The following is a 144179-nucleotide window of genomic DNA, read 5'->3' as shown; positions in this document are numbered from 1 at the left end:
GACTGAAAGAACTGAAGGGGCTTGAGACCCCACATGAACAACAATGCCAAGCAACCAGAGCTTCCAGGGACTAAGCCACTACCCAAAGACTATACATGGACTGACCCTGGGCTCCAACCTCATAGGTAGCAATGAATAGCCTAGTAAGGGCACCAGTGGTAGGGGAAGCCCTTGGTCCTGCCAAGACTGGACCCCCAGTGAACGTGATTTTTGGGGGGAGGGCGGTAATGGGGGGAGGATGGGGAGGGGAAGCCCATACAGAAGAGGAGGGGGAGGGGTTAGGGGGATGTTTGCCTGGAAACTGGGAAAGGAAATAACAATCAAAATATAAATAAGAAATACCTAATTTAATAAAGATGGAAAAAACAATCACAGGGGAAAAAAAACTCTAATTCTCTCTACTGTCAAAGTTCAGCTTCTGTTATTAGTGCCTGGAATACCCCCATAAAGTTCCTCCTGATTTAAACATTATCTGTATGATTTATCATTACCTAGACAAACGTTGATAACTTCATAGTAAATGTTTAGCAACTTTTAAAATTGTGACTTCAAAGAACAATGTCCAAGTGCTGAAGTAATTAAGGTGGTGTGGTTAAAGGGGAGGAGAGATTGGAAGCCTCCTTTTAGAGCATCAGCAGAATTGAGGTGAGATATGAACATTTTCCAAGTTGCCAGCCAGTAAGGAAGGAGTCCCTAGAAAGAGGAGCAGAGTGCTCAGTGTTACTTGAAGACACCACTGAGAGAGCAGGAGTAAGAAATGCCCAGGATATCAATGCTGAGCCACATCCTGGAACCTTTAACAGTTTACTGTCCAGAAAGGCTCCCTTGTTTTGGACTGGGTGTCTAAGTTCCCTCACCTGGCTGGCTTTTTATTTGGTCTGCTTGTGGCACCAGATAGATCACTAACAACATTCTGTCGTGGGACCTGACCTCTATCCTCTTCCCCTTCCGCTAGAGAAATGGTTAGGGAAAGCTGGGCCAGCTGCAGGGATGCTGGATCTTTCCTGGGACGCTCAAACTAGAGCAATATGTAGAAAAGAATAGAGGCCCCACTTAGGTCAGGTCTATTGCTTTCTTTGACCTCCTCTGACGTCACCAGCCCTAAGAGAGCCTTTCTGAGGAACAGAAACTGTAAGTGCACGCAGGAATTGAAGTCTACACTGGGTACTGTGTTAAAAAGTGAGCCAAAGGTTTGCCATAGCTTTCCAATCCTACCTCACAGGCTTATGCCACACAGCAGCACATCCAGAGAGGGAACGTGAGTTATGTACAATACTAATGACTGCCTAGGGAATTTTTGAACAGCTACTACAGTTTGGTTTTGAGACAGATTCTTGCTGTATAGCCCAGTCTGGACTTGAACTATTAGTCCAGGCTGACCTTCAACTCACAGTTTACCTGCTCTGTGCTTATGTGCATGGTCCACTACACAGTCTGAGAATTCTTATTCTGTTTATGTGTATCTGTGTGTGTGTGTGTGTGTGTGTGTGTGTGTGTGTGTGTGTGTGTGTATAGTATATATGTGTGTACATTGGTGTTTATCTGTATTGAGGTTGGAGATCAACATTAGGTCTCTCTCCCCCCCCCTCTCTCCCTTATTATTTTTAAAAGAACTGTTCTCTCACTGAATCTGAGTTTGCTAACTCAGCTAGATGGGCTAGCCAGCAAGCCCCTGGGCCTGACAGTCCCCACTTCTCAGCACTGGGGTTCTAGGCACAGCGTACCATTGCTGGTTTTACCTGGGGCCTGGGGATCTGAACTCAGGTCCTCATGCTTGCATAACCAGCATTGAGCCATCTTCTCAGCTCAAGAATTCTTATTCTTGAAAGACAAGCTTAGAGAAATCTCAGATTGTATCCCTTTGAAGGAATTGCCTGGCTCTCTTTCCCAGCCCTTCAGAGTTTCTGACAGTGACTTCTATGCTTCTGGAAAGCCATTGCCACAGGGGTGACAGAACATCTGCCCAGGCTCTATGTGAAGGCCATGCCCAATTCTAGATTTCAGTTTCCACACTTATATGCTCTTCAATGTCTCACCTCCACATCCTGCTCCCAACAACTGCCCTTGTCCTGAGAGCTCTGCTTATCACATGTGAGTCCTCTCTGTCTCGTCCACTCCTGATGCTTTCTCGTGGGCAGCATGCCCTATATGTTATCTGTTGGTTTTATGACTCTTGGCCCACAGTCATTGCAAAACTTCCCACCGTGAGTTTATCTTTATTGCTTTGGGCCAACAGCAGAGCAATCTAATGCCACCGCTTTATAGGAAACACTTTGTGAAGTGGCGGGTGAAGGAACATCTACTGGTAGCTGTAGAGTACTGGATTGTTTTACTAAGGCCACATAACAAATTACCTCAAATAATGGCTTTAAACTACAGTCATCCCTCTGGACCCATGACAGATGTGCTTTGATGTCCACAGATAACAAAATCCATCCACAGATGGATCAATCCACAGATAACATCAAGTCCATCTTTAAAGATGGGGAAGGATTTATGCATAGCCTACGCACATCTCACTATGCACTGCGAATGATCTCTGGGCTACTTACATCGCTGAATGCTAGACTGGCTAGATTTCTCAAGGAATCTAAGATCAAAATCAAGATATCGAGTGGGCTGGGCTCTTTTATGTGGAGATTTGGGGAAAGAATCCATCTCCAGACTTATTGAGGTTGTTGTCCAGACCGAGATCCTTTGCAGGTGTGCTGCTGTGTTCCCATTGGTAGCATTTCCTCTAGGCTCCGCCCAGCAGTTACCTAGCAACGGCCAGGTAAACTCTGTTTCTCTCCGTCTCCTCTTTCTCTCTGTCTTCTCATCTCTGTCTTCTCTTTCTGTCTCTCTCTGTCTCTTTCTCCTTTCTCCTCTCTCTGCTCTCTCTCTCTCTCTCTCTCTCTCTCTCTCTCTCTCTCTCTCTCTCTCTCTCTCTCTCTCTCCACTTCCATCTCCTACATGGTCCTGGCCAGCCTCTTCCTTTCTTCTCTTCTTCTCTCCTCTTTTTTTCTGTCCTTCTCTATCTCCCCCCTCTTTTGCCTCTGCCTCCTCCTCCAGGTCTCAAATAAACTTGCTTTTATATTAGGCCTGTCCCATGGTTTGATTGTTCAGGGAAACACCTTGGCAGGGCTTACCAAACTACCCATTCACACTGCTGTTTTATAAAATACAACACCCGTGACTTTGGCTGGTGTACTGGATAGTTTTATGTAAACTTGACACAAGCTAGAGTTCTCTAAAAGGAGGGAACTTTAATTGAGAAAATGTCTCTCTAAGATCTGGCTGTAGGATATTTTTTAAATAAGCGATTGATTATGGGAGGGTCCAGCCCATTGAGCATGGTGTCATCCCTGGGCTAATAGTCCTGGGTTCTATAAGACAGCAAGCTGAGCAAGTCATGAGGAGCAAGCCAGTAAGCAGCTCCCTTCCACACCCTCTACATCAGCTCCTGCCTCCAAGTTCCTGATCTGCTTGAGTTTTTCCTGAGTTCCCTCAGTCATGGGCTATGATATGGAAGTATAACCCAAATAAACCCTTTCCTCCCCATACTTTTGGGCATAGTATTTCAAAATAGTGATATGGCATAATAGTATAATAGCAAACAAACAAATAAACAAACAAACAAACCAAAAAGCAAAAACAGGGGTTAGAGAGATGGCTCAGTGGTTAAGAGCACTGACTGCCCTCCAGAGGTCCTGAGTTCAATTCCCAGCAACCACATGGTGCCTCACAACCATCTGTAATGGGATCTGATGCCCTCTCTGGTGTGTCTGAAGACAGCCACAGTGTACTGAAATATATAAAATAAATGAATTTTCTTTTTTTTTTTTTAAAGTGAAAACCACAACTAGGTTAGTGGGGTTGCCCAGAAATGTCTAGAAGTTATTCTTACTTCCTCTGGAACCAGCAGCCTTTGCCAGGCTGGTGGACTCCTGTGGGATACATCGTAGGCGAAGGTGGAGACAGACAGTGTAAGCTGAGGGGCACAGTCTCAAGGAGAATCATTGCAACAGTATCAACGGTCTCCTTTTACATCTGCTGGTTTCCACTCCTCCTGGAGGTAGAACCCTCTCCCACTTTCCAATTTCATGCACTCAGCTACCGTTTCTTAAGATCTCTGCTGCCCCTCTTAGTTCTGTGACCTACAAAGGCACATATGTGAACACACATCTACACAGACACGCGCACACAGACACATAAGCTTATAAATCAAGGTTCTGCATAGAGAGAAGACATTTGTGTAAGTGTGTTGTTTGTGCTTGGTTTTGTTTTGTTTTGTTTTGTTTTGTTTTGTTTTGAGATAGGTTTCACTAAGTAGCAAAAAGATGAAAGGGTAAGCCAATTAAATGCTTTCTTCCTCAACTTGCTTTTGGTCATTGTGTTTCATCATCGCAATAAGACAGTGGGCCAGCCAATCTGTATTCCTTACCTTTGTTAGTGTTGTTACCCTGACCAATACCTTGCAAAAGCAACTTGGGAAAGGAAGAGTTTAGTTTGGCCACATTTTGGGTTATAGTCTGTCACTGGTGGCAGGATTGCGGCACGTCTAGTTACATTGTATCCACAGTCAGAAACAGCACCAGCTCACGGCATGGTGCTTCCCAAATTCTGGGTAGATCTTCTCTGCTTGGGGAAATCTTTCTGGAAATATCCACACAGTGATACCCAGATGAGCTTTCTGTGGTTGTTTTAAGCCCAATCAAGGTGGCAATGATGATGAAATAGTGTATTATCCTTGTAATATCCTTTTCCTATCTTATTGCTCTAGTGAAGACTTGAGCATTAAATATATTTTTTTAATTTAAAAGTATTTATTAAATAATTAGGGAGTGGAGACAAGGGTATGTCTCATAAAAGTTTATAACGAGTTTCAGGAGATTTGACACACTTTTGAGGGCACTGCAGAGCATTAAATATTATAATGGTGGGAAAATGAGCATCCTAAGGCAGGCTCTTAGTATTATTTTCACACTGACCTTGAACTTGCTGTGTAGCTAAGACTGGCTTTGAACTTGGAGACCTGAGTTAGCCTCCCACATTCTGAGATTATAGCTGTGTGGCACTATGTCCAGAGATTATAGTCATATTATTTAATACTCACATTAATCAATATCTTTGCAAACACAATGGTAACCTTAGTTATATCCACTGATTCTCTTGTTTCCAGATAAAAGAACACAATCACTGGATACCATCCAGGAACAAAGTGTATAGAATCACCTATGGTTTCCCTTCCTTCCTTCCTTCCTTCCTTGCTTTCTTTCTTTCTTTCTTCTTTCTTTCTTTCTCTCTTTCTTTCTTTCCTTCTTTCTTTCTTTCTCTCTTTCTTTCTTTCTTCTTTCTTCTTTCTTTCTTCTCTCGCTCGATCTCTTGCTCGATCCCTCCCTTTCTGTTTTTTGGGTTTTTTTTGTTTTTGTTTGTTTGTTTTGCTTTGCTTTGCTTTTCAAGACATGGTTTCTCTGTGTAGCCTGTCCTGGAACTCACTCTGTAGACCAGGCTGGCCTTGAACTCAGAGATCTGCCTGCTTCTGACTCCCCAGTACTGGGATTAAAGGCATACACTGCTGCTGCAGCTACCGCCCAGCTCTCACTACCATTTCTTATAGGATCTGTCTATGGATAGCTTCAGACTGTGGTTCACAACACTTATTACCTTCCAAAAGGGAGAAACTTGGAGAACTATACAGTTTGAATCATATAAGGATCAGGGAGACCTAGGGAATAATATTCCATTCAAAGAAATGGTCATAAATGTTGAAACTATTAATTCATTTTAAATTTTCTTCAGTCAGTACCAATCTGAAAATATTATAGTTTGAATTAATGATGCTATTTAATCTCATTAAATATGTATGTTTCCAATATTGAGTAAGTAGGAATTAATGCATTCATAGCTGTTACTGTCATCCTTTCGAGTCTTTTATTGTTGAAGTCGAGTTAATGTGGGTGCTATCAAATCGGTATTATTATAGGACATCATTTGAGATGAGCACCTTGGCTGGGTCTCAATAGACCAGACTGAAAACTGAAATAGAGTCATGATGCAGAAGTCCCAGAGTGCCAAGCCAGTCTAATTTGTTATTTGAACTTCACGAATTGTGGCTTAGATGGAAACAGTTTCCAAGCAAAGCAGTTTCAACTGGAGGGAGAATGAAGTTCTCTAAGTTTAATATTTGTAGAAAACAAAGTAATCTGAAGTAACCTGGTGCTCTATCAGCCAGACTTCTATTATAGTCTCTCTCTCTCTCTCTCCCCCTCCCTCCCTCCCTCCCTCCCTTCCTCACTCCCTCCCTTAAAAGGAAATGACCTAGAAATTGTTATTCATCTTTTGGTTTTTGTTTCTGATTTTTTTTTTATTAACTTGAGTATTTCTTATATATATACATTTCGAGTGTTATTCCCTTTCCCGGTTTCCGGGCAAACATCCCCCTCCCCCCTCCCCTTCCTTATGGGTGTTCCCCTCCCAACCGCCCCCCCATTGCCGCCCTCCCCCCCACAGTCTAGTTCACTGGGGGTTCAGTCTTAGCAGGACCCAGGGCTTCCCCTTCCACTGGTGCTCTTACTAGGATATTCATTGCTACCTATGAGGTCAGAGTCCAGGGTCAGTCCATGTATAGTCTTTAGGTAGTGGCTTAGTCCCTGGAAGCTCTGGTTGCTTGACATTGTTGTACATATGGGGTCTCGAGCCCCTTCAACCTCTTTCAGTCCTTTCTAAGATTCCATCAACAGGGGTCCCGTTCTCAGTTCAGTGGTTTGCTGCTGGCATTCGCCTCTGTATTTGCTGTATTCTGGCTGTGTCTCTCAGGAGCGATCTACATCCGGCTCCTGTCAGTCTGCACTTCTTTGCTTCATCCATCTTGTCTAATTGGGTGGCTGTATATGTATGGGCCACATGTGGGGCAGGCTCTGAATGGGTGTTCCTTCAGTCTCTGTTTTAATCTTTGCCTCTCCCTTCCCTGCCAAGGGTATTCTTTTTCCTCATTTAAAGAAGGAGTGAAGCATTCACATTTTGATCATCTGTCTTGAGTTTCGTTTGTTCTAGGGATCTAGGGTAATTCAAGCATTTGGGCTAATAGCCACTTATCAATGAGTGCATACCATGTATGTCTTTCTGTGGTTGGGTTAGCTCACTCAGGATGATATTTTCCAGTTCCAACCATTTGCTTACGAATTTCATAAACTCGTTGTTTTTGATAGCTGAGTAATATTCCATTGTGTAGATGTACCATTGCTGTATCCATTCCTCTGTTGAAGGGCATCTGGGTTCTTTCCATTTTCTGGCTATTATAAATAAGGCTGCGATGAACATAGTGGAGCACGTGTCTCTTTTATATGTTGAGGCATCTTTTGGGTATATGCCCAAGAGAGGTATAGCTGGATCCTCAGGCAGTTCAATGTCCAATTTTCTGAGGAACTTCCAGACTGATTTCCAGAATGGTTTTACCAGTCTGCAATCCCACCAACAATGGAGGAGTGTTCCTCTTTCTCCACATCCTCGCCAGCATCTGCTGTCACCTGAGTTTTTGATCTTAGCCATTCTCACTGGTGTGAGGTGAAATCTCAGGGTTGTTTTGATTTGCATTTCCCTTATGACTAAAGATGTTGAACATTTCTTTAGGTGTTTCTCAGCCATTCGGCATTCCTCAGCTGTGAATTCTTTGTTTAGCTCTGAACCCCATTTTTAATAGGGTTGTTTGTGTCCCTGCGGTCTAACTTCTTGAGTTCTTTGTATATTTTGGATATAAGGCCTCTATCTGTTGTAGGATTGGTAAAGATCTTTTCCCAATCTGTTGGTTGCTGTTTTGTCCTAACCACAGTGTCCTTTGCCTTACAGAAGCTTTGCAGTTTTATGAGATCCCATTTGTCGATTCTTGATCTTAGAGCGTAAGCCATTGGTGTTTTGTTTAGGAAATTTTTTCCAGTGCCCATGTGTTCCAGATGCTTCCCTAGTTTTTCTTCTATTAGTTTGAGTGTATCTGGTTTGATGTGGAGGTCCTTGATCCACTTGTACTTAAGCTTTGTACAGGGTGATAAGCATGGATCGATCTGCATTCTTCTACATGTTGACCTCCAGTAGAACCAGCACCATTTGCTGAAAATGCTATCTTTTTTCCATTGGATGGTTTTGGCTCCTTTGTCAAAAATCAAGTGACCATAGGTGTGTGGGTTCATTTCTGGGTCTTCAATTCTATTCCATTGGTCTATCTGTACCAATACCATGCAGTTTTTATCACTATTGCTCTATAATACTGCTTGAGTTCAGGGATAGTGATTCCCCCTGAAGTCCTTTTATTGTTGAGGATAGTTTTAGCTATCCTGGGTTTTTTGTTATTCCAGATGAATTTGCAAATTGTTCTGTCTAACTCTTTGAAGAATTGAATTGGTATTTTGATGGGGATTGCATTGAATCTGTAGATTGCTTTTGGTAAAATGGCCACTTTTACTATATTAATCCTGCCCATCCATGAGCATGGGAGATCTTTCCATCTTCTGAGGTCTTCTTCAATTTCTTGCCTCAGTGTCTTGAAGTTCTTATTGTACAGATCTTTTACTTGCTTGGTTAAAGTCACACTGAGGTACTTTATATTATTTGGGTCTATTATGAAAGGTGTCGTTTCCCTAATTTCTTTCTCGGCTTGTTTCTCTTTTGTATAGAGGAAGGCAACTGATTTATTTGAGTTAATTTTATACCCAGCCACTTTGCTGAAGTTGTTTATCAGCTTTAGTAGTTCTCTGGTGGAACTTTTGGGATCACTTAAATATACTATCATATCATCTGCAAATAGTGATATTTTGACCTCTTCTTTTCCGATCTGTATCCCCTTGATCTCCTTTTGTTGTCTGATTGCTCTGGCTAGAACTTCAAGAACTATATTGAATAAGTAGGGAGAGAGTGGACAGCCTTGTCTAGTCCCTGATTTTAGTGGGATTGCTTCAAGTTTCTCTCCATTTGGTTTAATGTTAGCAACTGGTTTGCTGTATATGGCTTTTACTATGTTTAGGTATGGGCCTTGAATTCCTATTCTTTCCAGGACTTTTATCATGAAGGGGTGTTGAATTTTGTCAAATGCTTTCTCAGCATCTAATGAAATGATCATGTGGTTTTGTTCTTTCAGTTTGTTTATATAATGGATCACGTTGATGGTTTTCCGTATATTAAACCATCCCTGCATGCCTGGGATGAAGCCTACTTGATCATGGTGGATGATTGTTTTGATGTGCTCTTGAATTCGGTTTGCCAGAATTTTATTGAGTATTTTTGCGTCGATATTCATAAGGGAAATTGGTCTGAAGTTCTCTTTCTTTGTTGTGTCTTTGTGTGGTTTAGGTATAAGAGTAATTGTGGCTTCATAGAAGGTATTCGGTAGTGATCCATCTGTTTCAATTTTGTGGAATAGTTTGGATAATATTGGTATGAGGTCTTCTATGAAGGTTTGATAGAATTCTGCACTAAACCCGTCTGGACCTGGGCTCTTTTTGGTTGGGAGACCTTTAATGACTGCTTCTATTTCCTTAGGAGTTATGGGGTTGTTTAACTGGTTTATCTGTTCCTGATTTAACTTCGATACCTGGTATCTGTCTAGGAAATTGTCCATTTCCTGAAGATTTTCAAGTTTTGTTGAATATAGGTTTTTATAGTAAGATCTGATGATTTTTTGAATTTCCTCTAAATCTGTAGTTATGTCTCCCTTTTCATTTCTGATTTTGTTAATTTGGATACACTCTCTGTGTCCTCTCGTTAGTCTTGCTAAGGGTTTATCTATCTTGTTGATTTTCTCAAAGAACCAACTTTTGGTTTTGTTGATTCTTTCTATGGTCCTTTTTGTTTCTACTTGGTTTCAGCTCTCAGTTTGATTATTTCCAGCCTTCTACTCCTCCTGGGTGTATTTGCTTCTTTTTGTTCTAGAGCTTTTAGGTGTGCTGTCAAGCTGCTGACATATGCTCTTTCCTGTTTCTTTCTGCAGGCACTCAGCGCTATGAGTTTTCCTCTTAGCACAGCTTTCATTGTGTCCCATAAGTTTGGGCATGTTGTACCTTCATTTTCATTAAATTCTAAAAAGTTTTTAATTTCTTTCTTTATTTCTTCCTTGACCAGGTTATCATTGAGTAGAGCATTGTTCAATTTCCACGTATATGTGGGCATTCTTCCCTTATTGTTATTGAAGACCAGTTTTAGGCCGTGGTGGTCTGATAGCACGCATGGGATTATTTCTATCTTTCTGTACCTGTTGAGGCCCATTCTTTGACCAATTATATGGTCAATTTTGGAGAAAGTACCATGAGGAGCTGAGAAGAAGGTATATCCTTTTGCTTTAGGATAGAATGTTCTATAAATATCTGTTAAGTCCATTTGGCTCATGACTTCTCTTAGTCTGTCTACATCTCTGTTCAATTTCTGTTTCCATGATCTGTCCATTGATGAGAGTGGGGTGTTGAAATCTCCTACTATTATTGTGTGAGGTGCAATGTGTGTTTTGAGCTTTAGTAAGGTTTCTTTTATGTATGTAGGTGCCCTTGTATTTGGGGCATAGATATTTAGGATTGAGAGTTCATCTTGGTGGATTTTTCCTTTGATGAATATGAAGTGTCCTTCCTTATCTTTTTTGATGACTTTTAATTGAAAATTGATTTTATTTGATATTAGAATGGCTACTCCAGCTTGCTTCGTCTGACCTTTTGCTTGGAAAATTGTTTTTCAGCCTTTCACTCTGAGGTAATGTCTGTCTTTGTCTCTGAGGTGTGTTTCCTGTAGGCAGCAGAATGCAGGGTCCTCATTGCGTATCCAGCTTGTTAATCTATGTCTTTTTATTGGGGAGTTGAGTCCATTGATGTTGAGAGATATTAAGGAATAGTGATTATTGCTTCCCGTTATATTCATATTTGGATGTGAGGTTATGTTTGTGTGCTTTCATTCTCTTTGTTTTGTTGCCAAGACGATTAGTTTCTTGCTTCTTCTAGGGTATAGCTTGCCTCCTTATGTTGGGCTTTACCATTTATTATCCTTTGTAGTGCTGGATTTGTAGAAAGATATTGTGTAAATTTGGTTTGTCATGGAATATCTTGGTTTCTCCATCTATGTTAATTGAGAGTTTTGCAGGATACAGTAACCTGGCCTGGCATTTGTGTTCTCTTAGGGTCTGTATGACATCAGTCCAGGATCTTCTGGCCTTCATAGTTTCTGGCGAGAAGTCTGGTGTGATTCTGATAGGTCTGCCTTTATATGTTACTTGACCTTTTTCCCTTACTGCTTTTAATATTCTTTCTTTATTTTGTGCGTTTGGTGTTTTGACTATTATGTGACGGGAGGTGTTTCTTTTCTGGTCCAATCTATTTGGAGTTCTGTAGGCTTCTTGTATGCCTATGGGTATCTCTTTTTTTAGATTAGGGAAGTTTTCTTCTATGATTTTGTTGAAGATATTTACTGGTCCTTTGAGCTGGGAGTCTTCACTCTCTTCTATACCTATTATCCTTAGGTTTGATCTTCTCATTGAGTCCTGGATTTCCTGTATGTTTTGGACCAGTAGCTTTTTCTGCTTCACATTATCTTTGACAGTTGAGTCAATGATTTCTATGGAATCTTCTGCTCCTGATATTCTCTCTTCCATCTCTTGTATTCTGTTGGTGAAGCTTGTATCTACAGCTCCTTGTCTCTTCTTTTGGTTTTCTATATCCAGGGTTGTTTCCATGTGTTCTTTCTTGATTGCTTCTATTTCCATTTTTAATTCCTTCAACTGTTTGATTGTGTTTTCCTGGAATTCTTTCAGGGATTTTTGCGATTCCTCTCTGTAGGCTTCTACTTGTTTATTAATGTTTTCCTGTGTTTCCCTAAGGGAGTTCTTCACGTCTTTCTTGAAGTCCTCCAGCATCATGATCAAATATGATTTTGAAACTAGATCTTGCTTTTCTGGTGTGTTTGGATATTCCATGTTTGTTTTGGTGGGAGAATTGGGCTCCGATGATGCCATGTAGTCTTGGTTTCTGTTGCTTGGGTTCCTGCGCTTGCCTCTCGCCATCAGATTATCTCTAGTGTTACTTTGTTCTGCTATTTCTGACAGTGGCTATACTGTCCTATAAGCCTGTGTGTCAGGAGTGCTGTAGACCTGTTTTCCTCTCTTTCAGTCAGTTATGGGGACAGAGTGTTCTGCTTTCGGGCATGTAGTTTTTCCTCTCTACAGGTCTTCAGCTGTTCCTGTGGGCCTGTGTCTTGAGTTCACCAGGCAGCTTTCTTGCAGCAGAAAAGTTGGTCTTACCTGTGGTCCCGAGGCTCAAGTTCGCTCGTGGGGTGCTGCCCACGGGCTCTCTGCAGCGGCAGCAACCAGGAAGACCTGTGCCGCCCCTTCCGGGAGCTTCAGTGCACCAGGGTTCCAGATGGCCTTTGGTGTTTTCCTCTGGTGTCCGAGATGTGTGCAGAGAGAGCAGTCTCTTCTGGTTTCCCAGGCTTGTCTGCCTCTCTGAAGGTTTAGCTCTCCCTCCCATGGGATTTGGGTGCAGAGAACTGTTTATCCTTTCTGTTTCCTTCAGGTTCCGGTGGTGTCTCAGGCAGGGGTCCTGCCGCTCCTGGGCCCTCCCCCACGGGAGCCCAGAGGCCTTATACAGTTTCCTCTTGGGCCAGGGATGTGGGCAGGGGTGGGCAGTGTTGGTGGTCTCTTCCGCTCTGCAGCCTCAGGAGTGCCCACCTGACCAGGCAGTTGGGTCTCTCTCTCACGGGGTCTGGTGTTTCTGATTTTTTAAAAAAATCCCTTTTCTGTCTATATAACCTTTATAACCTTTAAAAATGTTCTTTTTTTTTCTTTTTTTTTTTTTTTTGCTCAGCCATTAGAATATACAGTCTTTCTTTCTTTCTTTTTTTTTTATCTTTATTAACTTGAGTATTTCTTATTTACATTTCGATTGTTATTCCCCTTCCTGGTTTCCCGGCCAACATCCCCCTAACCCCTCCCCCTCCCCTTCTCTATGGATGTTCCCCTCCCCATCCTCCCCCAATTACCACCCTCCCCCCAACAATCACGGTCACTGGGGGTTCAGTCTTGGCAGTACCAAGGGCTTCCCCTTCCACTGGTGCTCTTACTAGGCTATTCATTGCTACCTATGAGGTCAGAGTTCAGGGTCAGTCCATGTATAGTCTTTAGGTAGTGGCTTAGTCCCTGGAAGCTCTGGTTGGTTGGAATTGTTGTTCATATGGTTTCTCAAGCCCCTTCAAGCTCTTTCAGTCCTTTCTCTGATTCCTTCAATGGGGGTCCTGTTCTCAGTTCAGTGGTTTAATGGTGGCATTCGCCTATGTATTTGCTGTATTCTGGCTGTGTCTCTCAGGAGAGATCTACATCCGGTTCCTGTCGGCCTAAACTTCTTTGCTTCATCCATCTTATCTACTTTGGTGCCTGTATATGTATGGGCCACATGTGGGGCAGGCTCTGAATGGGTGTTCCTTTTGCCTCTGTTCTAAACTTTGCCTCCCTATTCCCTGCCAAGGGTATTCTTGTTCCCCTTTTAAAAAAGGAGTGAAGCATTTGCATTTTGGTCATCCTTCTTGAGTTTCTTGTGTTCTGTGCATCTAGGGTAAATCAAGCATTTGGGCTAATATCCACTTATCAATGGGTGCATACCATGTGTGTTTTTCTGTGATTGGGTTACCTCACTCAGGATGATATTTTCCAGTTCCATCCATTTTCTCATGAATTTCATAAAGTCATTGTTTTTTATAGCTGAGTAGTATTTCATTGTGTAGATGTACCACATTTTTTGTATCCATTCCTCTGTTGAAGCACATCTGGATTCTGTCCAGCTTCTGGCTATTATAAATAAGGCTACTATGAACATAGTGGAGCATGTGTCTTTGTTACATGTTGGGGCATCTTTTGGGTATATGCCCAAGAGAGGTATAGCTGGGTCCTTAGGTAGTGCAATGTCCAATTTTCTGAGGAACCTCCAGACTGATTTCCAGAATGGTTGTACCAGTCTGCAATCCCACCAACAATGGAGGCGTGTTCCTCCTTCTCCACATCCTCGCCAGCATCTCCTGTCACCTGAGTTTTTGATCTTAGTCATTCTCACTGGTGTGAGGTGAAATCTCAGGGTTGTTTTGATTTGCATTTCCCTTATGTCTAAAGATGTTGAACATTTCTTTAGGTGTTTCTCAGCCATTTGGCATTCTTCAGCTGTGAATTCTTTGTTTAGCTCTGAACCCCATTTTTATTTATTTATTTATTTATTTATTATATATAAGTACACTGTAGCTGTCTTCAGACACACCAGAAGAGGGCATCAGACCTCATCATAGATGGTTGTGAGCCACCATGTGGTTGCCGGGAATTGAACTCAGGACCTCTGGAAGAGCAGTCAGTGCTCTTAGCCGCTGAGCCATCTCTCCGGCCCTGAACCCCATTTTTTAATTGGGTTATTTGTCTCCCTGCGGTCTAACTTCTTGAGTTCTTTGTATATTTTGGATATAAGGCCTCTATCTGTTGTAGGATTGGTAAAGATCTTTTCCCAATCTGTTGGTTGCCGTTTTGTCCTAACCACAGTGTCCTTTGCCTTACAGAAGCTTTGCAGTTTTATGAGATCCCATTTGTCGATTCTTGATCTTAGAGCATAAGCCATTGGTGTTTTGTTCAGGAAATTTTCTCTAGTGCCCATGTGTTTGAGATGCTTTCCCACTTTTTCTTCTATTAGTTTGAGTGTATCTGGCCTGATGTGGAGGTTCTTGATCCACTTGGACTTAAGCTTTGTATAGTGTGATAAGCATGGATTGATCTGCATTCTTCTACATGCTGACCTTCAGTTGAACCAGCATCATTTGCTGAACATGCTATCTTTTTTCCATTGGATGGTTTTGGCTCCTTTGTCAAAAATCAAGTGACCATAGGTATGTGATTTCATTTCATACACAGTCTTTCTGATGGAATGGAGTTTCTCCTGATTATAGAATCGGAAATGAAGCCAATTTAAAGGTCTTTTAACCAGATTATAATTTTGTCCTTTGACAACATTAACTACATTTTCAAGAACTTGAGCAAAGTTTGTGTCCCAAACAGGCATTTTCAGATAAGAAAAAATATACGAGTTTGTAGACTTCGGGATTCATGCTGTGACCCTGTAATGCTGTCATAGCTCAGATAAACACAGCAGTTGCCTTATAAAGTTCCTATGTTCATGCCTTTATTTTAAAGAGAATTATGTGGGAAAATCTATGATGATTTGAATAAGAAATCCCCTCCACTGGCTCATGTGTTAACACCTGGTCTCCGACAGATGGCGGGACCATTTTGAAATATTCTGGAAACTTTAGGAGGTGGGGACTTCTTGGTGAACCTTGGAAGGTTATATGCTTCTTGGTCCATTCTTTACTGTTTCCTGTCCACCAGGAGGTGGAGAACAGGTACATGGGGTTGTAAACATGGACTGAGCCCTGCAGAATTTTGGTTACAAAAATGCTAAAGTAACTCACATAGAGAATACGAATGAGAGAAGTGGGGTAGCTGCTATGGCCCATGCCCAGGTTTTTACCTGCTTCAGAATAGTTTCTGGCAATCATTGGGATGGTTTGAAGGTGCAGCTTCATAGGAACTGGAAGCAGAACTTCGTGGGGATTCGGATAGAGTTCAGGATGTGACAGAGAGGGTTTACATTAGAGAAAAGATAAAAATGAGATCAGAGAAGGGAACCACAGAGACACAGCACGTCCTTTGCTGGCCTTTGCTGTACCAAGTAGACAAACCCCAACCTACCCGGACTCTTCCCTTGTCAAGTCTGCACTAACCACTTGCCTTACCATACATTGCTTTAAATCATAGGAAACGGCATTTATGAAACTTCCTCCATCCTCTACCTGTCAACATTGTTTTTAACCTGCAAAACCAGTGTACCAACAGGGACTGGGAGGATGGGGCCTGAAACTGATTTTCAAAGAAAAAAGTAGGGACAAACTTCACCAAAAAAAGAAGCTTTCAGAGATAGGCCTGTGCTGGAGGATGAATACTTCTCTCGATGCTGGCATCTTTCACCCACCATCCTATAAAAGCTCCTGGATCTTTCCCCTGCAGATAAACAAAACAAAACAAAACAAAACAAAACAAAACAAAAGCAACAACAACAAACCCAAAAAACAACAAAAAGACACTTTTCTCTGGGGGAGTGTCTATCCCATTTTTCTAAGTCCAGACTTCATAAAACTATCCACCCACCACTAACTTCTATCCCTTGGTTAGTCCAGCCTTCATACCATGTGGCCTTTAACAGCTCTCATTCAAATATAAACTGTTGAGTGCAAGTGTGTTAGCACATGCCTTTAATCCCAGCACTCAAGATGGGAGGTGAATTGCTAGGAATTCAAGGCTAGCCTGGTCTATGTAGTAAGTTCCAGGACATCCAGAGCTACATGGAGAGACTCCCATCTCAAAATAATAACAATAATAATAATATGAATCAAGGATAATAGTAACACCTCGGAGCTTCAGAGCTCAGATCTGCTCCTCTGCGTTGGGAAATGATGCCTCTTTATCCCATGTCAGTCACTATGAGGTGATAATAGGAAGGAAGCCAGGGGAGTTGTGGGTAAAAACTGAGAAGGGAAATGAGCTCCTAAAGCTGCAAGTGTTATCTCTGCTCAAGAGCAGTCATCTGAGCTCACCAGTAACTATAAACCAAGGGGGGGGGGGGGGAGGTGAAGCACTGCATGGGGTCCAAGTGGCCTTCATGTGTCTCCCTTCTCGAGCACGGTTCTTTCACTCACAGGGACATGGACTCTCTGGGATCAACAAACAAGGGCTCTCTACAGCTGCTGAGAGCACAGGTTTCACCCTGCAGGGGTCTCCTACCTGCAATTACCGACCGCCCAAGGGAAGAACAGTCCATTAGTTCACGAAGCTTCCAAACCCTGGAGAAACATTCACAGTATAATCTAAGAGCACTGTCTATTGGAAGGATGTGCCAGCAATAAAAACGTAAGGCCTAGTGAAAGCATGTGCTAGCAGCAATAGTGTTGGTAATGCTACAAGATGCCATTTCTTACAGCACTGTCTGGAGATAGCCCAGAACTGTAACCTCACAATGAGGAGCAGGGATTGGAATCCGACAAGCAGACAGCGGAGTGGGTTTTAACGCCTGTACAAGTCACTTAACCATTTGTAAACCTCAACTTCCCCATGAGATACGAATGCACATGAAATGCAAGGGGATGCTAGATGTCAGTATATGCTAGCCCGAACCCTATCCCTTTCATCTCTGATCTCTCAAATTCTTCCAGACACTAGAACATCAGGAAAACACGCTTTAAAAATAAAGCTCTTTCTTTGTGTGTCCGGTCGTGAACATAAGACTCTGTGGTTCAGTGTTCAATACTTTTCTGGCATCTTGAGATTATGTGTATATTAAGGAAAATATTTAATTTACCTTCTTGGATTAGAGGGTTTTTTTGTTTGTTTGTTTGTTTGTTTGTTTGTTTTTGTATGAATAGAAAATTCTCTTAGCTAGAGGCAAGCTGACTCAATAAAAAGAACGTTAAATGAAATTATGGAGAAAACTGAATACATTCAGTGACTTTTTCATGACTAGCCAGGGGGCGGGGTGACAAAATGTCTTCACCTTAACCTAGGATCTTAATGCTTGGTTTTCCCATTCATCAAATTCAGTGACTACCCGGTCGTAACTGATCAGCAAAAGCGAACTCTCTGGTTTGACTATGGAATGTCCCCCAGGCTCATGTGTTTGTAACCTTCTTCTACCTTGGCTGGTGATGTTTTGGGAAGACAGAGAATATCAAGGTTAGGACAGTCACTTGATAAGAATTCTGAACGTGGATTGGGGATTTAGCTCAGCGATAGAGCGCTTGCCTAGCGAGCGCAAGGCCCTGGGTTCGGTCCCCAGCTCCGAAAAAAAAAAAAGAAAAAAGAAAAAAAAAAGAATTCTGAACGTTATTAGAGCAAATTATAACTTTGATAAAGATACGTTGTTGTGCGAAGAATTGTCCTGCTAGCAAGCAATTTGTGGAGAAGACGAGTTAGAGGAGAGACGAGAGATCCCGGAGTAGACTCGCTAGCCTTCTCATTGAGGAAGTTTTTGAGAAACTTCCGGTAAAACCATGTACACCTCAGAGCACCCGAAACGAGTAAGCCCAACATTTGTAAATCAGCATGCTGACAAAAGAGAAAAGGAGGTCATGAGGGAAGAGAATGTCAAGAAAACTCGATAAACAGAAGGTCAGTTATATCAGAAAATCCAGGAGTGCAGTTTGAGGCTATGTGCTATAAAATGTCACCCTTACCTTGTGCTGTGCGGTCTTCCACGGGTCTGACTTTCCAGCAGGGTAGATCGGTTACAGGCTATCCGTGAGAAAGTTAGCAAGGAAGAGAGAGGCAATCCAGAGCTCAGGAATGAAAAGGAAATGCAGGATGGTGGCCAAAACAGACAAGAAAGAAGGGAGGAAAGGCGTGCAATTTATGGAGACAGAGAAGGGAGCAGTGTTGTGGGTGTGTGACTGAGGTGAGGTTATGGACAGCTTTTGGGCCACTTGGAAGGAATTTGACATTGGACCAGGACAAGGAAGTAGGCCTCAGGCAATAATATGACTTTGGGCCAGGTCGGGGGAGTAGGCTCGGGTATCTTGGTCATCCTGATAGATAAGGCTTAGAAACAGTGCTCAGGGGACTTTGTTTATTGCCTTGCTTGTTCCCTTAACCTAGAACTGACTTTATTGCTTGTATGTAATTAAAATGGTACAAAAGCAGACTAGGAAAAAAATAAAATAAAAACAGCCTTAGCCTCAGCCTCAGAACTGTCCGGGGCCATGCTGCAATGTTGACTAATTGTCTTTTTTCTTTTTAATCTTCCGCCCAGCACTAGAGAATCTGTTGACTGAGCTGGCTTGGTCATGGGCTTATGGGACACCCATGAAATCTAATAGACTTAAGTTTTGAAATGTTAGACCAAAATTAACTATTCCTTTAAAAAAGTGTTTTAATTGTGTGTCTGAGGGTGTGTGCATGCACGCCCATGCGTGTACTCACATTCAGAGGTCAAAAGAAGGCACTGGCTGCCCTGTACCTGGAGTTACCGGCAGTCGTGAGCTGCCTGACCTGGGTGCTGGGAACTAAACTCAGGTCCTCCAGGGGTCCAGACAGCACTATTGACCGCTGAACCATCTCTCCAGTCCCAGTATTATCTACCTTTGAATATTTACTTATTTGGAAAGTTATTTAAAAGCAAACTGTTATAACTGGTTGAAGTGGCATGCATGTTTTAAAACAGTACTTGAGAGGCTGACAGGAGAATCTCTAGTTCAGTTATAGCCTGCATATTAAAAAAAAAAAGAGGAAAGAAACCTTTAGAGGTAAAAACAACAACAAAAACTTATTTTCGATGAAAGTAAATTTGAACTGGAACACACTAAAATGTTTGTTAAAAACTGTGTGGTCATCTCATTAATCTGGACGCAAAGCTTTTATTCCCCCCCCCCTTTTTTCCCCTTGGCTAGCTGTAACAAGGTTTGCTTTGCTCCTCTGATGTGAGCCTACAATGACCTCCCAATCTCCAGCACCAAGCCTTTAGGAGAAAGAGGATTAACAGACTAATTAGATTGGTCACTAAGAAAATACCAGGCGCTGTCCACACCCAGGCCCAAACTGCTGACACCACAGGAACAGGGTGTGTGGGTCTGTCCAGCTGCCCAAGACTGCCTACCTCAGGCTTTTTCGTTCACACTGAAAATTAGTTTTGTCTTGCTGTGTTTCATATTTTGGCATATTATACAAAAGGGTGACACATTGTAGCATGAGGGGTACACCGAGCCTCTAGACCTACAGGATGAGGGAGGGGCTTGGGGATGTAACCCAGCTGCTGCTGGAAGGGGAGTATGCAAATTGACAGGCTAGCCTTTTCTGCTTGGGGCAGTTGAAACCTTGAGACCAGGTTCAAAAGAAAGTTAAGTTCTCCCCCACTCTCCCTCCCCTCCAAAAAACTCCACATATCTTAATAGTCGGTAGGAAATCTAGTATTTTCTGCCTAGCACCTGGGACTACCCCCAGACCACACACAGTTGATGTAATTAAAATTTAAAGCTTCCCTCACTCCCAACCCCTGCCCACTCTGTAGCCCAGACTGGCTTCCAACTCATAGTGATCCTCCTGCTTCAGCGACCATCAAGGCTGTGGCTTTTGATGGACATCTAAGATGGTTTTCACTACACTTTGCTCTCTCTAGCTTCAGTGGTTTGCGATCCTATTAACTGCATCAGTCTTTCTTTGAGCTGGCCATGGGGGGTGGGGGTAGGGGGTACATGCATATAATACCAGTGGAGGCAGGAGAATTGTGAATTTGAGACCTCAGCTGCAGGGTAAATTCCAGAGCCAGCTCGAGCTACACAGTAGGACTCTGTCTCAAAATCTCTTCCTCTGAAATCCCAAGAGACAACCAGAGGGTAGTGACATTTTTTGCAGCTGAAGATCAGACATGACCTTTCCCTGCATGTGTATGCATGGCACTGACTTAGGACAGTTTTACACAAGACTGAAAGTTGCTCTCAGTCTGGTCGAGCAAATCTAGTAAGCGAGTATCCTTGTATTACAAACATTCTTACTGTGTACCCTGTCAGTGCAGAAGTGGGTCTGCTTCGTAAATTGTCTAATTAAAAAAAAAAAAACAGTTCACATGTGGACGTACTACAATCCAAACACCTTGTTTAAACTAAAATTACCCCTCGCCACATGAAGTTGATGTGTCTGCAACTGTGGCCTGAGCCATACCCATTCGGCACGTTTGTTTCTCTGCCGAGGTCCAGCCTCGACACAGGGTCAGAGTTCTCCACTGGAAGCAGGGATATCTGGAGGGCGCATAACAAATATATACAGACTACTCTTTGGGTACAAACTGACAGGCAATTTCAAGGCTTAAAGTCTCTCTCTCTCTCTCTCTCTCTCTCTCTCTCTCTCTCTCTTTGCTTTCTTTCTCTCTTGCTCGCTTGCTTGCAGCCTGAGGCCACATACACCCTGCACCCTCTTGCGTATCTGCCTTGTGCTTTTCTCAAACTCCCACACTCACACACACCTCTGTTCATTACCCTTTCACTCTTACACACACTCTCCACACACACCTCACACATATCTCACACACACCACACGTGCTCTCCTTTCACTCACACACACAATCTTCATACACACCTCACATTCTCTCTTCACTCAATCTTCACATGCTCTTCTCATGCTCTCTCTCTCTCTCTCTCTCTCTCTCTCTCTCTCTCTCTCTCTTTCTCTCCCTCATTCGCTCCCTCACATGCTCTCTCTTTCACTGTCTTACTCGCTCTCACATTTTCTTTCAAGCCTTTCTCTTGCCCCAGTCTTTTCTTGATTCTCCAAAAGCAGGTAGATAAAATACATTATATAATCATTGCCAAATCAAATTCAAAAGAATAACCACATGCCACAAAGAACTAAGAATTACAATTGTTCCCCAAAGTTTCAAGCTTCCCCTATTCCCAGGCCTATGGCCAGAATAATAATAATTGCAAACTTATCATTATTTAAACTTTCACTTTTGACTCATTATACTTCAGAGTTCAGAGGTTCAAGGTCAGCTACTTGCATTTTAGTAAGCTGCCAAGCAGTGGCCAGGCAGTGCCAAAAAGAATCAAGTTAACCCTTAACTCAGTAATTCTACTAGTTTTCTGCTTCTGCACATTGCACACAATGACTTTCCTCAGGGTCCCAGTTTTTTGACGTAGTTTTACTAGTGTAAGATTTTATGCATTCTATACTTTCTTATCCAGGAACTATTCTCAAATGTTATGCAAAACTTATTTCTTTTCTTGGGGTCCCAATGTTGGCTCTAATTCATTTTCTAATAATCTCTTCAACGTTTCTTTGCAAGTCAACCATTAATCTGGAACTACCACTATGCAGTTATTACATTGTTTCCAATGTACACAGTATGCACCTGGGCCATTAGGGCTGTGTTGTGCTGTGCCCCTATGCCCCAATTTCCAATTGTTTAAGAATCATTACATCAAGGAACATCTAGTTTCACAGAATCCACCAGACCAGAAGGAGAAAGAAGTAGGAAAGTCAGATATACTAGAATAATTAAGCACACCAAGGCCAGCTGAAAAGCAGTCATGCACAAATGAAATCTGTACAGCCGTTGTCGGGGGCTAAGGTTGGGAGAAAGGAGAACAACCTTATTTTACAAAGAGCTGCTGCGGGCTACTGAGATGTCTCCCTCACGGACTACTGCAGGCAGCCTCTTATTTCAGATGGCCAGTCCCTTGGAGGGATGTGTCTCCTGCTTCTCAGGGTCCAAGACACCACCCTTTTTTTTACAAGGAGCTGCCACTGGCTTCTGAGATGTTTTCATTCTGGCCTACTGCTGGCAGTCCCTGTCATCATATGTTGTCCCCAGCATTTCTCCTCCTAACCTGAGATGGCTTTGACTCTGCATCCTCACATTTCTTACCTCTGTGGTAGTTTTCCTGTCTAAATGCTAATCTCCAAATACCCCCACTCTCACCTATATAAATGCCATGATTTGTATTTTTTTAAATTTTGTAATTATATTTATGTACGGAAAACTTAAGTGTACATTTAACCCAGTTTAGTGGCAAGTTCTTTAGCCTTTGCCTTTTCCAGCTTGGCAATGCGAACCACAGACTTAGGACCCAGGACGTTGCCTCCCTAGTGGGGGTGGATCTCGTCATATCTGTCATTATAATTGGTCCTAATAGCTTCCACCAGCTTAGCCAGAGCACCCTTGACTTCTGAGTTAACCTGTGTGAAGGCAACAGTGGTGCAGGTCTTCCTGTGGACCAGGCGCCCCAGCCTGGCATTTCCCTTGATGATGCAGTAGGGCACCCCCATCTTTCGACACAGGGCAAGCAGGAAAACCACCAGCTCAATGGGATCTACATCATGGGCAATCACCACCAGCTGAGCCTTCTTGTTCTCCACCAAAGTGGTGACTGTATTGACCCCTGCTCGGAGGGCAGGTGGTCTCTTAGTTGGGACGTCCCCTTTGCCAGCAGCTTTCTTCTCAGCGCGGGCCAGCAGCCTCTGCTTCTTCTCCTGCTTTGTCTCTGGCCTGTACTTGTGGGCAAGCTTAAGCAGCTGAGTCGCTGTCTGCCTGTCCAGGGCCTGGGTGAATTGATTGATGGCAGGAGGTACTTTGAGCTGCTTACAGAGAGAGGATGGCTCTTTGCTGGTGCAACCTGATGTAGCGGGACCATTTGATGAAGCGCGTGAGATCTCTCTTGGGCTGGATGTCCTGCCCAATGCCCAAGTTCTTAGGCCTTTTCTCAAACAAAGGATTGACCACCTTTTTGGCCTCTTGTTTCTTGACCACAGCGGGGGCCGGGGCCACCTTCTTCCCCTGGCCTTCTTTCCTTTGGGCATCTTGCTCGGCTGGAGGAGAGAGCCATGATTTGTATTTAAATACCAATGTAAGTCCTGTTTTCCCAGGGAAGTTTATTCCTCTACTGTCAACCATGCCCCTGCTCCAGTCCCTTTCTTCTCACTACTCTCTGTACCGGCTGCATTTTGTTTTGTTCTGAGACAGGGCCTTACTATGTAGTCCAAAGTTAATCTTGAAGTCACAGAGAGCCACTTGCCTCTGCTTCATGAGTGCTAGGATGTCAGAGGGGCCCCAAAGCTGTGGGAAAGAGAGAAGAGCCACGCTGATGGAGCAGTGTCCTCGCATGCGCACACTCTTTCCACATCTCGGCAACACCCCACCCCACCCCCACTTCACAGCAAGCTTTCTCAGAGACCTTGAAGGACAGGGAAATCACCGTGTAGTTTAGACTGTGCCCAAATGCTCACATAAGACCTTACTATATCCCCGGTCTCTCTTCCTTCCTCCATATCCAGGCCATCTTTAAAATCCCAGCTCAAGGTTTTAAAATAACGCATAAGATTGTAAGTTACCACATGTGGGAGAGAAGCAGACGTCATATGAAAAGGCCCGCTTTGCTGTCCTCTTGATTCAGTTTCCTTATGAACGGCAGATAGCCCATCCTAGCCTCAGCATGGACATTCAAGCCATTGTCCCTAGACGCCTCAGTATACCTTGCCCCACTATGCAGTTTAGAATCCCGTAAGTCTGGGGTTAAAGGTGTGCACCGCTGTCTTAGTAACTCTCACCCAGTACCTGACAGAGCAGCTTCAGGGAGGGGAGATTTGTTTTGTCTCATGGTTCAGAGGGAGCATCATGGACAGGAAGGAAGACACAGTGGTGGGACTGGCTCCTCTCCACGGTGGCCAGACATGAGGCAGACAAACTGTTTACGGCAGCAGACAGGAGGAGGAAGCTGGTGCTGGAAGTGGATCAGGCTTAGCACCTCAATGGTTCCAAAGACTTTCTGTCAGCCATTCCTCTTGGTCCTTAAAGTCCAACTGTCAATGACAGTGACTCCAGCCAAAGTCCATGTGTCAAAATAAATGAACATTTGGGAGTATATTTTACATTCAGACTGTAACAGTGTGCATTACATTTTAATTATGAATATATAGTTCATTATATGCTCTGTTCCACACGGGCCAGGAGGGCAGGCCCTGTGCTGAATTTATCTTTGAATATTGCATACTGCTGTCTGTCTTTCGGTGAATGTCCTAAAGTTTCACACAGTTAGTCAGCGAGCATGAGCTGCACTTGGTGGCATCAAGTTGCCCTTCCTGACCTACTCTGCACTACTCTCCACTCGTTCTGTGCACCAGGAAGCTGGCCAGTCAGACCTGGCCTGTGGGAAGGAGGGTGGACAGAGGTGAATGTAGGATATTTATTGTCCATCTTTTTCCACAGAGTCACCAGAAGTCTGTTCTCTCTTTTGTCACAGGCCACTGCTCCATCAGGAAGGTATCACTTCCCCATAGCCCTAGCTCCAGCCACCATGTTCACTCCTCTAACTTTAAGGTTAGAGATGGAGGGAGCTGCCTGTCCTGTGAGGGGGACCCTCAGAGCTTGATGCAAAATGGGGGACTCCCTTTACCAGCCAGGCTTCCCCTTCTCTGACCTTGCCTGGGGATCCTGACTCCCCACACCCTCTATCTCAGGAAGGTTGAGTAGTCCCTTGGCAGACCTACAAACTCTGCCCCTCTCCAAGAATCTGCCCACCAAGTACCTGGGATTCCTGGACCACTTCTCCATACAAATGAGACAATTACAGAACTTTAAACTCTAGCCAATGGTTTTCATTTACCCTGACAACTTCCCACTCACCCATGGTTCACCTCGAATAAAGTGTATGTGTTTAAACCCATCCCACATTTTTGAAACTATGTGCACAAGCTAAGATCGTCTCAGGGAGCTGTTTCATCAGAGAAGGCCTTCCTCTATCAGAACTGTAACTTCAAGATCCTCAGAGAAGCGAGCCCTTGGGCAGTCTGGCAGTCACCCTTAGCAACTGGGTCCTGCAGAACCGCCACCCCCCACCACTTCAGACTCCACTTCATCCTTCTAGCCAGGTTTAGAGCGGCATCTGGGTACCCTAAGGGGAGGAAGCAGAAGTTGTGGAACAGCTGTAGTGAAGGTAGAAATGGAGGTTTCCTACAAGGGTGCTGAAGGAAATTGAAACAGAACTTTGTAGGACAGAAATAGACTGATTTTTGTTTTGTTTTGTTTTATATAACTTAGTCCAAGTTCCCTAGAGCAGTTATTGCTTATGTCCTAAGCTTGGTCCCTGAAACCTTCATTAAAATGGCTCCTGCCTGTTGGTTAGCTGTGCATTAAGAGTTCTTGGAAAGAATAAAATCGTGCTTCTATTTTAAACATTGTTCTGTAATTCGGAACCCCTTTGTGCCTGTCTGTCAGCCTGGACTTGCCTATACTTGGAATGAATGCACTTCAGAAATAGTGAACATTTAATATGCATTCTGTGCCAGTCCCTCGTGTGATCCTTTTCTGAAACTTTAGTGTCCACAGCAACTCTACAAGGCAAGCACAATCTTACAGCCATTTTTCAATGGCAAACCAAGGTCCAGGGAGGTTAACTAACTCACCTGAACCCACGTAGCTAATATTTAACAAATATAGGATAATGTATCTTGAGATAGCTTTGGGAAGCATGTGAATTAAAGACTCCAAGGAACATCTGATGAACTCAACAAAAGGGGCAACAATTCAGACCTCTGTTGTGTCCTGACTGGTTTTCATGTCAACTTGACATAAGCTAGAGTCATCTGAGAAGAAGCGACTCCAGTTGAGAAAAATGCCTCCATCAGAGGCTTTGGGGTAGAACAAAAGATCCAGTCTCTTAGAACCTAAGAGATATTTTCATAGCATTGATTATGACATGGATTTAACACACAAATGCATTTCTGTCGAAGTGGGTTTCACAGATACTGTGCCGGTTTTGGTTTGTGGTTTCTTCCACCAATGGAGCTCATGTTCAAATGTCTCTGATGGCTGTGCGGGTACACAAGTGAAACTGTGGAGTGTGCTGGGTGCCCACAGTCGATTTCTTCATAAATTGTTTTGTGCTTAGTCATTCTTCATAGAACCTGTTTAGCTCTGCCCTTTCCTCACGAGCTATTTGCAATTTAGCGTAAGATATTACACCTTGGAGGTGGAGACATAGCTCAGATGGTATGGTGCTTGTTGAACACACATTAGAAGTTCAATCAGAACCTAGTTTTAAAAGTATACATATGTGTATATTTATATATGTCTTTGTGGATTATAAAAAATAGGGAAGGAGGGGAGAAGAGATCTCAAGGAAGTTAGGGGGAAGATTAGATAATGGAACAGGTGTGAAAAGAAAGCAGAGGGAAGATTATGTGGGATAGGAAGGAATCAGCCAGGGGTAGGCAGGGTCTTGAGGGAGGCCATGGGGGAGGGGAATGACTATAGAGGCACATATACCTGAAGTTGCTGTGGTGGTTTGAATGAGAATGGCCCCATAGGGTCCTGTATGTGAATGCTTCCTCACTAGGGAGTAGAACTATTTGAAAGGATTAGAAGGTTTAGGAGGCGTGGCCTTTTTGGAGGAGGTGTGTCACCGGGGTGGGCTTTGAGGTTTCAAAATCCCATACCGGGCCCAGTGCCCCACCCCTGCCTGTCTGAGGATCAGGATGTAGAACTCTCAGCTTCTTCTCTAGCGCTATGTCTCCCTGGATGCCACCATGCTCCCCTCCATGAAGCTAATGAACTATATGCCTCTGAAACTGTAAGCAAGCCCCCAGATCAATGCTTTCTTGTACAAGAGTTGCCTTGGTCATGGTGTCTCTTCATAGCAACAGAACACTAAGACAGATGTTGTGATGACAGTGGTTACAGCTTGCTAACTAAACAATTAATTTCAAAAATGCTGTCTCAAAAACAGAAACAAAAAGAGTAACACGGATGCCACATGTGCAATCTCTCTCCTCCCTTCCTCTCTCTCCCTATCTCTTTCTTCACTTATCTATATTGCACACAGATATCTGGAGTTTCCCCCTTTTCCCCCATCCAAAAATTAGCTTCAGAGACTATCCCACATAAGAAAATCACTGGCTCACAGACAACATCCAACAGGCAGCTCTTATGAAATTTCCACAACTGCTCTATTTCGTCATTTGTTTCTAGACCAGTTTCAATCCAATTTCCAGCCCCTGTTGCTATGATACATTTGGCAGTTAACCTTGTATGGACTACCTCAAATTCAGTCTGTGTATTTGCTTCTTTTGTTCATACTATAAACCTTAGAGACCTTTTAGAAGATCCCATGGTCCTGACCTGTCTGTTAGCTGTAGTTAGGTTCAAATTGGACATTTTGCCAAGATCACCTGAGTGTCGTTTTTACCATTTTCCCAGGGCTTCCGAGACAGTCGGGGCCATCCCACTAGGCAAGCTCTGCCTGCCTAATAGCCTCTGATGTAAAAGCATATTATGCTTCTGTAATTGCTCAGTCCTCTGGGGGCAGATACTTTAACGTCACAGGAACATTCTGCAAGCGTAGGGCTTTTCACGTGGTTGTTTGTGCATCTCTTCTAAATGAGCAATCTCCCCTTTCTATTCAGGGGAGGAATGTTAAAAATGGGATGCTCTCATCCTTTTAACCCTCTCTCTACGTGTATTAGCAGTAGAAGAAAAGAACCAAGTGACAACACTGAAGAAAAGAACCGGGTGACAGAGACACATGCACCACCTCAGTACTTCTGGGACTCAGATCCTCAATTGAACGGACCTCTCTGGTTTCAAAGGTAGACTGTGCTATTCAAAGCCTCGGGGGTCACTTAAGATGACCACTTTCCCACATTGATTTGAGAGTCACCACCCTAGAGGAACCCTTTTTCATTGACTCCAAGCGAAGACATTTTCATTTATGTCCTGGCTGTCAGCTGTACAAACTGACACTTTAATGCATATAATTATATACTGTGTTTCCTTCCTGAGAGCCCAGAAACAATAGGAATCTGGTCTTCCTGGTCTTCACATGTTTCCCGGTGAGTTTTTGTTGTCAACTCGATACTTCCAGGGGTCACTTGGAAGAGTGACCCTCTACTGAAGATTGTGTTGATTGAACTGACCTGGGCATCGTCTGAGGCGTTTTGTTGATGGTGAATTGATGTGGGAGGCCCCAGCCTACTATGGGTGTTACCATCCCTAGGCAGGTGGGCCTGGGCTGTACAGGAAAGCTAGCGGAGCATAGACGGGAACCAAGCCAGTAAGCAGTACTCCTCCGAGGAATGCTTCCTGTTTGTATTTCTGCCCTGGTTTCCTTCGATGATGGACTGTGACCAGGAAATAGCAGGCAAATGAATCATTTCCTTCTGAAGTTGCTTTTGGCCATGGCATTTAGGCACAGCCACAGAGAAACGAACTAGAGCAATGACCACATCCCCTAGCATGGTGCTTAGTGGGTGCCGAGTCCCTGTGGGGGTCTCACACATAACATACACCAACAAGGAAAACCCCTGAGAGGTAAGCAGAGCACGCACCATTTACTGGTTTCACACAGACAACTCAGAGAGGATGAGTGAAGCTTGCTCCCATGGTCTGGTTTCATTGCAGTGACAGCGAAGAGCCCTGTGGTTATTACCAAAGAAATTGCAGTGGATCTTGCCCAACAGCCAAAGGCTTATATAAATACAAGAATGTCTCAAATGGCCTGTTTCTGACCTAAAATGTCTGGCTCATTTTCAGAAAAATTTTACTTTCTTGTGTATTCACTCCATGTTTTCTCTTGATTTTTTTTTAAAGCCACAGTGTATGGGTCTCATATTGCAGAGGGGAAACTGAGTCACAGAAAGAGGGGGGAAAATAACATGCCCATCACACCTCTAGATACCAAAAGGGCTGGGACGTACCCAGGGTATCCAGAGTGAGGATTTTGGTGGTTCTCAGTGAATCTGATCATTGATCATTGCTTTAGTGCAGAGCAAGGCTGGGGTTTGACAAGGAACCAGGCAGATAGCCAGAGAGACTCCTCATTCTCCTGGAAAAATGTCCACCCTAGAAAAGGATTCAAGGAACCTTCCAGGTAATAAATTGTCACGGGTAAACCCAGGCTTCTTCACCCAGCTGCCTGACTGCAGCCAGAGCCTTTGGCTGCTCCCTGCTTCCTCTAATGGCTCCCCCTTTATGACCTCAGTGCTTTCTTTATCTTCCCTTTGGCAAGCCTTGTGTTCAGAATAATAGTCAAGACTTGGTTGAGCACTAAGCACGTGCCTGGAAGTTTCTGGTTGTTCTTAAACAATTCGTCACATTTTATTCCCAATTTCAACCCATAAAATACATGTTGCTCAGAACAGGCCTGTGATGGTTTGTATGTGCTTGGCACTTTTTTTGTGTAGAAAGTGTGGCCCTGTTAGAGTAGGTGTGTCACTGTGGGTATGGGCTTAAGACCCTCACCCTAGCTGCCTGGAAGTCAGTTTTCTATTCTGCTAGAAGTCTTCAGATAACGATGTAGAACTCTCAGCTCCTCTTGCACTGTACCTGCCTGGATGCTGCCACGGTCCTGCCTTGATGATAATGGACTGAACCTCTGAACCTGTAAGCTAGCCCCAATTAAATGTTGTCCTTGTAAGAGTTCCGTTGGTCATAGTGTCTGTTCATAGCAGTAAAACCCTAACTAAGACAAGGCCTCACACATTCCCATTTGATCTGTAAACCACCCTCTCTGTTTCTGATACTTATCTGAACTGTGTAACTTCCTTAGGAAAAGGTTCATAGTTTTAGCCACCTAGGAGATGACAACTCACAGGGTCCTTCAGGAAAGCTCAAAGTTACAAGTGCACAGCTGTGTGGGCTTTGTGTACCTCACAATGAAAACTACCTTTAGTGGCATTTGATTTATTGTGCAATAAGTTTTTTATTTACATAATATCATTTAAAATTCTATTAATTAAGTATCTACTCTGGTGGTTTGAATGAGAATGGCCCCCATGCTCATATAATTTGAACACTTGGCCACCAGTTGGTGGAACTACTTGGGAAGGAATAGGAGGTGTGGTCTTGTTGGAGGGGGTGTGTCAATGGGGGGTGGGCTTTGATGTTTCAAAAGCCCATGCCTTTCTCAGTAAGCTCTCTCTACCTTGTGTGTGTGGATCTAGATGTAAAGCTCTCAGCTACTGCTTCAGTACTATGCCTGCCTGCTTGCTGCTATATTCCCCACCATGATGATGGTCATGAACTCTAACTGTCTGGATCTGTGAGTCTCAAGTCAAATGCTTTGTTTTAGAAGTTGCTTTGTCCTAGCAATAGGAAAGTAACTAAGGTGTGGTGAAAGGGAGTAAGGTAATCAGGTCACATACCATGTATTTTCAATTGCAAGGAAAAAACTATGGAGGCAGTACAAGGATTGGTGGTTTCCAGGAATATAAGGGAGGGGGCAGGAGGGGACAGTTGTAGAACACAGGATTTTTAGAAAGTTAAGTAATCCTGTAGTGTTTTGTGCATGTCACAGGTGTCATAATACACTCGTTCAAACAGAGCTCTTACCAAAGACAAACCTTTACGTAACCTTTGGACTTCAGTTAATAATGTGACAATCCCAGCTCAACATTTATAGCAAGTGTACTATACAATTCTGTGTGATGGTAGGGAGTGAGATGATAAAGAGAATGTTGGCACTCTTTGTACTTTCCTAAAGTGCTGATGTTTGAACCCAGGGCCATTTAATGTGCACTAGGCAAGCACTTACCATTCAGGTACATCCTTGACCCTTTTAATTATTTTTATTTGAAGACAGAGCCTTTGATAAGCCAAGCTAGCCTCAAACTCACTATACACCTGAGGAAGGCCTTGAACTTATGATCCTCCTGTCTCCATCATATGAGTAACTGGGATTCCAGGCACTCACGACCACATCTAGCATCACTAACAGTTTTATGACCTTAAAACTGCTGGAAAATAAAAGCCTATGGATTAAATGTATCTGTTCTCATGTGTGTTTATGTATGCACACCTATGCAACAACAATAAAGATGCACAGCAATGAAAAGAACTGTGTTTCACGGTGTTGTCATAGTGTACGGTGAACTGTTCTTACAACACATTTTACGGGACTTCTTAGGTACCTTCTCTTCCTCAGAACTGGCAACAGTTGGATGCATATCCCACAGCACAACTAAGCATGCCAGCACTCAGAAATGCATGCCAGGGGGCAGGCATCGAAATCCAGAACTGCCAGATGGGAATCATAGCCAGGGGAGGGGTGTACAGGGAGGGAGAAGCATTTGCTCAGAGAGAAGCACGTGCTCGACTGCTGGATCCTGACAGGCACTTGATAACCTGAACCTTAGCACATCTCACATCACTTCACAAAGCCAAGTTGAACAATGAACATCATGAGTTGAAAATTAGAACTAAAGAAAGGTGTCAGCTCTCTCTCTCTCTCTCTCTCTCTCTCTCTCTCTCTCTCTCTCACACACACACACACACACACAATTACATACACACTCTCACATACAGAACACTTATTCTCACACAAATTCACAGACACACAATTTCTATTTCTAGAGGATTTTTTATGCTGCGTTAATGTAACACTAGCAAAATCTGAGTCTATAATTATAAAGGGCCAAACTACACTCCTTCATGTTTATAAGTTACCCTCGAGTTTACATGTGATTCTAAAATGAATGTGCTTTTCTCCAGCCCTGCAGTAAGCTTGCCATGTTTGGTTTAAGCACGTGTGGATGGGCATGCTTGTGCTCAAATGCAAAGACATATACATGAACATACACATATGAATACACACACATGAAAATATGCATATGTGTGTATACACATAAGCACACACACAGAAACACTCTGCACATATCTCTGATGCCAGAGGAAAACACCAAACGCCATCTGGAACCCTGGTGCACAGAAGCTCCCGGAAAGGGTGGCGGAGATCTTCCTGGTTCTGCCGCCACGGAGAGCTCGTAGGCAGCACCCCACGAGCAAACTTGAGCCTTGGAACCACAGGTAAGACCAACTTTTCTGCTGCAAGTGACCTGCCTGGTGAACTCAAGACACAGGCCCACAGGAACAGCTGAAGACCTGTAGAGAGGAAAAACTACACGCCCAAAAGCAGAACACTCTGTCCCCATAACTGGCTGAAAGAAAGCAGGAAAACAGGTCTACAGCACTCCTGATACACAGGCTTATAGGACAGTCTAGCCACTGTCAGAAATAGCAGAACAAAGTAACACTAGAGATAATCTGATGGCGAGAGGCAAGCGCAGGAACCCAAGCAACAGAAACCAAGACTACATGGCATCATCGGAGCCCAATTATCCCACCAAAGCAAACACGGAATATCCAAACACACCAGAAAAGCAAGATCTAGTTTCAAAATCATATTTGATCATGATGCTGGAGGACTTCAAGAAAGACGTGAAGAACTCCCTTAGAGAAACACAGGAAAACATTAATAAACAAGTAGAAGCCTACAGAGAGGAATCGCAAAAGTCCCTAAAAGAATTCCAGGAAAACATAAATAAACAAGTAGAAGCTCATAGAGAGGAGTCACAAAAATCCCTGAAAGAATTACAGGAAAACACAATCAAACAGTTGAAGAAATTAAAAATGGAAATAGAAGCAATCAAGAGAGAACACATAGAAACAACCCTGGATATAGAAAACCAAAAGAAGAGACAAGGAGCTGTAGATACGAACTTCACCAATAGAATACAAGAGATGGAAGAGAGAATCTCAGGAACAGAAGATTCCATAGAAATCATTGACTCAACTGTCAAAGATAATGTAAAGCAGAAAAAGCTACTGGTCCAAAACATACAGGAAATCCAGGACTCAATGAGAAGATCAAACCTAAGGATAATAGGTATAGAAGAGAGTGAAGACTCCCAGCTCAAAGGACCAGTAAATATCTTCAACAAAATCATAGAAGAAAACTTCCCTAACCTAAAAAAAGAGATACCCATAGGCATACAAGAAGCCTACAGAACTCCAAATAGATTGGACCAGAAAAGAAACACCTCCCGTCACATAATTGTCAAAACACCAAACGCACAAAATAAAGAAAGAATATTAAAAGCAGTAAGGGGAAAAGGTCAACTAACATATAAAGGCAGACTATCAGAATCACACCAGACTTTTCGCCAGAAACTATGAGAGCCAGAAGATACTGGACAGATGTCATACACACCCTAAGAGAACACAAATGCCAGTCCAGGTTACTGTATCCTGCAAAACTCTCAATTAACATAGATGGAGAAACCAAGATATTCCATGACAAAACCGAATTTACACAATATCTTTCTACAATTCCAGCACTACAAAGGATAATAAATGGTAAAGCCCAACATAAGGAGGCAAGCTATACCCTAGAAGAAGCAAGAAACTAATCGTCTTGGCAACAAAACAAAGAGAAGAAAAGTACACAAACACCTCATATCCAAATATGAATATAACAGGAAGCAATAATCACTATTCCTTAATATCTCTCAACATCAATGGCCTCAACTCCCCAATAAAATACATAGATAACAAACTGGATATGCAACGAGGACGCTGCATTCTGCTGCCTACAAGAAACACACCTCAGAGACAAAGACAGACATTACCTCAGAGTGAAAGGCTGGAAAACAACTTTCCAAGCAAATGGTTGGAACAAGCAAGCTGGAGTAGCCATTCTAATATCAAATAAAATCAATTTTCAACTAAAAGTCATCAAAAAAGATAAGGAAGGACACTTCATATTCATCAAAGGAAAAATCCACCAAGATGAACTCTCAATCCTAAATCTCTATGCCCCAAATACAAGGGCACCTACATACGTAAAAGAAACCTTACTAGAGCTCAAAACACACATTGCACCTCACACAATAATAGTAGGAGATTTCAACACCCCACTCTCAACAATGGACAGATCATGGAAACAGAAATTAAACAGAGACGTAGACAGACTAAGAGAAGTCATGAGCCAAATGGACTTAACAGATATTTATAGAACATTCTATCCTAAAGCAAAAGGATATACGTTCTTCTCAGCTCCTCATGGTACTTTCTCCAAAATTGACCATATAATTGGTCAAAAAACGGGCCTCAACAGGTACAGAAAGATAGAAATAATCCCATGCGTGCTATCAGACCACCACGGCCTAAAGCTGGTCTTCAATAATAATAAGGGAAGAATGCCCACATATACGTGGAAGTTGAACAATGCTCTACTCAATGATAACCTGGTCAAGGAAGAAATAAAGAAAGAAATTAAAGACTTTTTAGAATTTAATGAAAATGAAGGTACAACATACCCAAACTTATGGGACACAATGAAAGCTGTGCTAAGAGGAAAACTCATAGCGCTGAGTAGAAAGAAAGAGGAAAGAGCATATGCCACCAGCTTGACAGCACACCTAAGAGCTCTAGAACAAAAAGAAGCAAATACACCCAGGAGGAGTAGAAGGCAGGAAATAATCAAACTCAGAGCTGAAATCAACCAAGTAGAAACAAAAAGGACCATAGAAAGAATCAACAGAACCAAAAGTTGGTTCTTTGAGAAAATCAACAAGATAGATAAACCCTTAGCCAGACTAACGAGAGGACACAGAGAGTGTATCCAAATTAACAAAAGCAGAAATGAAAAGGGAGACATAACTACAGATTCAGAGGAAATTAAAAAAAATCATCAGATCTTACTATAAAAGCCTATATTCAACAAAACTTGAAAATCTGCAGGAAATGGACAATTTCCTAGACAGATACCAGTTACCGAAGTTAAATCAGGAACAGATAAACCAGTTAAACAACCCCATAACTCCTAAGGAAATAGAAGCAGTCATTAAAGGTCTCCCAACCAAAAAGAGCCCAGGTCCAGACGGGTTTAGTGCAGAATTCTATCAGACCTTCATAGAAGACCTCATACCAATATTATCCAAACTATTCCACAAAATTGAAACAGATGGATCACTACCGAATTCCTTCTATGAAGCCACAGTTACTCTTATACCTAAACCACACAAAGACCCAACAAAGAAAGAGAACTTCAGACCAATTTCCCTTATGAATATCAACGCAAAAATACTCAATAAAATTCTGGCAAACCGAATCCAAGAGCACATCAAAACAATCATCCACCATGATCAAGTAGGCTTCATCCCAGGTATGCAGGGATGGTTTAATATACGGAAAACCATCAACGTGATCCATTATATAAACAAACTGAAAGAACAAAACCACATGATCATTTCATTAGACGCTGAGAAAGCATTTGACAAAATTCAACACCCCTTCATGATAAAAGTCCTGGAAAGAACAGGAATTCAAGGCCTCAGGAACTCAAGCAGTATTACAGACCAATAGTGATAAAAACTGCATGGTATTGGTACAGAGACAGACAGATAGACCAATGGAACAGAATGGAAGACCCAGAAATGAACCCACACACCTATGGTCACTTGATTTATGACAAAGGAGCCAAAACCATCAAATGGAAATAGTAAAAGCCATATACAGCAAACCAGTTGCTAGCATTAAACTAAATGGAGAGAAACTTGAAGCAATCCCACTAAAATCAGGGACTAGACAAGGCTGCCCACTCTCTCCCTACTTATTCAATATAGTTCTTGAAGTTCTAGCCAGAGCAATCAGACAACAAAAGGAGGTCAAGGGGATACAGATTGGAAAAGAAGAAGTCAAAATATCACTATTTGCAGATGATAGGATAGTATATTTAAGTGATCCCAAAAGTTCCACCAGAGAACTACTAAAGCTGATAAACAACTTCAGCAAAGTGGCTGGGTATAAAATGAACTCAAATAAATAAGTAGCCTTCCTCTACACAAAAGAGAAACAAGCCGAGAAAGAAATTAGGGAAACGACACCCTTCATAATAGACCCAAATAATATAAAGTACCTCGGTGTGACTTTAACCAAGCAAGTAAAAGATCTGTACAATAAGAACTTCAAGACTCTGAAGAAAGAAATTGAAGAAGACCTCAGAAGATGGAAACATCTCCCATGCTCATGGATTGGCAGGATTAATATAGTAGAAATGGCCATTTTACCAAAAGCGATCTACAGATTCAATGCAATCCCCATCAAAATACCAATCCAATTCTTCAAAGAGTTAGACAGAACAATTTGCAAATTCATCTGGAATAACAAAAAACCCAGGATAGCTAAAGCTATCCTCAACAATGAAAGGACTTCAGGGGGAATCACTATCCCTGAACTCAAGCAGTATTACAGAGCAATAGTGATAAAAACTGCATGGTATTGGTACAGAGACAGACAGATAGACCAATGGAAAAGAATGGAAGACCCAGAAATGAACCCACACACCTATGGGCACTTGATTTTTGACAAAGGAGCCAAAACCATCAAATGGAAAAAAGGTAGCATTTTCAGCAAATGGTGCTGGTTCAACTGGAGGTCAACATGTAGAAGAATGCAGATCGATCCATGCTTATCACCCTGTACAAAGCTTAAGTCCAAGTGGATCAAGGACCTCCACATCAAACCAGATACACTCAAACTAATAGAAGAAAAACTAGGGAAGCATCTGGAACACATGGGCACTGGAAAAAATTTCCTGAACAAAACACCAATGGCTTATGCTCTAAGATCAAGAATCGACAAATGGGATCTCATAAAACTGCAAAGCTTCTGTACGGCAAAGGACACTGTGGTTAGGACAAAACATCAACCAACAGATTGGGAAAAGATCTTTACCAATCCTACAACAGATAGAGGCCTTATATCCAAAATATACAAAGAACTCAAGAAGTTAGGCCGCAGGGAGACAAATAACCCGATCAAAAAATGGGGTTCAGAGCTAAACAAACAATTCACAGCTGAGGAATGCCGAATGGCTGAGAAACACCTAAAGAAATGTTCAACATCTTTAGTCATAAGGGAAATGCAAATCAAAACAACCCTGAGATTTCACCTCACACCAGTGAGAATGGCTAAGATCAAAAACTCAGGTGACAGCAAATGCTGGCGAGGATGTGGAGAAAGAGGAACACTCCTCCATTGTTGGTGGGGTTGCAGACTGGTACAACCATTCTGGAAATCAGTCTGGAGGTTCCTCAGAAAATTGGACATTGAACTGCCTGAGGATCCAGCTATACCTCTCTTGGGCATATACCCAAAAGATGCCCCAACATATAAAAAAGACACGTGCTCCACTATGTTCATCACAGCCTTATTTATAATAGCCAGAAACTGGAAAGAACCCAGATGCCCTTCAACAGAGGAATGGATACAGAAAATGTGGTACATCTACACAATGGAATATTACTCAGCTATCAAAAACAATGACTTTATGAAATTCGTAGGCAAATGGTTGGAACTGGAAAATATCATCCTGAGTGAGCTAACCCAATCACAGAAATACATACATGGTATGCACTCATTGATAAATGGGTATTAGCCCAAATGCTTGAATTACCCTAGATGCCTAGAACAAATGAAACTCAAGACAGATGATCAAAATGTGAATGCTTCACTCCTTCTTTAAAAGGGGAACAAGAATACCCTTGGCAGGGAATAGAGAGGCAAAGATTAAAACAGACACAGAAGGAACACCCATTCAGAGCCTGCCCCACATGTGGCCCATTCATATACAGCCATCCAATTAGACAAGATGGATGAAGCAAAGAAGTGCAGGCCGACAGGAGCGGGATGTAGATCGCTCCTGAGAGACACAGCCAGAATACAGCAAATACAGAGGCGAATGCCAACAGCAAACCACTGAACTGAGAATAGGACCCCCGTTGAAGGAATCAGAGAAAGAACTGAAAGAGCTTGAAGGGGCTCGAGACCCCATATGTACAACAATGTCAAGCAACCAGAGCTTCCAGGGACTAAGCCACTACCTAAAGACTATATACATGGACTGACCCTGGACTCTGACCTCATAGGTAGCAATGAATATCCTAGTAAGAGTACCAGTGGAAGGGGAAGCCCTGGGTCCTGCTAAGACTGAACCCCCAGTGAACTAGATTGTTGGGGGGAGGGCGGCAATGGGGGGAGGATGGGGAGGGGAACACCCATAAGGGAGGGGAGAGGGAGGGATTATGGGGATGTTTGCCCGGAAACCGGGAAAGGGAATAACACTCGAAATGTAAATAAGAAATACTCAAGTTAATAAAAAAAAAAAAAGAGTTCACATTAGCTCACATTAGCTGTTACTATCCAAATTACAATCTATTTTTATGCATCAGTAGCTGGTTTTCTCCACATCTGCCGCATCGCTCTGCTTTGGTGTGCTTTGTGGGCCCGTGGCCCTTCTCAGGCTACCCCCAACGTTGACCTGTGCTGTTGCTGGGTTCAAGGACCACCGCGGACCTCCAGAACTCTCAGGCTCTATCCCTATCAGAGGGAGTCACTAATGCTGGGCGGGTCCAGCATTTCATGCACTGGCAGGATCTGCCCCTGCCTGCCAGCAAGAGCGCTTACTGGCCCAAAGTCTGGTGGGCGAGCAGAGTGAAGGGCACCTGTTTTCAGGTTCACACTTCCTGATCTTGTTGATGTTATTAAGTTCAGGCTCTGGACCTTGGAGTCTTCCCATTAGATCATTTTGTTGTTTTAAAGGACATTTGGGAGACAGAGGCATAAGAATCTTAAGTTCAAGGCTAGCCTAAGCTACTTTTTGAGAGCTGTCCTGGTTGCATCGACTCAAGCAAAACAAACAAATGCCCCTAAACCGAATAAACAAAGGGGCCATCTCATCTTCTAGAGATAAGCAGACATTTGGAGACTGCACTTCTCCTTTTCTGGTTAAGCTCAGATAAACTTGAAAAGCCCAGTTGTTTGGCAGGACATTAGCTCTGGGAAGGACTAATGAACGGGACCTCCGAATCAGGACATAAGGAACAAAATATGAGGGCGGTCTCTCCAGCTGGGTCAGCTCAGGACCTCGAAACAGGATATAGAGATAAGGGTGACAGTTGATTGGGTGGTCAGGATACAAGGATGGTGGTGGTGTTTGAGTCCAGATGGGCCCACTCAGGTCTCCCCAAACGGCATTTGAACATTAACAGGTGGTAGTGGTCAGCTAGCTGGGCCAACATAAACTGGCTCCAAGACCTCCCGGCCGGGGAGCACATGCAGAGGACTGTCACCCTTTCCCCTAGTAAACTTTCAACCCCCGTTCCTCAGCTTTCATCTTATGCATCTACATATAGCAGACTGAATTCTGGGTAAAACAGAATTCCAAACACAGTGCGCCTCATTCCTGGAAGTGCCTGCTCTAGGAGAGATCAAGAAAGCTGACAGGATAGAGAGAGGAGGCGCAGAGCCTGCGCTTGCTAAGATGTATTCTTCCGGGAGCTCTAGTGTTTCTCTGAAGTAAGTGTGTGTGTGTGTGTGTGTGTGTGTGTGTGCGCGCGCATGTGTGTGTTTGTGTAAATGCCAGTATTCAACTTAATATCTTCCCCAATCAAACGCTGCCTTATTTTTTTTAATATATTTGCTCCCTGATACTGGTGTTTGTCAACTAGCTCATGTAGTTGGCCACCAAGCTTCTGAGAACCCAATCCACCTGTCTCCATCACCCAGCACTGGATTACGAGTGCCTGCCATGGGCTGGAGAGATGGCTCAGTGGTTAAGAACACTGACTGCTCTTCCAGAGGTCCTGAGTTCAAATCCCAGCAACCACATGGTGACTCACAACCATCTGTAATGGGATCTGATACCCTCTTCTGGTGTGTCTGAAGACAGCTACAGTGTACTCATAGGTAAATAAATCTTTAAAAAAAAAAAAGGTGCCTAACTTTTCTCCACAGACGCTAGGAATCTCACTTCAAACCCTCAGGTTCAGGTAGCAGACGCTTTATATATTGAACCTTCTCCCCGGCCCCTTAGAGTGTATTCTTTCCTCTTTGCTTGCTCTAGGTAACCTCTGAACTGCGTGATCTGCCCCTGAGTCTCACCTGAGGTCTTCTCTTTAGTAGACCAGAGGCTGCTGCTGAGTGTGTCCCCGCCAGCAGGGACCCAGTTATTCAGGGTCCTGAAGGGGCGCTACCCTTGGGCCTAAATGGGGGGCGAGAGAAGGAGACCAAGCAAGATTCTGTTGTCAAGGTCTCGTTTATTGGGATGAATGTTACAGCTTTTAAGGCTTTCAGGTAGGGGGAGTGACCTTTGTGAAATATGAAGGAGGGGGAGATGAGGGTATAGGCAGTGATAGCTGGAGGCAAAGAGGTCAGGCAATGAGGTCAGGTGGTGGAGACACTGCGTGTTGACTGAGGAGATAACTGGTATCTGCTCGAGCTGAGGCATCCCTTGAATGTTATCTTCCTGTGCCGTAAATTCATGGGAGAGGCTTTCATTCAACAATCTTAAGACTTAAGGCAGTCATCTTAGGGGTGAGTCTCTGTGGCCAAACAGCCCAGAGTCACCTAGTCACTTTGAGCCATGCAGTCAAAAACCGGCTAGGCCCAAATCCAATATGGCTCCATACATCTCCCCCATTTTTCTTTTATAAAAGACCATTAGGTGGAAGTAGTGGTCTGAGAGAGATCAGACATGCCTCACAGAGTGCCCAGCTCGGCCATGGCGAGCCACTCTTGCAGTTAGGACTGCACCCCAATGGCTAGGAATGAACTTATGCTGTAACACACCGTTCTGGGCTATACGTGTGTGTTATTGGGAGAAACTGGGCAGAGGAGCATTTGACTGGCCCATACATTTAAACAGGTTGTAGCCACCTCTGTCTTAGGATCGACCTCTCAGACCCCAGCCTTATCCGTCATAGGATCACCTTGTCGCCCGCAAGGCACCATGTCTTAGATTGGTCAAGGGTCAGAGGAAGTTGCCCGTCACTGAAGAAGCTACATCAGGTCATCTTCTCATTCCTCTCACTTGAGCCCAGGGGCGAAAGAGTAGGGGCCAGATGGCATTAATATAAGAGATTGTGGAAATTGAGCCTCTCCTGATAAGTAGTTGAGCCTCTCCTGATAAGTAGTGGGCACCTCATCTGGTTCTCCTCAGCTGCTATGGCCATACCACCAAGGGCCTAGTCAAGCCTCTCCTGTAATAAAATTTAGAATTCCCAATTGTTAGCAACTACTCCAGAAAGTTCACCCACTGTGCTTGCCTAACAACAGATTGGGGAGGGTAACTCCAGACACTGCAGACACAATGGCTGCAGCAGTAATGGCTGCTACAATAGCAGCGAAAGTGCCAAGGTCTTTCCCAGGACAGTTCAGGATCGGTCATTCTTCTCTGGAACAAGCAGCAGGCAATGGAACCATGTCTGAGATCTGCAGAATCAGGGCAGAGTTCCCCAGTCCACAGCAGCTTCACGCAGGTGGCATTCCTGTGAAGCTACAGACTGCAAAATGACAATACCAGTTAAGGCAGCAAGAGTCACCAGGGGAATGAGGGGGGCAGGGGTAACAGCTGGAGTCCAGTCTTCTCCATCAAGCAGCAGTGCACAGAGGGTTGGAGCTCAGGCCGCGGTGGGGCAGGACACATGCAGTGGTAATGCTGACTGCAGCAACGCCAAAATCTCTGTGATGACAAGAGATGAGGGGGGATCTTCCATCTTCCTCTCAGGGCAGAGGAATGACTCCAGGGACCCGAACCATGAGAGCTGAATCTTCATGCTCCCAGGATCAGCATGTCTCACCAGCCACTCAAGCAGCTGGCATACTCTTGTAGCATCCTGTAGAAAAAACACAAAGATTCCCTCTTCCCCATATAAAATATCTGAACAGGATCATGTCAATATGTGGATCTTTCTATTTCACCTAGGCAGAAGTATGCCTAGTTGTAGGGTGCCATAAACTCAGAGTGTTCCTTGGCATACAAATTTTAAAATTGGAAATAAAAGGAGCATATTTTAGCATACAGGGATAACTCCCCTTTTTTATTTATTAAAATATTGTTAAAATATTATTTATTAAGATAAGTCCTTGAGGATTAAATTGAGGACACTGAGCACTTGTATTTATAAATTGACTTGTATACCAAATTATTGTCTCCAGCATTATTGTTTTGGATATATAAAGAATGAGATTTTTTGACTAACTGTTCCTATGTAAGGCCTATAATCTGCCTGGTATCGTTGTCCTCCCTTGCTAAGGGGTCCAGGCAATCCAGTTGAGTTCTTAAATGGCCTATAAAGGAACAGTACTTAGTGCTGTTAACCACTAAGCCATCACTCCAGCCCCTCACCAGCTTTATTTACCTAAACATAAGCATCCAGATTCAGTCATACTAGAAATCCCTGAGCTGGTAAGGTGAGGATGGGAGTTGAAAGTAAGCAAATGGAGTCTTCCTCTTTTTGTGAGGGAGCGTTATCAACTCCATTATCATTTTCTTTTTTTTTAAAAGATTTATTTATTCATTTATTATATATAAGTACACTGTAGCTGTCTTCAGATACACCAGAAGAGGGCATCGGATCTCTTTACAGATGGTTGTGAGCCACCATGTGGTTGCTGGGAATTGAACTCAGGACCTCTGGAAGAGCAGTCAGGTGCTCTTAACCGCTGAGCCATCTCTCCAGCCCTCCATTATCATTTTCAAAGAGCTGGGTCTATGGTTTTGTTTAGTTGTCTGAGTCAGAGCACTGAAAGGACAGTTAGTTGTCAGACATTCACACTGAAATTATCACTCACTGATTTTATGTAGAAAACCTGCCTCTAATATAGCATTAAGTAATTGTATAATTTGAGGGCTAGTAGTATCTAAAAAAGGAAACTTTTTAATCAACTGTAAACCATAAGCCACACATTGGCTATCAGTATATGAATTGAAAGCTTGATTTTTTTTAACATTTTAAAAACTGGCTACAATTAATTAATAATCTGTGCTAAAGCAGGGGAAACTCAAGAGAATAAACAAGTGACCCAATCATACATGTAGCCTTTTCATTAGATGAACCACCTATAAATACAGTCAGCTCATTTCCTATGGGTTGCATGCACAAATTTATAGGAAGTACAAAAGCATGCAAAGAGTAAAATTATCAATTTTGCCTGAAATTTCTATATGTAATAGGCCAAATATCAGTATTTTGTAATAACCAATTAACTGTTGTTTGGAATAAGATATGTTTTACCAGGTTTCTTTTTAAAATACTTCCATGACTCTTGCCTACAATTCTGTACTAATACGACAAAAGCTTTATCTCCAATGAGGATAACAAAGTTAAGTCTTCTGGTAAGGTGCAGTACTTTGGCAATTAACATATCCTTAGAAGCTTAAAATTAGTTTTAAATGTTAAAAATGAATATTGAATCTTTTCTGGAGCAATAGCTACTCCCCAAATATTAAAGCTCATTTTGAGAGCAAAGGTTTGTAGTAAAAATTTCCATATAAACAAACTGCATTAATCCTTCGTAAATCCTGTAACAATCTCTACCTGTTTGATTTTTTCTCAATTATAAATAAGTTTGAGTTAGTCAGTTTAACACTGGCAATCCTTAATCACAATCCTTAAGTTCTCCTTGTAACACCAGAGCACAGCCACAACTTTGGGAAGTCACCTGAGTTCTGAGTACTTGACTAGGCAGCTGTCCTTGGGGCAGTGGAATTAGCATCAAAATACAGGTAACTTCAGGGCAAACCACAACTTTGGAAAGCAAAACTCAACCTCCAACAAACGATCTAGTCTCCAAAATCTAGTCTCCAGTCTATCCTTCATGCTACAAAGTTTGACTGCCAATTCCTACATATGAACACACGATGGTGCGGTCTCCGATACCTCAACAAAGTGACATTGCCATAAATTCTTTTAGAAGCCTGGTTTCTAGAATAAGAATTCCATAAAAATATTATCTCAATTTAGACCAATTTCCCTAGGTTGGCTCATGCCACATGTTGTCTAGAATGACTTTATCCAAATTACCAGCTTTATGTCAACTTTCTGTTACCAATATTATACCTTTTTAACCATATCCAATAACTTAAAAGCCAATAATCCACGACCAAGGCATGTAGAGCATATTTATACATTTAAAACCAATCAGAAACAAAATTGAAGTGGCTACACATGTCTTTAATATTTAGACCAAGCACCATTTTTACTTTTCTAGCTGTGATTTTAAGAGAAGCACCTTGTCACCTGTTGAGTCTAATAATCACAGTCAAAGATTTTTCTAAGAGAAACAGCCATCAGTTTCATTACCATAGAAGCTGTGAAGCTCCTGGTGTCTTTAGGATCGGCTAGTATAAACATTTAGCCACCCCCTGTGGAGCTTGCCCAGCGGACTTAGGCTTCTAGCTACAGATGTAGGCTCTAAAAGCCAATTGAAACTGCTTTTTATTCGTTGTTCCCTTCTTGAAAGGAGTTAAAACCAAGTCAAGGTGTGAACGACCAGCAGATAAAGTTTTTACCATTTTTTCTTTTGAACATGAAACATAAAACATTTAAGCAACGAGAAACAAAAACCACAGACATAAACTGACAGACATGGACAGCTTGGTGCATCAAGGACAGACAATAGACAAAGAGGGAAAAAACTAGATGGTGTCCCACCGAAGGGACCTACATATCCTACCTATGGAACCCAGAACCAGAAATAAGCATTTCTCCAATAGAAGCCAGCAGAGAGGCAGGACGTCTCCTGCCTTTCTTCTGTTTCTAGGAGAGCTCTAAAAAGTTTTTCTCTTCTGCGGAGAGTCCGGGAGGACTGTTTTTCCCAAACCCATTCTCTCTCATGTCTAGGGTGTAAACTATCTCTAATCAGGGTCCAAAGACTAAAACATAACTCTAAAAGAACGCATACACAAAAATACTTTACCATTACCTTGTCCCTTTTTTATTACAAGTTTTACTTACAGTAGCCCAAATCATCAAGGCCTTTTCTAGCCCATCTTACCCCAAGGACACTTTTCATCAACAAAACAAAAAAAAATTGATTAAATCCTTTTTCTAAACTCTTTCCTCTCTCCCTGAATGAGCTCTTGATCTCTCCTATGAATCAAGCCTCCTTAAACAATACCTTCCCCATGGCGATGGGACGACACTTATTCAACCGGTCTTACCTCCCTCTCCATCGATGCACGAGCGATGCAGCCTGAAGAGTCCTCAATCTCTCCGTGGATCTCCTGTCTCCGTTGTCCGGTAGTTGGCCGTACTTCGGGGTCCCTGTTCAGGCGCCACTTGTCCCCGCCAGCGGGGACCCAGTTATTCAGGGTCCCAAAGGGGCGCTACCCTTGGGCCTAAATGGGGGGCGAGAGAAGAAGGAGACCAAGCAAGATTCTGTTGTCAAGGTCTCGTTTATTGGGATGAATGTTACAGCTTTTAAGGCTTTCAGGTAGGGGGAGTGACCTTTGTGAAATATGAAGGAGGGGGAGATGAGGGTATAGGCAGTGATAGCTGGAGGCAAAGAGGTCAGGCAATGAGGTCAGGTGGTGGAGACACTGCGTGTTGACTGAGGAGATAACTGGTATCTGCTCGAGCTGAGGCATCCCTTGAGTGTTATCTTCCTGTGCCGTAAATTCATGGGAGAGGCTTTCATTCAACAATCTTAAGACTTAAGGCAGTCATCTTAGGGGTGAGTCTCTGTGGCCAAACAGCCCAGAGTCACCTAGTCACTTTGAGCCATGCAGTCAAAAACCGGCTAGGCCCAAATCCAATATGGCTCCGTACAGAGGTGGACACCAGAGGAACCTGGACACTTTCTGGTGACACTATTCAATTCTGTGACATCTAAGCAGGGATCTTCACAGCACGGCCATATTCAGAGCTGTTTGACTACGTGTAGACCTGGCCAAGACCTTGCCACTGACTTCCTGTGTGCCCGAGGTTATTTTTCCCATCACAAAAAAAAAAAAAAAAAAAAAAAAAAAAGCGAGAAAAATGTTTTCCCGCTGATCGTCAGAGTGTTTTCATGCACAGAGGAAAGAGTAAGTTTTGTAGAAAATGTGAAGGGTGTGATTTTGACACATTGAAAATGGGTTTCGGTCAGGCGTGGTGACGCATGCCTTTGATGCCAGGACTCAGGGAGCAGAGGCAGGCAGATCTCTGTGAGTTCAAGGCCACTTCGGTCTACATGGTGAGTTGTAGGCCAGATATGGCCACAGAAAAGATAAGTTTTTGGTAATGATACTTTGAATAATTTATTTATGAAGTGGAAAACGGAGCATTTGGTGATCCCATTCTCTGCTTCCATGGGATTCTCGGTGTGAGTTTGCCTGATGGTTAAATGTGATCTCTTTTCTCAGCTTGTGCCAGCACTGTAAAAGATGAGGGCCAGTGAGCGCAGCCGTGCTGTCAGGTTTTCTCTTGCTCCTTGCATTTCCCAGTCAGCATTAGTGTCTGTTTTTATCTTTCCTATTGATACAGATGCTTTTCAGACAAAGAGAAGTTCACTTGGTGAATTAGGACTGAATTTTCAAAGGTGGCCTGAAAGGATCAACGCCCTCATTAAAGTTAATTTTTATTGGCTGTCATTCATTTATCTAAGGAGCTTCTGGCTGTTTTGAGAACTGTGGGCAAACCACAGAGAAGCCAGCACTGAAGTCTGAAATATTGTAATGATGGTTTTGTAAAAACGGATCTGCATGTGTGGAAAGACTAACAACGGAGATGTAATTTCTTGAGGATTTTATTTTTGACCACGTTTTTCTAAACTTCCATCTCTCAAGTGCTTTATGATTTGAAACTCAGCTTAATAAGTAAAATAACTCATTTTTGCTTGAAATTGTAGCTCATAAAGAATCAGAACACACTGATTCCCAGACAGCGGGATGTCTTTGAAATTGTCTTGTCATTGCTTCTCATGCTTTGGGGGTTATTTCAACAGGAATCAAGGCTTTAAGCACAGAGGAAATTGAGAATGATGTTTTGTCTCTGCTTTGCTCTGCAGACAGGGTTTCTCACCACATAGCCTGCAACTGCTTTAAACTCGTGATTTTGCTACCTCAACTTCCCAAGTCTTGGGATTATAGAATTCAATGTGTGGGGGTGTACACACACACACACACACACACACACACACACACACACACACACTTTTTTTTTTGAGACAGGGTTTCTCTGTGTAGCCCGGGTTGTCCTAGAACTCACTCTATCGACCAAGCTGGAGTAGAACTCAGAGATCTGCCTGCCTCTGCCTCCCAAGTGCTGTGACTAAAGGTGTCACCAGGATCACCCAGCTCAGTGTGCATTTGTCCACATTTTCTTCATTTATTGTGTGTGCACACAAATAGTGGTCAATGGACAACCCGAGGGAACTGACTCTCTCCCCACTATGTGGCACCCTGGGATAGAGCTCAGGTTCTCAGTGTCCCCGGGGTGAAAGGGAGACTTCCCTGGAGCCATCTTGCTGACCTATTTCTTTCTTTTTTGCATCCCTAATATTTGATGTTTTTGCTTGGGGACAATAAGACTACTCCTTCATCAACTGTAAATTGCCCATGTAAGCCATTATTAGGGAGTATGGGAATGTTTTGTTGATTTATAAAATGGCAGGGAACCATTTGTGCCGTCATGAGGCAGAAGAGACGCTAGGTCAGAAGGAGATGATTTATTGGGAATGGCAGGTGTTGGAATTGTGCCTCTGAGTCTCCTATGTAAGGGCTCTGTTCAAAGCTGCAAAGCTCCCCCTACCCTCTCCACCTTGTTTCTTTCATGTGCGCTTTAGGGGGAAATAATTCTACATTAAACCTCATTATGTTACACGGGACTTCACGTTAGTTACAACCGTCTTGGTGTGACAGGCTCTCAGTCGTAACATTTGACTGTAAGTCAAGAATAACCCAAATAGAGTCTCATTGCTTGGAATCCGAAAGCAAGTTCTTTTAATTCCCCCTCAAGTGAGATCTTGTGAAGGTGGTATTTATCCCCATCATATCTTTATACTTTCCCACAAGAAATGTTTCACATCCTGATTTGTTTCACTTCTTTGGGTTTTTTTATTTTGTTTGTTTATTTGTTTGTTTTAAAGAAAGAACTTCCCAAGTGAACTGTGTGAAAGAGTAGATGACTGAACACAATAGTACTAGCCACACACTGAATACGTGTGTCAACTCTGACCAGCCAGTTTATGTGATTGACCGACAAAAAAATATGCAACTGCAAGCTTGGCACAGTAGTGTATCCCTTTAATCCTAGCAGGAGCAGAGAGCAGGTGGTTATCTGTGAGTTTGTGGCCAGCCTTGTCTGCATAGCAAGTTTCATTTAGGCTACATGGTGAGATTCTGTTCAGGAAAAAAAAAAAAAGGCAATCTCAGAAAAAAAGAGGTCGTAGAGTTGAGCAATATTTACATGTTCCTTTTGAGAACTGCAAAACAAACGCTCAAGAAGTTTCAATGGGATTTGAAGTGGAAGTTTGAGTTGGCAATAGTTTTCAAAGAAACAACTTCAGGACTACTCCTATTTTATTTTCATACTTGCCTCTAGGAACCTTTGAGCAGAAAAAGAGACAAGAAGCCTATCTGTAACCTCCCTCTACTGGGGCAAACTGTCACTGTCTCTTGGGAGCAATCAAGTTTCACTGTCATGCCCACTTCAAGAGGAAGAAAGGACCCCACTAGGCTCCTTCTTTTGATATGTCCAAAATTGCCCAGAATCTTCCAGAATGTTTGTCATGGAGGAGTATCTGTATTTGCTTTGGTTTTGCAGCTGGAGCCAGAACTTGCCCATCCTTGAGAGGGATGGGCTCCACCATTCCATGACTGCCTTCCAAGAAACCGGCCGGCCGCTCAGGACTGCCTCTGCCTGCTGTTATAGTTGAGCTCCATATCGTGTGAGGAAACTACCTTTACCACAGCTGGTACTGGCTGCTGCAGACTCCAGACTGGTGCTTCACGGGTGCAGAACAGAAAGCTATCACCACAGATGAGAATGTCAGAAATAAAATAGGACTGAGAGTCCAGTGACGGTCCTACTGTCACTCAAACAGCACTATCTCCACTCAGACTGACCCATTCCCGCCACCATAGATGACTAATTTGGGAAGGATTCTAATGTCTTTCTGCCACTTCATCAGTCCAGATTTATGGTTCTCTTGGCTACGCATTCAGAGTCTCAGAGTAAGAGTCAGTCCAATTCCCTCCCTCTCCCTCTCTCCCTCTCCCTCTCTCCCTCTCCTTCTCCCTCCCCCACCCCCACGGACTGTCTCTCCTGGGAAAAGAGCCTCGTATTATCCAGGGTTGCCCAGAGGAACAGAACATTACCAAGGAGATTTGTTAGTTTGGCTTCCATGACATAAGATGGGTAGGCCAACAATGGCCATCTACATGCTGAAGAGACTGAGAACCCTGGTGTTGCTCAGCCTGGGAAGTCACGGTCTATCACCGAGTACTTGGAGGGTTCCTGGGTAGCTGTGAGTCTTCAGTCGCTAGGGAAGACTGAAGGGCTGGGTTCCAATGACAGCAAAAGGATGGATGTACTTAGCATCAGGCAGGGGAGGCACATAGGCGAACACAGGACCCCTTTCTCCTCAGACCTCTTATGTCTGGTGCCACCTACACTGAGGGACAGTGTGTAGGGGTTGGTTCTGATGATGCCTTGATGGGGAATCCACGTGTGAACACTGATGGTCATGTTCCCCAATTGGTTCTTGACTGATCAATAAAGACGCTAGTGGCCAAAGAGCTGGGCAGAATAGGTGGGACTGCCAGTTTTCCTGAAGGCAGGCTAGCAGCCACAGGGGAGAAGAGATTTGCTGTGCTTCGGAGGGAGAAAAAGCTACCAGCCTTGTGAGATCTAGGATGGAGTGGCCTTTGGCTGCTTCCCCGACTGTTCCTGGGTTAGAAAGCAAGAGGTTAGAAGCGCAACTAAGCTGAGGACAGGTGTAGGGTGTTGAGCTGGGACTAAAGGTAACTGAGCAATTAAAGTTGAGGGCAGATTTAGGGTGTAAAGAGAAGGACGCAATAGCCAAGGAAGGCTTAGAAGCGCCTGACCATTGAGCTAAAGCATAAAAATATAAGCTAATGTTTGTGTGTGTGTGTGTTTCATCTGCGGATCTGAGGGAACCCAGGGTGGGGCTGGTAGCATGGTCCACCCAGAGCTTAAAGAGGGGGTTAGTAAAAACTACATTCTACAATGGTGTCTTAGTTTTCATCGCTGTAAAGAGATACCATGACCAAAGCAACTTACGGAAGAAAGAGTTTATGGGAAGCTTAGAGTTCCAGGGTGTGAGTCCATGACCATTGCAGAAAGCATGGTGACAGGCAGGTAGTTATGGTGCTGGAGCAGCAACTTTAGATTGGTCCTTCCCTGAGCGTGATTTTAGTTGTCTTATATTAATTAGATTATATCAAAACTCCAGTAGAGCTCTACAATCCTTGTGTTCTTATGGAATGCAAATCTATATTTTTCTGTTGGTATTTCATGCAGCTGCTAAGGTGAATTAGCAAAATCAGCGATCATGAGTTACTAAGGAAGTTATGCTTGGAAGTTTCATCTTTACCTCAGTTCTAGGCTTGACGGACACTTGGCTCTATTGAATAGCCTTGCCCATTGCCTGTGACAGGCACATGGCCCTACTGAACAGCCACATCCACGAATGTTGAATGCTGATTCAAGGTTCAGTTTGGGTGTGGGAAGGGTGTGATAGGAATTTGGCTAGATAAGAGATGAGCAAAATGAAGCTTAGGTTCTGCTGATAACACTACCCACCGCTTTATATCTGTGAATCAAAGGTCACAAAGATTAGATCGAGTCAATCTTCTTTGACAGGAACTGGTGGGAATCACTCCATAATCTATCTAATGTTGGAATGTAAGGGGAGCGCAGGCCAGGGCAGCCTGAAGGACAAAGCAGTGAAGGTTAGAGATAAAGACACACTGTGAGAACTGGAGGAGGAGCTTTCTCTACTGCCACGAGCAGGGTATGAGAGCCAAGAAGGCAATGTGCATCTCTCTGAGTTAATTGTTTATTTATGTGTGTATTATACACCTGGCATAGTCCCAGATAACAGGGATAAAAAGCAAAGTCCTTACTTGATTGAACTGACCTTCTAGCTCTGCAGAAAGACAGCAGGCTTGAAGGAATATGGGAAACAGCTTGATGAGAAGAGAAGGATCTGGAAAACGCAGGCTCTATCAATGCAAAAAAAGTGGTAGAGGCGGGGAAGGGCAGTGATCAAGCAAAGGAGGTCACAAGGTCTTCTCTAAGCAACATCTGAGATCGAGTGTGAGAATGAGAATGAATACACCTTGTGAAGAGGGGATGGAGACATGTTTTAAGCAAACTTAAGGAGTCCAGAGAAGGGGCTCTAGAGTGTTCAAAAAACAGAAAAGACTTTCAGGCTACAGAAGGGTTTCAGCTTGTTACAACTATACTAGAAAGCAAACCACTGAGAATTTACAGAAAGTGCCACCATTTCCATTAAGAAGCCATCATCCATGATTGACATTTTCATGTTACCATGGTTTCGGTGTATATTAATAAAAACTGAAATCAGATTAATAAAAGTAGAACAGTGGCTTTCTCTACATGTGGATCTGAGCCTGAGATATCTTTAATAAAAGCTCTTGATAAAATCTGTTCTTATCTGATGCTCTGTCTTTCATGGAGAAAAGCAGTCTTTGAGGAAAGGAGTCATGTGCAAGACAGGACAGGTGGATCTGAAAGGTGAGTCAAGGAAGAAATGGGACAGAAAGCTCAGTATAAACAAGAGATCAGCAATTAAAAATAGTTTACAGAAAGTAATAAAGATGAGGGAGTTTAGGTTAAAAAAAAAAACAAAATGAAACTTCCCAGAATAACCTGGAAATGAAGAGCAATGGAAAAAGACACATTTACACTTCGTTTGGAAACAACAAACTTCCCTTCTGAGTATATTTAATGGTCCAAGATTGGGAGGAGCATTAGCATCCCCTCATAGGAAAGGAACAAGTATTACTGCTTGGTTTCAGACCCTGGGAGGAGGACTGAGGTATATTTTACATACCAAAGGCTACACCAGCCTCCTGGTTCTCCCAGCATCTTTCAGTCCCTATTTGACATACTCTGCTTCCAACCCTGAACTTTCCAGTCTGTGGGCTGGGCTACCCTTCCCCTAGAGGTTCTTCCCTATGTAATCCAGACATTTTTGGTCTCTGAGGTCTCTCACTCTCTGCCCCTCTGCTCTCTCTCCTTCTCTCTCTCTTTCTTCATGCATGCTCTTTCTTTTCCTCTCTTCTCCCTCTCCTCTCTCTTCCTTCCCATGGTGACTCTCCTGGCCTTCCTTGAGGCCAGTGAACTTGCCCTCCTGAGAGCAGCTTCCCAATAAATATGCATATACAGCCATGTGCATGCAGATATATACATATATACATACATATATACATTATACATACATATATATACATATATACATATATATATATGACTTGAATTGGCTCATCTCACTGGCCAACAAATAATTTATCAATTACCACACATTTACATTTTTTCCAGAAGAATTTTTAAATGACATGTGTAGCCTTCTTGTGCAATACTGAGAAACATTTTCAGCCACACATGATGCAGCTGCACCACGTGTGTGATCCCAGCACGTGGGCAGTGTAGGCCAAAGTATCAGGAGTTCTAGGCCACCAGCTTCTTAGGGTGTTTGGGGCCAGGCTGGGCTACGTGAAACCCTGTTTCAAAACAAACAAAAATGACATGTTATTTTCTTGAAAATACCCTCAACCAAACCAAAACATAAATAACACAAAACTTCAAGAGATGTTTTCATAATCACGTAAACAGCTACAATTAGTATTTCCATTGTTTTCTTGTCTTTTCGCTTTCTAGGCAGGCATATCCCCGACACACATACATACTAACATGCACATACACATATATGTCCTGGTCTCTGATGAATAGGAGATGTCTATTTTGGTATGCTATGGCAGAGCTCTGGCTGGCCTTGAACTCCCAGAGATCAGCTTGCCTCTGCCTCCTGAGTGCTGGGATTAAAGGCTCACGCCATCATGCCTGGCACATATGTATTTGTATTTAAATAGTGTGTGTGTGTGTGTGTGTGTGTGTGTGTGTGTGTGTGTGTGTGTGTGTGAATTGTGGAGAGCAGAGGGCAACTTCCTGGAGTTGGTTCTATAAAGGACAATTCCTGGAAAGGAGCTGCCAGCACAGGCTGAGGCACTGATGACTCTGGGCACCAGGAAGAGCTTGGGATTCTGCTGAGCCAATAGCCTGGGTGCAGTTTCTTTTGGATCCTCATCAACCCCATAAAAAGCCATTCCTTGCCCACCTCTGTCAGACCTAGCATCCTGGTAAATGGATAGAAACCTTTGCAAAGCATTAACGAAACCCCTCTGTACCAAGGAGAGACTAAGAATGCTACCAGATAGCATCCATCCTATCGCTGAGATTTGCCTGTCTGCTTTAGCTGTCCCCTTAATGCTTTCACCAGCTGTTTTTAAATTGCCTTGATTTACACCTTTCTTTGTTCTGTTTCTGTAAAACCTCTGCGAAGCTGCTTCCACACTGGCACATTGCATTTGGGGAGGCCTAAATAGACATTCCCAGACCATGGTCACTCAAATTGGACTACAGGATAAACTACCTCTTATTCCTTTTGAGGTGAGAGCCATGGTCTTTCTTTCTTTCTGCTTTCACGCATGCTCTGGCGGCCAAACTCAGGTCACCAGGCCTTTATGTGCTGAGTGAGCCCTCTTGCCAGCCTCCTTGAGATACATATTTTGGAGGAGCAATTTTATATGCTGTGCCATTTAGTGTTTGTGATTCATTACTGTAAAGATTCGCTATTAAGTTGCTGACATTTTTCTCTTTTTTCTACAGTAATTCTGTACTTGGCAAATGTAAGTATAGTATCATACCAACGTTGTCTGATGCAGAGAAAGGCTGGTTAAATGCTGTTGTATGGACTAAATATGGCAGACTTAAAGTTTTGGGTGTGGTAGAATTGGATTTTCAAATTTATGATACAATTTTCTTTTCGAATTAAGATTTTTTTTCTAGGCGTCCTTGTATCTACCTCTCCCATTTGTAGAAAGTCTTCTGTGAATGGATACAGGCGATGAAGGGGTTGGAGATCACAGCCAGTGCTTGCTCGAGAACATTGTATGGGGAGGCGTGGGTTCCGGGTTAGGAAAACAGAAGATAAGTTAAAGTGTAAAGGTGGGCTGAGCAGCCGCACCCTAGAACAGAGAAGGCAGCTCTGTGAAGGAAATGCTAGTGTCTCAGCTGAACACATCTGTAATCCAGATGCTACCTGCACAAAGCACAGGAGCACCAGCTGACTCAAGATGAACTCCAGAGCGCCAGGGCTGGGCTGTTCAGTAGATTAGCCACGAGCCCCAGGGCAAGCTTTTATTTTGATCATATTTACTTCCTCCCAGTCCTGCTAAGCCCCTTCGTATTCCTGGCCAGTCCCTTTTCTACTTTCAAAATGTACTGTGTGTGCGCACCCATGAGTGCATGAGTGCGTGCATGTGTGTGCGTGTGAGATGACCCAGTGAATCTCATAATTATTTACAGGAGCACGAACACCTTACCAATGGCTATTCCACCGAAGAAAACGTCTGTATCTACCACTATCTCATTGAAAGTTAACTGCATATAACCCCTCAGGGATGGTGAAGGCCTATAGTAGTCATGATGTTAAACCGTCCTTAGATCCCGATGGGTGTGTGCCTCTCACTACTGCCCCAATGTTGCGGATTCTTGAATGAAAGTACACCACCACCACCACCACCACCACCACCACCACCATCACCACCACCACAGCACACAGCCTTATTTCTAATATGCCCTAAACAGCTCAATGGCTGGGCTACTCACAAACTTCCAAGTTGCTAACGCCTCCCCTCCATTACTCCTGAATTATTATTTACTAAAATCTCACCTCTGCTACCCCAGACCCAGTCGGGGAGGGGCCCTCGGGGCCACTCGTCCCCAGCTCTTACACAGTTGTTACTGTCTTCTGCAACTTTCCCTGCCTGATCCCTGCTCTTCTCTGATTGTTATTCTGTCTCCTGCAGAGCTGCTGCCTAATCCTCCATGGCCTTCAAGAGTACAGCAGCCATGCCGTGCCTTTGATCAGCGGCTCCCACCACTTCTCACTTTTCTCCAGCTCTTACATGCTCCATTTTGTCTTCCTTAACTTCCTCTGGACCTTCGAGGAGGGATAGTCCATTTATAGAGGGGCATTCGACAGTCAATAATTCTCTGTACATTGACCAGCTAGGAGGTTCTGTGGTCACTGCTGATCACTGCAAAAGAAAGCTTGTCTAACTAAAGTTCGCAGCAGCATACTTCTGTGGGCATAGACATAGTTATTTGAAAGGCAGTTTGAGAGTTCATCATGTCCATCTAGCAGAACAAGAGCGATAACGTTCTAATAGGACTTAAGACTTCTCTAGCCGAAGTGCAGGCCGACAGGAACCGGATGTAGATCTCTCCTGAGAGACACACCCAGAATACAGTAAATACATAGGCGAATGCCAGCAGCAAACCACTGAACTGAGAATGGGACCCCTGTTGAAGGAATCAGAGAAAGGACTGGAAGAGCTTGAAGGAGCTCGAGGCCCCATATGAACAACAATGCCAACCAACCAGAGCTTCCAGGGACTAAGCCACTACCCAAAGACTATACATGGACTGACCCTGGGCTCCAATCTCATAGGTAGCAATGAATAGCCTAGTAAGAGCACCAGTGGAAGGGGAAGCCCTTGGTCCTGCCAAGACTGAACCCCCAGTGAACGTGATTGTTGGGGGGAGGGCAGTAATGGGGGGAGGATGGGGAGGGGAAGCCCATATAGAAGGGGAGGGGGAGAGGTTAGGGGGATGTTGGCCTGGAAACCAGGAAAGGGAATACATTTGAAATGTTTTTTTTTTGTTTTGTTTTGTTTTGTTTTTTCTGGGGCTGGGGACCGAACCCAGGGCCTTGCGCTTCCTAGGCAAGCGCTCTACCACTGAGCTAAATCCCCAACCCCGAAATGTAAATAAGAAATACTCAAGTTAATAAAGAAAAAAAGGAAAAAAAATAAAAAGTACAGGTTCAAATATATATATATATATATATATATATATATATATATATATATATATACATATACACATATATTTCTCTAGCCACAGATGTTGGATTGGATTTATAGCACCAGATGCCAATTCTCCCCTGTAAAGCAGTCATCAGATCTAATCAGAAAGCAGTTGGTCGTTCCCAGGACACATCTTCCACTATGGTACAAATGGCTCATAGTATCTTTAAGTGTGTTATTCCTAGGGGGGGACAACAGATCCAGACTGTTGATGACAACTGACCCCTAGCAGCCTTCATGGTATCTGATACAGGGCCCTATCCACCAGGAAGGAGCTTCTAGCCCACTTCATTTCTCCATTCTGTGACCAGGATGCATGGTATCTTCAGCAAGAGGGTCTTCCCATTTAGGCCTGGTGAGCAGTCAGCAGCAGTGCCAATTTTTGTGCATTGTTTTGAGAGGTCTAGCCCCCCCCCCCCGCCCCCCGGCCAATGACTCGTAGTGAGACCACCCACGCCCCGTGCTGGGGTTTTTGTTGAATCACCTGTGGCTTCTCAGAGCAACTTTGTCAACCCGTATAGCCGAGTGCTCACCGCTTGAAATGCTAGTCTAGACTGAGACAGATCACACTAGCTTCTGACAGTGTGTAAAGTAAAATCCAGTTTGCATATGGTAAACGCAAGCTTTTATTTTGTGATTTTGATATCTAAAATGATCATATTTAGACTCACTATTTTAAAGAAACTATCATTTTTACTTTCACCTGTTTTCATTTTTTTTTAAAAAAAAAACAATGTAGCTTCTAGAAGGTTCAAAGCTATACATATGGATCGTGGCTTATTTCAACTATTGGTATTGCTCTAGATTTTTAAAATGCAAATAAGAAAATGGCAAACTGCAGCTACTAGACTTAAACAAAGTGCCAAGAACAAGAGGAGCCGCACTGTCCTCAAGCATCTGCGATGTGACCTAGCAGCTTGGAGGGAGAGTTTTGGTTGGTGACACAGGTGGCTCTTATTGTCCAGATCTGCAAGAGAAAAACCTCTGCTCACCATACTCCACTGACCACAATGGAGTCGAGAGTTTTTACAGCAAAGAAGGTAAGAATTGCTTAGCTGCAGAAGGGGGAAAGAAAAACTCATATCGTGTGCTATCAAAGAATCAAAAACCACTTTGGGCTTCAAATGTAATTTAGCCTTTGACTATCAGGTTCAACTGTCTCTATATAATGAAATTGTCTGTAAACAAATGATCTAATGTACTTACTGTTCACTCAGAATCCACAGTACAGAGTTTTGGATGCTAAAGAAAAGCACGAAATAATAAGTTTTATTATTGATGATACTACACACTCCGTATGCAATGTGTCTCAGAAGTAATTGAGGAATTCTAGCAGAGAGAGAGAGAGAGAGAGAGAGAGAGAGAGAGAGCGCCCTGGAATTGCAAAGAGGCAAGAACAGCTCTGAGCAAGATTTTGAAACCTCAAAACCTCAAAGCCCGCCCTGACTGAAATGCTTTCTCCAGCAAGGCCACACCTCCTAACTCTCTGGAAACAATACCATCAACTGGTGATCAAGTATTCAAATGCCAGAGCCCATGGGGGACAGTCTTATACAAACTACCATAGGTGCACATGGATAGGCACACACTCATGTACACGTGCCATTCATACAACACAAAGCCAGAGAAAACATTTGTTTATACATCAGTACATGCCACTTTCAGAGTTGTTCACTCTTACACGTCCCTATACTTTGTCATCATGCCACTTAATATGCTCGACTGCACTGCACTACCTTAATTACAGTGCTACCTTTCTGACCGCCCCAAGCAGAGAGGAACACCCCCACTGCACCGCAGAGCCAACAGAAATAGAACATGCAGCCCAGATTAGCATGGGTTGGGAGAGAGGTCCCCCAGTATAGTGCAAGACTTGATACAAGACGCATTCATCTTTTTTGTTGTTGTTGTTTAGCACAGTAGATTTACTTACTTATTTATTATATTTTTTTAGTTATTCACTTTACATCCTACTCACTGCCCCCCTCCCAGTCACTCTCTCCCACAATCCTTCCCCCCATTCCCTGTCTTCTTTTGTGAGTGGGTAGGCCACCCCTCCACCCTTGTGTATCTCCACCGTGGCACATTAAGTCTTTGTGGGGCTAGACACATGCTCTCCCACTGAGGCCAGACAAGGCATCCCAACTAGGAGAACATATCTCACAGACTGGCAATAGCTTTTGAGATAGCCCCTGCTTCTGTTGTTTGGGACCCACATGAAGACCAAGCTGTACATCTGCTACACATGTACAGGGAGGCCTAGGTCCAGCCTGTGTATGTTCTTTGGTTGGTGGTTCAGTATCTGAGAGCCTCAGGGTCCAGGTTAATTGACTCTGTTGGTCTTCCTGTGTAGTTCTCTTAGGGACCCACAATCCTTCTCTCTACTCATCTATAAGAGTCCCTGAGCTCCATCCACACCGTTAGGCTGTGGGTGTCTGCAGATGCATTCGTCTTATATGTTAGGTCCCACAACGCATTTTTCTTCCTTTTATTAAAAGAGATTTATTTACTTATTCTATGTATGTGAGTACACTAGCACTCTCTTCAGACATACCAGAAGAGGGTATCAGATCCTATTACAGGTGGTTGTGAGCCACCATGTGTTTGTTGAGAATTGAACTCAGGACCTCTGGAAGAACAGTCAGTGCTCTTAACCTCTGAGCCATCTCTCCAGCCCCGCATTTTTCTTTAGAAACATTATTATAAATGTAATTTGGGGCTTGGATTATCTACAAAGGCTTACATAGGTCAGGCTGTAGCAAAAATCACAGAATCTTTCATTAAAAGGTCTGCAGTGGATATAAAGGGTACCAAGTTCCTGCTTTTAGATGCGGAGGCGGCACACTGGTATTCATAACCACCACCAATGCTGTTTCTGGATGCACTGAAAAGGGCAAATCAAAGACACCTGGCACCAGTGTCTAGCAGGAAGGCCGTCTGATTTTGTTCAGCATTATTTTGCTCTCCTTCCTCCTGGGTGCCATTATCTCTGCCCGCATTTGTTTATATAGATTCTGGCCATGCAAATAAAATGATCTCTTGGAGATTAGCATCAGCAGTTTCTGTACCTGAGATATCTTTAAAAGAGGGTTGAGGCTCAGGGCAAGTAGCAGTTTACAAATCCCCTTCAAGCCAGCTCTTGGATATTAACATTACTATTCGGTTTGTGCATCCTTGATAGGAAATGATCATACAAGGTAAGCGTGTTTTGGAACAGCACTTCCGTGTGTTGTAGAGCTTGCTTTGAGGATTGTCTTAGTTAAGGTTGCTATGACAAGACACCATGACCATGGCAAATCTTATAAAAAGGAAAACATTTAATTGGGGCTGGCTTACAGGTTCAGAGGCTTAGTCCATTGTCATCATGACAGGAAGCTTGGTAGCATGCAGGCAGACATGGTTCTAGAGAAGGAGCCGAGAACTCTCCATTTTGATCAGCAGGCAGCATGAAGAGAGGCACTGACCCTGGCTTGGATGTTGGAAACTCAAAGCCCACCCCTAGCCTTGTATTTTCTCCAATAAGGCCACACCTCATAATAGTGCCACTCCCTGATTACTCAGCATTTAAATTTATGAGTCTATGGGAGCCATTTTTAACCAAACCAGCATAGGAATGACCATTGACCTCTGTACACAATTTTACAGCAACAGCATTCTTCTCTTTATGGCCTGCTATTGCATCGGATCAGCAAAATAAGACCTACAGTGAGGAGAGACCAGTGTGGAGAAGAGATGGTTACCAAAGACTGATCTCTCTTGCAGGGAGAGCTGCTGGCGTCTCAACCTCCTTGCTATTGACAGCAATGATGAGATTGGTTATGACCAAGGATGTGAGTGTCAGTAATGGCCATGGATTCCAAGCCAACGTGACAAAATAAAACCCAGTGTGAGTTCACAACACTTTCTTCACTGGCCACCTTGAAGGACATATCTTGAAGAGGATAATGCCCTGAGACAGAAGAAGTCTGGATCCTCACATCAGTACCTGGAGGAGTTTTGTCAAATAGCATTCCCTGACTAAGTACATCTACTTTGAGTGGGGTCTGGGTGAGCAGTCGGTTCTTAAGGCTGTCTACCTTATCTGTGTTAGTACTGCTTAGTGTTGTGGTTTGTCCTGGAGTTATCTGTATTTTGATGCTAATTCCGATGCCCCAACGACAGCTGCCTAGTCTCATACTCAGGACTCAGGTGACCTTATCAGAATCTACTCCCATTTAATTTGTAAAATAAAGGCAGGTGAGAGTGTGTGATTTGGGCAGGGGAAGGGAAGTTGGAGGGAAGGAGGAGAGAGAAGTTGTTGGAGGAGAGGCAGGAGAGAGGAGTTATGGGAGGGAAAGGAGCTGAAGACATGGCACAGAAAAACCGCAGGTTATGAGGGATTTCAGAGCTGGGGAATAGGACAGTGTAGTGGTGGATCTGCCCAATCTAGGCTCGAGCTTGTACTCATATTAATTGAGTTGTGTTTTCTTTGTGCGGCCATATTTGGGTTGGAGGGGTTACTACAACAGCTTAGTTGGGCCATTAACCTACTGTTATTAATGTATAAAATGTACATTGAGACTCCCATCCACATCCATAATTCTGACAGAAGGAGGTAATTGGGTATCTTTATAGATTCAGCCACAACTGTATAATTTTTTTTGCTTTGCATATTAAAGGCACTCTTGACTTGTGAACTCCAGAATACATTTTTTTTCTCCTCAAAAGTCAGCAAAAATTTTTATCATTCTAATGCATGGCTGGCTGTACCTGATGATGTCAAACCCAGAAATGGATCTACATGCTGAGCAAGGAGAACTCAAGCAGTCAAGCCAAGACCCCGCCGTATACACATATAAGTACCGTGGGCACAGATATGAAAGAGACAGCTGAACCCAAAATGAATCATCTAAAGCCCGCTTAAATGCAGTGTGTAAAGGATGGCCTTAAAGGACAATTTCTAAAATGCAGATGTCAAAAATTCATAGCTCAGCCATCAGTGACAAGACTCAGAAGCAAATAAGACAAGCATTCTGAAGCCAGAAGGACATTACATTATGTACAGGTGTGGTGGTTTGAATAGAAATGGCCCCCATAGACTCACATCTTTGAATATTTGGCCCATAGGGAATGGCACTATTACCCAGTGTGGCCTTGTTGGAGGAAGTGTGTCATTGTTGGGGTGGGCTTTGAGGTCTCTTATGCTCAAACTAGGCCCCAGTGGGATACACAGTCTCCTTCTGCCGCTTTCAGGTCAAATTATAGAACTCTTAGCTTCTCCTCCAGCACCTATGTCTCCTGCGTGCTGTTATATTTCCTGCCATGGTGATAATGGACTAAACTTCTGAAATGGTACGCCAGCCCCAATTAAATGTTTTCCTTTTTAAGAGTTGCCTTGATCATTGTGCCTCTTCACAGCAATAACTAAGACAACAAGGGACAGTGGTATTCTCCCTGAAATTACAACATTGTTGACTTTAAAAAAAAAAAGGACCTAGGATTAAACTTTTAAAATGAGAAGTAAATATTAAAACTTTCTCTATGCACCATTAGAGTGAAGGATTCAGATTGAATCAGAAGGAACCCTACTGCTTATACAGACATAGGTAGCATCAGCATGATGAAGGCAATTATGGAGGTAGAATCTTAGAGTCCTTTGTGACCTGTGACCTGATTCTGAAGTGTACCTTCAGATTTTCTGAAGGGAATAAAAGGAGAGGCTTCTGTATCAGTAAGGCAAGATCTATCCTGACCGTATTTTCAACCTAAGAGTCTCCAGTCAGTGGAACTGTTTTGGAAGAATTAGGAGATTGGAAGAGGTGTCCCTGAGAGTAGGCTTTCAAGCTTCAAATGACTCATGTTATTCCTGCTATACACTCATATACTTTCAAAATGATTATTAATATTCTATATATATTAATTAACTCTGGGAATTAATATGGCAGAGGTTATTCCTTAGCCAGCTAGTTATTCTACTGATAACCACACAGAGATCTTTTAATACTTCAAAGCTTAGGTCTTAGCTGGGCAGTCTCTCAACTAATTTATCAACGTTAATTCAATCACTCAACCCAGTCCAGCCACATGGTTGGCTATAACTTCCAGGGCCATAGTCATTTCTATTTCCTCTCATGTGTCTTGGAGAAAGGGCCTTCCTCTTTCTTCTTCCCAGAGGTCCTTTCTCTCTCCCAGGAAACCCTGCCTTCAACTTCCTGCCAATCAAAGAATGACTTAGGTAGGTGAGGATGGACAGAGACACAACTTCACACAATGTATCCCAACATATTCTCTCTCTCTCTCTCTCTCTCTCTCTCTTTCTCTCTCTCTCTCTCTCTCTGCCTTGTGGTTATGGATCAACTGTTCCCTTTTTCCACCATCATGGATTCTAGCCCTCCAAGTTGTAAGCTAAAGTAAAGGCTGTCTTTTATGTTGTCTTGATCATGGTGTTTTATAACATCAATAAAAAACTAATAGAACAAATTCCCAAAAATGTGGTGGCTTAAAATAACCAAAATTTGGGTCCAGAGAGTTGTCCCTGTGGTTAAGAGACAACTTTCAGAAGACCCAGGCTCAATTCCCAGCTCCCATATGGCAGCACACAAAGCAGTTTTAATCTTCAGCTCCAAGAGATTCAGCTCACTCTTCTGGCTTGCATGGGCACCCGTTGTGAACATAGTAAGTACCCACACATACATGTATACACATTCATACACATAATATAAAAACAAATCTTAAAAAACAAAACAGAAACATAAATTTATTCTGTGTTTGAGGAAGGATGGGGGTCCCAAGTGAGCACCAGTAGTGCTAGCTCAGTAAATCAGCAGGGCACACTTTCCTTGGGAGCCTTAGAGGAGAATCTATTGCCAGCTCCTTCCAACCTCTGTGACTGCTAACGTCACAGTGATGCTATGGCTGTGTTACTCCCACCTATAGGACGTGCATCCTCAAACCCTTCTCTGTTGTATTCACCTGGCCTCTATCTATGTACAAAATAACCAGTCTCCCTCTTGGAAAGAAATGTGAAGTTTTATTTAGTACCCATGCCAGTAATTCAGGATCAACTCCCATCTCAACATCCTCAGGCAAATCCCATGTATTATATTCAACACTATTTTTAAAGCAGGTAAAGTTACATTAACAAATCCCAGGGCTTAGGGCACGAGTTGTTAAAACAAAGCGTTTTGAAAAATGTTTGACTTGATTTTCCACACCTGGGATGAGAATACCCAAGAGCATGATTTATATGGGTTTGTATTATTCGTTTTGGGTCACTTTCAGAGGGCTCAATCCATCATCCCTCACCCTGTGCACTTGAGCAGAATATTCTGGTGTTGGGAACAAGCTGAGAAAGAGGCTACTGGCTTTAGGGCTGATAGGAAGCAGAGAGAGGCAGCCAGAGGCCATACAGAAACTTCAAAGGTACTCCCAGAGAAGCCCCACCTCCTAAAGTTTCCCCAATCTTCTCAAATAATGCCTCTGGCTGAGGAGAAGGCAGTCGCATGTGAGCCCCTGGGAACCAAAAACAGAGGCGATGCCAAAAAGAGGCCTCCATAGGGAAAGGATGGCCCCATTACCCAACTGGGTGACTTTGATCATCTTAATGCAGTTCAAGTCTTTACATCCAAGGTAAACAAAAGCTGAAGACGACTTTACTTGTTAAAACTAACGTGATAATGAAAGAACGCAAACCAGACAACTATTGATGAGCCGAGACTGGAAAAGTTCAGGTTCTTTGCCAAAGTCATGAAGGGTACCTGCCTTGGACATTGAATCCATTAGCTTGTGTGTGGGGAACTCCCTCTGAAACCATCATGGCCGCTGCCATCCTCTTGGCTTCTCTGTGGAGTGACAGAGAATTTAGTCCTGCCTATCATCTTTTCAGGACGGGGAGAGGGGACATCTTGCCAAGAATTCTGACATCACAAAGGCTGAGAGGAAACGGGAAGCTGAAGAAGTATTTTGGGACATTTAAAACCTCAAGAGTGCAAAAGCCATTTAGTGCACCGGGAAGATAAAGATAATTCTGCCTTCTTAGAACAATAGAAATCCGGTCTATATTATCTTTGTTTTTTTTTCCCCTTGCTACTCTTCACCCCCAGCTGTGGTCTTCCAGTGTATTCATATTCATTAGTGTAGCTCAATATAAAAGCGGTTGGAAGTGTAGGAATCATGAATCCTTTGGCTTTATTTTGTTTGGGTCTTCTGAATATTTTCAAAGCCTCGACATGCTGAGAGGAACAAGGGATTTTACCCCCATATTTTAGATGCATTCAGTTTTGTAATTTGCTCTCAGGGTGTTGGGTATTTACTCTGAATATTCTGGGGGTTGTGTGATTGTTCTTTTTGTAACAGACTCTTGTATTCTGTTTCCAACAGCTGTGGGACTCACTGTGTAGCCCACACAGGCTTAAAGTCAGTCACCCTCCGTCCTCAGCCTCCTGAATGCTGTGACTACAGGTGCATATCTCTAGTCTAACCTCGTTGCTTTCATTTACTGGGCTTCTTTTGAGGGGAGGGGGCAGAGGCAGAATCTCACGGAGTAGCCCAGGTTAGTCTCAGACTTTTGAATCCTCCGGCCTTGGTGGAAGGATTTCAGGTGCACATCTTGCCACACCTACCTCTTCTTTGAAGTTTATTTTAGTCATTGTTATGAGGGTGGGGATGATGAGGTCAGAGTACAACTTTGTAAAGTCAGCTTCTCTCTTTTCATCTCTATCTGGGTTCTGGGAGTTGAACTGAGGTCATCAGGCTTCCTCTTCAAGCACCCTTGCCCCGTGAGCCATCTTTCAAGTCCCTCTTTCTTTTAATACCTTTATTTTTGAAGACTTTTTTTTTTACCAGTTTGTTTATTTTTGTGTGAATAAGGGGTGGGTCTGGGGGGCGGTTACACGCCATAGAGCTTATAGATGTCAGAGTGCAATGGGTAGGAACTGGTTTTCTCATCCCACTGGATGAGTCTCGGTGATTGAGAGTCAGTCATCAAGCTTGGAGGTAGGCTCCTGTGGCAGCTGAATGACCTCTCTGTCCCGTAAAATGTCTTTATTTTAAAATGTACCCTAGATGACTTCAACTAATACATTTCATTGAAACATACATGTTTATTGGGCAGCAAGTGTTTGTAGAGTGGTTGAATGAACAAATGAATAAATGAATGAATGACCAATAGCCCAAGTAGACTCAGAGGGTAGTGAAGTAATCCTCTTCTGAGCATCCTGAGTGAGCAGCAGGAAGCCGTGGGTTCAGAAGGAGCAGCTATGGGTGTGGATATGGCGGTATTATGACTGACTGTCAGGGAAGACAGGGAAAGGCGGACATTGTGCAAATGTAGTGTACTCATACATAAAATGAATTCACTTTAAAATTAATTAATTATGCCAAGTGGAGCAGGGAGGGGAGGGCACTGTGACTGCAGAATCTCTGTGAACACTGCCCTGTGGGTGAGGAACTCACGGGCACAGCAAACACAGGCGTAGCTTCCTAACTGTAGCCCAGAAGCCTAAGGTTCACCATGAGCGTTACAAAATCTACATCCTTCGTAACAGTGATACCCTTAGCAATTTGGTAGGAAGCAGCTTCCTAAAATAACACAGTAAACAGATTACGTTTTGTCTGAAATGAAGCCAGCTTGCGTTCTTCTGTCTTCCCTTTCTTGGGCTGTGGGCTAGGCTGAGATGAGCTGATTGTGTTCAGGGCTGGCTGAATGGCTGCCCTGACTGACCATCACTGTTGGCAGGGATTCTCAGTGTATGGTCCTAGTGTCAGGTGAGGTGGAGGCACCCATGCCAAAAAAGACCCCATACACCTCTGTGGTATATGAAATTCCTGGCCTTAAGAGAAAAAAGCATTAACTGGAAGCTCCAAGTGAAAAAGAGAGGGGCACAGGAAGTGTCTAATGTCACGAGAGTGTCTGGCCTCTGCACGCAGCCCTGAGAAGCAATTATCTAGAAACTTCTCTCTTGCTCAAGGCCAGATAAGATTCCCAGCTCTGGGGTAGTCTTTCCAGTCTTCCCTGGAATTTGTACTGATTCTTTTTTTTTTTAAATCTTATCTTTATTTTATCTCAATACTTCTGGCATATTACTTCTGTGAATTCTTTCCAGTGTGATTTCTCGGTGTTCTGTTTCTCTTTTAAATGTATTGATTCGTTAAGCAATTCGTAAGCATTTGTTGTGAACTGGAGAACAGATCCTAGACTTTGTACTCGAAACAGAAGATTATCTCTATTGCTAAAAAATCCTGGAGGTATTGGTCAAGGGCCTGCCATGAATTACTGTTTACTTAGTCCACAGGCCAGGGTCTCACGAATGGGAACCAGCCAGGGTGGCCCTTTTGTGTTATCTATGTCATTCATCAAAAGGTTTTCCAACAGGAATGATCTAATCTAGGTGGGTGATGATTCAGTAATTAGTCTCCTTGTGGGAAGAGATCCTCCAACCAGTGGCTGCTTGATCCTCCCTCTGAATGGGGTAAGGAATGAGGAGGGTGTTCATAGTCGAAAGCCTCTTGATGCAGACTCTGCATTCCGCTGTCAGTGAGAGAAAGGACCATGAAGAACTGCAATGGGAATTCCCCAAGTGTGGTCTTATAGACGATACCCTGCCATGTTGAGCCTAGGGGTGTGTGTGTAGTGCACGGGCTTGCTCTGCCCCCCCCCCCCACACACACACAGAGAGCTTTGTTTTATCTCTGTCAGTTAGGCAATCTTAATATGTTCACTCTGACTAAATGAAGACATTTGGGCTAGAACTGGACCTTAGGTGTGAAATTTTACACCACACACACACACACACACACACACACACTCACACCATATATGTAAGTGTTTCATTTCTTCTAGGAAAAATATACATTCACATAATGAATTCCTTTTGACATTTCAGGATGAGTGGCCGTCCTCAGTTCCCCTACAGTGCACTTCCGCCTCAAGGACCAACCTGTCAGACAACCTGGTCCTTGTGTGTGGTTGTCTGACAGGTTGGAGCACAGACACAACCCTCCTATAACTATGCAGGCAGGGTAGAGGTTGTTGTTGTAAAATTATAAAAATAGCTGTCTTTAACACAGCGCCCCAAGATACCTGGTAGATACCTTGCCAGAAGCACACATCCCAACTCCGTGGCGACCCAGTGTCTCTGCCGCCACACACTCTCCCAAAGTCAAATCGCCACAGGAAAGAACACGCAACACAATAACCTCTGATCCAATTGATAAGATATAATTGCCCACCTAGACATACAAAGCCTTGGACACATCCATCCCTTAAGAACATTCATAACAACCTGTAAATACAGAGTGGAATCTAATGTCAGCCTCCGTGTTCTCTCGGTGACTGCTTCTCTGCAGTCTCCCCCAGTCTTCCTGTCCTTCCCCGTCCCAGTCTCCTCCTCTTCCCTCAAACTTTTCTCCTGCTCATCTCTCGTTCTCGTCCAACAGGCCTCGTTCTATCTTGTCCCTGCCTCACCTGTATGACATCATCCCACAAGAGGTTACAGAAATACATATGTCAGCTGGCCTGAAAGTAAGAGAAAATTCTAGTCCAACATTAATATACGTATATTCTTTCCAATAGCTTTTCCCTTCATTTTTTTTTAATCCATTGAAGAAAATTTGACAGACATTTTGCCTTTTGTTTATGGAGACACACTTCAAAATGTTTGCTTAACAAACATTTAGTGAAATCTCAGATGATCTTTACAATAAAATGGAGGAGAGGGAACTCGGGAGCTAAAATGGAGAAAGGTTTGCTAGAGGAAAAACAAAACAAAAAAAGATCTGGAAAAGTGTAGGATGTTTCAGTGCATGACGTTAATAGCTGCGAATGGACCTAAAATTGAGAAGACATAACTCTTCCTATTTTTGCTTCAGCCCTGTTTCATGAGAAAAATCTCACAAATGTTAGAGATCAACCGGCTCTATCGACATTAAAGGGTTTCTTTTCTTTCTAGTGTTTGTTTGGTTTGCAATTTAGAACGGTTTAAAGTAGCATTTCTCAGAATGTGTTCCGTGGAAGGATACAAGTTCTTCAAAAATATATCTTGCCAGGGGTTGGAGACAGGGCTCAGCAGTTAGGAGCACTGGCTGCTTTTCCAGAGGACCCTTCAATTCCAAGCACCCACATGCCAGCCACAACTTCTCTAACTCCAGTCTCAGGGGATCTAACGCCATCTTCTCTTCTGTCTCTTTGGGCATCATGTACACGTGTGGTGCCCAGACATGCATAAAGGCAAAGCACTCATACACATAAAAGTATTTTAGAGTAGAAAATTCACCAAAAAACTAGGAGATCAAGATTGACGTAGAGAGAGAACTGACCCATCAGCTAAACTGAGAAGTTATTCTGTAGTGCGTTCTCTCTTGGAAGTTCACCGTGTCCGGATTTGAAGACTCTGGAAAGAAAAAAAAGGAGGACAATAGAGAAAGATTCTAATTGTGTGTGTGTGTGTGTGTGTGTGTGTGTCTGTGTGTCTGTGTGTCTGTGTGTCTGTGTGTCTGTGTCTGTGTGTGTGAGTGTGTATTATGTGTACATTTGCATGCCTATAGAGCCAGAGGATGGGCAAACTTGGCTGTCATTCCTCGGACAGACAACCATCTTGTTTTTGATACAGGTTCTCTGGTCTTAACTTACCAAGTGGGGGAGGCTGAGTAGCCAGTGAGCTTCAGGAATCTGTTTATTTAAACCTCTCCAACGATGGGATCTGAGTTGACCATCACACTTGGGTTTGTTTGTTGTTTGTTTAATGTGGGTTCTAGTAACCAAACTCAGGTCCTCATGCTTACAGCAGGCGTGTACTTACTAAGTCATCTCCCCAGCCAGAGACTTTAATGTTATCTTACCTAGACTATGGGAATCGCTCTTTGGAAAATGCTAAGCTTTTAACAATCGTTTAATCTCGAATATTTCTTCTTCTTAGATAAGAAAAGCCGTGGTAGTGCAGTAACTACGTGGCCCTTCAATGCAGACAGCCTGGCTTCAGACACCAATTCTGCTATTGCCCGTTGTGTGCACCTCACCATCTCTATAACAGGCAGCACAGCAGAATAGAAACAATTGCATGGGGCCATGGGAAAGATTTGAACGCCAATTTCTATAAAGTACCTTATATAGTGTACCCTGTACTATACATAATTCTCAAAACCTCTACTGTCACGTTTGCACTGCCTTTGTCAGAGATGGCTAGTGTTTGCAACTTAGCTACTCATAGGCCAAGAAGCTGTAACCCTCACCACCTTCGCTCCCTGCCAATCATTGCTAATGGCTCTCTGGGTAGAGCCAGCCCCTATACCTGTGATTTGCTCCAAACCTGACTTACTATTTTGAAGTTTCCAGAGCATATACTCTCACTTTGGGCAGACTCTGGGACAAGCGGAGTGCTTCCCTTAACTTTCTGTCATTTCAAGGCTTCATCCCTTACCCTCTTTCCCCTTTTGGGGCTTTTCTGACCTGGCCAGTTTCCTTGTGTTTCACCTTCTGTCTTCCATCCACCTGCCTTGGACTACCTGGTCCTGTTGCTATGTCACCGAGTGTTTAAGTGATCCTTAAATTTAGAAATCTCTCCAAGTATCCAAACTCCAAGATACGATTCCTGCAGACGGCAGAATCGGAATGTTTACATAATTTGAGGGGAAAGAGGAGGAGGAAAAAACCCCACACTTAGCTTCTTTGGCAAGCGACCTAATAAAATAGTGAAATTTAAGTAGCCCTTGTGCTGAGAGAGCCAGACCGCTCGCACAGCAGGAAGAAGCCCTAGATCTGATGGCAAAGGTTGTGTTTTCTATCGTAAGCATACCTCTTAGCCAAATGCTTTCTCCCTCGAGGCTGACAGAGGTTTGGCAAAATCTCCACCTCTCCCAACCCCCACATCCCTGCCCGCGTTAGCCGATAGGCTCAAGCCCTGTTTTATATTTAACTCACTCCAGTTCAGGAGGGGCGGGCCTGGGGAGACGCTGTTTATACAGAGCTGGGCCAACACTCTCATCCGTCCTCCTCCGTCAAGTCAGCCTCTCTTCTGAGCCTTCATCCCACTGCTTGGTTTCCGCATTCATCCCAGAGTGGCCGGTGAGGACGTGCAGGACTGGGAAGAGACACCGGACACCAGACAGAGAGGTGTGGGAAAGCGAAGTCAGGCTGCCAAACTAGGGGACGCCTTCCAATTGAAAAGGGAAGTCAGCTGACGATAGTTAGTTAAATTTAACATCCTTTCATGGGTAGTATCTGACTTCAGGGGAGAAAAATGAACTTTGCAGAGGAAGAGCCCTCTAAGAAATACTGCATTAAAGGCAAACACGTGGCCATCATCTGCGCAACGGTGGTAGCAGTGGGATTAATAGTAGGACTTTCTGTGGGCTTGACCAGGTCGTGTGAGCCGGGCACAACCCCCGCTCCTTCCAACCCTCCTCCCCACACCAGCACTGCCCTGCCTCCCCAGGATCAGAATGTCTGCCCTGACAGTGACGATGAAAGTGGAGAATGGAAAAACTTCAGGCTGCCGGACTTCATCCAGCCAGTTCACTACGACCTGGAGGTGAAGGTCCTAATGGAGGAAGACAGGTACACGGGCATAGTGAGCATCTCTGTCAACTTGAGCAAAGACACTCGTGACCTATGGCTGCACATCAGGGAAACCAGGATCACCAAGCTGCCGGAGCTAAGGAGGCCCTCCGGGGAGCAGGTACCGATTCGACGGTGCTTTGAGTACAAGAAGCAGGAGTACGTGGTGATTCAGGCTGAAGAAGACCTTGCGGCCACCAGCGGGGACAGTGTCTATCGGCTGACCATAGAGTTTGAAGGCTGGTTGAACGGCTCCCTTGTGGGTTTTTACAGAACCACCTACACGGAGGACGGGCAAACCAAGTACGTGCTGTGGTGTAGTGTGTGCGGTGCGGTGGTGCAGTGTTTTGTGCTGTGTGCGGTGCGGTGCTGTGCTGTATGCGGTGAGACGAGGAATGATGCAGTGCTATGCTGTGCTGTGTGCTGTGCCGCGCTTCCTCTGAGCCCAGCTTCTGCAGTGTTGTTTGCCTCTCCTCGTTGCTTCCCATCTCTTGTATTTTGTTGGTCTGATCCCTGCCTGTCCTTGGTTTCGATTCTGCTTGTTCATCTGAGAAGAACAATTTCTTGCCTTATTGTAATTTGAAAATCTATCGCTGAGCTTGAAGTCGTAAATAGAATGCCAGGTGTACGGAAAGCAGTAAGCCTTTTATTAATGACACCAGGAAGAATCACAACACCCTGAATCCAACCGTACGCATCCACACGAAGTGCCTCAGAGGCTCATGAATGAATGTGTATTTCGTAAATTCCGCCACTGCTGTTTTGGGGGCTATATCACAGTGATTTCACAAGCAATGACAATTTCATTTGACATGACAATTACATAAAGTGTCAGTTGTGATCTTGTGCAGGTTACTTGAGACGAATCTTAATGAAAATTACAAAGGCTCTGACTGGTCCTTTGGCGACCATCGGAGAAGAAAAGCCTGGCTGTGTATTCTGTTCTTCTGTGATCAGAACTACGTTTCTACCTAGGCTTTCAGGGAACGCTTGAAACTCGGATCAGTCACAGCATATGGATCAGTCTTGGAACTGCCAAGTATCACTCCACAGACAATAGTAATGCTAAGCCTTTACAATATAAAAGGCGGTCACAAATGTTTTTCTTCCCTGCAGTGTCCAGGCAGAGGTATTTGAAATATATAGTAAATATAATTATAATATATGTATATATATATATTCTATCTAATCTATTACCTCCCTATCTGATATTTACACAAACCAGAGGCTTTTAACAGTCTTTGGGAAAAGGCATGAGCTCCTTCCTTGAATTCCTTCCATCTCCCCGTGAGTGGGGACCAGGGACCAGGCTACACTACACTTGAGTTGCCCCTGGACTTGAACCTGCTTAGACATTTGCCTACACGGATTCTGCAGAGTTAAATGACTAAAAAAAGCTGCATTGTCACCTTTCATACTGGAGCCGGGGTCAGTTCTCTGTGAACCCTTGTCCTCTGTTGTCTGAAGCCTCCTACAGAGGAAATTTCTTCCGACTGTCGATCAGAGAGTAAGGACTCAGCCTTGCGTGACTGTGGTGCATGGACACGCTGAGTGGAAAGGACGACTGGAAGAAAACATGGGAAGGATCACACAGACCTGTCATGCTATTGATCAAACTCATTGATTACCCCCCACCCCATTTTAGAAAAATGACGACATGGCAAGGTGGAGAACAGTTTTACAGCTCAGTGATATGGCCCATTGATGTGTGAAATTTGCACATACTGTCTAGGCAATCAAAATTGAAGCTGAGTTATATTTATATACTTGTATCTGTCTATATGGATTTAAAATTTTAATATCACAAGCCTTTTCTTTTGTCTTAAATATTTACGAGGGCTTGATATTAAAAATTGTGCACTATCTCATCTCATAAATGCACCGAACTCTCTGCAATCCTATTGTTGAACTTCCGTGCTGCTTCTAGATTTCTATGATTATAAACACAGCGGAAAAGGATATAATTGTAAATCCACCTTTTTACACACATCTGCTTATATCCCTGGGTTAGTTATTATCCTATTTTGTCTTTTTTTTTTTTCTGGAGCTGAGGACTGAATCCAGGGCCTTGTGCTAAACCCCTAACCCCTAGCTATTATCCTAAAAGTCAAATTACCAGGTCAAAGGTCACCAGTATAACAAGAAACTTTTAACTTTATACGAAAATAATACACAGTCATTGCAGGGAACCTAAAAACAAACCAAGGAAAGGTTAAGAAAACAAACATGAGCCAATGAATTGACTTGGTCTTTAATATTCTTTCGCTGAATGGCCATGCTGGATGCACGCCTTGGTACAGCAGAGTGTGACACACTCAGCTTTCCCATTAAATGTGGGTGTGAAGTTGCTCCTACACAATGTAAGGAGCAACCGTATAGATAATCACTTATGCCTATCTCCAGTTTGGCTTTTCCGGTGTCTTTCATAGCACTGGCAGTGTTTAAGCTGAATCTTTGGTATTATGGTGGGGTTCACACAGAGGCAAACAAGAAGGTAAAAAAGGTCAGGGAATCCTGGTGGGAAGAAGAAAGCGAGTTTGTTGGTGAGATTTCTGTACAGAGGCAAACTAGAGGTCACTGTGGGAAGACACTGGGAAAAGGAGGTCTCTCAGGATAAGGAAGAATGCGAGTGACACGGGGCCATGGATGGGGAAGGACAGAGCTCTCCATCCAGTGTAGAGATACTGCAATGATTAGGGTGGAGAGGAGGGCAAGCCAGGTAACATCCTGATGGGGACAGAAGGACACACGGGGAAGAAAGAAGGGAGGAAAAAAACTCACGTCTGGGAGTTGGCTGATGGTGAGGAAGGAAGGGCTAAAGTCATGGGTTCAGGATGCCCAAGATCTAGCATCCATGTGATGGCTGTAAGGTTAGGATACTGGAAATAGGACACGAAGTTGGTGGAGAAGAAAAGTCCAGTTCTAGACCCATTGAAGCCTGTTAGAAGCAAGGTAGGAATTTGACTAAATACATCTGAAACAAAATGCCAAAGTTCATGATAAGATTTGGTAGCAGTGTGAAAACAGTGCATCTAGGGGAAAATATCTTGCCACACACGTGTGTATATCGGTCGTGAAGTTTTGAATCTTGAAATTTTAGCCGTAGTCAGATGTTTCTCCAAACATCGAACATTATTAGTATAGAGTGAGATCTGTGAGGTCTTATAGGCTTGGTGCAAGGCTGGTGATTTTGCTTTATTTTGGAAGCAAGAAACTTTGACTTGGTCTCTCTTGCATAAAAAGTAGTGTGACTTGGACTTAATTAATGTGCTGATTCATTCAGTCCACCATCCAACTCCAGTGGGATGTGAATGAGTACCCTGCATCAGCTGAGCAGGCCTTGTGCATGACTCAGGAACCTTCCACAGACTGTAGACACAGCATTGGTAGTTGCTACCCCTGCTTCAGAAGCCTTTCTGCTTAAGGATTTAAGCCAAGTTTTATTGTTTGTCTTGCTGGCTCACGTTATTCAGTTGATGAACACGGCCGGGGAGTCCTTACCAGGGAGCACAGTGTCAGGGGTTTTGTTTCTAAAGTTGATACAGAGTGTCCAAGGCTGTGAGTTGTAGATTACCTCTCCTGCCTCAGCTTGGTTGGGGAAGACAGACAGAGGTTCTCCCTGATGGTGAGTTAATAAGCTACGAGGAATATAGTTTTTAAAGTGCTAAATCAAGCGAGTGGCTTATTAACATGGCCCGGGGAGGTCTCTTCAGAAAGCGGTTGCTCAGTACATCTGCCTGAGGTAATTAGTTATTCAGAATATTACACAGTAACTTCTTTCCTGAGTGTCTCCTGCTGGTCTTGGGCAGTCGTCATTCTTTTACAGTCCAGCTCAGCTTTCAAATGGGACTTTTAATTGTGAAGTAGATTGTGCTATTCGATCATTTTATATTGCTATATTATATACACCTTATTTTCAAATTTGCTTAGCTTTTAGGAAAATCTGTTGGCACTGGAAAGGGTTGGTCAAGTATCAACAGAGTTTTTTGAGCTCTTCAGTAGACCACGGGAGAAGCAAGTTGCTTTTGTTTTAGGTTTTTGTTTGCTTGTTTTTTCAAGACAGAATGTTATTTTCTAGCTCTGGCTGTCCTGGAAATCACTGTATAGATCAGGCTGGCCTCAAACTCACAGAGATCTGTCTGCCTCTGCCTCCCGAGGGCTAGGATTAAAGGTATGAATCACCACCTAGCACATGTTACCATTTTTAAATATGGTAGTATTACCTGTAGGACTTACACACAACATATGTCTTTCCCAACACATAGTACAGCCAAATAAATGGATTTTAAATACCTTCAGTTATAGAAAGCACCATGTCAGAAAGTCTGGGCCCGGTGTGGTAGTATATGTGTAAATCCCAAAGATTCGAGGAAAAAGACCTCTGACCCAAGTCATCACGGCCAAATTAATTAATGAAAGCTTTTTCTTTCTTTTTTTTTGCTGATGGTGGGGTTCAAGAGATCAGCAGTAGACATGAAGACAAGGTTTTTAATAGCTCAGGGGTAGGTGTTGGGATTCAGACCTGGGTCAAGTGACTGAGGTGTCAATTTAAAACATCAAGGCAGACCTGGGCTCTGGGTTCTCCCAGGATTCCCTGCCCACTGCATTGAACTTTCTAACCCAGGGGCTGGGTTTCCTCTTATCCAACAACTCTTCACTATATCATTTTAGTTCTTAATCTCTCTCTCTCTCTCTCTCTCTCTCTCTCTCTCTCTCTCTCTCTCCTTTCTCTTCCCTCTCTGCTCTATCTCCCTCTGTGTGGTGACTTCACTGACCCCCTTTTGTGTGGCTGGTAAACTTGCCAGGGAACTTCCCCCCCACCAATAAACCTGCCTTTATACTTTCATTTGGTATCAATAGGGAGCTTCCAAATGGGGGATTTGTCAGGCAAAATAAGTTGGGTTCCAGAAACAGAACCTAAGCATAACAAGTCAGTCATGACAACCTCGGGAAGCAAAGGTACAATTGCATGGTGGTCAGAACAAGAGATATGTAGTCACAGGTGAATATAATATATAATATAATATAATATAATATAATATAATATAATATAATATAATCATTGCAATATACAGGTCAACAAAGATGGTTATAATAACCTTTTCAAATAAAGACATGGTACCCGTATCATGGAACAGAAGGTTAAGGTTAAGGTTGCAGGTAGGGCACAGCCCAATCCTTGAGAAACAGTTTTAATCATAAGTAGGAAAGAGCCTAGTTTGTCTTTATTGTAAGATGGCTGTTAAGCCTAAAATGGAGGCAGGCTGGTTCATCACCTGCATATAATCCTAGGACTGGGGTGGCGGAGGCTGGAGGATGAGGAGTTCAAGACCTACCTGGTCACACAGCATGACCCTTCTTAGAAAGGCAAAGGTCCCATAGTTTACCTTCTGGATTCATGGGGGTGTGTCTTGAGGAGTTGTTTCATTTGACGATCCCCCAAGGTGTGGCAGGAAAGGTTTCCACACACCCTGAAGAAACTAAATTGGGTTTTGTGACTCACTAAAGGTCATATGAGGGAAGACAGAAGATTAGAATCTCAGAAGTTTTCCTCTTAGAAGAGCTTTTCCTTTAAAATCCCAGGGATCTACACTTAGACAAGGAAAAAAAGACAAACCAAGGAAAAACAACCCCCAAACCAATACACATTTTGCCTGTCTGCACCCTGGTGATTAACATCATTCACTTCTCTACATAGCCAGGTCACCATAATTGTGTTAGACTCCCATGACTCCTAAGAAGACCACCAAAAAGAAACAGACCCACTGCACCAAGATACTGCAGCTCCACAAGCACAAGCCGGAGCTCCCTATTATAGGAGAAGGACTGGTCAGAGCCCTTTAAAGGAGAGAATGAAAATGGACTAAGCATTCTTCTCTCACCTGAATTCTCTGGAGTTTACTGTGTTCAGCAGAGTAGACTTTTGAAAACCTACACAGTGAGACAGTCTTGCCTGGAAGGGTGGCCTCACCATTCAGGATTTTTGCTTGAGCACCAGAGCCATCCCAATCTCTGTCTCTGTCTCTGTCTCTGTGTCTCTGTGTCTCTGTCTCTCTCTGTCTCTCTGTCTCTCTGTCTCTCTGTCTCTCTCTCTCTCTCTCTCTCTCTCTCTCTCATTACTTTGTTGGCTTATTTCTGAGGTGGGTTAAACTGAAACATGATTATTCCTTTTCCTTTGCCTCTGGGGGGAAATAATCAGAAATCTTTTTTTTTTAAAAGGCAGCTGAGCAAGAATGGGTGGTCCCTTGCTGTATCGTGTTATAAAGCCTTCCTATTCTAGGAAAAATATGAGGGATTCTTCAGAGTCTAATGTATGTACAATCCAGTATAATCTACAAAATGCTTAAAATTAAGGTTTTTGGGTAGGACTTGGTGTATGCCTTTCCAGAAGAAGGAGAGGCAGAGGCAGAGGCAGGGGCAGGGGCAGGGGCAAGGGCAGGGGCATAGGCAGAGGCAGAGGCAAGAGGCAGAGGCAGAGGCAGAGGCAGAGGCAGAGGCAGAGGCAGAGGCAGAGGCAGAGGCAGAGGCAGAGGCAGAGACAAGTGGTTCTGTGAGTTCGAAGACAGCCTGGTCTACACAGTTTCTGGGCAGCCAGGGCTACACAATGAGACCCCGTCTCAAAAATAACAAAACAAAAGCAATGAAATGTTGGTTTATTGAACTGTTAACATTACACTAATCAATAATTATTCTGTTGCAAAACAAATTCTTGGCCAAGGGTTTTCTAGGTAACTTGATTTTAAAAAAAGTTTCCAACTTACAGAAACATTACAAGAATGGTGTCTAGAACTTGTAAAAATAATTTACCCAGATTCACCAATTATTTACCTTTGGCCCGTGTTTGCCTCTCTTCTCTCTCTTTATAATTCAGTTACCTCTTAACATCAGGGCATAACATTAGGTGCAAGGCATTCTCTAACTGTTTAAAAAACAATCAAAGAATTTAACATCAAAATAATTATGCAACCCAGGGCTCACAATTGGATTTCTTCAGTTAACTTGGCAGCAGCCTGTCAGTTTCCTTCTCCTTCTCAGTATCTATCCGTTTGGAAGCCTGTGTCATACTATCACCTCCTTCAAACCCAAGTGCTTCCCCGGCCTTGCTTCATTTTTCTCAATGTCAGTAGTTCTGAAAAGGTTAGGCCAGTTATTTTTAAGAACGCCCCTCAGTTTCCATTTGTGTGACTCTTTTATGATCTTTTAAAATGTCAGATGAACATTTCCATCAGGAGTATCAGGGAATCTGTACTGTAATGCTCAGGAAGGGATGTTACCAGGAGACACAGCCATGTCTGTACTGTTATAAGCCAGTTATTGTTGGTGGTATTACTTTTTGTTTGTTTGTTTGTTTGTTTTTCAGGCCAGGGTTTCTCTGTGTAGCCTTGGCTGTCTTGGAACTCTCGCTGTAGAGCAGGCTGGCCTCAAACTCAAAGTTCTGCCTGTCACTGCCGCTCCACCCCTAAAGGTGTGTACCACCACCACTGGTTTGGTGATGTTATTTTTTAAAACCTTATGCTTCAGGTAATTTCCCATGCATTTTTTTTCTGGAGAATATTTGAAACATGCAAATATGCCTTTACCCGATTCTTTGACGTCTATGGAAGATTTTTCTTAATCTGGTATTCCTTCTAAAATTCTCGGTCTCCAAGGGTTTGAGATGTGTCTCATTGGTAGAATGCGAGTTTAGCAAGCACGAAGTCCTGATGTGACTCTCTAGCATTGCCAAATAAAATGTCTATCATTTATTCAAAGAAGACTTGAAATCAAAGGAGAGTTCCTGGGCTGTCTTAATTAGCTTCTCTGCTGTAATAAAACACTAACCAGAACCAACTTGAAGAAGAATGTTTGGTTTATACTTCCAAGTCACAGACCAGCAACGAGGGAAGCCAAGGCAGAACTCAAGGCAGAAATCTGAAGCAGAAACTGAAACAGAGACCATGGAGGAATGCTTGGTGACTTGATCTCCTTAGTTTGCTTAGCCTGATAGAACCAAGAACCACCTGCTGAGGGGTAGCAGCACCCACAATGGATGGGCCCTCCCACAACAACAACGAATCAAGAAAATGCTCCACGGATACATACAGGCTAGTCTGATAAAGGTAATTTCTCAATTGAGGTTCCTGGTTCCCAGATGACTCTAGCTTATTAAGTTGTCAAAAACTGACCAGACTGATGGTTTAGTTTACCCAAAGGCCCAAGCTTGATGGCTTGAGTTTGATTTTTAGAACTCACATGGTGGAAGAAGAGAACTGAGTCCTGTAAGCTAGCTCTGCTCTCCACACTCTGCCACAGTGTGTGGTTCCCCTGCCCGTTCTATACGCTCGCTACAAATGAAACACACAAAAAAGGGAGGAGGAGGAGGAGGAGGATGAGGATGAGGAGGAAGATGAGGAGGAGAAGGAGGAAAAGGAGGGAGGGAAGGAGTAGGAGGGAGGGAGGAGGAGGAGGGAGGGAGGGAAGGAGGAGGAGGAGGAGAAGAAGAAGAAAAAGAGGAAGAAGAGGAGGAGGAGGAAGAAGAGGAAGATGAGGAAGAGGAGGAGGAGGAAGAAGGAGGAAGAAGAAGAAGAGGAGGAGGAAGAGGAGGAGGAGGAAGAAGGAGGAAGAAGGAGGAGGAAGAAGAGGAAGAAGAAGAAAAAGAAGAAGAAGAAGAAGAGAAGAAGAGGAAGAGGAGGAGGAGAAAGCATTATTCATGGGTTTATAGCTTATTCAGTGGGTTGTAATTCCATCCCTTTATTTTTTTTTCTTTTTTCTTTTTTCTTTTTTCTTTTTTTCGGAGCTGGGGACCGAACCCAGGGCCTTGTGCTTGCTAGGCAAGCGCTCTACCACTGAGCTAAATCCCCAACCCCCCATCCCTTTATTTTAATGTTCCAGCTCCCATAGGTTTGGCAAGTACTAATCCTGTCTAGCAAACACCTGTGTCTCCTGACTTGTTCCCATGATTCTTTGGGGATTTCTTATTTTCTCGACTTGACAAGATGATCTGGATCATCATTGAATTTGTTTTGAGAAAATTTCTCTGTGTAGCAGGCTTGGCTATCCTGGAACTCACTATGTAGACCAAACTGGCCTTGAACTCAGAAATCTGCCTGCCTCTGAACCCAAGTTCTGGAATTAAAGGCATGCACCACCACCACTTGTCTACCCAGCCCTAGAAGCAGCACCTTCTCTAAGGAGCCCTGACTCCTGTGAGTAGAGAACAGCATTTGGAACTCGTCATCTGGGAGCAGAGTAATGTCTGTAAGAGTACAGTGTGCATATCTGTGTATGTAAGGATGGAGCTTAATAGTACCTTTAGAATAAATAAAAAGAGCTAATAATTTAGCTTTTGTTGTTGTTATTATTGTTGTTGTTGTTGTGGTTGTGGTGGTGGTGGTGGTGGTGTGTGTGTGTGTCTGTGTGTGTGTGTGTGTGTGTGTGTGTGTGTGTTTTGTTTTGGAGTTTGTTGTTATTGAGACAGGGTCTGGCTTTGTGTACCCAGACTGGCTTGAAACTAAAAGTAATCTTCCTTGCACAGCTTTGCAAGTGTTAGAATTACAGGGGTGAAAGCCATTCTGACTCTTTAAATGAATACTCTTTGTGATATGGGTTCTCTAGTTCATGAGAGCCTGTGTTACTCTTGCACAAATTATTGGTGACATCAATCGATGTTACCTTACTTCTTTGTTTTTATTTTCTGTTCCACCCAATGAGCAGATATAAGTCATATTCTCTTACTGCAATATATATACATATATATGTGTATATATATATATATATATATATATATATATATGAACTGTTTTCATTTTTAAGTTGGAGAAATGTTAAACATCAACAGTTTAGTGACTGCAGGCACATGCCTAGTCACAGCCACAGGAATGCTGCTGTCTTTTCGGAAGTGAGCTTAGAGAGTCTGAATTTAGAGACTGTGGTGGACATTGCACCCAGAGCCTTGCACACATCAAGTGGATGACCTACTACTGAGCTACAGCCTTAGCCCTCCAAGTGAGGCTTCAGAGCAGGTCGACGTGTACTTCACCCAGGTGCTGGCTCTGCACCAATGTGAAAATGAGCAGGAGTTCTGTCCTTGATGTAGCCTAAGCAAGGAGGAATGTTCCACTGGGAAAAGGGAGGGGTTGAGAAGATAATCCTCTGCTCCATGACGGAACACACCTGCTCACAGCTCCCAACAGTTAGACACAGGCAGCCGGGTCTGCATGTGTTTGCCCCCTTGTAGCTCAGAGGTTTTGGGTAGAGTACCCTCAGAATTCTAAAATCCATTGACAGACATTCGATAGCTTCTTAGACAGAGCTCATGGCAATGTTAATAGTTATAGTAGCATAGCTTATATTTTCTATAGGCATAGAAACACAGGGACTGTCAGAAGGGTAGCATGCATTGTGTTTCTGTTTATTCCTAAGGAGCATAGCGGCCACTGACCACGAACCAACAGATGCCAGGAAGTCCTTCCCTTGTTTCGATGAACCCAACAAGAAGGCGACTTACAACATATCCCTCATTCACCCAAAAGAATACTCAGCACTTTCCAATATGCCAGTAGAGGTAAGCATTTTTAGAATTTTGCTTCTGTGCACACTCAGTTTTCAATACCACTCGAACTACTTATTTAACATAGAAGGGAACCTGGAATTCTGAAACTAAATATGCTGTAGCTATCAATTTAAAAGATTAAGGATACATCTTAGCAATCTTTTTTTCTTTGATTCTAGGAAATTGTCCACTTATAATATCATGGTCCAGCAATCCACTCACCTCGAAATTTTTAAGAAAGACTACAATACGTAGAGATTGGTTGGGGAGCTCTGCTTAACCACATAAACCACTAGTCATGAAAAAAAATCAATGACACACTTAAAGTTTTCTAGGACAGATTTACTATTTAGACTTTTCGGTTCAAAACAAGCCCTCTTTTTAAAATAAATAAAGCTGTGTAAGAAAAAAATCATTACTTCAATTCTTGGTTCTTCAATTCATGGTACACCATGCCCATAGATTTTCCTGCAGAAAGAACCTATCAACATTGAATTAGTAATAGGCTACAATAACCCTGCCAGGGTACTCGTTAATACAGTACCCTTTCCTGTGTTTCCTCTTCATAATGGGTGGCATTGTTAGCTAAAGACCATTACCCTGAAGTCATGGTTTATTGTGCACACCACGCATTTGATGTGTAAACGAATCAGCCTCACTCTTCAGTATAATTGATCTCTGCCTGGAAACTATACCTCCCATCTTTCTGATTCACTATCTGAAATACCAGTGAAACCCCTTATCCTAATAATAAACTGATCCCTGAAAAGCACAAACCAAACAAAGAGAGTAAATATATAAAGATTAAAATGTAAAATGTCTCCAGCCCCAGAATGAACCCACTTTTCAGATTGTTTTCTTTGGGAAAACTTAGTTTGCATTGGAGAAGAAGGAGTGAAGGATAAAATTTAAAGTTTGACACATGAATTAAAACATGTGGTGAGGGCACAGGTGTCATCACAATGCCCTGGAGTAGATGCGGGAAAGGAAGGTAGGACATGAAAAGGACAACTGACCCCCCCTTCCCCAGGGCCTATTCACCCTCAGAGACTATTTATCTTTAATTCTGCTAGATTCTGTTACTGGTTGGGAGAAGGATGATTCCCTGGGTTGTTAGAAGAAAGACCTAAAATACCAGTAGAATCTTGTTGGGAGGTGACTTTTCTCTCTGGAGCATGCACTTACCCACAAATGGTCAGAACATTACCACCTAGAGAGCTGTTATAAACAGATGTGCAGATGTTTACGTCACAGTAGCAGGAGTTTGGCTGAGGGCTGGTAGTTGATTGACAGAAGGATGGCAGAACTGATGTGGATGAAGAAACCCAGACAAGTTAGTAGCTGGATCAAATAATGGAATCCCTTCTGACAGTGGGGACCAGGGCCTTGACTTTAGTATCCATTCCTTGGCTTTTCAACGTAGATAGCTGGAGTTGGGGAAGAAAAGCCAACACATTATTTACACAGTCACTACTCTCCTGACACATGTTGAAACACGCTGCCTGTTTAATTCTTCCTTTTGCAAGATTCAGCCTATTCTCCATGAAGGGATCAAATCTTAAAACATGGTCAGCTCTGTGGATTCTTTTTTTCCAGATAGGTAAACTCCTGCCCAGTTGATATTCCAGTTAAACTTACTTTTCCTTGAGAGGTCTGATCCAGGCTGTAATTCAGTCATTTCCAGTGTTGACAAAACAAAGTGACTTTTCCCACAGGCTTTTCAGCATTACCCCTTAGCATCTGAGTCACCAAACTTCTTCGAAAATGAAGTTCTGAGTAGGGAGCGGGGCTTAGGGAATTCGTTTGTTTGCCTTATTCATAAAGTAAGAGATAATCTTCTGTTTCCCAATAGAAGGAAGAGACACTGGATAACGACTGGAAGAAAACCACTTTCATGAAGTCCGTCCCGATGAGCACTTACCTGGTGTGCTTTGCTGTACATCAGTTCACCTCGATACAGAGAACATCCAGGAGTGGCAAACCAGTGAGTCTTACTAGATTTCAAATACTCGCCACCCGCGTGTTTGCGGTTAGCTTTCTGGCTTTTCAAAATAATTGCTTATTAGTTTTCCATACAATAGGCAAGAAAAGAAACCCAATTAGCATCATGGTACACTGAACAGTACAGAAGAGTGCAAGCTACAGAACACAGGTAATCAATAAACCGAAGGAACAGCCATTCCTATGCACAGTCTTGAATTATTTTAAAGGGAAAATGCACTGGAAATTCAAAGCCAGCTCCCATATAGAGCAGTCCAAGTATGACAAACTCTATGACCCTACCCAATGTTGTTACAAAGCTAGGCACATGTGTTAGGAAGAGCGCCTCAGGAGAGCTAGTGTGGGGAGGTGAGTATTCTACAAGCAACCAGGAGCTGAACAGTTCATGGTTGTCATGTCTATATGTAATTAAAACCAGGCGGCAACTTCCCAAGGTCCTGATGCAAAAAAAAAAAAAAAAAAACAAAAACAAAAAAACAAAAAAACAAAACAAAAAATGTGTATTTCAAATTATAAAACTTTTAAATCAACAAACTGGTACAAGACACTTTAAAAAGTTGACAACGTATCAGGAATAGTTTTGAAAGTATGAAATATATAGTTTTGAAATATATGTTATTTTAAACAACGTCTTCAATAACTTCCTTTACATTTTTTTGGCATTTATTTATTTAGTATGGGGGTTGAGGGAGTGTATATTACAGCATGGTGCAGAGGTCAGAGGTCACCCAGTGGGGGGTTATTCTCTCCTCTACTACTTCAGTTCTGTTAGAGTAGCACCAGTCCCCTTACCTGACGATTTATCTTGCTTTCCCAATGACTTGCTTTTGAAAAACAAACATCAGTTTTACCTACAATTTTTCTTTTGGTTGGGGAATGGAGAGATGGCTCAGAGGTTAAGAGCGCTGGCTGCTTTTCCAGAGGTCCTAGAGAAGATTATCAGCACCCACATGGTAACTCACAACCATCTGTAACTCTGGCTCTGGGAAATATGATGCCCTTTTCTGGTTACCTCAGGCTCTAGGCCTGCACACGATCCACAAGCTTACGTGCAGGTAGAACACCCAGATACATAGGATAATACAAAAATAAATGTCTTTTTAAATTGGTTTGTTTTGGAAGCCCCCACTTGCCATTCTTTGGATTCTTGTTTGCTTAGAAAGTAAATCAACTCACCTCTGTAACACACACACACACACACACACACACACACACACACACACACACACACACACACACATACAACCATAGGACTTTCCACAGTATGTATTTATAAGAAAGAAGTCACTACCCCATCTTACAGATGAGAAACTCAAAGCCAACAGAGTTAAAATGTTTTGCCTAAGAGCCATCTGGGGATTGGTAGGGACTCACGTTCTGTGTTCTTTCCAAAGCGTCATGCTCTGCTAAGTTTTCTGGGAAATGTAGCGGTTCTGAAAATAGCATTTACCTTGTCATCAGTCATTGGGAGGGGAGAGCCAGATGCTTCTACTTCCCATGAAACTTGCTCCTGGAGAAAGGTGCCTTCCTTTAACCCCATTTAACTCAATGGAGTTGATACTGAGACAAGCAAAAACTGGGTTTCCAACATAGATGTTATGGTGAGTGGGGGAACAATCAGTGACCTTGAGCTTGGGGCTCAGGAGGACTGGTCCAGTTCAACAGTTTCTCATGCCTTTGATGTGACTGTTAGTGTGATCAAGGGTACCACCCAGTCCCTTTGTATTATCCAAAGATAATACAGTGTATTGGGGGAATGGCATCAATAAGGGAAATTGCTTTTCTAGACTATACTTCTCATAGGCAGCGGTATGCCTCTGGCTTGGTATTAAGTTGAGTCCATTAGTCGAGGAGTTCATCGTTTTCTCCCAGTGTCATAGCAAATGTGGAATATTTATTGAGTGCTTTCTTTAGAACCCATGATAAACTACCATTGTCATGTACAGGTGTTTCTCCCATTACATTTTTACAACATGATTACATTCTGGGTACTTTCGTTTTATTTTGAGTAGAGCATCAAGACAAGGAAGAAAGGCTGAGTAATTCCTCCATGCTCATGTAGGTTTATGAGTCAGAATGCAGCCAAGCGACCAGCAGAGGACATTCCACTCTTCGCAACTTTCTATTAGCAAGTGTGAGCTGGAGTTTCCCAATGGCTTCCCTCACTGAGTCTCCTGGGCAGCTCTGCTTGCCTAGGCGAGTCATTATGGCCTGTATCTGTTTGGCTAGATTCTAAGGATGGGCATTATGTAAAGGAATAGAGCAGCGTAGTGGGAAATACCAGTTTGCAGAAGATCCCAACAGTAGTAAATACTTCTTAAATGGCTCTCCTGCGAAAGCTGACCACAGAATGCTCTGTCTTAAATCAGCAGCGCCTCCCATCCTTCGGAAGGGGAGCGAGGACATCCTGTCACAACTATTCCTTTCTGGTCTCTTTCCTAAGAGACTAAGGAAACTCAACTGCTTTCTGAAATTCCCCTGGGATGCTCTAGTCAGAACCCAGCGAGGTGGTTACTGTGGAGCTGACTCCACGGGACGCCTTGCCCTCTGCCTCTTCTGCTAATGTGAGATAGACTCCCTTAAAAGTTGAACAGAACGTTACCTGAGGACCGGAAGCACGCAATGTGCATGCCATTGCTTCATGAGACTTCCTTTTGCCTCCTCAAGCTCTTCATGTGCTCACCCTGCATTGAAGGCTGGTGTATTGGCTTCCCAGGAGAAACTGTGGCCAGTGTGATACAGCTCACTGCAGAGAGAAGCACAAACAAATAAAATTCTGTCTTAGACCTACAGAAGTGTGACAGAGAGGAAACCCACCAAGTCTTATAACTCTTTTTCAAAAATGAATTATAAGTGGTTAGTTGTAAAAATTTCCTCCCCAACTTGCTTCTTGGTCATGATGTTTGTGCAGGAATAGAAACTCGACTATGACACAGGGAGATAGAAGCCAGAGGATTAGGAGTTCATTACCAACCTTGGCTACAGAGTGAGTTCAAAGTCAGTGTAGATTACATGAGACTCAAAACATAAAGAATATAACAGAAAAATCCATATCAACTCAATATCTACAAAGAAGGAGTTGCGTTGAAAGACAAACGTGAAAGCATACAAAGAAAACCCATGTGCCACTGCGGTTTTGCGGTTTTGTTTTATCCAAATACTCTTCTAACTTTCTGCCCTGCTATAATATTTAGAATACAGACGCAAAACTAAGCACAGTGATGATATCTTCAATAATATCACCTAATGCATATGCAAGAATGGGGTGAAAGCTGTGTAGATGTCTCTCTTTCTCATTCTGATTATTTTGGCATTGATAATGAAACAGAAAAGTCTTCAGGTGGATTATTTTATGACTTTATTGAACATACATGTACTCAGGAACGTTCCAAGTCTTAAGGATAGCGCAGATATGTCAAGCTCTCCCTCTCCCTCTCCCTCCGTCGCCCTCTCTGGGCTGACATGTAAGAGTCAGCCATCACTGCCCAGGGCCATCCGAGCATGCTTCTGATGGTATCATCCTTGAAAAAGCCACAACTTCCTGTTGGTTTTAGTGTCCTGCCTGGTCCTGGGCCATTTGCTGTATCTGGTATTTGGTGTATCTGTCTGGAATAGTTCAGTTGAGACCCTGCAACCTCCAAGGGGTGAATGGTGCTAGGAAATAGGGCTATTACCTGTTAGTTGTGAGACCGTCCATAGGTTTTTATAAATAATATAGGAATTGACATGAACTCAATAGGGACGAGAGGTCAGCGACAGGTTTACATTCTGTGACATTCCCGAGCAAACCAGGATGTGTGATCAGATTTTCAGGGGACAATGTCAGCAATGGAGATGGGAACTGAGATACAGCAGACGGGTAGCATCCTCAGGTGAACCCAGGTCCTCTCCTGATGTCTTAGTTTAGGTTTGACCACTGTGAACAGGCACCGTGACCAAGACAACTCTTAACAAAGGACAACATTTAACTGGGGCTGGCTTACAGGTTCAGAGGTTCAGTCCAGTATCATCAAGACAGGAACATGGCAGCATCCAGGCAGGCATGGAGCAGGAGGAGCTGAGAGTTCCACGTCTTCATCTGAAGGCTGCTAGGTGAAGACTGGCCTCCAGGCAGCTAGGAGGAGGGTCTTTATATATATATTTATTTATATTTATATATATGTATATATATAAAGATTTATTTTATTTATATGCGTACACTGTTGCTGTCCTTAGATGGCATTGGATCCGATTACAGATGGTTGTGAGCCACCATGTGGTTGTTGGGAATTGAACTCAGGCCCTCTGGAAGAACAATCCATGCTCTTAACCACTGAGCCATCTCTCCAGATCCCTAGGAAGAGGATCTTAAAGCCCAGGTCCACAGAGACATGATTTCTCCAACAAGGCCACACCTACTCCAACAAAGCCACGCCTCCTAATAGTGCTATTCCCTGGGCCAAGCCATCACACCTAGCTTTGAGCAGGCAATGGTAGCAAGGTGTTTGTCAGTCTGAAAACTGGTTCTTTCTGTTTGTAGAGTCTTCCCAAGTTTAGTGTCCTGATATCAGATCTGTACACGATTTCATGGTCTACCACCATGGTCAATTTTTTTATTCTCCTGACCTAGATAAATCTCTTGTCTCTTGAGATGGGGTAGCCTGGATGCTTTTCTAGTCTCTATCTCATGCTTTACCACAATGACAACTCTTTGCTCTGTTTGGTTCCTGGGTTTCTGAAATTATGTCTGAAAGCTTTTCTAAATGAAGCCCCTGCAAATCGAATAGCTTGACTTTCACCGTTCATTGTGTGGGTACCAAGAACCTATAATTTTGTATCTCAAAAGCACAAGATTCACTTCCAGTTTTCCCCCTCATTCTCCATTGCTCTTAAAAGCAATGTGGATGCCACCTTGTGCTGTCACTCACACTGAAGGAAGTGCAGATAAAGAGTCACCAAGGCTAAATAATGGAATGTGTTATCCACGATAGTGATTCTGGCAATGAGACCCAGAAGTTGGATGTGTCAAACACTGTAGAAATGTTATCTTATTCAATCCAGCCATCTCTCTGTGACATAATACTGCTGCTTTCTCTCTTGTGTAGCTAGGAGACGTGAAGTCTTTACTAGTGGAGAAAAGAGGCAGAGTGATGGTGTGGGGAGAACCAAACTTGTGCTGAATTCTGCTCTCTTTTGTGCCTTTCACTTTGCCTTAGTTACTTTTCTACTGCTGTGACAGCACGTGCTGGCCAAGGCAACTTAAAAAAGGAAGTGTTTACCTGGGTCTACAGTTCCACAGTGGTAGGAGACCATGATGACTGAATGAAAGCAGCAATGGAGACCTTTTAGCTCTATCTGCAAGCATGAGGCAGAGAAAACACTGGAGATGACAGGCAGTTTAATGAAAGGGCCCATCCCCAGTGACACACTTCCTCCCAAAAAAGCTACCCTTCCTAATCCTTCCCAAACAGTTCCACTGAGGACCAAGTATTCAAACATATGATGGGACCCAATCTCATTCAAACCACCACCCACTTAAATCCCCTTTGGACTCAAAAAATTTAAATAAATGTCACAGGTCTTTGGGGATAGTTTTACATTAGACATCACACGTTTTTTAGATTTATATGAAGGCAACTTTTTTCAAATACTGGTGCATTGTTCATTTCATGGGACCTGGGACAGTACCTGATAAACAATGTGTGTAGATATAGGTGTGTGTGTGTGTGTGTAAAACAGGAAAAATAAAAGATATGAAAATCCATCTACCAGTTCAGATCCAATGACATTATCAAATTAGTTAATCTAGACAAATAAGATACTTTTGATTTCTAGAGCTCTTAGAATTTCTAATAGTGAATAAGAGGTTGTAGAAACAGGATCCATGTAAGAGTTTCAATAAAATGATCAGCAGTTACATAAAATATGGCATTCTATTAGTAGTTGTTCATGCATAGATCTGATATGTAGCATGAGAAGCTCCCAGCAGGAGAAGAGCTAACATCACCTGCAGTGAGACTTATAAGTAAACACTGGGGAGGTTTGTACAAGTTTGGAGTTTGGATACAAATAGGGGGTGGGGCAAAGGATGGTTTAAAGATTTGTTAAGTGGCTCTTAGTTGGTTTGTCACAACAGTCAAGTCTAACAAAGAAACAAGAGACACTGGAATGAAAGGCATCGTCTTAATTCTAAATGCCTAGTTTAGAGAAAGCTGCTCTCGAGGAGGGCCCAGGTTCGATTCTCAGTACCCACATGGCTGCTCGCCACCACCTCTATCTAAGGAATCTTTCTGCTACTCCCTCTGGCCTGCTCAGGTACACACATGATACACAGACATGTGTGCAGCCGAAGGACATACAATAAGTGAACCTTTACAAAACTACACCTGCTTTATAACAGGGATCAGTATGAAAAGGGAAAAGCTACTGAAATAATGACAGTTCCACTGAGGACTCAAAGAAGAATCAATTTACAGTGGAGTTATAAAGTCCGCTGTGCAGTAGACACAGTGTTTTGAAGTGTGGCAAGTCCTCTGTAGTGGTGGTGTGCATCAGAAATTTAATTTCCTCAGGGCAGATATCCTACTTTAGAAAACAAATGCGTAACAGTTAGGCTCTAGAATCCCCACATTTATAGATAAAGTTTATAAACCTCATATTTAACCATCAATAAACTCATTGAATACTAAAGGCTGCTATGTCTTGAAGATGAGGAAAGAGAAGCATTATTTCCGAGCAGCTAGTCACGAAGTTAAGAATACACTCCATAAAGCCAAGTGAGTGTGTCAACCAGAAAGAAAATACTCATTAGTAAAAGTGATGCTGATTCCAGGGGATTTTCTCCTGGACTAAAGTGCTGAGGTCCAGTAGAAAACAGAGAAAGATTAACCTGTGTTGAGCCCCAAGGAAGGAGAGGGATACAGGAATGGTGCATGATGGTGCCACTGTCGGGGAGCTGGAAATGGGCAGCAGCAGAGCAGGAGTGGGGGCATCTGCAGAGGGGACAGTCTTTCTAATTCCTTCAGTCCGGTCATCATAGGTGTTCTGTAGTTGAAACACAGAACACGGAGGCTTCAGACGGCAGACATTGTTGGCCTGTAGTAGAATCTTCTGTGTCAAACTATGTTCCTGACGCACAGCAGATAGGTTACACTTACGGATATGCGTCGGTTAACTGTGAAATCTTCAAAACCCTTTGGATTTTATAATTGTAGAGATAAGGGATTGTAGAATCAGTTCAAGGATGCTAGTCTATGATTCCTTAGCTCATTGGTCAATTCTGTGTCTGGAAAATATGACCTCTGGGGGTCGTCTGGGGGTCCTAGGTGATGAGTAATCTGTAGCTGGATGGGTACAGACGGTGCATGCTTCTGTGTGAGGATGGGGTTGGGGCATTCCCTGGAAAACCAGGAAGGAAGGAAGGAATGTTGATGGCAGTCTTTACTGTTGCTGTCACCAACAGAAATGTGGAGAAAGAAAAACAGTGACTGATACTGTTTGCAGAAAGCATGCTTGGACGAAGTCTGTGTGAGTTGGGGACACAACTCAATGGTAGTATAGCTGTGTGCATGATAAGCCCTGGATTCAGTAAAAGGGACCTGGCTTCTGTGGGTAATCGGAAAGCAATAGCAGAAAGAACACAAAGTCTCTCTCTTCCCCACAGTTTCACCTAAAGCAGAGGGTTCACTACCTTCTGGTTTTCCTTTTCCTCAACTTGGCTTCTCACTCCAAACAGACAGCACAAAGAGTGTGTGTGTGTGTGTGTGTGTGTGTGTGTGTGTGTGTGTGTGTGTGTACACCTCTGGCCAGTGTCAAGAGGGACAGCTCTCCCTGAAATGTCTGATGGAGAGTGAGTGTGGCAAAAAGTCTTAGTGAGGCTATCACACCAACCTGTGGACAGGTGAAAGGTTCAGAGCCTTTCTCCTCATAGTAAGCAGTGCCCTGTCACCATGGTGGTTTTGATCTTTCATGGAAAGTCACCATTGTTCCCTTCAGGGGCTTCCAGCTGGGTCCTTGGGTTCAGTTATCACTTGGAGAAGGTCTGTCACTATGAAACAAGAGGATAGGCAAGGTAGAAGAAATGGATCATCTCTTTTCTGGCAAGTTAAGCCCTAAAAAGCTCAAAGAGGGTTGAGAGGGTCACTGACTGAGGTGGGAGTTCCTTTCGATTTATGAAAAAGAGGTGAGACTATCAGCTAAGGTGGGGAGCAGTTGGTCAGCACTGGCCATTTAAGGGACATTCTTTCACTATTTGCCCTTTATATTATAGGAGCTCTTCTAAGAGACAGGCCAGGGGGTGTATGCTCAAAGGAACATCATCATTGCAGTCTCTGTAGTAATGGGAACAGGATATGAGTGGGTCTCCTCTCTCTCTCTCTCCCTCTCTCTCTCTCTCTCTCTCTCTCTCTCTCTCTCTCTCTCTCTCTCCTTCTCCTCCTCATTTTTCTGATCTTGAATCATCTGGTCTAGTTGGGTCAATAGTCTTGAACTTACTGAAATGACTAACTCTCACCATTGCTGGAGGGTTTTGGATCAGGTTCATACTTCACTTGACTTTCTCACCAATATAGTGGGCTGTAGTCTAAAGCACTCTTCCCTCTTCCGCACACTGAAAAGAAATCTCGAGACAATCAGAAGGTTCCTCAGCCCGGATCCTAGCATCCAGGGACAGCATCTATTCATCTGCTTAGAAGGATTCATAATAATAATTTTTAATAAAGTCATGAATGATCAGAGTTGAGACAAAAATCTGCACTCAGTTTGGTTGTAAATTAGGTCATAGGGACATAAAATAATACTCCGGCAACTCAGAGAGTAGATGGTTCTTACTCACTCCCTCTTGGGAAAACTTTGAGTCATCGTATTTTAGGCTCTGGGAGTGAAACGGAAACATGGCTGGGGCTATTTAGAAAAGCAGAGAAGAATGTTACCAAGGGGAAAGAAACATGTGGTCAAAAGCACCTTCAATGAGAAAAATGAAATGAATTTGTTTTCTCACAAGGAACTGCGTACACAAGACAAACCAGTGGCTACAAGGAAAGACAAATAGACACATAGACAATGCAAGGGTTTGGGTTGTTTCTGTTTCAGTTTTTAAAAAGTGATTTGTTTATTTTTATTTTGTGTGTGCTGACATGTATGGCTGGGTGACGGTGTCAGATCTCCTGGGACTAGAGTCACAGGCAGGTGTGAGCCACCACGTGGGTGCTGGGAATTGAACCCGGGGTCTCTGGAAGAGCAGTCAGTGGTCTTAACTACTGAGCCATCTCTCCAGCCCCAGGCAACACAGATTTCTAGAAGGGTGATCATACCTGTCAATGTCTCACACGCTACCGGGCTTTGGTAGCAACGGTTTACATGCCAATCACCAGACCTTAAGGTGTTTCTGCCCACTGATGTCACACAGTTACATCTTCATGACCCTCTTTACCCAAGTCTTAGAGCCGTGAAGTGATTTGTGCGAGGCTACACGAAGCAGGCTGGGGACTCGAACTAGATGCTCTGACCCCAAAGGCCTCCGGCGTTCAGTTAGATCAATGCCCCACAGTTGGTGGGTATGCGTTTGGTCAGATGAAGACTTACCTCTCTGAATGTCTGTGCTCTGTTACTAGCTCACTGTTTACGTCCAGCCCAACCAAAAGCAAACAGCAGAGTATGCGGCAAACATAACCAAAGCTGTGTTTGACTTCTTTGAAGACTACTTCGCTATGGAGTATTCTCTTCCGAAACTGGGTGAGAAAATACTTTCAATTCCTCCTTTCAAGTAGCCTTTGGGTTTGTTTTGTTTTGTCTTTTTTTTTTTTTTTTTTTTTTTAGTTACCCTAGTGTGTCTAGCTATATTACCATTAATTACTGATCATCTCTGAGCCTTTTTAGTATGTGCCTGCACTTCTTGTCTGAAGCTAACTACAAGCTCAAAGATCCATACCGGAGTCTTTCAAAAATAATAGTCACTCTCTCCTCTGATATGATGAAGATCTAATCTTTGATTTGGAAAGTGACTCCTGCAGAGCTTACTCGCAGTGGGGCCAGAACAGCCACCTCCGTCATTTGATTTAAAAATCAGGTCTCCTCCAACAGTTTGCATGCATGACACTCCTAAGGAAGTTGGAAAACAGTAAGGGTCAGTGATGTTGTAAGAGGCCCGTGTGCTTCCAACCCGACCCTTGTTGTGCAAGACTTTTCAGCCCTGGGAATGAAATACTGAAGCTCCTTCCAGAGTTTTCTTTTCTTCAATGTGAAGAGAAATACATTTTTGGGGGTAAAATGCAAAGAAAGCCATATTCTGGTGTATGGACAAGGCTATCTCTGTCAACAGCACAAACAAGCTTGAGTGACTTGAACAAAGTTGTAACTGTAAGACCGACCCTTGGAGACACTTCTAGGGAAGACATTAAGAGAACCAATCAACTGCCTGTTCTGTGGAGGTGCCTATCTTTAATCCCAGAATTTGGGAGGCAGAGGCAGGTGGATCTGAGTTCAAGGCCAGCCTAGTTTATGGAGGGAGTTCCAGGATAGCCAGGGCTACATAGAGAATCCTTGTCTTGGAGAAAGACTACAGACAGAGACAGAGAGAGACAGAAAGAGTCACAGAGAGATACGTGGAGAGACAGAAAGAGAGAGACAACCAAGAGTCCACTTCCTTATCAAGTACTTACCAACCTAATAAATCCTGTGGAAGGCAGAGGACATGGCACACGTCCACACACACCTCATTTTCATTTCAATGGCTTTGTATCACTTATCAATTATGAGGGGAGACAGAAAGACAGTAGCTTTTCACCAGAGTTAGAAGGAAAATTCTGGATGTTTCAGGAACCGATTGCAGAGTTCATTGTCTTTGTCTCACTCCATGTGGTCATGGTGACCCCAGATGCAGAGCTCACACCAGTGTCTCTCTTCCTCCCCTTCTTGTCTTCCCTTCCCCTCTGCTTCCCTGTGCATCGTCAACACTTTCAGAATTAGCTGTAAGGTAGAGCCTTCGGAAATGGTGTCCTCACGTACGTCAAGAGGTAATCGAATTGACATTGATTAATTATAATGTCTGTGTTCACTAGAGAAGAGATTACTTTCATTTGCTCAAGGATGTGTGCAAATTATACTTTCCAACATTGTGAAAAATGTTGCCTATGGGGGCAATACTTTCCCAAGCTTTAGGGATATTCTTATGCCATAGTGACCAACCCCTGGAATGAGAATATCATGAGAAGAAAATCACTACTATTACCTTGATTTTTAATGAAGATATATATCTTTTATTCTTTTACACAGATCCTTAAGAAATTTTTATTTTAACCAGAAAGGCCCCCTTCTGACATGTTAGAATGAAATTTCACTTATTTGAAATTTGGGTTCTCATTTAGTAGTAATAAAATTCCATTCAGGTTTTAGTTCATTAGCTGAGGGAGCTGTATTTCCCACTAATCAATACTCTTCCTGTTTGCTCAACACTGCCTCTTCTCGATTTTATTAGATACCATATCTATTATTATAGCATATATCACATATCAATGTTATATATTTTTATATTATTAGATATTATATTTAAAATCCAGAGAAAAATACAGAAATTCCTGTGACCTGGATCAAAAACATTAACTTATTTAAAATATAAAAGAAGACGGCAAAGGGAAGGGAAGGGGAAAGAGGATTAGATAGTCAGAGAATCAAACCGTCCTTACATTGTACATCATTGGAGGGGATGGGGTTTCCAAGTCTGTGTCCTTGACATGCAAATTGTCTCTGTGAACTGACAAGCTCTGTCTTCTCATCTCATAAAAGACATCATTCCTTTTTTTCCCTAACACTGTATCCCCCAAACAGATGCTGTTTATAACCAAGGTCATAAATAAGGGATGGAGAAAACTAATAAAAAATGAAGTACTGTACAGAGAAGAAAAGACGTAAAACCCTACAGGCTTCGAATAAAAGAGCAGTCACGTGATCCTTAAGAAAAAAAGGGAAGACAGGGAGGGCTGACACATTGAAGTCCGGAGGCAGCAGGAACTTCTCCGTGGGAATGTTGAGTGTATTAGGGCCGAATGTTTGCGCAAATGGTTCCTGCTTCTCACTCTGAAACATTATTTTTAGCCTTAAAAAAGCCAACCGAAGGACTTAATTTGGTAAGAAGCACTGTGAACAAGTGGAAAGAATGTATTTCTCACTGCTCTGTCTTTTTCCGTAGATAAAATTGCTATTCCAGATTTTGGCACCGGCGCCATGGAAAACTGGGGACTTGTCACTTACCGAGAAACAAACCTGCTTTATGACCCCCTGCTATCGGCCTCATCCAACCAGCAGAGAGTAGCCAGCGTGGTTGCCCACGAGCTCGTGCACCAGGTAGAGAGGGGCCCCCGAAGCAAATCTACTTCCTTTTTAAAACTGGCCTCTTCCACAGCAGTCATAAAAGTATGGATGAGCACAGAGAAATAAGACATCCCGTGTCAAAGTCAGTCTAAATGCTAACTAACGTTTAACTGTGCAGAAACTTTCCAGGGGTTCTCAACCTGTGGGTCATTGCCCTGTGGATGTCAAATGACCCTTTCACAGGGCTCCCCCGAGACCATCAGAAAACACAGATATGTATCTTATGATTCATAGCAGTAGCAACATTAGAGCTACAAAGTAGCAACAAACATAATTTTATGGTTTGGGGTCACCACACCACAACCCGTGGAACTGTATTAAAGGGTCGCAGCATTAGGAAGGCTGAGAACTACTGCTTTAGACCGTTTTGAGTTTAATAAAAACACAAGGGGGGGGGGGGCTGGAGACATGGCTCAGTGGTTAAGAGCACTGACTGCTCTTCCAGAGGTCCTGAGTTCAATTCCCAGCCACCACGTGGTGGCTCACAGCCATCTGTAATGGGATCTGATGTCATCTTCTGGTGTGTCTGAAGACAGTGACAGTGTACTTACATACATAAAATAAATAAATCTTTAACAAAAAACACAAGAGGCCTTCCTATAACACTGTATATTCCTTAAAATATGGGAATGAACTGGAGAATTCAACATTCCTCGAATCAAGATAAAGTAGGAAATACATGTTAGGTACAACGGTGACTCCTCTGTGTCAGGTACAAATCCATGCTGTGAAATTTCCTACACAGCTCTCTACCACGAGAATAAGCATCTTAACTACTTCCTCCTGGCTTCTCATTTCAGTGGTTTGGAAATATCGTGACCATGGACTGGTGGGACGACTTGTGGCTAAATGAAGGATTTGCTTCGTTCTTCGAGTTCTTGGGAGTAAACCACGCAGAAGCAGACTGGCAGATGGTGAGTTCTAAACATACTCTCTGAGTCGCTTTTCTTTGTGGAAACTCGACTGAAACCTTTGACAATGGTCTACGATCAGGGTCAAATTTAACGGTGGTCTTGGATAGTAGACTGTGAGGGCAGATGGGAGCCAGTGACTTCTGAGCTGTTCTTTGCCAAGAGCCTTTACCTGGTCACGGAGGCAGTAGGGAGCCATAGACAGACACCTGGAAGAATCGGGAAGTCAAGGGAGAAAGTATAGATAACACCCGCCTTAAATTTCCAGGAAGTAGAGTGTCAGCTTTTCCAAAGTCTTATTTAATAAGCTGTTTGAATTGAGCAGGTTGCTGGAAGGTGGTGAAGAGGTAAAAGTTTAGCAGTCAGGCACAAGCTCATATCCTAAATACGTCACCTCTTAGATACACAGCAGGAAGCTTGGCCGTGAGCCAGGTGCACGGTCTTCTCTGGGTCAGGTCTCCTTTAACGTCCAAAGAGACCAGTGTTCTGTATCAAGTAAGCGTCCAAGTTCCCAAACCGTAGGCATAGTGAACGTTCTCACAGTGTGCCTTCAATGGAGCTAGAATAAAAATTTCCAGCAATGGTACAGAATTTTCTTTAGGAAAATTAAGCCGTTTCTGTTTGTATTTAGATCATGTAAGTATTCGTCTCTGGCTGTACATACACACGTATGTACTCTCCATAGATGTAAATGGAGAGTGCCGTGAAGCGTGTAGAATACTGCCCTCTGCTGGACTGTTTTTGATACTGAGTAACTTCCCTCATCTGCATCCCTTTAAACAGAGGTGGACATAAGAACTACCTCATCTGGTTGTGGTAAAGGGGAACAGCAACAAAGCACATTCAAAGGGCTTAGCCTTCCACGTGAATTTGATAAAGATATAGCGAGACTTCTCAACTTAGAGTTGTTTTTAATTTTTCTCTGACTTCCGAAAGTATTTTTAAATGACCTCTAAATTTCACTGCCTTCTAAGTGTCACAGAAAGACTACTAAAAGGCGAGTTTGAAAATAAAAGACAGCACCATCCAATGGAAGTTTAACTTCCTTGGGGCTCCAAAAAATCTATAACTTTTTCTTTTTCACCTTTAAAAAGGTTTTTTTTTTCTGTTTCCTGCCTCTTCCCTCCATCTACCCCACTGCTCCACTTTCCTTCACAATTTTATGTCCTTATAAAAATGAGCAAAAACGAAGGAACAAACCCAAAGCACTCAGGTATAGGACCAGCTACTGGAACAAGGGTAACAAGGACCACATTTCTGCAGAAAGCAGACTCTTCCTCCGCATAGCCATTGATTACTAATAGCTCCTTTGGTAGGGGTGGGGCAGCGTAACCTCTCCTCCATCCATGCTGGGAGTTTGGCTGGCTTGATCTTGTACATGTAGTCACAGCTAAATTTTTTTAAAGCAATTGTTGAAAATCCCTCTCCCACCCCCCTTCTTGAATGCACAGAGATCTGCCCACCTCCGCCTCCAGGGCGCTGAGATTAAAGGCGTGTGCCAACCAAGCCTGGCTCTTGGAAAACCTATCTTTTACACTAAATACTTGCATTTCCTTAACCTTCTTTGAAAGGTGGGGAAACTGCTCTGCAAGGTCGAGTCTTCGCACATTCATTTACACCAGGGTTCTTCCACCCTAGAGCTATTAACATTTAGGACAATGCTTGCATCCATGGGCTGTCCTATGCGCTGGAGGACATTAGCCAGTTCCTGTCACACTATCTACTGCTGGCACCCCTGTCCCAGTTATGACAAAGGCTAGGAATAGAGGTAAGAATAAATAAGTATACATCTCCAGTTGTCAATCATCATTCCAGTAAACATTGATGGCATCATAATTTTTTTGAAAATAAATTACACGACGGGCAAATTATTTTATCTTTTACTTTTTCTATTAAAGTACTTTTGACTCTCTACCTCGGTGGTCAGTGTTCATGATGACCCCGAGAGGTGACATCATTCCCATTTCCCAGACAAGAAAACTTGAGACATTTGGTTCGGTTTAAAGTGCAGAGCAGTAAGAATTAAAGAACAAGGACTGGAATCAGTGTGGAGAAGTTTTTCGCACAGGATTCATTTGAAGACCTAGAGACCTCGTTACATAATCTGAGTCATTTCCCTTCCTCTCCCACAGTTTCGAATACATAGAATATTATAAAATAGAAAGCCATCCGGGGGAAGTGCTATCTTTCTTTGCCTTCTGCAATTTCAGCTCAGTCAGGTGCTGCTTGAAGACGTGCTACCTGTGCAGGAGGATGACTCCCTGATGTCCTCACATCCGGTGGTTGTCACGGTGTCTACTCCAGCTGAAATAACGTCTGTGTTCGATGGAATATCATACAGCAAGGTAAGAGATACATGGCGTTGGTTTCAAGCATCTTTTTTTTTTAAACTGATTTTTAGTCCATGTCTAAAATTTTGTTTTTAAAAAGAAATGATTAGATTTCATTGTGAGGGCTGGAAAACAGGTGAGAACACAGCGGGGGCTAAATATTAAATAGGTGGTATTTTGCAGGTGAAGGACTCAATGTTGATCATTGATACAGGATTTAGGAATTAATTTTCTAATTTTTTCACTTCTGTTTAAAGCAACTTCATTCTGATAATTCAGCAATTACACCCTAAACACCTAATGTACTTTTTTTAAAATGTATTTTGTGGGAGCATGGCCACAGATGCACATGGTGAGGGAGGACAGCCTCTTGCCTTTCATCCTGTGGAATTGGAGGTTTGGACTCAGGTTGTGAGGCTTGGCAGCAAGCTCCTCTACCCACTAACCATCCTACCAGTCCTTACCTTGATTTTTTTTTTTTAAATTATGTCTTACTTTTCTGCTCTGTGGCCAGCGGGGACAGCCAACTAACTGTATGGGCATTTCTAACAGGAGAAAACTTTGGTGTTTAGAACAAACATTCAAATGCAGCCTGATTGGAGGGAAAAACCTTCATCCTGTGTGTGTGTGTGTGTGTGTGTGTGTGTGTGTGTGTGTGTGTGTAGAGAGAGAGAGAGAGGCGGTTGTGTTTGTGTTTTGTAGGCAAGTCATTTTTTAGCCAGTAAACCTAGATGAGATGCTGCTAGGAATGTCAAACTCTAGCTTCTGTGACACTCTCTCTCACGATGCCTCTTCCACACATGTTTCATACTTATACTAGTATAATTTAACTCTATATATTAAGTGTATAGCTTTCTATCTTGGGTCCTCACAAGCCAGCCATTGTATTAAGTGACTGAAACACTGCTTTTATAGTGGATGAACACTGACATGGTTGTCTTTATAATTATTAAAATGATATTTATCAAAATCAGCCTAAGGGAAAACAGTTGCTGTGTGAAGGTCGCCAACACTACAATTTTCAGCGTCCCTCTCATCCCTGTGGCATTTTTTCAGCCTTCTCTTAAATGATTGATTATCTGTCCTAGGAATGCACAACGGAATGCTCAGATTCAGTTCTCTAAGTCCTGGATATGACAGGGGCTTAAAATAGTGTCAGAAAGAAATATGTTCCTAAGTCTTATTCTTATTGTGTCCAAATGCAATTTAAAATACTTGGGAAGTTGTAGTAGAAATGACTAAGTGGGAAGGCAATATATTCATGTTTATTAGTTGAAAACTGATATAAAAATCGTACAAGTAGTGTGTCTTAGTATTAACCAACACGGAAGAAGCTGGAAATCAGGGCATGTGTCAGATTCTTGAGATCTATAAAACCAAATGAAACCAGCTACACATTTGACATAAAATGGTTTTGTGTCTACATTACCTATCTATTCATACTATATTATTTAGGGAGCTATTTTATATTTCCTTTCAAAAATATACTTACTATTTCTTATGTGGTGATATACCTATTAATTTGTCAGAATTTCACCTTGAATTAGTGCTTTAGCCAAGAACGTGCGGTGAGGACCATTTCTGTTTCTTTCATTAACAAAGCGCCACCTGCTGGCTCATTTGAGGAAGTGCAATAACCATTTATGCCTCGAGTCACTGGATGGCAATTTGAGCAATTTCCCTTTACCACTTAGATATTTAAAAACAGATACATGGAAGGGACTCTCTCTCTGTCTCTCTCTCTCTCTCTCTCTCTCTCTCTCTCTCTCTCTGTCTCTCTCTCTCTGTCTCTCTCTCTCTGTCTCTCTCTCTCTCTCTCTCTCTCTCTCTCTCTCTCTCTCTCTCCCTCTCTGTATGTGTTTGCTTGTTTTACCCTGAATCATAGCACAGTAACTATGTAATTCATCAGGATGATCTTCAAGAAACACTGGAATACAATCATGGAACGTTGCAGTAATGCTCACTGATACTGTTCCTTACAGTCTCATTAATTTAATTGGTCTCTTTTTTCCATCCCAGGGAGCTTCTATCCTGAGAATGCTTCAAGACTGGATAACACCAGAGAAATTCCAAAAGGGGTGTCAGGTAGGATCGATTTTTTTTTTTTTTTGGTGGTAGCAAAAGTAAGCCATACTGATATGTAGGTGACAATTGCAGCTGGCTGACTAAGGAAAATTGCTTTTTTACTTTTCATGAACATGAACAGATAAGCAAGAGATAAAATGTGATAAAAGATAAAGGGTGGCTTTACATCAGGTTAAGGCTCTACAGTGTATCTGCAGTGGTCATTCACCAGAAATGTCACTGGGAAATTCAAGTGGATTACTTAGTGATTCTGGATACTCTTTACATATGTGGATACCCTTTACATGTGCAGATACTTTTTACATGTGTAGATTCCTTTTACATGTGTGGATACTTTTTACATGTATGGATACTCTTTACATGTGCAGATACTTTTTACATGTGTGGATACCTTTTACAGGTGTGGATACTCTTTACATGGCTGGGGCTGCAATGAAAAGATAGCTTAGGGGCTGGAGAGATGACTCAGTGGTTAAGAGGGCTGATTGCTCTTCCAGAGGTCCTGAGTTCAGATCCCAGCAACCACATGGTGGCTCACAACCATCTGTAATGAGGTCTGATGCCCTCTTCTGGTGTGTCTGAAGACAGCAACAGTGTACTCATATACATTAAATAAATAAATCTTAAAAAAAAACAAAAAAAAGAAAAGATAGCTTAGACCAGGTGGCTTTAAAAAAAGAAACTTATTTTTCCACAACAGTGGTAAAGTCCAGGGTCAAGGTGCTGCATTTCAGTTGCTGGTGAGGATCCTCTTGTCTTGGGGGCAGTCTCCTACGTTCTCATGAGGCACAGGGGACAAATATTCCTGTATCTTTTGTAAGAACATGGGTCTCACTGTGCAGTCCCTTTCTCATTACCTCATGCCAACCAGAATCATATCTTATAAAGTCAGTGAATACAGATACCTTGGTCCCTTTGGGAAGATGCATAAGAATTCATAACTTGTCACTCCACTGGACATTCCAGTTCATGTTTGTTCTTCTAGAATGCCCTATGCCAATCATCTCAGGTTGGTGTCGCCTGCTCTTTATTGAAGTTACTATAATGTGTCCTTATAACTGCCCCATCTTCTAGATGGGCTCGTTTCAACCTGGGAATATCCTCGCTGATTCCCTTCCCTCTCCAGCTTCCACTGTGATAGCCCAGGGTTTGATACAGCCCATATGGCACAAATTTTTACACAGATTATCAGTTATCTGTCATGCTGTTTTCCAGGATAATGCCACTACAGGACCATGCCACTACCACCCCTATAGCTCTCTTTCACATAGCCATGTCTTCATAGGTGGCATTTATTTAACACTTTGATATCTTAAAAGGTAGTGGTCCCTATTAGTGGACAAATAGTAAAATGCCTATGTGCCTACTAAAACAGGAGAGTGGAATTTAGAAAATATTTAGGGTACATACAAAGATATTTTGCTCATTAATAAAATATCCTGTGGATATTTGTGGTACAAGATCTATGAACACGTATAACTCCCTAGGAGCTTCAAACTCAATTCTCACCACTTCTCTATTGTGAGCATCTTTATGGAGGCCTTGACTCCCACGTCCTTAGGTGTGCTTCAGCACCCATGGAATTTTTCACATATTAGATCATCCAGAAGATGTTTGTTGAGTGAATGTCTATATGTATAGAGTTGAACATATAAATAAATAATAAAAATACTTGAGCATGGTGGGGCACACCTTTAATCCCAGTTTTTGGGAGGCAGAGGCAGACATATCTGTGATTTCAATGACAGTCAGATCTACATAGTAATTTCTAATCAACTAGGGCTACACAGTGAGACCCTACTTCAAATAAACAAACAAAAAAATATTAAAAGGAAAGAGAAAAAACTTGTTTTAAAAACTTATTACATCTCTATTTGCATAGTTTTCAATTTAAACTGCTGCTAAGACATTCTCAGTATCTTAAGAGCTGACTTTAAATTAAATTAAATCCTTCATATTTTTGTAGAGAACTATCAAAAAGTCCTTAAAAGTAAACAGCCGAGCTAGCCATTCAATAAATGCTCAGACCTTTCAATAAATTTTCAGTCCTCCTTGCCCTAATGTATTGTCATTAACTTAAAAAGTCTCACCTGAGACTAATATTTCTCAAGCTACAACAGTCCCTAACCATAACTAGAAATGATCCTATAAATTTAACCTGGATCAATGGCTAGTAGGCACTATGTTTCATACAATTAAAGGGTACGATTGTACGTTTCATACAATTAAATGTTATGGTGTGAATTTATTTGTAGGAATTTATAGGAAAATAGGGTTTTATGGGGGAAAAAAAACACCAAAGCACTTTTTATTTCTTTCATTTTTCAAGCCTGAACTGGTGTTTTCAGGTATCACTGTAGCTCTCAGATCACCTGGGACATTCAACCTGTCACTCGAATCACCCTTGAACTGCTGTCATCACACCATGGCTATTACCCCAAAGCCCCATGGCCTGGGAAACTGGAATTCAAGGACTTCCCTTTACAAATTCTAGCTTTCTACCCAGACTGAGTCTCCATTAGGAAAAGTGGCCATTGCAGAATTTGGGTAGACCAGTTGTCTCCTTTTTGCGTTCATCTCAACAAGTACAGCACCACACAACAAAATGATGTTGTCATTCACTGAAAGATTCTTAAAAGTGCAATAGATGGTGAGGCATTAGTAGGAGGATATCATTCTGATAATGTGTCAATCTTCTCTTGTTCTACTATTAGTACTAACCTGGGGAAAGATGGATGGCTGGGCTGGGAGGGCCTTTTCCTTCCTAGGACACTAACAGCACACACTGTTCATTTTCCTTTTGTGTTCACCAGAACCAACTAACAAGGGAGCTATGCCCTAGCTTGTCATGTGATTTAGACTGGGAAGCTGATGTGACAGTGATAAGGGGAAGAAGAGAAATTCATAGTACAGACTATTAGGAAGCACTGACCTGGCCAAGGCAAAAGTGGTACTTTTTGGTAAATTTCAACTGTTTATGTAAATTTCAACATTAACGTTAAACTGCAATGAAGAGGAGGAAGAGGAGAACGAGGAGGAGGAGGAAGGGGAGGGGGAGAAGGGGGAAGAAGAGGAGGAGGGGGAGTGGGAGAGGGAGAAGGAGGAGGGGGAGCCATCAAACCAATACCCATGCATTGGTCCAGCATTCAGACTCTTGCTAACCAGTCTCAAACACACATCTCTTCCTCCAAGGACACAGGCATTTGGCCAGGACCATTTCTTTCATCTCAAAAACAGGAGCATTATGTTAAGTAATATTTAAGGTCCTATCCAGTTCCAAGATAGCTTCTCTGCTGAAAATCTTGTAAGTGTAAACAAACAAACAAACAAACAAACAAAAACAAAAACAAAAACCAAAAAAACCATTTAGCAGGATAGACACATGATCAAGGCCAGCCTAGACTACACAGGGAAGAAAGACTAAGAAAGCACTCACTGAACAAATGAACTCCTCCAAGATGTTTTTTTATGAAGGCACTGTTCCCTAGAAGATGGCATTAACTATAGCTACAGTTAGAATTGTTATTATATACTAAGTGGTTTTTTTCCTTTTATTGCATATTTTCTTTATTTACGTTTTAAATGTTATCCCCTTTCCCAGTTCCCATCCATAAACCCCCTATCCCATCCCCCCTCCCCCTGCTTCTATGAGGGTATTCCCCTCCCCAACTACCCACCCCTTCCCGCTTCCCCACCCTGACATTCCCCTACACTGGGGTATCCAGCCTTCACAGAACCAAGGACTTTTCCTCCTATTGATGCCTCATAAGGCCATCCTCTGCTAAACATGTGCCTAGAGCCATGGGTCCCTCCATGTGTACTCTGTGGTTGGTGTCTTAGTCCCTGGGAGCTCTGGGATATCTGGTTGGTGAGCTGAAGGAGTTTGCAACCCCATAGGAAGTATGCTAAGTGTTATTACATATTATAGTAAATCTGGAGTGAAGACCAAAACCACATTTCCGCCTTCCTTTGCCTGCCCTCTAGTGGTAGTGTTGAGAAGTGAATTAACCAAAAGAATTAACATGGGGTCAGAATTCCAAGCCAACCTCCGCCCTGTTGGAGGTGTTCTGGGATTTTAAGTTTGTTTTATTTCTAAGTACCTGAAATAAAGAAGAATCTAGAAGATAATGTGACCTAGATATAGTACTTCCTGAAACATTAAAGCAACATAGGGATTAAATGTTACACACTGAGAACACATGAAAAATTTGATTTCTAGGTAAGATTCCCACATACTAAATAGCACAGGTCCTCAAAGCCACAGGAGAAGGAGAGCAGGAACACTAGCAAGTCTCCAGAAGACCAACCCCCACATCCCAAGCAATGGCCAGGTTTAGAAAAGACAGAGACAGCTCTCTGGGGGCATGTCCCAGTGCTTCTGAAATTCCCCTGCAGAGTTCTGTGAGCGGAACGTCCAGTGGGGCAGCTTTCTATGTAAAAGGTTTATGTTTTTAAAAGTATTTTAAGGGTAAAGACTTTCTCTCCAACTTTAATAATTTCTCCCATTTACTCAACACCGCCTTTATCATCATTGAGGAAACTACATGCGTGTTCATTTCCTCAGCATGGCAAATTCGACCCACTACTGTCTAAGTTCAAGTTCTAAAGTACTAAAGAAGTGCCCACTTTTAAGGTGGCTGAAATGTGGAAAGAACACTTAATAATGTGAAAATCGAACAGCACTGAAAGATCAGTGTCTGGAAATGTTTTCTTGCAAGAAGGCCATGGCTGTTTCTTGTATGATCTCTCTCTCTCTCTCTCTCTCTCTCTCTCTCTCTCTCTCTCTCTCTCTCTCTCTCGCTCTCGCTCTCTCTCTCTCTCTCTCTCTCGCTCTCTCTCGCTCTCTCTCTCTCTCTCTCTCGCTCTCTCTCTCTCTCTCTCTCTCTCTCTCTCTCTCTCTCTCTCTGATCTCATGCTATGGAAACAGCATGAACAGTTGTAGGAGGTCTGGGTGAGGCTGTGGAGGTACAAGGAAAACAAAAGCTTTAAAGGCTTTAAAGCACGTATCTTTCACAGATTTACTTGGAAAACTTCAAGTTCAAGAACGCGAAAACTTCCGACTTTTGGGATTCACTGGAAAAGGTAAGGAAGGCAATATTCTCAAACATTTCTTCGTCCAACTTAAAAGTGACGACATTTTAATATCACTAGCTATTTTTAATTTCCCTTTATTTATAAATTAATGGAGCCCCATTGTCCCCCCCCAACAACAGGCAAGTAATCAACCAGTGAAAGAAGTAATGGACACCTGGACTAGCCAGATGGGCTATCCTGTGGTTACTGTGAGTGGAAAGCAGAACGTCACCCAGAAACGCTTTCTGTTGGACTACAAAGCTGACCCTTCCCAGCCACCGTCAGCACTTGGGTAATGGTGACCCACTTACAAGAATAGTAGACATTATTCAACAGAAATACTGCCCGTATGTTTAGGTCCTGCTGTCAGGGTATGATTGGCATGTGACAGTATAAAGGTACAGCCTTTAGGCAACAGAGAGTTCGAAGCTAGCCAAGTGACAGACCGAGTAGATGCCTACTTATATCTTCTGTGTAAACACCAAAGAATAGACCAATGGAAGAAGTTAAAGACAGGAGGCTGGGATGGTGTCGGACATGAGTGGGTGGAGCTGTAGGTGGTGTGGAATGCTGTGAAAAAGGCTGAAGAAGAAATCGTGGCCCAAAAGGAACAGGGAAAGATGCTGACAGATAATAACTGGGGCCTCCCTGTCCCTAGACAGGCTCTGCTCTCCTAGTGTACAGTGCGCAGTAAAGAGTTGAGAGGAGCTGTGAGAAATGAAGCTGAAAATAGGTCGAGCAATGAGTCCAGAGTGTGCCATTTGGACCTACCCTTCCACTTTGTTCCCATTCATCACTCTTGCCCTCGCTGTAGAGAACTCTCAGAAGTCTGGCAGCAACAGCAGGCAGGAATCCAGATGGCTTGCTTCCCGAAAAAATAGACTAAAAGAGTAGAGGACAGCCAAAGACTTCCACAGTACAGGCTCCAGAGCAAAGACATCCTTGCAAGGAGAGCAGGTTGGGCCTCCCCTAGGACCTGCTCATGGGTGGGAGAAGCTTATTTCCAAAGCCTGTGTCCCCCGTCTATAAAAGAGACGGCATCCTATTCCCTAAGAATAGTCAACTTGGTCTTGAGATATGATTTAACTGGTAAAACACTTGCCGTGTAAGCATGAGGGCCTGAGTTTGCATCCCTAGGACCTGTGTGAGGCCGGATAGAGCAGCATTCACTGGCCACCCCAGTACTCCCATGGCAAGAAGCATGGTGGCTTTAGGACACTTCCCAGAATCCTTAGCGGGTCTGTGCACACCAAAGTGGAATAGAGAGACCGTGTCTCATATGGCGTGCATGGTAAGGACCAGTGCCTCAGTTTATTCTCTCACCTCCACACATGTGCCATGGCATATGCACAGGCACTCACAGACAGACACACACACACACCACACATGCAAACTCGAAACAGTAACCGATTCTCCTTTCTTAGACACCAATAGATAGTGGGGGATTAGAAGACACATGAAAGATCTCTAAGCATAAAAGCTTAAACCCCGGGTGGACAAACGAAAAAGTCCTGACTCTATGAACATTATTTAGGAACCAGAAAGAAAGGGAAAAAAGGGGGGGGGGGAAGAAAGAATTTTATAAGAAATATTCAGAGATTTTTTTTTTAAACTGTTGTGCTTATCGTCCAAGACACAGTGCCTTAGAAAGGCAAGTTGAGAACACAGAAGGAAAGACTAAAATTTTCACTGAAGTAAATTTAGGAGAAATTCTCCAAAAATAGAAAACAGACACTAAATGATGGTAAATATGGGAAGGCAAGTGTGAAAGCCTAGTGCCCGAGTAAGAGGTGAACAGCTAGGCAGAGTGGCAGAGTCTGTGCGCAAGCGTTAGGACCTGACGCAGGTGTGGCGAGCTGCGTCTCTTCCCAGCTGGCAGGGATACTGTTTGTAGCTTGTCCTTGGCCCCTGTGGGTGAATCGCATGGAAATGTACAAACCCTAGAATTGTCCTCTGAGAGTTGGTTGTGAAGTGTGAACTAGCCCTCAGGGCTTAGTCTCATTCTACAGCACAGCAGTGACACCGAGAAGAGTAGGGTGAGGAGACTCTCACCTAGAGGCCTAGTTGTGGCCCATAGAGAAGCCTGAGAATGATTTTGTTTTTTAACTCTACTGTTACGGGAAATAGAAGTAGAAGTAACATAACCATCCGGTGCTTCTCATGGTTAAAGTAGAACATATTGGGTAATAAGTTAGTCAAGTTATACTATAGAGCCAAGCTGGAAGCTTGGGCCAAGGGGAGGGATGTGTCAACCTAGGGTTTTCAGCACCGGCTCTACAAACTTTTTATTAATTATGAACTAAGGTACAAATTGCCCAAGGTAGATTCCCATGGCCATTTAAGCAGCACTTCACTTTGAAATTTAATCAAATTATCTCACGTATAACACACAAATTTATACAAACTCATCCTCTAAACTCTACTAGTTAGTTATTTCTAAGCCAGTGGTGGCACACACCTTCAATTCCAGCACTTAAGAGGTACAGGAGACAGGTCTCAGAGTTTGAGGCTAGCCTGGTCTACAGATTGAGTTTCAGGACAGCCAAGGCTATATAGAGAGACATCATGTCTCAAAAAAAAAAAAAAAAAACAAAAAACCCAAAACTAATAATTTCAAAGTGTGAAGATTCAACTAACATGTACCAATCTGTATTATCTACATTTTTATTTCCTGTATATTTTTATAAATCTAATAAAGATCTAGGGTCACTGGCTTAGTGGGGGAGGGCACATGCAGCCAAATCTGATGACCCACATTCTTCTCTGGAAGCTACACGTTGATAGGAGAGGACCCACTCCAACAAGTTAGCCTGTGACATCCACATGCGTCCCCTCCAGACTGAGTAAATAAGTGCAAAAAAATCATTAAATCCACGTACAGAGCATATCAAAAGACATTTCATCATGTTAGAACTAAAGGCCGCAAACTTTACCAAACAAGATTCTCCCCCTAATATTAAACATGACTACTGAGTTAAGATGCTTGAAGAATTTTGACCGAAATCCAAGCCAGTATGTTATTCTCTTTAATTGGGTAGATTTTTTGGAAAATGTCTATAATATAAAGCCAGTAAAGTGTGATAATCTCAGAATTTACAAAAGTTAGGAGACTTAGCATGATGGTTTGTATATGCTTGGCCCAGGGCACATATTAAGAGTTGGGGCCTTTTTGGAGTAGGTATGGCCTTGTTGGAGTAGGTATGGCCTTGTTGGAGTAGGTGTGTCACTGTGGGCCTGGGCTTTAAGACCCTTATCCTAGCTGCCTGGAAGCTAGTCTTCTCCTAGCTGCCCCCAGATGAAGATGTAGAACTCTCAGTTCTTCCTGTACCATGGCTGCCTGAATGCTGCCATTCTCCGCCTTGATAACAATGGACTTAACCTTTGGTCCTGTAATCCAGGATGAATTGAATGTTGTCCTTATAAGAGTTGCCTTGGTCATGGTGTCTACACTATGGTTACTACACCATGGGTGCACCAAAACCCTAACTAAGACACTTAGCCATTATCAAACTTTGCCCCAGTGCTGTAGACACTTGTGTACAGTTACAGAGTTACTTTGCATACCAACCCACATACTCCCCCAAATAAGGGGAAGATAATCAGACTTTCAGGACATCAAGCCCAGGGACCAGCCCCAGGGTCACTGGATGCAACAACTATTCTAAGGACATCATTCTGGTCCAGCCCAGCCATCCCAGCGTGAATACTGGGTAAAGTGGGGTGTCAGAGCACATCACCTGTCCTTGGGCATTACCCCACTTTTTCTAACTCCTTTATACTTTTAGCATTCAGTTTGAGTGGAGAGAAGTTCACCCCTGCCCACTTCCCAGGCACCTTTCGGTCTTTGCTGCTACTTAATTCTTCCTGAAAAGACCCTTGCATCTCTTTTGTGATGATTTCGATGTTATTCTGTGTAATATTTATATTACTGTATGTCACATATAAGGTATCACAAGATCAATTATTTGGGGGGAGTTAAAACCACATGAAGGAGGAAAATGACTAGATATGGTACAAAGAAGGTATTTTGGGAAGCTTTAATAACTACAAACTTTGTAGTTACTATTTTGTCTCAGTAAAGTAGATTGGACAACTTTAATACTACTAGACCTTTTCGAGGTTAAATTTCCAAGGCATCCCTCACATGGGTAATAAGCATCCAGTGGGAGGTTTCACAATAATTATTCTCTCCTGTCCTACTTGAGAACTGATTGACTGAGCCTCGGTTAATAGGAAGAGGGGCCTGGGGAGTGTACAGGAGACTTCATTTCCCCAGGATTTTATATTTCAGGTGGGAAAAGGGGATGACTATAGCATGTACGAAGAACTTCAAGTTCGAAAGCAATCATGTGTCTATACACCACACCACCAAGCACTGAGTAAGGACTACAGCTATTTGACATTCTTTGGACATTTGGATCTATTTTATGAAAAACAGATGTGGAAATCAAGGCAGAAAGTGATTACGCAACTCAAGGTTGCCCAGAGAGGAAGTGATGGGACCTTCATTTTGAATGCTGGCAGACTAGCTCCAAGACCCGGGTTGCATAGGAAGACTGGGAAAGTGGGTGAGGGAGGCGAAGAGGGGAAGCTGGAACAGGGATGCAAACTATGGTGGAGAAGTTGGCTAGTATAGTGTGAATCCAAGGGGCCTGAGGGAGGAAACTGACAGATGACATTTGTATTTTCCCACGTTCACTCCAGTGACCACATGTGCATTGGATGTTACAGTGTGTAAGGCAAGAACAGCCTCTGTCTTGCAAAATAAGCTTCCACTAGGCAGGTTTCCCAGTAATTGTTTCTTCCTGTCATATGTCATTATTGAGCCAAAGTCAGCCAGCCCTTTCTTTGTTTCAGCTAGAGGGATTGGAGCAACAAACAAGCAAACAAAAGGCAAAACCAGACATCCTTGGTTATCACTTTCCCTCTATGCAGACCCCTCCCCTAAAAAATTACAGCCAAGTGAACCAATATATCATTAGGAATAAAATCCCATTTTGCTATAGAAAGTTTTAAAATTTTATTCAGCAAGAAAGGACAGTTGTAACATTTATACTTAATGTTTTCCTTAAGTTTTTAACCAGATACTGTACACATCTTATTGTGATTCCTAGAGGCATGATTTTTAGAGATCATTTATCATGAAGTAGTATTATTTGTCTGTGTTTATAAAATACAATTATATATTCATAGGAAACTTGTTACAAATCGATTGTAGCTGAGCAAAGAAGCAAGAGACTTTAACACCGAAGCCAGTCTTCCTTTTGTTTCCCTTTATTAAAATATTAGATTGCAATAAATACTTTCAGGTACCCTATTATCTTGTATTATTAAAGTTTTTTTATTTATTATATACGAGTACACTGTAGTTGTCTTCAGACACACCAGAAGAGGGCATCAGATCTCATTACAGATGGTTGTGAGCCACCATGAGGTTGCTGGGGTTTGAACTCAGGACCTCTTGAGGAGTAGTCAGTGCTCTTAACCACTGAGCCATCTCTCTAGTCCTATCTTAGATAATTAGCATACATCAATAAGAATCTCTAGGCAGTACCTTCATCCACAGTGGGGAGGAGGGAACTGGTCCTTTCCTAGGCTAAGGCTCAGCTCCCCTCTGTCTGAGTTGCTCTTTTCTGGTAGAAAATGGTGCTCTCAGTTACTCTGTGGGCTGAGTGACCTCTTCTGACCTCTTCTCTTTGCTCAATCCAAGACTAGGAGAAGTGTAGAACAGAAAGTTTTATCATTCAGATGAACCCTATGTGGGTCACATTGTGGCCCCCACCATCTCTTCAAATGAACCATTTCTCATCTCTGTCTGTGGGATTTCTTCCTATCAGGATCTTGGGCGCCCATTCTACATTAAGAGACAGAAGACTGGGAGTAGATGTGCCATCCTAAATCATTAAGTCAGTGTCTGTGGAGACAATTAGAGTGGTCATATTTAACACTGATGGAGCCTGTAAGACAGTCAGAACGGTAATTACACCTTCAGGAATGATCCCTGATGCCGCTGAATTTAGATAGCATGTAACAGCCTTTATCATTGCATTTACGTGACTTCCAATCTTAGGCATATTATGTTCCCAAATCTTTTTCTTTACCCAGTGGAGATGAGGTACAATATCATGATGCTAAAATTAAAAGAGAGTGGTGCCGCTGCCTTCTTTCATTTTGACTTAGGACACTCTCAGACATCCCAGGATAGTATGTCTTGTACCTGTTTCCAGTAACACATCTTCTTTCTATGATATAGTCCCAGGGAAGCGACCACCCTATGTGAAGCTGTGCTCACAGATCACGAAGCCCCTGGCTGTTCCAGAAGTGTTGGGTCAGGCTGGCGCTAGGGAAGATGGGGAAGATCGACTGGTCTTCCGGTTAGCACCGCGTTAGCAGCGTGGCAAGAATATAGAATGGGATTCTTTACAATGCTGCTTTGTTCCTCTTCTGAGTAGCTGTAAAACTCCCTAAAAACAGATCTGGAGATGGCAAGTGAAAGTGACTTCTTAGGAAGGCATAGGGAGCAGGGGGAATGGGCAGTAGTGTGCTGTAAGAAGCAGGACCTGAAGAGAATAGCTGTCTGCCAACCGTGGGGAAGCTCTGTAGCCTGCTCAGATGTACTTGGCAGATTAAATAAGATAGGTTGTCATACCCATCCACAGTGACATTCAGAGAAACACATTTCCTGGAACTTTGGATTTTCAGGCTCCAGCAGCCTAAGGGCATCTCCCAATTAGCCTGGTTGGAAAGCATACCCAGTTAGGGAGGGGAGGGGACTGTAAGGAGGTGGCACTTGGTAAGCCTGAAGCACCCAGGGTATTCCCTGCAGAGCCAAGGAAACCACTGGTCTACTGAACCATGTAGCCAGATATTCTACTGGAGGCAGGAAGGTGGCAAGTTCAAGACTTGCTTGGGCTGTAGAATGAGTTCAAAGCCAGCCTGGGAAGTTTAAAGGGGCTTTGTCTCAAAATAAAAGTTAAGTCGTTGTGGGGAGAGGGAGGGAAGGGAATGGGGGCTTATGGACAGAAAATCAGGAAGGGAAATAACATTTGAAATGCAAGTAAAGAAATATATCTAATAAAAATTTTTTTAAAAAGTTAAGTTGCAGCTCATTTTAAAGGGCATCCTTGGCACGCAGGAGATCCTAGAATCAACCCTCCAACTCCACAAAACTGACACAAACAGTAGAACAAAACCAGCACCCCTTTCTCCTCCCCTGATGTGATTGAAATACAAAGTAGTAAAGAAGAACACTCGGGGACTCCAGAAGGAAACTTAGCTGGTGATTTTCCCTTGCAGCACTGATGTGATGGTTGCAATTACTGAGTGAATTTTAGAGAAGAACGTGTAATGCTTAGTGGGTAGGAAGGTGGAATTTCAATATGATTTGATAGGAAACTCGTCGTGCTAGAACCTGCATAGGCTCCAACGACGAAGCTCTCTGCATTGAGATGCAAAATGCTACGTTTATGCAAGTTGCATTGTGCAAGATACTTATTTTAAAGCGTATTTTGCAGAATATTGAATTTTTCTTCTCCCTTATCTAATTTCTATATAGATTTCTACATTTTGTGGATTTATAAATAATGAGAATTATATGGCATGACATATCTTTGTCCCTGGTTTTACAAACTGTGAATGTTGGGTACTACGCACTGGCCAATCATTTATAAGGGAAAAATGTGTTCACCCGTTGATTTTGATATTTAAGGTTTTCATGATTAAGTTAAATGTTTCCTTCTTTTTTAGTTACACATGGAATATTCCAATCAAATGGACCGAAAATGGCAATTCAAATATCACAGTCTACTATAGGTCAAACAGAGAAGGTAAATATTACCTAACACATTCATTTCTTCTTTGAATTGATGCATTTCAGTCAACCAACAGAAGTCTAGCAAAGCAGCAGTTAAGCCAAAACTCATAAAAGTCATTCCTCAACTAACTTACCCACAAGTCTAAACTTCTGTCTACAATGAGAACTTCCCCACCTTGACATGATCCTTTTAGTGATTTATCATGGCAGACAGGGATAAATCACCAGAGCCAAAGGAACTTTACTTACCTGTCCATCATTGGAAAACCAAGCCATAAGATTCTGACCTTTCCCAGCTTCCCCTGACCCCATCCTTCTGTTCTTCCTTTTCTCTTCTTCTTCTGCTCTTTATATCAAAGAAGGAAGACATTGAATAATCTTAAAATATTACATGAATGGCCTGCTTTTTAAATGTTCTCTTTCAATTTAGAGAAATCAGCTGCAGATGTGTTTCTTGTTCTCTCTCCATTGATTTTTCTTCTCCTTATTTGAAAAAATTTTGGGTTCTTTTAAAAACAAGGAGATCTTATTACAAACATCCAAATTGCTTGGGAAAACACAATAAGTGAGAGAGATTTTTAGCATCGATCCCAGGAGAACCTTGCTTTTTTTGTTCGTTCATTTGTTTTGCTTTGTTTTGAATTATTTTACTTGTACATCTTGCCCTTCTATCTAGAATTCAAGTCACTGAAGAGCAGACACTATCTTAGTACACCTTGTATCACAGAGACTAAGCCATGGAGAATCTTGCTTTTTATGCTTTGACCATTGTAATTGTTTTTGCATTGCAAAACATTTCTTATCTAAGACAAAGTGGATTTCTTCTTTCTGTCTTTCTTCTTTCAGTATGTTCTGTAGGCTTTCTCTGGTGTTTCTTGAAGCTAAAAGCATCCTACATTCCTTATCTCTACCAGGTTATTTTTCTTCAAATCTCCCATCTAAAATGGATAACCTGAGCTGGGGTTATGGTTCAATGGGTACAATGCTTACTCAGCATGCATGAAACCCTGGGTTCAGTTACCAGCGCCACATATAACCAGACGTGGTGGTGAGCAGCTATAATCCCAGCATTCAGGAGCTAGAAGCAGGAGGATCTCAAACTCTAGGTTATCACTGGGTTACCTAGTGAGTTCAAGGTTAGCCTGAAGTCACGGGCAGCTTGAAATAGAGGAAGCTCTGGCTCAAAATACATTCAAAATAAAGTCTATCATCCAATCAATCCTTTTGCATAAGTTCGTAGCTACATGGTTAGCAACCTCTGTCCTCCACATGTCCTCAAGCAACTTATGCCAATGAGGACTTAACTTACTCTGGAAATTAGTTCTATGAATTGATATAATAGTATCTTTCTGCTGTCTCATTTCAACTAACAGATTTTCCAGGGTTCATTCGTACTGTGGCAAGGATTAACCCTTTGTTCTCTTATATAATGAATATACATATTCATTAATATGTCTTCTTTTCTTCATCTGTCCATCTTTGGATCTTTTTAATCCTACAGAATACTGTTAGAATTAAAATCATTTGTGTAGTAGTTCTTCTGCCTCGGGTGACTTTCATCTTTGCTATTTCCTTTTCCCTTTTCACTTTTGTTATAAACTTTCCTACATGTTTAGTTCTAGTGTCAGCTCTCCCGTCTTTGCTATTATGAAGGTAAGACTCATCTCTGGGCTGTTCCTGACAGAAAGCATGTTCATAGAAAACCACACCCCCATTCGTAGGAAACCACACCCCTTCGCAGGAAGCCACACCCCCTCCATAGGAAGCCACACCTCCTTTATCGTTTATGCTAATGACTGTTAGGACATTGTGGCCAACGACTCTGAATCCTTCCAAAACTACCAGATCAACGCCTTTTTGTCTCAATATTCCACGTGTGTATGCTGTGACTGAACTCTTAAGTTCAATGTCTTTTGGCCTATCTGCAGACTGTTTTCCTACTCACAGACCCGTGCACCAACAGAAAATGAAGATGACAGAAAGAGAAATAAGAGTGAAAATGTCCCACGTCTCTCATAAAAGACACGATAGGAATGTTGGGATTTGAGCACCTTTGGTTGAACTGTCACCACATATTTTCCGTTGGTTGCTGTGCTTAGCTGAGAGAGGGTCAGAAGACTGTCTCGGCAGCAGCTTGATTTGCTGTTCACCCATTTAAAAACATGAATAATTCATCCACTCTAACACAATTTTTCCAGTATTTTAATGGAGTGAGGATTTCATAAAGAGAATGTTCTAGATAGTGGAAGCTCATTTCAAGTACTTCAAAAAGCATATATCAAGAACAAATATTCTTCTAGTATTTGTTATATATTTATTAGAAATAATTTTTGGACTACTCAATCCTTAATCATTAGTTCATTCTTTCAGGCAAGTTTTTGGTTTGTTTGATTTTGAGACACTCTCAGGTCAGCCTGGCCTCACTTGTTACATAGTCAAGGATGACCTTGAACTCCTGACTCTCCTGCTGTACCTGAGAGTGCTGGAATTGCAGGAAGGAGCCTGCACTCCTGCTTTATACCACGCTGGGGAAGGACTCTTACGTGTCATGCTTCCTTGGCAAGCACTGTTAGCTACATTCTTAGCTCAAGAAGATATTTCCAAAAAGCAGTTTTTGGGGGCAGTTTGGGATTGAAGGCCAAAAGACTGAAGGTAACCTTTCCAATCTTGTAGTCTGCTATCTAGGGCAGGTCTTTGGACAGACAGGTTCTTCCATAAGAGGCTATTGCCATGACGCAGGTGATAAAAGGCACCCATGGGACAAATACCTGTGCAGATGTATGGGTCCAGGAATGGTTGCTATGCAAAAAAAAAAAAAAAAAAAAAAAAAAAAAAAAAAAAAAAAAAAAAAAAAAAAAGCACACAGGTCGAGAGCTCAGAGGCTTCCTAGATAGAGTTTTAGGGTAATAGGATTGACCAAATACAGAGGGGGTCTGTGCCCTAGTCAGGGAGCAGACTGTGAATGCAAGAGAGAGGGGGCTTTCTGCTGTCTTCACCTCTCAGGCATGTCTAAAAGCATTTGCGTACCATTGGCATATTTGTGCCTTTCTTCCTTAGAGAATAATCTTTTGAGGAAATGAGCACACTTCTGGTTGTTGCGGCTGCTGTGTTCCTTCAGCAGACACCAAGTGGCTATCATAGGTAGGAGTGAATAAATGAATGATTTGGGCGTGGTGTTCAAGGAACTATGGGAACAAACCTACCTTCATCTGAAACTTCAGAGTCACCAGACACAAAACAAAACAAAACAAAAACAAATTAGACATCTCTTCCTACTTCAAAGTGCCTGCTCCATTTCTCAGCTGTGTCATGAGTTCCTGTTTCCTGTCTGAGGACATCTTCAGCTCAGGGCACGGATGACGAATGTGTCCCCAGTATATTGGATGGGCGAGCATCTCATGTTACCTGTCTCATGTCCCTGCATCTGGACACTCTGATGATTCATCGGTTAGAAATGCCCCAAGCAATAATAGGACTTCCGTGATCTTTTATTTACACAAGTATTGTGCGTGTGATATTTTAAGCAGTAGGAAAAAATATGTCGTTTCTAAGAAAAGAAGTAAATCTCACACAAATGTTTCCTGGCTATTCTAACCTAGACACCCTCCCTCCCCTCAAATCACCTTCATTTAGATTGTCTTAACTCTGTTAAAGTGAGCTTATTATTATCAAAGTATATTTTTCTATCTTTACTGCTGCTAGTTGCGGTCGCTGGGATTTCCTTCTAGGCTAATCATTCTGAATACTTTTCTTATACAGCTGATACTGGCAGCCAATTAACCATTGCAACTGAAACCTCATTTGCTCTCTTTTCTTTTTCAACTGAGTTATAAGCTCCTTGAAGATCCGAATACTCATGGTATCTTTCATTCCCCATCTATTATTAATCAGCGCTAGGCACATGGTAAGAATTTGGTAAGCATAACCTCAGTGGAGGGTTATTTACCCAGTCTGCTCTTCCTAGACCTTGTGTTCTGTAATAGTTATGGTATGCCTCTCTCTTGGACATAAGTTGCCACTTTTGCTATAATGATTCGCCTACATTGAATAGAATACCATCTACATGCTTTGATTTGCTGTGCTCTAACATTTAGAAGGACTGAAGGTTGTCACAGGACAGAGAACTCATCAATCTTGTCTAATCACAGTGTTTCTGTAGACATTACTCCAGGGCTGGGGTCTAAGGGAGGGACTAAAACATTATTTCCTGTGTGAAATCAAAGAGTTGACCTAAGACATCCCTGCAGGAGTGGGCTTAAGACATCATCCCAGACTAAGAGTTATAGATGGGTATAGACTCAAGATGGCGATTTTTGTAAATTTCATGTCTGGACTTTATGAATTTAAGTGAGCAAAAGCTGGTATTGTAGAAATAGGATTTACTAAAATGTTTCAAGTGGGTGTGTTCAAATGTTTATTACCAAAGAAATGGTGATGGCATATCATTAAATGTGTCAAGGAGGAAAGGTCTTTCCTCTGTAATTTCAAGCTGAGTCTTGTATAACATACAAACCTGAAGTCAGTTATGCTGGTTAGAACCTGAGTTTGTCAGCTCAGCCCTGGTCAATCAAGTCTTGGAAGATTTATTCACCTAAACCGAACATACAAGAAATTAAACAAGAGTACTAAATGGTGTGTGTGTGTTAATCAGGTATAATGGCCTAATGAACCAGCACACCCATGTAGGCTAATTAGATATCTCATCTCAGTGAGAATATACTGAGTAAGGATTAGGGGATCATAGGATGGAGCCATCACCTTAAAATGCCATCGAATTATGATATTAACACAATGGTTTGTCCAGGAGAGCCAATCATGGCACTAGTAAATGGTCAAGCATGTCTTGATGTGCTGAAAGTTTTTTTGTTTGTTCGACAGCCAAAGGAAGTGTTTCCTAACTCACCAGGTCTTCCAGGTGACTGTCCAGCAAATAACAACTTGGAAATTCTGGTGTTAGTTTGTTTGTTCTTATTTCTTGCAGTTCGAATACAACCTGAAGGTCAGACTCTTTTCATGGGTATTGCTCAACTGGGGCACAGAGAAACAAACCAGGGGGACCAGGTCTAGCAGGGCCTCTATTACTGTATTTTACATCCAGTCCTCAGCTGTGTGATACTACTTAGCAACCAGGGAGACCAGTATGTGTAATGTAGCTCTTCCCTTGTAGAAAGGAACAGTGGGCAAACAACTGACAGGCTTCTTCCGTGTACGCTATTGTCTGCAGACCCCCACCTATAAAAAGATGAGAACTGCAGGTCTGGCTCAGGTGGGCGCTGCCTCCTGGGGCAGATGGGAAACACAGCAGCAGATCTCAGCTATCGCTCTCCCTTGTGTGTGTTCTTCCAAATGAACGTAAGGGAAACCTTTCCTCATAATAGGCAGGTTGCAGTTCTCCGGGCTTTCCTGAATAATCTATTGTGCATTAAAGCTGAAGGCTGAGGGAGGAGGGTTATTCATTCAAGGTCAGTGTAGGCTATATAGCAAGTCCCAGGCCAGTCTGGGCCATAGAGCATAATCTTGTCCCAAAAGATCAAAGAACAAACCAATGAAGCCAACTTCCTTTGCAGGCAAATGTTCTGGGCCAGTCGCTGAGATCTGGGAGAAGCTCGGAAATTATAACTTGCACAATCATGATTTAATTCCTCGCTTCTCCCTTCCTCCCCCATCTCTCTTCTCGTCTCTCCTGTACCATCTTGGGATCTAAGTTGCCTAGGCTGGCCTTCATCTCATGGTGCACAAATCCTCTGATGACAGTCACTTGAATAGTTGGAGTCGTGCATGTAGCACAATTTTGTGGAAAACATTTTTATTTCATTGTGTGTATGTGCACACGGCAAGCATGCATGTGCACTGGCACATACACATTCAACCACGTGTATGGCTACAGAGGTCAGAGGTCAGGCGTTGTCCACCTTAGTTCTTTGAGGCAAGATCTCTTATTGATCCCGGAGCTCACTGTTTTGAGCAGATGGGCTGGCCACAAGCCCTGGGGAATTCACCTTTGTTTGCCCTCTTAGTTCTGGGGTTACAGACTTGTGCCTCCATTGGGGTGTTGGGGATCCCAGCATGAGTCTTTCATCTGTGTGACCAGTCGTTTACTCACTGGACCATCTCACCAGCCCTGAGAGGGAAATTTTTTAGAAAGAGCTCCTACCCAGGCGTAACTTGTTCGACACGTTGCTGCACAGAAAGGGTGAGAACAAGAACATAGAACACGGTCACTTATAAGGTGGATGGTAAGAGTCCCTTGTGGCCATTGTGCGTACATTTTCAAATACATAAAGTAAGGTTTCATAGTGTGATTCCAATGGCCAAAGATTACTAATCCTAGGAAGAGAAGGTAGGGTGTCATTGTGTGTTTTATGTTTGCTCATGTACACATGCAGAAGCTTTTTATGTGCATACACACAAAGAAAATTTAAAAATTTAAGCTTGATGAGTACTTTTTTATATTGTTTTGCACACTTTCTGGGTTGGTTTTGTTTGAAACGGGGTCAATATTCTAGCACAGATTAGCCTGGAATTTGCAGCTACCCTTCGGTCTCGGCCTCTCGAGTGCCGGAATTACAGTACGGGCATGTATCACCCTGCCTGGGAGTCTTTATACTTTATTTTCCAAGAATCCCATAAAGAACACATGCTGATATTATAATCACAAAATAAAGAAACAAACACACGCTCTTATGCCCGTAGGCAGACATTGGCTGTTCAGTTCCACTCTCTTCATCTTGTCATGGGACAGCCCCACAGTTTGCCGTTGTCAACTGCTCTCAAAGTAGCATGAACTTGGGGAGCCCGTAACTACTGACTTCCGCAGGGTCTCGGCTTCCTCATCTGTAAAGTGAGAAAAATCACAGTAACGTTAGACAGGCTTAACTGGGTCCACATAAAGCACAGTAAATTACTGCAGTATTTAGATGGATTGCCAGGAACTTCTCAACGTTATTTATATTTGCTTGGCTATTTCTAGAACTGGCAGCCTATCCCGTTTCATAATAATGGGGAGAGCTAGCATCTGTCGGTCACATAACACCAAACGAAGTGACCCTGTGTTATCTGCGTTATCTCACTTAATCTTCACAACAGCTCCAGAAGGATTTTTATCCCCACCCACCCCCCAACCCCCACGTTTTCCTCCTGGTAAACTGGGGCACAGGGAGGTCAAGTGATCTGTCCAGAGTTACCCAGCTTGCTGGTCTCATAGAAAGGACTTTATCCCAGGTCTGTCAAACTCAGAAGTCCCTGTTCTATCCTCAGTAACATATGGCTTTACCCTTAGCAAGAAACTCTCCTCCCAGTACAAACATTCAAAGAGGGAGGTTGCCAAAAGATTAGCTTCCTTTCAACAACTTCCCCATGGCCAAATGACAAAGGAAGATTAATACTGCACCAGTGAGGTAAGGGTTTATATTTTGTCAAGTACCTGTTCTGGAGGTTCCTAAGAAAACTTATTGTCATGTTGAAGACTTGACTCCTATATTATGAAAAACTACGGGGGCCCTGGACATCTTCCAGACCTTGCAAATGCTTCCAAAATTTAAATCACTTTGCCTCCCAAACTTCGCCTCCTCCTGTTGGCAATGCCATCACTCATTTGACTGGGCGAGCCTTCGCCCCTCCCCCAGGCAGGAGGCGGGGTTACCGCTGCCTTTACCTCCAGCAGGTCTCTCTGTTTCCGCTGTGGTCGGATCAGTCCAAGTTCAAACCCTTTCTTGTCCCAGGTTATGACAGTTGGGTTCCAAGCGGGCCTTCTTGCTTTTAGAATCTAATCCAAAATCTCTCCCACGGCACTGTCAAAAATTCGTTTTCTGGAAAGCAGTCTTAGGCGTGTCATTTCCTTGTTTGACAATCTTCTCTGTGTTTTTGCCACCCAGAGGATGAATGCTTTGGCACAACATTCGTCCTTAACACTAAAGCCCTGGGCTTCGTTTCCAGCCTCGCCTGCTGTTTCCCAGTACGATTCCTTACACTGTTCTGTCTTAAACTCCTTCAAGTCTCTCACTCATTCTAAGTTCCCATACCATTATCTGAATGGTTTATTTTCCATGAAGGCAAAATATATATTAATGGAAAAGTATAGAGGTGATGCTGACAAATACTTGTGACGTCAGAGCACATTTTATTATTTATTATTAATTATTATTAATCCTGGAAGAAAATTTTGTAATTATATTTATGGACAGAAAATATGGACAGTGTACATTTACCCCAGCTTAGTGGCAAGTTCTTTAGCCTTTGCCTTTTCCAGCTTGGCAATGCCAGCCGCAGGCTTAGGACCCAGGATGTTGCCTCCCCAGAGGCAGCGGCTCTCGTCACATCTGTCATTGTAACTGGTCCTAATAGCTTCCACCAGCTTAGCCAGAGCACCCTTGTCTTCTGAGTTAACCTGTGTGAAGGCAACAGTGGTGCAGGTCTTCCTGTGGACCAGGCGCCCCAGCCTGGCCTTTCCCTTGATGATGCAGTAGGGCACCCCCATCTTTTGACACAGGGCAGGCAGGAAAACCACCAGCTCAATGGGATCTACATCATGGGCAATCACCACCAGCTGAGCCTTCTCGTTCTCCACCAAGGTGGTGACCGTATTGACCCCTGCTCGGAGGACAGTGGTCTCTTAGTTGCCAGCAGCTTTCTTCTCAGCATGGACCAGCCGCCTTTGCTCCTTCTTTTGCTTTGTCTTTGGCCTGTACTTGTGGGCAAGCTTCAGCCGCTGAGTCGCTGTTTGCCTGTTCAGGGCCTGGGGGAACTGGTTAATGGCAGGAGGTACTGTGAGCCGCTTATAGAGGATGGCTCTTTGTCGCTGCAGCCTGGTGTAGTGGGGCCATTTTGTCAAACAAAATGTTAGATCTCTCTTGGGCTGGATGTCCTGCCCAATGCCAAAGTTCTTGGGCCTTTTCTCAAGCAAAGAATTGACTACCTTTTTGACTTCCTGTTTCTTCACGATGGCGGAGGCTGGGGCCACCTTCTTCCCCTTGACCTTCTTTCCTTTGCATCTTGCTTGACTGGAAGAGAGAGGGAACCACAGGGATTATTTTTAATGTATATACTTGACCTAAATTTTAAGTGTCTCTCCCTTTAGCACTGGGCTTCTAAAAGCCTGATCCTTGAGCCCTATGCTACGTATTGGATGGTGCTCTGGGAAAGTTGATTTGCTAACTCCCCTGATGGAAAAACACCATTTCATTCAGCTGAAATAAGGACGTAGATGACCTTGCAGAGACAAATCTAATAGAAAGCATAAGTGGGAAGAGGATGGCCAAGTGAGAACATTGCATTTGGGTTCCGAGTCAATTGTGGCATGTCCTTAAAACCTCAAACTGTCATGACCTGCTCACATGATCATTCTGCTTAGCAACAGTTATTTCCACTAGCTACAATGTTAACATATTTTGTTTTGGGAATTAGACTCAGGGGCTCCTTCCTGCTAGGTAGGCAAATGCTATACCACTGGTCCGCATCTCCAGACCTGTTTTAATTTTGAGACAGACGTTCAGTAGGTTGCGCAGACTGGCATTGAACTCACTGTAGTCCAGGTAAGTCTATAAGCTGCCACAGCCTTCGGAGTAGCTGGAATTATAAACATATACCAGCAGGTCCAGCTTCCGTGATGATTCTGAGAAGGCGTTCTTTAAATGCTGCCATCTCAGCCCTTCTCCACGCTGTCCTAGTGAACAGCCTTCACTTTGTTAATGCATCACACTTGGGAATGTATGGATCACTCCCGGGAGGCCTGGATTTCTTTGTCCTTAGGCACCATTGATTTTCATTGCAGGACCGGCCAGCTTCAAGTTATTGCACTCTGGTGGCACGCTGCTGCCAGGGGGGAGTGTAAGCTACAAATGGCAGGATGAGTGTTGACATTACTTATTTCTTGTTCATCTTGTTCACCCCAGTGACATTCTAAAGTTAGGCAACTAAATAAGAATTAGGCTTAGGGGCTTTGGGTCTAAATCAAACTCGACTCCTTGAGCTAATATTGCTTTTCTTCCCTTTTTTCTTTTTGCCCTCTGGGTCTAATTTCTCCGTGTTTACAGCATATGCAAACATGTTTCTCATTAGTGTTTATTTACTGCCACAGGAATCACTTTGAATGCTAATCTTAGCGGAGATGGTTTTCTTAAAATAAACCCAGATCACATTGGGTTTTATCGTGTAAACTATGAAGCAGAAACTTGGGATTGGATAGCTGAGACTCTCTCCTCAAACCACATGGTAAGGCACAGCCGTGGTTAAGAACTATTGTAATTTTGTTGCAAGAACAGCATTTTAACAATACTAATTTTTTCCCCAGTGCTCTTTGCTTTGAGAATCATGGCTTTTGCATTTCTCCCTCTTTCAGAACTTCTCTTCTGCTGACCGGTCAAGTTTTATCGATGATGCTTTTGCTCTGGCAAGGTATGTTTTAAAATAAGGTTAGGTCACTTAAAATACCCCGAGTTTTCCCATACGTCTTTAAAATTAATTGCAATTACATATGACTTTTTAATTGGAAATACCCAAACGTCTGTATTTTAAGCACTATTGTTATTTTTTGCCCACCCCTTTTAAAATTCATATGATTGTTATAACGAATACTGATATTAGCTGTTCACAGAAATGCAAGCTTCCCACCGCCAGCCCCCTCCCCTGTTAGAATGGAGTATGAGTTACTCCGTTTCAGGGTCTTTTAATTAGTAATATTGATTAGAGGGTACCTTGGACTGGTGAAATGACTCAAAGGGTAAAAATGGCCTCTGCCAAGGCTGCCAACCTGAGTTATAGCCCAGGACCCACTTGACAGGAGGAGAGATGTAATTACCATATACTGTCCTCTTACCTCCTCGTGTGCACAGCATCAGGCCCATCCCCCTAAAAGAGCAAGTGAAATACAAATGACACGGTTTTAAATACATCTTCAGAATTTGACTTAACAAATGCACAGCCCGTTTCAGTTCTGTGAGCCCACACGTACTACTAGATACTTTGGACTAGAATTGCGAGTTTTTATCTAGGTTACTGGGACAAGAACAAGTCACAGTGCTCTAGCATTGGCTAGCATTCGGACATTATTCTAGACATTTCACTTTTTTTTTTCTTTGTGACCCGAGAGTAACCTGAACTTAGAGAAAGGTAAGAAATCTAGATTGGGGAGTAGAGGAACCGTGACCATGGCTTCTCGACTTTTGCGGGTCACCTGACCAGAATAATAATTTGTTAAGCTTCTCATCCTCTGCAGGAACCAGATACACAGCTGGTTTGACTTCTGTGTTTTTTGGTAGCTTTGTCTAAACATGAGAGTCAGATATATGCTAATTCCTCTGGAAGTTTCTTCTAACTTCGGCCTGAGCTAGGTGTCATTCTTGTATGCTGGTCCTTTCTAACAGTACTATATTGTCATTGCTTATTATTATCTATACAGCCCAAGAAACATTCTTAGGAGGATGGGCGTCCAAACCCAGCTCGTGACAACGTGTTCAGTAGCTACTAGCCAAGCAGATCAATGACTAGTTGGATAGGATAGCAAGCAGAAACGTTTCACATAAACTCCTTAGAAAACTCAGGGGAAGTCAAAAATTGTCATCAATTTTCAAAGGGTTAAAACAATAGGATTTATTTATTATTTATTTATTTATTTATTTATTTATTTATTTATTTATTTAAACTCAACAAACATCCTGGTTCTGTAGAAACTGGAGTAAGTCTCCTAACCTCTGTCTGGATCAATCTCCTTATAGAAAACTGGAGATGACCTCAAAAGACTATTGTAAGAATCCACGAGAAAATAGGCACGTGGAACCTAAAAGATGATTTTTTTTTAACAAGTGCCTATCAAATTCTATTACTTGACCAAAATATATGCCCCTTGGATTTTTAACAGCAAAGATGTATTTCCCAAAGTGCTTCTGCAATGCTCCCTGAACCTTACAGGGAGAGGTAGAGGTGTATAATTTAGGGCTAAGCCTTCAATCTCCACTTACGTGCAGGACCTTGGGCAGTCACGTCTTCATTCATCACTGTTCACCGCATAGACTTCTCTGGATTCAGTTCTTGGATATCATCATTCAAAATACAAGCTTTACTGACAATTTTCCTATTTCATTTTTTTCTCAAATACATCCGAACTAAACTTTTAAAAAAGCTTTTCCATACATTTTTGTGGGACTGAGGACCATGGTATTGTGGTATCTGTTGAGACTCAACAATAAATGCAATGTCTTTTCCTTCTCTTTTTACAGGATTTATTTATTTTTATTTGCGTGTATGTATTCACTCACATATGTGTGGGGACGCATAGAGGTCAGACTTGGGCATCCTCTAGAACTAGAATTGTAAGCAGCCTCCTGAGAGGGGTGTTGAGAACTGAGGTCTTCTGTAAGAACAGCAGCTCTGAAGGGCAGAGTTGTTTTTTTTTAATTACTTAGCAGAGGAATTCTCATGCACATGAAATGCTAGGGTCCCTATATTGGTCCTTTCAATTGAAAGTCTGGTTTTCAATTAATCGTCTTAATTATTTTCGCTCTCAGAGCTCAACTTCTGGATTATGAGAAGGCCCTGAACTTGACCAGGTATCTCACATCAGAAAAGGATTTCTTACCATGGGAGAGAGTCATTTCAGCTGTAAGCTACATCATTAGCATGTTTGAAGATGACAGAGAGCTGTACCCCCTGATAGAGGTAACATTAACTTTATCAGTATACCACACATGTAAATGTTCAGTCATATACCACACATGTAAATGTTCAGTCATATACCACACATGTAAATGTTCAGTCATATACCACACATGTAAATGTTCAGTCATATACCACACATGTAAATTTCAGTCATATACCATACATGTAAATGTTCAGCCATATACCATACATGTAAATGTTCAGTCATATTCCACACATGTAAATGTTCAGTCCTATACCACACATGTAAATGTTCAGTGATATACCACACATGTGAATGTTCAGTCATATACCACACATGTAAATGTTCAGTCCTATACCACACATGTAAATGTTCAGCCATATACCACACATGTAAATGTTCAGTCCTATACCACACATGTAAATGTTCAGTCATATACCACACATGTAAATGTTCAGTCGACGGGGGTGGTTCAGGGGAAGGACCCCTTGGGTAATATCTATCCGCCCCATGAAATTAAGAGATAAGGACTTGACTAGTCAATGCAGTGGGCTGTCTGATCTTTTTCACTCTTGAGTGTTTAGTATTGTGTTTCTGTATGTCTCTAAAATTTTAGTATCAAAATGACTATAAGACTATTTCATTTAAAATTTTAACACTCTAAACTATACATTAGGACCCACTTTTAAATGGGTCTATCTGCTAAAATAAATTTATTTTTTAACAAAATATAACAAAGTAAAAAACGTTGTACTTCCTTACCCTTATCGCGGCGCTGGGATTTTTGTTTTAAGCTTTTCACCCCTGTTTATCTTTTCTTTGTCATTTGCATAGCTCTTCGGCAGTTGCTTGCAATTTGAAACAAATTCTGGATCTCAATCCAGTGATTTTGTGTGGTAAATGAAAGACCTCAGAAACGTGATCTGATACTTGTGGTATTTGATTTGTGATATCAAAAATGATTTTGATATTTCGAGTGTAAGTTTCACTCGTGTCCTAGGAATATTAGAGTTCTTGCCTGCTTGTGGTAATAGGATAGGGAAGATTCCCACAGACTCACCCAATCTAGACAGAGCCCTCCCTGGGATTCCCTTCTCCTGTGCTTCTGACTCTAGAGTGATTTCTCTGCTTAGGACTGAAGGAAAATTCAGTGTTATGAAATGTGAACACTTCTATTTTTCTAAGCACTGGCCCAAACATCTCATGGAAGATTACAATGGGGGCTCTAGGTTGACAGAAGACGCAGAGAGGTAGGCAGGTTCTTACTCACGGCTTCTTGTGCTTCCCTTTCAGACATACTTCCGAAGCCAAGTGAAGCCCATTGCGGATTCTCTGGGATGGCAGGATACCGGAAGCCACATCACAAAGTTATTTCTTACCTTTTAAAAGCTAACATTCACTTAACATTTGTGTATTTGTGTTTTGAGATAAGCTGAACATATGTTGAGGCCCTGGTTCTGTGGTTGCTTTTTTTTTAAGGTTACTCCGGGCCTCTGTATTAGGATTCGCATGCAAGATGGGAGACGGAGAAGCCTTGGGCAATGCTTCCCAGTTATTTGAGGCCTGGCTGAAAGGGAATGAAAGGTGACTTCCTGGTGTTTGCCGGTGGAGAAGATTTTAAACAGAGTGTGAATAAACACAGAAAATGCCTGAAACATTGTTTCTTCTTGCAGCATTCCTGTGAACCTCAGGCTGCTGGTGTATCGCTATGGAATGCAGAACTCTGGCAATGAGGCAGCGTGGAACTATACTCTAGAGCAGTACCAGAAAACATCTCTAGCACAAGAGAAAGAAAAGCTGCTCTATGGGTTAGCTTCGGTGAAGGATGTTACACTCTTGGCAAGGTAAACTGTTTGCTGTTTGCTTTGTGGTCCTGGGGATTAAATCCACCCAATGCTTTGTTTATTCGCTCATACCAGGCCAGTCTTGGAGCGTTACTATGTACACTTACTTGTAATTTAGTTTTTCATTTCTTTCAGTTTTTTCCTTTGTTTGTTTTCTAGACAGGGTCTTACTGGATGGCCCTGCATTAACATTAAAGCAGTGAGTGTCCCTGCCTCTGCTTGCCACCAGGCCTGACAGGTTTTAATGTGTAACTTAAAATAAATTCGAGGGACTGGAGAGATGGCTCAGCAGTTAGGGACGCTGGTTGTTCTTTCAGAGGACCCCAGTTCAACTCCAGCACCCACACGGTGGCCCACAAGTGCATAACGACCACGGGAGCTGATGGCCTCTAAGAGCACCAGGCTTTTAAGTAGGGCACAGATACATACACGTGAAATAATAATAAAAAAATTAAATAACTAAAGTAAAATTGGTTTAGATTAAATAGAGAACATGACCATCCTGACATCTGTCAAAACATTCTGCTAGATGGCATGGTGATAATTATATTTTTTAAAAAATTAGCAGCTCCTTTGAGCTCGTTTTGGCAAGATTCTTATGGATGCAGGCATAGAAGAAAAGCTGTACAACAAAGCGAAACACCTTCAGGGCTCACTGTATCAGTATGGTTTCTAGAATTTCGGTGGCCTGGTGTGTCGAAATGTTTCCCTAAGACATTCCTTGGGAAAGACAAATTGTACCCCCTTATCATATCTGCCTAGTAATCGGTTTTAGTGGTTAACGGTTTTTATAATCCATTTGTGAATTTGAAGCAGTATGTTCTAGACTTCAGAGTGATGACCATAACAAAGCAAGGTTTGGCAGCAAGTTTGGGGTGAAGTGAGGGGTTCCCTGGAATCCCTTGCTTGTCTGAGCATATGATAATATTTCACACGAAACCGGGTGTATTCGTACAACTGCAAGTGCCTAAAAAGGTAGCCACCTCTGCTTTCTATTTGAGTGGATCTAAAAGCCAGTACAACGAGGAGTCAGTGATGTCGGCTGCTTTTGTCTGCAAGTCTGGTTTTTAAATGAATAGTTAAACCCAAAGCCTAGTTTATGTAGTCTATTAAAGTAAGTATCCAAGGGTCTCCTCATTTCCATATTTTCTGTTTATACAAAGGAGACACACATCCTTTTGTAGTGATGCAGAGAGGGTTCACTCTGTTTCTTCCTGGTCTTCCTTAAGGAATTTATCTAATTTGATCCTGGGCCAAGTCTACTGGGTTTTAGCCAGTCACATTTTACGTGCTAGAACACTGCCTGTCTTCTAGCGATGGATGCTGCGGTCACAGTCAAGCCTTCTGCTCACAAAGTACTTGTGCTGAGCAATACTTTAGTTTGCCTAGAGGATTTTTTTCAGCATCCCTACACATCTTTCTTTTTGAGACTGAAAATAAGTCTAGGGTTCCCCTATGCAGCTGACAAGCCAAAGCAACATGGTTGTTCCTTAAACGATTCTGTACTGGGCATTTCACAAAGGCAGATATTGTCCTTTCCCTTGAAGAAGGAAAGGACAGAGTGGCGTTTTCTAATGTCCCACGGCACGCGAACTGACCTTAAAACTTGAGTTTGCCTCTGTCTCGTGGTACATTTCTCAGGCCAAATGTCTTCCTTCTCTACGGCTGTGCCAGAGCACCCACGAAAACAACTTAAAGTGGAGAAAGATTACTTGTGACTCACGGCTTGGAGATCTGAGTTCACATTGCAATGCTCTTGGGCCTGACAGAAGGCAGTGACACCACAGTAAAAAAGTCAGTAGAAGGAATGCTGCTCACCACAGGGCAGCCAGGAAACGGGGAGAAGCAGAGGAGGAAGCAGAGATACATCCCTCGGAGGGATCCACTTCCTTCAAGTAAGCAGCATATTGAGCTAAACATTCACCACAATGGACAGATCCACTGATGGAGATGACACTATGAGAGTGCAAATACTTCTAATGCATTGCCACCGGAGGACCACTGCCAACTACAGACCTTTGGGGCCATTTTATGTCTAGACTCCAGCGTTAAGTCTGCTCGACCTCGATATATTATAAAATGTCAGAAAAAAAACTATACATTTTTTTCCTTCTTGATAAAGATTATTTCTCTAGTCTACCTCACATCTCAAGTTGAACAGTGATCTTTTAAATGTAGTTATTAGCTCTTATTTCCTCTAAATATAGGAATGGTCCAAGTCACATGCAAGAAGCCATTGAATGAGACAAGAAGATGATAAAAATATATCTGATTAGCAGTAGATAATTTTGAGGTACCTTTTTCATAGTAAACAAACCATGTGGTGAATTCAGATGGAAATAATTCTAATAACAATATGGATTTAGATACTCTAGTTAACACCACAACATAACAATTGATGAATTGCTCTTTAATTTATCCTGGATTTATTTGTATTAAACTATAATTATATCTAGATAACGTATATTAACAAGTAAAGTTTAAGTTTTGTCCCATAGAATAAGACCTAAAGCTTTTATTTACATATACTTTTTTTTTAAATTCAGTGGGATAATAGAAAAGTAAGTGCTTGTAGTCAATAATTGGTCTTTTATCAGAGCAATTGTTCAAATTTAATTTTAACTGTTTTGATATTTCTAAAATAAGTTTTAAATTAGTTGAATTCTCAACAACCATTTTAATATTTAATACTAACTAAATTTAAATGATTAGATTTAGGTGTTTGTATTTCAGTATTCACCAAAACTAGAGGTTATTCTCTTTTTTTAAAAAATTATTTATTTAATGTTAATGTATTTGAGTACACTGTAGCTGTCTTCAGACACACCAGAAGAGGGCATCGGATCCCATTGTGAACAGTTGTGAGCCACCTTATGATTGCTGGGAATTGAACTCAGGACCTCAAGAAGAGCAGCCAGTGCTCTTAACCGCTGAGCCATCTCTCCAGCCCTGAGGTTATTCTTTAAGAAGTTACACACACTAATTTTTAAAAACATCTCTCCCCAGTTGTCATATTTAACTCACTCCGTCAGTTGACACCTCAAGAATTGAGTTGCTGGGATGAAAGCTATGGGAAATTTAGGCGACGGTTAAAAGTCAACGTTCACTTGGAAGTCGTTTTCTTCTTGCTTTCTCTTAGGTATCTGGAAATGCTCAAAGACCCCAATATTATTAAAACTCAGGACGTATTTACAGTCATCCGCTACATCTCCTACAACAGCTATGGGAAAAGCATGGCCTGGAACTGGATCCAACTCAACTGGGACTATCTGGTCAACAGGTGGGATGATCAGATAGTGTTCTCTTGCTCTCCTTGTTTGACACACTCTACAGGCGCCATCTTGTTCTCTTTGGTGTGTTTTCTCTGACCGCTCTACCATACTGAACTAGTGTATTGCTGGGGATAAAGGACCACAGCACTGTTCTTCTGGGCATACTCATTTAGGCACAATTCTTTCCTCTTAAAGTTACTATTTCCAGTTGGTCCACAGGATTCTGAGATCTGGAGAGAGAACTAAATTGAACTCTTTTTCTGTTTAGTTACTATGAGTTGATATGGGGCTGGAGAGATAGCTCAGTGGATAAGGGCACTGGCTACTCTTCCAGAAGACCTGGGTTCAATTCCCAGCACCACATGGAAGCTCACAACTGTTTATAACTCCAGTTTTAGGGAATCCGACACCCTCACATAGACGTGCATGAAGGTGAACCACAAGTGACCGCGAAAATAGTGACAATATATGAATTAATATAATTCTCCCTGCTACACTGTTGCAGATAAATGTCAGATAGGTGTTTAGTTCTCAGCTACTATTTGCTGAAAAGTAGATCAGAGTTCCTGGAGTTGGGCTCCGAGAAGAGCACTATGTCTCCAGAACTCTTATGTGTAGAACTTTTCATCTCTCTTGACAAGATAACAAAGTCTAAGTATTCCGAGTGCTTCTTAAAGGAGAACTACATTTCTCAGGCAATCATACTTTGGGAGGTGGGATGGGTGGAAACTTGCTGTATTCACTTGTGTGTATGCGTGTTTGCATGTGTGTGTGCTTGTACATGTGCGGTGCATACACACATGTAGTTTCTTGGTCCTGGGGACTGGAAGATCCAGGACTTTGTGTTCTCAAAGCAAAAAGCAAACACTCTATGACTGACCTATACTCATGCGTGGTAATAGCAACTTGAACATGAGAACTGCCAGTGACCACAGAAGAGCCGAGCGAATGAGAGCTGTTTCTCCAGAACCTCCTATTGCTTTAGCCCCATGCAGAGAATGTGCTGCTGTCCTTGGCTCTGAGCCTCTAAGTACAATGCTCATTTTCGGTTAAAGAGACCCTGGTTTGGTGGACTATAAAATAGAATATAGACTAAGTATGTTTCCCAAGTAAACATGTACACATTGATGAAAGGCCGTTCGACTTGTGAGCCTCATGTTAGGAAGTCTCTGTCTTCTTACTCTTCCCTGTCAACAGAGGTTCCTTGCTGTCCCATGGCCACAGGGATGAATTTTACTCTTTCCACCGGTACCACTGGGTCTATGTTCCTTTTCCTTCGGAGATGTACACTGTTTTCTAGCTTTCAGCTAAACTGTCCTACATTGCTTTGGCCTGCTTCCGGTGCACTTTCACCTTTCTAATTTTGTGACTGATGGGAGTGCCCACTCATTTAACTTCTTGACATTGGTCTGAGGACATGGGTGTGTACGAGTTCAGATATGTGCGTGTGTGGGTTCGTGTCCATGGTTTATCTGTTTGCAATTGCTTCTGTGAAACACTTGGTTTAAACTGGGCAGGTCCATTCAACAAGAACATGGCATCTGAGCATATTAATTAATCTTGGGGGAGGAGTACTTTTCATTCATAAAGATGGACACCGGCTGTGTGTTCTCGGTTAGCTGACAGATTTCAAGTCAACGTATGCTGCAAGAAATTTATGTTTACTTTGAAATTATTGTGAAAAGGTAAAAATATCTTTTGTTTATTATATAACCTAACAAGTAATCAGTAGAAAACGCTCATAGAGACCATAAACATCTGGCTTTAAAGTAAGCATATTAGATCTTATAAACTAAACCTTTCTTTCCGAGGACAGTTGGTTGACCGTTGTCAGAGCTAGGCCACAAGCCTCGCCTAAGGTTTTGAATATTTCTTCATCATTGGCTGCTCTAACATCCATGAGACATTATTGCAGACGGCCCCAGCACAAAATCATACAATAGCTACATGTGTGTTACACAAAAGGCATTATTAATTACATTTGAAGAAATAGAATTTCCCTATGAAACATTATTAAAGACAAGTTAAATAGAAACAAGCTGAACTTTATTCAGATATTTCCAAACTCCTGAATGCCTTCCAAATTTTGGTTTGAGTGCTGTTTCTGCCTGTGTTTCTGAAGAACTGACCGTTAGCCTCAAATACATAATCTGTTTTTCTATTAAGCTTTCTGACTGCTGTTTACCAGGCCACTCCCGGGTTCTCCAGTTTGAGGCTTAACCTTAATCTATGTGGGAAATGACTCTTCACCCTTGTGTCTCCTAAACCCTCAGGTGACAACCCTGAGGATCAGTGACCTCAGTAGGTTGGCAGTGGGGTGTGATCAGATTTGATTTTAGTTTGTTATGGGCCAAACAATTCAATAATTTTGACATACTGAACATGACGAAAACATTTAAACATTATCTCAAAATAATTTAATAAGCATTTAATTATAAGTTTTGAGTAATTCAAAAATAATTGCTATGTGATCTAATATTAGGTTTACAAATATTAAGTCAAAGAAGTCATCTAAGTTTTTCAAGCCATTTAAGATATACTTGGAGGGCTGGAGAGATGGCTCAGCGGTTAAGAGCACTGACTGCTCTTCCAGAGGTCCTGAGTTCAAATCCCAGCAGCCATATGGTGGCTCACAACCCTCTGTCATGGGATCTGATGCCCTCTTCTGGTGTGTCTGAAGACAGCTACAGTGTATGCATATACATGAATCGTTAAAAAAAGATATACTTGAATTCTTATTGTGGTTCTATGTCTTCTTTGATGAAGACACAGAATGTTTCTGCACTCCATATGAGGTGGGACCCTAGAGATGAGCATAATTTGCTGCAGGGTAGGGAGTGTTTAGACAAATACTTGCAGTTTTTGTTGCTAGTGCCCAAATATTTCTTTTCGTTTTGAGTTACTAAGACTCAAACAATAATTATACAGAAATTATAGGCCATTCAAATAACTATGACTTGCAATTAGCAGCTGTTCTTGGGACTCATAGTCTCTCACTGCAGCAACAAACATATTTTGCTCCTGAAAAATTTCCATCTACTTCTTACAACACTGATATGAGGACCCTTCAGAGGCTGCAGGGGATAATAATGTCTAAGTAATCTATAAAACGGAATTGGTCAGAAATAATTCCACCGTCAGTCAGAGACGTTCTTGAGTTATTTCTCTATGAGTGCTTATTAGATACATGTGGACTCACATTAGCCACATGTTTTTATAATTTACTCTTTTCATATCATATTGCTACCAAATGAAAGAATTTTAGGATTTCTGGTAAATGACACTTTGCAGTAACTGCCCATTTTCCCAGGAAATTCCTGTACTCAGTGTTGTTCTTAAGTATCCTAGTTATCATTTTATTTCATTTTTTATTGGAAATTTTTCTTATTTGTATGTATGGGTGTTTTGCCTGCATATGTGTATATGTATCACGTGCATGTCTGGTGGCTGGAGAGGCCAGAAGAAGGCATCAGATCTTCCGAGACTGGAGTCACAGATAGTTGTGAGTCACCCTGAGGATGCTCAGGATTGCACCCTGGTCTTCTAGGAGAGCAACAAGTATTCTTAACTGTTGAGCTCTCTCTCTAACCCCTAACACCTCATTTTAAATTATAATTCTTCCCTCTAGTGAGTAATACAGTGCACACATTATGTGCCAGGCTCGATCTTAGGCATTGGGGCTGCAATGAAAAGGACGAACAGACCCAATTCTGGTTTTGCAGAACTTAAGGCGTTGGTGAGAGCAATGTTATTGCATCAAGAATTTCACAAATGCATGCATGCATACAACCTTAGTAATTACCCAGAGAAAAGACTCGGGGTACACCAAAAATAATGCAAAGGGGAAACGAAGCAACTTGAAGAAGTTGGAGGGGGTTGGGGATTTGGCTCAGTGGCAGAGCGCTTGCCTAGGAAGCGCAAGGCCCTGGGTTCCGTCCCCAGCTCCGAAAAAAAAAGAACCAAAAAAAAAAAAAAAAAAAGAAGTTGGAGGCAAGGTCTCCCTAAGGAAGGGCGGGCTGAACTGAAGGAAGGATGGGAATGAGCTGGATAAACAAAAGCTGAACGATCTTGGCTGAGGCTACCAGGAAAGAAAGGGATAAAGGTCAAAGGGGATCGAGTCGTGTTAAAATTTGACTTTTAGTCTGAGAGCAGTGATAACTCAGTCACTAGACGCTTGAAGCAAAGTGAAACGATGGGTTTATTCCAGAAACGAATGCTTCGGTTGGCAGTGAGGAAGCATAGGCGCGGGGGAGACCAGAGTGGATTTCAGAAACACAGTTAGTTTCTTCAGTAGGCCCAGCAACAGACAGTGGTCAACTGGCAGCAAAAGAAAGTGAGAATTGGACCATGTAGCAATAGTGAAGAGGAAGGGCTCACAGGCATGGAGGGGTATCGGAGTAAAAGAAGGCTTCAGCTTGCTAAGTATAATCTATCTAGCATCTATCTATCTAGCTCTATTTTTCTATCTATCTATCTATCTATATCTATCTATCTATCTCTATCTATCTATCTATCTATCTATCTATCTATCTATCTATCTATCTATCTATATCTATCTATCTACTGCCTATCTATCATCTATCATCTTCTTTCTTTGTTTCCTTCCTTCCTTCCTTCCTTCCTTCCTTCCTTCCTTCCTTCCTTCCTTCTTTCCTTCCTTCCTCTGTTCCTTTTATATTTTCCAAGACAGGGTTTCTCTGTGTAGCCTTAGCTCTTCTACAACTCACTGTAAAGACCAGGCCTGCCTTGAACTCACAGAGATCTGCTTCCTTCTGCCTCCCAAATGCTGGGATGAAAGGCGTGAGCCACCGCCCTGCTTATGTTTTTCCTTTAAGGGTAAGAGGGGAGGGTTTTTTGTTTTTGTTTTTGTTTTTTGTTTTTGCAAGAAAGATAAGGTTGCTTGCCTGATTCCACTTAAAATTTGAGTAAATTGAAGATCAAAAAAGGTCAGCTAGGTTTATGGATATAAAAGCCATTAGTAATTCTGGAAAGAGCTAGTTAGGGCATGGCGGTCAGGGGCTAACTTTCATGCAGTTCCTTTTTTTCTACTGTGGAATTTTAGGATTGAGCTCAGGGATTGCAGGGCCTGAGGGGTTTTTTTTTTTTTTTTAACATTTCTAAAGTAAGCTTTATATAGTTATTTGTAAAAGGATGGACACAGAGCAGCTGACATGGAATGAGGAAAACAAAGGTCAGATAGAGAATAAATACCTGTGTTAATGATTGGAGTCAGCACAGCACACTGGAAAGGGTACATATTGGGGATACGTGGAACAAAGCTTGATCTATTATTTATAATCTGCATGGCTACAAACAAACTCATTTCAGATTTGATCTTTAGGGTCCCTGTGTATGGATATCACCTACATACACAGTTTCCTGAAAGCTCATAAGTTGTATACATTTTAGAAGATCCTTCAATAAAACATAGTTTCATTAGTATCTTTCTTATTATCAAAGCGAAATAATAGCCTCACACTTTCCTGCTGTCAGTCTTCTATCTATCAGGGACATCACTATATAAACCCATCACAATCCTCTTTCTCCATCCTAAGGGATGCAATCTCAAACCTCTTGTAGTACCAGAAGAAAATAAAGTTGTCTAATCCAAGAGTCATGTTTCCACCAATGAATGCCAGCCTGATGTTATGAAGTCGTTGGTTTGAAATGACACAGTTGTAGCCACCGTTTTGTTCTGGGTACTCTGCTTATTACTACATATGCTTTATTTTATCCTTATAATATCATTATGAAGCCTATATACTTATATATAACTGACAAACTGGGGTGCACATAGAGGAAATAGTTTGTAAAAAGTCTCAACTGGGTTTTTACACCTAGCCTGGGTAGCTCCTTAACAGAAGGCTGGGAAGTCTCTGACTCCCTTCCCACTCTGTTCTCCCATTCTCTGTTGTGTCTCCACAGGCCAGATAGTTGGTTAGGCCTTACTTTTCCAGAACTTACATAAGTAGGCTATGCCATTCTCTCTCTCTCTCTCTCTCTCTCTCTCTCTCTCTCTCTCTCTCTCTCTCTCTCTCTTTCTCTCTCTCCTCCATCTTTATTAAATTGGGTATTTCTTATTTACATTTCAATTGTTATTAACTTTCCCAGTTTCCAGGCAAACATCCCCTTAACCCCTCCCCCTCCCCTTCTATATAGGTGTTCCCTTCCCCATCCTCCTCCCATTATCGCCCTCCCCACAACAATCCCGTTCACTGGGGGTTCAGCCTTGGCAGGACCAAGGGCTTCCCCTTCCACTGGTGCCCTTACTAGGTTATTCATTTTCATTGCTACCTATGCAGCTGGAGCCCAGGGTAAGTCCATGTATAGTCTTTGGGTAGTGGCTTAGTCCTTGGTTTTTTTTGTTTTTGTTTTTGTTTTTGGTTTGTTTTTGGTTTTATTTTTTGTTTTTATTTTTTTAATTTTCTGAGGCATCTTATATTTTCCTACTGTGTTTAGTTTCCTTTGAAATCTATTTTATACACACACATGCACACATACATGCATGCCCACACACACACATGTGCACACACATATGTGCACACATACATGAGAGCACATACTTGTGCACAAATGTGTACACACACACACACACACACACACAACTTTCTCATCTAGTAAAACATTTCATGCTTGAAAACTATTATTCTGATTTACTCTCCTCCATTTCTCTGCAGATTTACAATCAACGACAGATACCTTGGCCGGATCGTCACCATAGCCGAGCCCTTCAACACTGAGCTGCAGCTCTGGCAGGTGTGGAGACAGATTTCTTTCTCCTAGTCTAGGAAGGAACAAACTTAAACTTTCCTCTAACCAAATCCTACATCAAGAAGGGGAGAAAAATCCCTTATATCTAATTAATTGTACACTGTCGTTTTTCCTAACCTGAAAAGTGATTCAAATGACAAAGAAATAATGAGGTTGAAAAATGGAGAAACCTAAGGCCTAGGAAGGTTGGGATGGACTCGTGGAAGTGTCTCCCCTATCTAGGTGGCCATCTGTGACTCTGAGATAAGTTGGTTGAGATTTTGAGAATTCATTCAGAATTAAGAGTTTAGGGTGTTTAAAATTAATACCAAATCTCTGAAATCCCAATAAAGAAAAAAAAAAGGTTAATGTAGGACAAAGAAATGTCATGAAGTTTCCATGTCTGTATATTAGATATTGAAAAGTTTTGATTTTTATACATGTCGAAACAAAATCATTCCTATTTTTGAAAATGGCTCTAATACTCTGAGGTTTAGGGAGAATCTGGTTAGGGGCGGGTAGGAGAGAGTATAGAACTATGTCAAAGAGAAACTTTTCTTGTAAGTCTTTAGGAAATGAAAGTATATGAAACTCTCCAGACCCCTAGAATAAAAGCTGGAGAAATATTACCACACCACAGGTCACAGTGTCTACAGAACACTTTAATAAATGTGCAGCCCATAGGGAAATCCACAGAAGTGTATACTAATTATGGCGTGATGACCTCCTTCCCGATCAATGCCTCTTGTGGTTAAACAAGCTCTCAGGGGCCCCAAACCCAGAGGGGTGACTGCGCATGTGCCTGGCAGGCTCAATGCTACATACACCAGGAGATGCGGTCAATACAATCCTCCATAGGAAGAAACAAGCTAGTTTCCCAATGGAACTCTTGAAGAAGTGAAGTGGGCTGCCAATGTTTTTTCTAATTACTTCCCCCGTCTTTTCTAGATGCAGAGCTTCTTTGCAAAATATCCAAATGCTGGCGCTGGAGCAAAACCCAGAGAGCAAGTGCTGGAAACGGTGAAGAACAACATCGAGTGGCTAAAACTGAACAGAAAGTCCATCAGCGAGTGGTTCACCAGCATGCCCTAGGAGCGCTGATGCCTTCCGTTTGTGCCTCCGCTGCACTGTGGAACCTGAGGCGACCTGTTTTACAGACTGCAGAGGGAGCCTTCAAAACCAGTTCTGCTTTTGCTAAGTACCGTGTTTATGTCTCGCAAAGCTTTTTAAATTATTCCTCTTTGTCGTTGAAGGAAGATACTAATAGAGTATTTAATATACTCAGGGATTTCTGCTAAGTGTACTTTATAGGGATGTCTTTACAAACTGAAGGGTTTAATAGTCACATTAATGTCTTTAAATATCATTCCTTGTATCTTAAATCTGTGAAAATGGAGCAATTTGGTCCCAGCTTTACATTTTCAGTACCAAAGAAACACCACTTAATCTTCTCTCCTGATTGATTTTTAAAGTTTAAATACCAGTACGTGCAGGACGTATTGCCATCTTAATCTTTATTTTATTATTCAGAATTACATAGACCTAATATCATTTTATTCACAAACGTCTCACTGCTTTAAATCCTACCAAAGTAACCTTGGCTTAAGTTTTGCTCAAGGATTGAATGAACGAGCCAAAAAAAAAAAAAAAAAAAAAAAAAAAAAAAAAAAAAAAAAGACTGTTGCCTTTGGTCTTACAAAAGCAATCAGACGACGCTGTATTCTTTAAAAAAAAATAAATTTAAATTATTACCTTGAAAAACACATTGTTTCCCAGTGTCACCTTACTCCTGAGTGAATGTGATGGCAGCAGTCCCCAAATAACTTGGCACATTACAAGTATGCTTCAAGAGCCTGACCTTGGTCATGCATGATGCTCTCTTGTCTCTCCTGATGCATGCTAAGTTCCTTCAACGCTATGAAATTGGCGGGCATGGGGTGCTTAACTGTGCTCCATGGATTTTTATGGGGAAGAGTGAAAGTAATCGGCAACTGTTCAGGAAAGAGAGAAGGAGGATTTAAATTTAGCTTCGCCCTCCCTGGCAGCAAAAGTGTGAAAAGGGAGAAACTGGAGGTCATCCTGGAGCATAGCTGCATATCTAAGGATATGTCTTCTTATGGATAGATTTTACCTATAAATCTTTATATCCAGTATGGAATACCACTGATAAAAATTATATATATATTATATATATAGATTATATATATGTTATACACACATATATTATATATATGTATATGTATATGTATATGTATATGTATATATATATATATATGTATATACCAATAAGAAGGCTCACAGTGACAACCTATGTTCTATTCCCAGGCTCCATAGGGTAGGAGAGAACCCAGGCCTGCTGATTGTCCTCTGACCTTCAGACATGTGCTGCGGTGTGGTGTATGATGTGTGTGTGTGTGTGTGTGTGTGTGTGTGTGTGTGTGTGTGTGTATGTGTGTGTGCAGGGGTTTGTGTTTATAGGGAGGTATGGGTGTGTATGTACCATGATCATGTGCACACATACTAAATTAATAAATAAGAGAATTAGTTTATGTATGTGCCTGGATGGAAGACATCAGTTTCATAGAAGCTGGTGGCCAGGGTCTGTTGATTGTGGCACTTGACGCCCAATCGCTCACAATGGCAGTCCAGTAGGCAGAGCAGACAGAATTCCTGTTTTCTATCTGTTCCACTTAGAAAAGTCTAAATTTATTTGGAAAATTCAGGACTGGTTTGAGGAGAATTAGGACATATGTACACAATAAAAAAATCTCATCTTTCACTTTATTTACATAATAGGCCCTTAGCCATGTACCCCACTGCCATACTTACAGTTGTCTGAGGTCAACAAGTGGTTTTAAAGGAGTAATGGAGGAAGCGAGCTTGGTGGGGTGGGGGCGGCGACAAAAAGGGCAGAAAGGATACTGACTGGCTCCAGAACCAGGGTTTCATCCGTTCTGACGCTCCTTTAGAACACCCTTGAATATTAAATGGCCACAGATAAAAGTAAAATATTCAAATCTTCATGCCTATTAAGAGTATATGATCTCAAGACTGGCTAGATGTTGTCCATTAGCGCTGGGCCACCTCAGGGCTGGAATGCTGGACTCTGCGTCTTCACACAGCTTCAGGTCCACAGCTGATGTCCACCCGTGTGGAGTTTGGAAGACAATCAGCGAAGGAGCCACTCTTCCCGTGAGACGGAGGAGAAAAGAGTGTCAAGGGCAGACATGGGCAGGCAGCCTCTGAAGGACCCGCCCTTCCCGTTTAGCACATCTACGGTCAGGGCATTACCGTTGTGACACCTAATTTACTCATATCTGGGTGATAATAGTTTTTAATTTCTGGATCAGGAAGTGGTGGGTGTAAGGAACCCAGCACTCACCTCTTTGTTCGACTCAGGTCCCTTGAATGGCAGACACATTCTTCAGTCCCTCTACTGAATTCCTTTCTGCTTGGAGAACCTAGAGTATTTCTTGGGCTGATCCTGAAGAGATACAAATTAGAATCACAGAAGTGTATTTCCTTTTGTACTTCCACTGACCTAGTGCTTGTTTGCTGTTCACAGTTCTTCATACATATACGCTGCAGGTAGACCCCGTGTCTGGTACGGACTGATGAACCAGGGTGCACCCCCTATACATACCAAAATTCCACATTAATGCTCACAAGCTTTAGAATATGGGAGCTGTGGTGATTTGAATGAAGAATGCCACATCTCCTCAGGCCGTTGAATACTTGGTCTTCAGTGGGTGGTACTGTCTTGGGAAGGCTTAGGAGGTGTGGCCTTGTTGAAGGAGCTGTGCCATCGGAGGTAGGTATTAAGAGTTTACTCAGGCCATGTTCAGTCTCCCCTTTCTTGTTTATGCTTGTGGTTCAAGATGTGAGCCCTCAGCTGCTGGTCCAGCCATCACACCTGTCACCAGCTGCTTCCACTTCACCGTTAGGGACTCGAACCCCCTGAAACAGTAAACCCAAATGAACTTTTTCCTCTAGAAGCTGCCTTGGTTGCGGTGTTTCATAATAGCTATAAAAATGGAGTGGATGCAGGAGCATTTAAGGGATGCTGAGTAAAGACTGTTCTCTGTGGTAAAGAGAAAAAGAGACAGAGCGATGTTCGACTTCCGTATCTTGATGCTTTTATTGATTGATAGGCATTCCTGAGATGTCTTCAACACTTACTTCCCCAACGCTGCCTATGCTAAATGCAGTCACCAAATGACTAGAATTCTATTCCTAGGAATATATCCAGGAAAAGAAACCATTCATACTCACACAAAAACTCTGTCCTTGTTGTTTGAGGCAGGGATTTTCTATAGATTAAGCTGGCCTCACAGTGATCTGCCTTCTTCTTCTCGGGTGCTAGGATTGAAGGCGTGTGCCAACACTACTCAGCCAAACTCTTATGGATAGATATTCATAGAAGTGTTAACTCAAAGTAGCTCGAAAATGAACATTGGTCCAAATGCTCATCAATTAATAAAAAAACACAGCCATAATGTGAGCCATAATTTAGCCAGAGTCTGGTCACCTTCTTCTGCACCTGGATCACGCTGCACATATACCATGTAGATATACCCCTGATCTTTGAAATGTGTAAGCCTATAAATCTCTACGTTAAAGCTAGTTTAAATTGAGTTATTTTCTTTCAATTTCAGTGAAAAAGGCCCAGCAAAGAAAGTCTGTTATTTTCCCAACTGAAATGCACACACACACACACACACACACACACACACACACATACACACACACACACACACACACACACACACACACACACACCTATATGACAAATGCAGTTGAAAAGAAATCTGGGGGCTAAAAAAAGCATCGATGAGAGAAAGAACAGCAGAAGGGAGGGGAGGAGAGATTGAAGGGAGCTGAGAGCACTGTTATAATCACCACTGTACCCCGGGTATAAATATGATGAATCATTTCTCTCTCTCTTTTTTGCCAATAATTTGTTTCCTATTAGGAAAAACACAGTCATTTGTTTTTCCCTCTATTTGAAAACCAACAGAGACAGTTTGTTGGTCCGAGTTCCATGCTTGACAGCATGGTTGAAAAACCTACCTAAAAGGAGATTCATTTCAACTCCTTGTTTCTGTTCATGGTCATCTGACCTGGTTGTTTTGGGGCCTGTGGCAAGGCATAACAGCAAGGCAGAAAGGCTTGGTGCAGGAGGCTACTGACCTCATTGTGGTCAGGATAGCAGCGGTCTGGGAAGATGGCCAGGGGTCCCAAGATCCTCTTCAAATGTATATCCCAATGAACTGCATCCTTGAACTAGGTCCCACCTCTGGAAAAATGGTATGGGACCAAGCTTTCAACACATGTGTTTGTGGGAGCATTTAAAGGTTCCAATCATAACAGAGGGGTAAGGGGTTGGGGTGGGAGAAGCTGAGAGTAGTGTTATTTTGTTATCATTAAAAGTCTATCAATCATTGAAAACCCATGGGAAAACAAATGCAGGAACTCCCTTCCCCTGAACTAGTAAACAGAGCACAGGAAGAATAGAAGGAACACATAGTGAAGCAAGACAGCACACAGCCTAAGGGACTGGCTGATTCATTTAGCCACCCGTCATACTCCATCAAGTGTTTTGAAATGCCCAGAGAGAATTTTTATTTTAATGACAGGTACCTCTCCCCCCCTCCCCCCATTTATTTAAATCCTACAGTGTGTTACTTTTCAGTGAGAAAGAGAAAGGCTGTCACTTGCAAAACCAGATTCTAGTTCCCTGAATCCACACCTTTCTGGAATGTGGAGTTATTCAAGTGAAAGCATGT

General features: G+C 42.6%; 1 protein-coding gene, 1 long non-coding RNA gene and 1 pseudogene across 2 annotated transcripts; 1 reads left to right on the top strand and 2 right to left on the bottom strand.

Annotated features, from left to right (window-relative positions):
• Positions 1 to 67471: 67471 nt before the first annotated feature.
• LOC134485964 (uncharacterized) lies at positions 67472 to 70327 on the bottom strand. Its single transcript, XR_010064432.1, has 2 exons — positions 70190 to 70327; positions 67472 to 68663 (listed from the first exon to the last, which is right to left on the bottom strand). It is a non-coding gene; the product is annotated as an uncharacterized LOC134485964 (long non-coding RNA).
• On the top strand, positions 70088 to 140048 carry Enpep (glutamyl aminopeptidase). Its single transcript, NM_022251.2, is given in 20 exon segments — positions 70088 to 71128; positions 81227 to 81368; positions 83209 to 83340; positions 92948 to 93068; positions 95521 to 95675; positions 96503 to 96616; positions 98824 to 98958; positions 100963 to 101028; positions 106045 to 106110; positions 106242 to 106393; positions 113848 to 113927; positions 123990 to 124123; positions 124251 to 124306; positions 126415 to 126565; positions 127821 to 127894; positions 128007 to 128111; positions 128201 to 128371; positions 131511 to 131651; positions 138321 to 138399; positions 139342 to 140048. Coding segments are annotated over 20 exon segments (2838 nt in total). The 5' UTR covers positions 70088 to 70508; the 3' UTR covers positions 139486 to 140048.
• On the bottom strand, positions 122118 to 123254 carry LOC134485687 (large ribosomal subunit protein eL8-like; annotated as a pseudogene).
• Positions 140049 to 144179: the final 4131 nt, after the last annotated feature.

Source organism: Rattus norvegicus, chromosome 2 (assembly GCF_036323735.1).
Source record: "Rattus norvegicus strain BN/NHsdMcwi chromosome 2, GRCr8, whole genome shotgun sequence".
Classification (NCBI taxonomy): Eukaryota; Metazoa; Chordata; class Mammalia; order Rodentia; family Muridae; genus Rattus; species Rattus norvegicus.
Note: the sequence above shows the minus strand (reverse complement) of the source record. Positions and strands in the feature narration are given on the sequence as shown.